Source organism: Eretmochelys imbricata, chromosome 2 (genome assembly GCF_965152235.1).
Source record: "Eretmochelys imbricata isolate rEreImb1 chromosome 2, rEreImb1.hap1, whole genome shotgun sequence".
Taxonomy (NCBI): domain Eukaryota; kingdom Metazoa; phylum Chordata; order Testudines; family Cheloniidae; genus Eretmochelys; species Eretmochelys imbricata.
The window spans coordinates 32,054,253-32,176,148 of record NC_135573.1 but is presented as its reverse complement, the minus strand read 5'-3'; the positions used below and the strand labels follow the sequence as shown (position 1 = coordinate 32,176,148).

At 41.5% G+C, this 121,896-nt stretch overlaps 2 protein-coding genes across 7 annotated transcripts; one reads left to right on the top strand and one right to left on the bottom strand.

The window, feature by feature from the left end:
• The first annotated feature begins 1,885 nt into the window (after positions 1-1,885).
• On the top strand, positions 1,886-43,475 carry EBAG9 (estrogen receptor binding site associated antigen 9). 6 transcript variants are annotated; one of them, XM_077809867.1, is made up of 8 exons: positions 1,886-2,086; positions 18,347-18,444; positions 22,948-23,078; positions 27,588-27,712; positions 27,845-28,003; positions 32,917-33,024; positions 34,711-34,802; positions 42,919-43,475. In XM_077809867.1, the coding sequence occupies exons 2-8, from the start codon at positions 18,362-18,364 to the stop codon at positions 43,037-43,039; spliced, it is 819 nt and encodes a 272-aa protein (XP_077665993.1). In that variant the 5' UTR covers positions 1,886-2,086; positions 18,347-18,361; the 3' UTR covers positions 43,040-43,475. The 6 variants fall into 6 exon arrangements, with proteins under 6 accessions (XP_077665993.1, XP_077665992.1, XP_077665996.1 ...); XM_077809866.1 differs by having other exon boundaries at positions 22,945-23,078; XM_077809870.1 differs by lacking the exon at positions 22,948-23,078 and having other exon boundaries at positions 27,634-27,712.
• Positions 43,476-50,724: 7,249 nt separating this feature from the next.
• On the bottom strand, positions 50,725-105,188 carry SYBU (syntabulin). Its single transcript, XM_077808855.1, has 7 exons — positions 105,075-105,188; positions 103,578-103,788; positions 87,707-87,904; positions 58,444-58,546; positions 55,168-55,371; positions 52,906-53,055; positions 50,725-51,853 (listed from the first exon to the last, which is right to left on the bottom strand). Exons 1-7 carry the CDS (start codon positions 105,186-105,188, stop codon positions 50,725-50,727), a joined length of 2,109 nt encoding a protein of 702 aa, XP_077664981.1.
• Positions 105,189-121,896: the final 16,708 nt, after the last annotated feature.

Below are 121,896 nucleotides of genomic sequence, written 5' to 3'. Positions count from 1 at the left end.
TGATTACCCTGTAAGGTATTTACCATCCTGATTTTACAGAGGTGATTCTTTTACTTTTTCTTTTTTTAAGATTAAAAAGGAGTACTTGTGGCATCTTAGAGACTAACGACCTGTAGCTCACGAAAGCTTATGCTCAAATAAATTGGTTAGTCTCTAAGGTGCCACAAATACTCCTTTTCTTTTTGCGAATACAGACTAACACGGCTGTTACTCTGAAACCCTTAAGATTCTGATTGCTTTTTCATTGTTCTTAAGATCCAAGGGTTTGGGTCTGCGTTCACCTCTGCAAATTGGTGAGGATTTTTATCGAGCCTTCCCCAGGAAGGGGGTGTAGGGCTTGGAGGGGATATTTTGGGGGGAAGACATCTCCAAGGGGGCTCTTTCCCTGTTCTTTGTTTAAACATGCTTGGTGGTGGCAGCACAGGATTCAAGGACAAGGCAAAGTTTATACCTTGAGGAAGTTTTTAACCTAAATTAGCAAGAATAAGCTGAGGGGATCTTGACAGTGTTGAAAGTTGACACTTGTGCTTATTTAGGGTGCTAGGATGGGACTTCCAGTGAAGGTGAGCACTGGGAGATAGTCCATCCCCTCTACTAGACTGCTAAGTCTGGTGGGGTGCAACAGACCAGAGTGCTTTACAATAGTTAGCTAACAGTACAAACATTTTGGAAAGATCATTAAGTGGTCCACCGAGACCCTCAGCAATTTTCAAGTGGTCCGTGGAAAAAAAAGTTTGAGAACCACTGCACTAGACTATTGTGCCCTATGACAGTGTCTTTGATTGAACACAAGACAGAGTCAGTTTGCTGAACATGTGTTTTGTTGAAGTGTGTTTTAATACCCTACATCAGGGAAAACATATTTATGTGACTTGCACAAGTATACGGGATGGATCTGAGAGCCGTAAGTGTGACAGCAGCAAGCTCTAATGCTGAATGAGGTGAACTCCTATTAAAAGGCATGTACCGCAGAAATGTAGCTTTCTGATTAGCATAGTTTTTAGTGACCTCATATTTATTCCTAACTATTGATAGGAAAGGGCTAGCGGACAGCATGGGAACATGCCTCGATTTTCATGTACGTTTACACACCTCTCTCTCTCTCTCTGGCTTCCAAACGTAAAGAAGAGTCAGAATTACACCCCAAGCCCAAGCTGTACAATTCCCAGAGCGGGGGCCGCTACCCCGCTATAACTGCTTGATACGGGTCCGGGCAGTTTCCTCCAACAAGAGGGCACCGAGCTGCTCCGGGCCCAGCACGCTCCGGATGCGCTCACAGGCGGGAGCTGCGCGGCCCGCACTGGCACAGTTCACAGGGGACAACTCGGCTCCGCGCGGCCGGTGGCGGCCAAGCCCGGCGCGAGCGGCGGCGGGAAGCCGGGGGGCCCCGCCCAGGGGCACAAGAGCGCACTGGGCTGGCTGAGCCCGAGCGGCCTGTCGCAGTCACGGCGCCGGCCAGCGCGACGCTAAGGCCGCTGGGTCCCTCCCCTGGACACGCCCTGGGAGAGCAGCCAAGCGCGCGCGACCCCCCCAGCAGCCTCGTCAATGGAGCGGCCAGCGCGCGACCAACCGGCTGCTCCGTGGCGCGCCTGCAGCCCGCGGCGGCTGGCTCCGCTCCCAGCCTGCCTCTGAGGCGCAGCAGGGGCGGGTCCAAGCTCGACCCGCCCCTCTGCCTCCCCACGTGAGGCGCCCATGGCGGTGGCACGCGCCTGCCGTCCCCTGGCGGTGCGCGGCAGGCAGCTCGCGAGCTTCCCAGGGTGAGTTAGGGCCTCAGGCCAGGGGTCCTCCAATTCCTCCTCCTGCCCCGCCCCTTCGCCACGCCGTGTCCCCGCCTTCCGCTGGCGCTGGGGGATGGAGGGGAGACTGGGAAAGGGGCGTGGTCGGAAGGGGCGGGACAGTCGCTGAGGTGACAGGAGGCCGAGCTGGCGGGCACGGGGGGCCATGGCAGCGGCGCAAGATCGCGCGCCTAGCTTTGAATGAGGGGCTCTCGCGCTTGGCGAGGGAAGCGGCTCTGGGTGCGGCGGCGCGCGACGCTCTCGGCTCGAGCTGCCTGGCGCCCTCCGGAGACCCCTCCCCTTCTGGGCAGGTGAGTTAGAGAGCGTGCTGCGCGCGCAGTCCCCCGGTTCCGTGACCGTCGCTCACCCGCTGTCTCGGGCTCTTCTTCCGGGTCCGGTGGCCGGGGCGCAAGGTTCGCGTGCCCCGTTCATCCCCTAGGCCTGTCTCTTCCGGGGGGGAGGGGGGTTGCTGGTCCCTTACTAGCCCCTCCCCTTAACGGCTGCTGCCCTTAGGCAGCTCGATGTAGCGGTGAACGTGCCATCTGTTGGTCTGGGGGCAGCAGGGCTGGAGCTCCCCCCCTCCCCCCAGAAACACCTGCTCAGCATCGCTAGTGCCAGCCTGGCACAGCCTGGGGAGCAGGCTGGACCCCTGTGCCAAGCACAGCCCGTGGACTAGTGGGTGTGCTTCGGTCCGTGGCCCATTGCAGGGCTCCAGCTGGCGTGGCTAGGGGTCTTGTTCTGAGGGACAAGGGAGCATCTGATCTCGAGGTGTTTAGTTGCCATCACCGTTTGTTATTATTGAGTGTCCTTATTTCTGCCTGTTGTGCTTTGTTCCGGTCTCCTTCCCTGTGCCACCCGCAAACTCTGGCATCAGTTGTTGTATAGTGAATGTTGACTTGTAAACTGCAGTGATGACGAGGGTGCAGACTACACCCCAGTTAAATAAAGGGGAATCGGAGGGACCACCCCTCTTGCAGCTTTTGTTTCAGGCAGTCTCTTTGCTGATTTAGGAAGACAGCCATTCTTCCGTGTACAATCATTTCCTGTTTCACAAGTTTCCTTCACAACCATGTCAATGGGAGAACTTAATACATGTATTGGTTTAAAGAAGGCTTTGATTCTGGAGGGTCTGGATACTGGCCAAGAGGTACAATCTGGCTTCTGGGTCAGGTGTTTGATACTATATTTCTGTAGAACAACAGAAATGTAGGGCTGGAAGGGATCTCGAGAGGTCATTTAGTCCAAATTCCCTATGCTGAGGCATGACCAAAGGTAGACCATCCCTGATGGGTGTTTGTCCAAACAATGCACAGAAACCTTCAGTGCTTTGAATTCCAGAACTTCCCTTGGAAGCCTATTCCAGTGCTTAACTATGCTTACAGTTAGAAAGATTTTCCTAATATATAACCCAAATCTCCCTTGTTCCAGATTAAGCTAATTACTTTTTGTCCTACCTTCAGTGGACATGGAAAACAATTGATCACCATCCTCTTTGTAAGAGTCTTCAAATATGTTAAGGGCTATCTGTTTCACCCCTCAGTCTTTTTTTCCCCTCAACGCTAAACATGACCCGTTTTTTTAAGCTTGTCTTATTGTTTGTGCTGCTCTCCTCTGGACTCTCTCCAGTTTGTCCACAACTTTCTTAAAGTGTGGTGCCCAATGCTGGACACAGTACTCCAGCTGAGGCCTTACCAACACTGAACAGAGTTGAATAATTACCTCCCATGTCTTACATACTGCACTCCTGTTAATACACCTCCAGAATATTAACCTTTTTTGCAACTGCATCATGTTGTTGACTTGTGTTAGACTTGTGATCCACTATAACCACCAGAACCTTTTCTGCCTGGTCAGTTATTTCCCCTCTTGTATTTCAGCAGCTGATTTTTAAATCCCTAATTATAGTACTTTGCACTTTTCTTTGTTGAATTTCATCTTGTTGATTACAGCCCAATTATCCAGTTTAATCAGACCATTTTGAATTCTGATCCAAAGTGCTTGAAACTCAGTTTACTGTCATCTGCAAATTTTATAAGCATTCTCTCCACTCCATATTCAAGTCATTGAAAATATTGAATAGTACCAGACCCAGGACTAACCCCTTCGATATCGCACTAGATACATCCTCCCAGTTTGACAGCAAATATTGATAACTACTTTTTGAGTATGGTCTTCTGACTAGTTGTGCACCTACCTTAGTAATTTCATCTAACATAAGAATGGTCCATCTAGCCCAGTGTCCTGTCTTGCAACAATGGACAATGGCAGATACTTCAGAGGGAATGAACAGAACAGGGCAATTATTGAGTGATCTATCCCTGGTCATCCAGTCCCAACATCTGGCTTAGGGACATCCAGAGCATGGGGTTCTGTCTGTGACCATCTTGACTGTTGATGGACGTAGATAAGTCAACATATCTAATTCTTTTTTGAACCAAGTTATATTTTTGTCCTTCATAGCATCACCTAGCAATAAGTTCAACAGGTTGACTGTGTGTTGTGTGAAGAAGTACTTCCTTTTTTGTTTTAAACCTGTTGTCTATTAATTTCATTGGGTGACCCCAGGTTCTTGTGTTTTGTTTAGCCAATGTCATGTAGGATAGTGTGAAAATCAAGATAAATCATGTCTACTGCTTCCCCTATTATCCTCTAGGTGCTTGCAAAATGTCTATTTAATAACTTGTTCGAGTATTATGCAGGTATCAAAGTTTCACTGACTGATCAATAATTCCGCAGGTCCTCTTTGTTTCCCCCTTTGATAGGTGCCATTCTCCAGTCCTCCGGGACTTCAACTGTTATCCATGAGTTCTCAATTGCCTCAGCTAGTTCTTTAAGTACCCTAAGCTTAATTTTGTCAGCCCCTGTCATCCTGAATACATCTAACTTGTCTTGGAACAGTTTACCAAGGGTTGTGTGGAGTATTCATCACTGATAATTTTTAAACCAAGATTGGAGGCTTTTCTAAAATATATGCTCTAGCAATTATTTTGGGGAAGTTCTATGGCCTGCATTATACAGGAGGTCAGATTAGATGATCACAATGGTCCCTTCCTGCCATGGAATCTGTTAATCTAAATAATCTTTAATATGTTCTTCCCAATTATGACTTGTGTTCCTTTACCCTTGTTGTTAATATTAATGTTAAAATTGTGTTCAGTATCAGGTCATCGTTAATCTTTTTGGTGAAGAAGGAAGCAAAATAGGAATTAAACACCTGCCTTTTTAGTGTCATCCGTGATAAGATCTCCTTTCCTGCTAAGTAATGGACTTTCACTTTCTTTCATTTTTCTCTTAATCCTAATGCATTCATATCACCTCTTCTTGTTGCCTTTCATGTCCCTGGATAGAAGTAATTCATTTTATGCCTTAGCCTTTCTGATTTTGTGCTTACATTCTTGTGCTGTTCATTTGTAGTCACTCCTAGCAATTTGTCCATGTTTCCAATTTTTGTAGGGCTCCTTTTTGATTTTCAGGTCATTAAAGAGCCCTCTGTGCAGCCATATTGGTCTCGTTCTATTTTTCCTTTGCATTGGGATAGTGCGCTGTTGTGCCTTTTTATATTGTCTCTCTGAGAAACTGCTAGCTCTCCTGAACTTCTTTTTCCAATGGGATCTTACATACAAGTTGTTAAACTTAGATTTTTTTTTTAAAGTCCACTGGTGCTCTCAGTCCTTTCTTTCCTTAGAATCATGAAGTCTTTCATTTCGTGATCATTTTCACCCAAGTTTCCTTCACTCCTCAGATCTTCAATCAATTCCTTCTCGTTAGAATTAAGTCTAAAATAGTGTCTCATTACTTCCTCCACCGTCTGAAACAAAAAGTTGTCCCCAATCTATTCCAAGAATTTATTGAAGATTTTGTTTTATCATATTATTTTTCCAACAGATGTCTGGGTAGCCGAAGTCCCCCATTACTACCAGGTCTTATGTTGTGGATATTTCTGATATTTGTTTTAGAAATTCCTCATCCACCTCCTCCTCCTGATTTGGAGTTCTATAGTGGACTCCCACCATGATGGTTTTTCCCCTTCTGGCTTCACCCAGAGACTTTCGACTGGTCTGCTTTTCACCTTCTTGTGGGCCTCAGAATAAGTGAATGGATTATTGATGTATAATGCAGCAGCTCCTCCATGTTTTTTCCCTGTCTGTCCTTCCTGACAAGCTATACCCCTCTAAATCAATATTCCTATCATGAAGCTGTGCCATTGTTCTGAAGAATGATAGACTTCTATATAGGATGCTGTTGCAGTTGTAGACTGGTATTTAATGTGGCTCTGATATGTTGTTTAATAATAATACTTAGAAATTATATGGTATTTTCTATCCAGAAATGTCCATGTGCTTAAAAATAGTAATACATTTATACTGCCAGACTCTTAAAAAAAGAATCTAAGGTATTAGTCACCATCGATCACGATTGATTGGTCAATCCCGGAGACTCTCCAAGTCGATTACAATCTCCGGCTGCAGCAGGGCTGCCTGCCCCAGCCCCACATCGCTCCTGGAAGCAGCCAACATGCTCCTACGGGAGGGAGAAAGGGAGGGCGGGGTCTGCACATGCTGCTCCCACCTGCAAGCAACACCCCTGCAGCTTCCATTGGCCAGGAAAAGGGAGCTGAGGCCAATGGGCACTGCAGAGGTGGTGCCTGCAGAGAGGGACAGCATGTGGAGTCATATGCCCCCCCCCCCCCCCAGAGGGCCGCAGGGGCACGTTGGCCCCTTCTGAGAGCAGCGTGGCCATGTGCTGCGCTACTGGCTGGCAGGGTGGGAGAGTGGCTCAGCTCGTGATGGGGAGGAGGTGCCTGAGTGGCAGGCCGGGGGGAGCCTGCCTTAGCCCTGCTGCACCACTGACCAGGAACTAGCAGAGGTAAGTGCCCCCTGGCGGAGCCCGCACCCCAGCCCTGAGCCTCCTTCCAGAGCCAGCACCCCATACCTCGTCCTGTACCCCAATCCCCTGTCCCAGCTCAGAGCCCCCTCCAGAGCCCACACTCCCTCCTGCACCCCAACATTTTGCCCCAGCCTGGAACCTCCTCCTACACCAAACTTCCTCCCAGAGCCCGCACCCCCTCCCGAACCCCAACCTTCTGCCCCAGCCCAGTGAAAGTGAGTGAGGTTGGGGGACAGCGAGCAACGGGGGGGGGGGGAGGGAATTGAGTGGGGGGGGCTTTGGGAAAGGGGCAGGGTAGATCCTGGGTTGCCCTTAAATTCAAAAAGTTATCTTGGGCATAAAAAGGTTGGAGACCACTGATCTAAGGTAACTACTACTATTTTTAGATGTTTCAGTGACTTATCACTTATTTATTTTTAAAAAGATTTTTGTCTTCTAGATAGTCAATAGAAGTAGCAATGTACAAGATAGCAGTTCCTGTCCTAGAGTGTTTACAATGTTCAGCAATCAAAAATAGCAGGCAGAAGTGATGTTGTGACACTTTGAGACACTTTCATCCAGATCAGAAAGGGGTTGTGTTACCACCTCCTCTGTAATCCTGGGTGGTTCTGTCCTGGGTAGCTTTGGCTCAAAGTCCTAGCACCAGCAGCATGGTCACAGCACAATGGGCTCACCGTGCTTTCCATCAGCCTGATTATTCCTTGCCGAGTGAAACCAACAGCTGTTCCAATCCCAAGTCTCTCCTACAGTGTCCAGTCCCTCTCGCTGTACTCTCACAGAAGTTATCAAGTTCATTCTCCAAAGAGACAGAATATACGCCACCCTGTTAGTTTGGCTGGAGATCCACACTTCAGCTTAATACACCACAGTGAGATGGCTTTGTAATAATAATAATAATAATAAAAAAATAACAAAACACTGGTTTAAGTGATTTCAAGTAAGAGTGTAACTTTTCCTATCTCACAAATAAAACAAACCACATTTTTTCTAGTGACTAAAACTTAATTCTAGCAATTTACGATCTTTGCCTAAGCAGTTTCCTTACTTACATCAAGTTATCAGCATCCTTAGTCCTCCAGACCAGGGGGCCCAACTTTCATAGGCTTGAAGGGTGCTTGCTGTCCCCTCATTGATGGATACCAAAATGGCCTTTTGCCTTGGGTTATATCTCCCCAAGTACATTGTCCCTGTTTCACAAGGCATCCAGTGGGTGCTGTCTCCATCACCTATCTGAGTTTAAGGGGTCATCTTTCCCCACTTGCTCACCTGATGGTTTTGATTACGTTGCCTTTAAACATGCTTTTCATTGTCTTTGGTGTCAGTTTCCTTAACTTACATTGGAGACACAGTCAGGCCTGTGAAACAACATTCCTTTGTCTAGGACAGGCTGTGCATAGGCACTGGCTGCCAAACACATTTTAGGAACATATTTCCAGCACACATCTATGGTTCTTTATACACCACCTGTACATACATCACACAGTAATAATGACTAGTGTGTTACCAGTTTGCATAAGACACCTTATACTACACCTTTTAGCTCTGGTTACACTGGGGGGGGAATCAATCTAAATTATGCAACTTCAGCTACATGAATAAAGTAGCGGAAGTCGACGTACTTAGATCGACTTACCGTGGTGTCTGAACTGTGATGAGTCGACTGCTGCCGCTCCCCCATCGACTCTGCCTGCGCCTCTCACGGCGCTGGAATACAGGAGTTGATGGGAGAATGCTCAAGGATTGATTTATCGTGTCTGTCTAGATGCGAAAGATCGACCTTACTGGATCAATCGCTGCCCGCCAATGCGGCGGGTAGTGAAGACATACCCTTAGATACAGATTATGGCAACAGCAAGTTGAGGCAACGAGAGTGAGACCTTATGAGAATTCTGGTAAAGTGAGCCCTCTGCCAGTTGGCATTGAAGGGCTTCCTGGGTAGCAGAAGTATTTTTCTTTATTTTCCAGATGGGGAAATTGAGACTGAGAATTTGAGTGAGTAGTCCAAGGTGATTCTGACAGAATTTGGTCTGTGGAGTCCAAGGGTAGTAAAGTGGATTGCGGGCCAAATCTGGGCCAACAGATGCTTTGAACGGATCCTGAAATCTTATTTGCTTTTTTTTTTTTTTTTTTTTTAATTATTTTCTCTGAATCTGTCTGAATTTGTCTGAATCTGGACCTTGACTATACCTTGACCAAGAAATTTGGATGTTGACAAAAAAATAATTGACTATACCTGCTTGAGTCCAAGTCCTATGCCCAAAGACAGGGGTTGCTAACTTGCGGCTTTTCAGAAGTTAATAAGTGACTCCTTGTATAGGCCCCAACTCCGGGGCTGGAGCTACAGGCGCCAACTTTCTAATGTGCGGGGGGCTGCTCACTGCTCAACCCCTGGCTGTGCCACAGGCCCTGCCCCCACTCCACCCCTTCCTGCCCCCTCCCCTGAGCCTGCAGTGCCCTTGCTCCTCCCTCCTCCCCCGCAGAGTCTGCTGTACGCCACAAAACAGCTGATCGGGGGGAGGAGGAGGCACTGAACAGCGGGGCTGATGGTGGGTGGGAAGCACTGGGAGGGGAAGGAGGGAGGCTGATGGAGGAGCTGCTGACGTATTACTGTGGCTCTTTCGCAATGTACATGGGTAAATTCTGGCTCCTTCTCAGGCTCAGGTTGGCCACCCCTGCCCAAAGAGTTTCCTGTGAGTATTGCAAAGTAAGTTACATATAATTATTCCTGGGGGAATTCTGCACCAAAAAAATAAAACTTATGTGCACAATGTTTTAAAATTCTGCATATTTTATTTGTCAAAATAACACATATAATCACACCAGTTTAAATTATTTTTGGTCATTTGTTTTAAAATACCCTGTCAGAAAGTATGTCGGTAACAATACAGACAATAAAAGGATTCAGGAAAAGTTTTTTGACAAATAGATTCCTTACTAGGCATATTAATACAGAGCTCTGAGTGATAAATGCTTGTTTTGGGCAGTCACATATTCAATATGTGGTAATTCCTGTCCGATCAGGTGACTTCCTTTAATTAACTAGCTATGTATTACAGCCGCTAAGTGCCTACAATAGGGCCGACAAATATAGTAAACTGAGAGAAATTCAGCTTGGAAAATTTACTTGCATCTATTAGCCAGGATGAAAAGTAAGTGCAATGTCATGACTCCCAAGCCAAGTAAACTGTTTTGTACTGTATTTGACCAATTTTTGTACTGTATTTACTTCTGTCAGTGAACTTTCTACTTAATGGTTGTTTGTTAGATGTGCTCTTCCACTGCTATCATACCATCTTTCTGTTCCTGGCTCCATTTCTCTCCATTCCTCTACAGATAAGAATGTATCTTTTCCTGTTCTGTCTTTGTCTTTTTTTTTTTTTTAATTTTGCCTTTTGCTTTATATTTATGTAATATACCTACAGTGTGTTCTCCGTTCTTCCTTCAACTTATTCATTCAATACTATATTAGTCCTTTTTGTGGACTTAAATACTAGGAACACTCCTCCCCAAACACCCACTTAACATCCAGAGGACTAAACCTACTAGCCCAGCAGCTTCCAAAGTGTCTGTCTATAGAGAGCTGGCTGATCATGTACTGCTGACTCTTGTTTCCAGCTAATAACTTGCAGTAAAAGAAGCCTAATACATCAAATATTTCCTAATACTACTTTGCTATGTAAGCAATTGATGTAGTTACATCACTCTGCTATTTGATCACCAATGGTGGAGAGGTATCCCTAGTGATCATAAAGGTAGAAAGGTGATATATAAGATAATCTGTTGAGATGTGGACCACACCGTGAAAATGTCCAGAATATACGGGAGCCAATGTCCAGATAAGAGCTATTATTTGTATTACAACAATACTTAAAGGCCCCAATTGAAATTGGGGCTTTAAGGTGCTAAGTGCCGAACATACACATAGTAAAAAACCAGTCACTTTCCCAAAAAATTTCTAATCTAAATAGACAAGAAAAGAGTGGGGAAATAGTATCCCGGTTTTACAGATGAGGAACCAAGGCACAGAGATTAAGTGGCTTGCCCAAGGTTACACAAGAAAATTGACAAATATGGGAACTAAACCCAGACCTCTTGAGTCCCAGTCCAGTGCTCTAACCACAAGATCAATTTTCTTCACTCTTCCAACTGCTACTAGGCGATGTTAAGATATGAGGATTCCTCCTACCATGGTGCTGTCCCATCATATTGCTCTATTTCTGTACCATTGCCTGTCTAGAAGGTGTCTGATAAACTCAAAATCTCTCCCCCTCTTGCTGGAAAGGAGAATGAGCATTTTCTAACTCCCCTAATATGCCTGATATTATATAAAAACTAAGTTTGCATTCAAGGCAGGAAAAATCAAAGTTAATAGGTTTCAGAGTGGTAGCTGCGTTAGTCTGTATCAAGTACTCCTCGTTCTTTTTATCAAAGTTAATGTTGCTTGTGCATATGAATCCATAGAACAGTTTCAGAAGGGAAGAATTTCCATTGTTACGCTGCAAGCGAATGCATCAAACAAGTCGTTGAAAGGAAATTCTATAAATAACCCATGGCTTTTAATACCTGCTGTTTTTCCATCTACACAAACTGATTGGCAAGTAGCCTCCCCACGAAGAGCAAGTGAGCAAGCATTTCCCTGTTATGTGCTCCTGTAGACTGACTGTACCTGAATGGGATGCCTGACTCAAGTACTAGCCCTTACTAATCAAATACAACCCAGGAGTCAGCTTTGTTATACAAAAATGTGTTCCAGTCCGTGGTGATATTGAGGGACTTTTTTGAAATAATCTAATTGGCAGTGTAAAGTCACTGTCAGAAATAACATTTTAATGTTTCTTATCATGTTAGCCCTCACTTTCCTGCAGTAATAATAGTTAACTATCAGTAGTTTCTGTTGCTAGAGAACTCTGCACTGGTTTGGCTCATACAGCTGCTGAGGGAATGGGGGTTACTGTAACTAGGAGTGGTGATTGGAATGAATGGGTAAAAGAGGAAAACAGAAGAATATTAAGGTCTTCTGTTTTCAGTGGCTCATTTTGAATATGATCAGTTCTGACATAACTGTTGTCTTTGTGTCATGGCAGTGCTCTCAGCCTCTCCTTTCAAGCAGGAAGTGATGTAAAGGTTGCGTATGGTATACAAAAAAGCCCCCACTACAATTTTAGAATGTGAACATTACGCTTTTTGGGAAGGAAGTAGAACAAACAAATTGGGGGTTGTCAAGGGAGAGAATAGCTAGTAATGTCCTCCAAACAGTTAAAATTATAATGAGGTATTTCAACATGGCAATGACATGACTAGAGGATGTACTACACAGGGTGGTCTTTTCAGTGGCTATCGTTGAGCAAGGATATTAAAGGGGCCTTAAAGCCCAGATTTAATATCTCTATGACTCCAAAACAGCTCAGTAAAAGAAGAGAGGTTGTTTTACTAGTCAGATTTCCCAATCCCTTCTAAACTGTGCTTTTTTTTTTTTTTTGGAGGCTGGAGGGGACCTAAATAGAGCACTATAATGTACCTTAGGTCGTGATGGTGCGGTGTTGTATGTGCATGCCAATTCTACCCTCCACACATGGTGGTAATATTGAGGAGGAGTTAAAAGCAAAAAAAATTCTAATCTGCAGAAATATCTGATTTTTAGTAATAAAAATCCAATGACATTAACTAAAGCTAAGCCTTTTAAGCAATGGCTGCACCCAGTGGTTCTGCTTTCTGCATCATGTGTCCTGAGGATTGGTGGAAATACCTGAAATTCTCTGTTATGACAATTTGGGGAGGCTGGACCACCAGAGCTGCTTCAGTATGTTTCTGATGCTGAGTACTTCCTACCAACTGGCCAATAGACGGTAAATGTCAGTTGAAGCCTGTCAGTAAGATGGAAGACAAAGTGTCTCTGTTTGGGCATTAGTGGGCATTAATTCTTCACTGTTGGGATTTCAGGTAGAGGGTGGTTTCTAATTCTGTCATGAAACTAACAACTTCTTACATTTTACAGTTTTTTTCAACACTGATTTATTATGAAGTTTATCGCTATATTCTATTTTCTGCCTTACCTCACTAGATAAAGCTATTTCTGTCATCCCTGTTACTTTGCCCTTTATTCTTTCTCGATCATAACTTTTCCTCAGTCACCACCACCGTATGTCTACTGTTCGTGAGTCATCCTGCCTTGGGGGGGCAGGTGGTTCTTCTTCTTCAACTATTGGGGTCTGCTCCTCAACTCCTGTTACCAGTATGGCATACTGGTTCTTGATCTCGATGGACAGGGGACCCAAGGTGGCAAGCAGACAGTCTCCTCCCCACAGAGCAGGGTTTCTCCTCCTCTGGCTCTGCTGTATTCACATGTAGTTGGCTAGCATCCTCCATCCCAGACATCTCCATGTGCATCTGCCAGTGAAGTCCTCATGCTCCTTTAACCTATGCAGACAAGCCATCTCTTATATACATTAAGAGGAATTCCACAAATGGACACCTCTTATGCCAAGTGGTTCCCCGACCTGGCTTTCTTTGGCAGGGACATGCAGGCGACTTTCCCAGCAAGTCAGGACCAGGGCCTGGATAGAAGCTTCCTGAGTCAGGATACCTCTGTCTGGCAGGCCCTCACCTGTACAGGCAGAGGAAGATGATGTGCCATTTTCCTTCTGTTGAGGGTTCTTCCATGTTGAGTACCTGCAAGTTGACTGATCCTAATTATAAAAGGCCCATTAAAGTGAAACTTGAACAGAAGAAGAAACTGAACTATAATCCTGAGTTTTTCTTCCTTGTTTGCTAGCTATTACAGTTGAAGATCTAAATTTCAACCCCAAATGTGTGTGTTTGGAAGAATCACAGTTGATTGCATAAAAAAATGGAAAATTGTTCAGGGAAAATCACAAAAGACAGGACACTTGCATTGAGGGTGGTGTTAATTTTTAAAAGATCTGCCCACCCAGCTCAGCTTCAGTTGTGTGATTTTTAACACACATTGGATTGGGTAGGCCAGAAAATCGTAATAGGCTGTATGCTAAGAAAGCTCTGTTTGCCGGAAGCTGGTAATGGGTGACAGGAGATGATCACTTGATGATTACCTGTTCCGTTCATTCTCTCTGAAGCACCTGGCATTGGCCACTGTCGGAAGACGGGATACTTGGCTGGGTGGACCCTTGGTCTTACCCAGTATGGCCATTCTTCTATAATGGTGTATTGGTAAGTAGGGCAAATACAGTAGAATGGCCGACATAACTAGTTAGTAGACGAATTGCAAGCTTTTAATTGTGGACCATGTGCGTACTGTTTTCTGTTTTGAGGAGTTGTTATGCTTCCAAAGCAAATGATATCGTATGTGTTTGTGCTTTATTTCACACGATCTTTATGGCATTTTTCAGTGTGATCTGAGTTGTTTCTTTTTCTTCAGAAAAATATATTTTTGGGGGATCGAGGGGAATACTCATATACCCAGGGTTGTAGTGGCTCCTTCCAATCCAAATTCTGCAACTCATGAAAAGAGATTTGTCAGGATCAATTTGGTGTACTCCGTCTAGAGGTTTTGGAGAGACTTGCATTAGTACTATCATAGAATCAGAAAACTGGAAGGGACTTCGAGAGGTCCTCTAGTCCAATCCCCTGCACTTAAGGCAGGACTAAGTATTATCTAGACCATCCCTAACAGGTGTTTGTCCAACCTGCTCTTAAAAATCCCCAATAATGGAGATTCCACCACCTACCTAGGCAATTTATTTCAATGCTTAACCACTCTGACAGTTAGGAAGTTTTCCTAATATCCAACCTAAACCGCCGTTACTTCAATTTAAGCCCATTGTTTTTTGTCCTGTCCTCACAGGTTAAGAAGAACAGTTTTTCTCCCTCCGCCCTGAAACAACCTTTTATGTATGTCAAGGTTCCTCCCCCACTCTGAACTCTAGGGTACAGATGTGGGGACCTGCATGAAAAACCTCCTAAGCTTATCTTTACCAGCTTAGGTCAAAACTTCCCCAAGGTACAAAGTATTCCACCCGTGGTCCTTGGAATGGCCGCTACCACCACCAAACTAATACTGGTTACTGGGGAAGAGCTGTTTGGACGCGTCTTTCCCCCCAAAATACTTCCCAAAGCCCTGCACCCCACTTCCTGGACAAGGTTTGGTAAAAAGCCTCACCAATTTGCCTAGGTGACTACAGACCCAGACCCTTGGATCTTAAGAACAATGAACAATCCTCCCAACACTTGCACCCCCCCCTTTCCTGGGAAATGTTGGATAAAAAGCCTCACCAATTTGCATAGGTGACCACAGACCCAAACCCTTGGATCTGAGAACAATGAAAAAACATTCAGTTTTTTACAAGAAGACTTTTAATAGAAAATAGAAGTAAATAGAAATGAAGAAATCCCCCCTGTAAAATCAGGATGGTAGATATCTTACAGGGTAATTAGATTAAAAAACATAGAGAACCCCTCTAGGCAAAACCTTAAGTTACAAAAAAGATACACAGACAGAAATAGTTATTCTATTCAGCACAATTCTTTTCTCAGCCATTTAAAGAAATCATAATCTAACACATACCTAGCTAGATTACTTACTAAAAGTTCTAAGACTCCATTCCTGGTCTATCCCTGGCCAAGCACAGCATACAGACAGACACAGACCCTTTGTTTCTCTCCCTCCTCCCAGCTTTTGAAAGTATCTTGTCCCCTCATTGGTCATTTTGGTCAGGTGCCAGCGAGGTTACCTTTAGCTTCTTAACCCTTTACAGGTGAGAGGAGCTTTCCCCTGGCCAGGAGGGATTTCAAAGGGGTTTACCCTTCCCTTTATATTTATGACAATGTACTTGAAAACTGTTATCATATCCCCTCTCAGTCTTCTCTTCTCCAGACTAAACAAACCCATTTTTTTCAGTCTTCCCTCCTAGGTCATGGTTTCTAGACTTTTAATCATTTTTGTTGCTCTTCTCTGGACTTTCTCCAATTTGTCCACATCTTTCCTGAAATGTGGCATCCAGAACTGGACTCACTACTCCAGTTGAGGCCTGATCAAGCATGGAGTAGAGCGGAATAATTACTTCCCGTGTCTTGCTTACAGTAGTCCTGCTAATACATCCCAGAATGATATTTGCTTTTTTGGCAACAACGTTACACTATTGACTCATATTTAGTTTATGATCTACTATGACTCCCAGTTCTCTTTCCGCAGTACTCCTTCCTAGGCAGTCATTTCCCATTTTTAATGCGTGCAACTGATTGTTCCTTCCTAAGTGGAGTACTTTGCATTTGTCCTTATTGAATTTCATCCTATTTACTTCAGACCATGTCTCCTGTTTTGTCCAGATCATTTTGAATTTTAATCCTATCCCCCAAAGCACTTGCAACCCCTCCCACCTTGGTATAGTCTGCAAACTTTGTAAGTGTATTCTCTATGCCATTATCTAAATCATTGATGAAGATATTGAACAGAACCGGACCCAGAACCGATCTCTGCGGGACCCCACTTGTTATGCCCTTCTAGCATGACTGTGAACCACTGATAACTACTCTCTGGGAACGATTTTCCAACCACTTATGCATCCACCTTATAGTAGCTCCATCTAGGTTGTATTTCGCTAGTTTGTTTATGAGAAGGTCATGCGAGACAGTATCAAAAGCCTTACTAAAGTCAAGAGACATCACATCTACCACTTGACCCCCATCCACAAGGCTTGTTATCCTGTCAAAGAAAGCTATCAGGTTGGTTTGTCAGGATTTGTTCTTGACAAATCCATGCTGATTGTTATTTATCACCTTATTATCTTCTAGGTGTTTGCAAATTGATTGTTTAATTATTTCCTCCATTATCTTTCCGGGTACAGAAGTTAAGCTGACTGGTCTGTAATTCTCTGGGTTGTCCTTATTTCCCTTTTTATAGGTGGGCACTATATTTTCCTTTTTCCAGTCTTCTGGAATGTCTCCCATCTTCCATGACTTGTCAAAGATAATTGCTAATGGCTCAGATATCTCAGTCAGCTCCTTGAGTATTCTAGGATGCATTTCATCAAGCCCTGGTGATTTGAAGACATCTAACTTGTTTAAGTAATTTTTGACTTGTTCTTTCCCTATTTTAGACTCTGATCCTATCTCACTTTTACTGGTATTCACTATGTTAGATGTCCAATCGCCACGAACCTTCTTGGTGAAAACCGAAATAAAGAAGTCATTAAGCACCTCTGCCATTTCCCACCTCATTGAGTACTCTGTCCTTGGTCTTCCTCTTCTTGCTTCTAATGTATTTGTAGAATATTTTCTTGTTTCCTTTTATGTCCCTAGCTAGTTTGATCTCATTTTGAACCTTGGCTTTTCTAATTTTGTGTCTACATATTTTTGTTGTTCATCCTTTGTAATTTGACCAAGTTTCCACTTTTTTGTAGGACTCTTTTTTGGAGTTTTGAATCATTGAAGATGTCCTGTTTAAGCCAGGATGGTCTCTTGCCATACTTCCTGTCTTTCCTATGCGGTGGGATGTTTTTCTCTTGTGCCCTTAATAATGTCTCTTTGAAAAATTGCCTACTGTCTTCAATTGTTTTTACCCTTAGATTTGCTTCCCATGGGATTTTACCTGCCAATTCCCTGAGTTGGCTAAAGTCTGCCTTCTTGAAATCCATTATCTTTATTGTGCTGTTCTCCCTCCTACCATTCCTTAGGATCATGAACTCTACCATTTCATGATCACTTTCACCCAAGTTGCCTTCCACTTTAAAATTCTCAACCAGTTCTTCCATATTTGTTAAAATCAAATCTAGAACAGCCTTCCCCCCACCCCCAGTAGCTTTCTCCACCTTCTGAAATAAAAAATTGTCTCCAATACATTCCAAGTACTTTTTGGATAATCTGTGCCCTGCTGTGTTATTTTCCCAGCAGATGTCTGGGTAGTTGAAGTGCCCCATCACTACCAAGTCCTGTGCTTTTGATGTTTTTTTAGTTATTTAAAAAAAGCCTCATCCACCTCTCTGAGATGTGATGGTTTCGGAGATGTTTTAAACTGGTTTAGCCAATGCCAGGGTTCTAGCCCAGTTAAGTGACTTGGTTACAGCACAATCCTGTCCACAATACATATGTTGACAGTGTAATTACCAGAGGGACATCCATGTCTGTAGTGTAAATAGGTGGTCTGTTAGGATCGTTCTTTCTTATGATGGTAGAGTCAATTGCTCCAAGTGGCATCATGCTCCCCAAGGGCCAACTTCTGTGATTAAAGTTCCTATTGAAGTTCACAGGAACTGTGTGAGCAACCAATTACATGTTTTGGCTGCAGCTACCTGTTTCAATAATAATCGTATCTAAAATAGACTGGTTATATAGAATTATATTACAGTTATTTTTATACTGACAGGAAACTGACAGACACGTTCTCTCATATTTATGTGATGGTATTCTTATATTTTTTTTTGTTTGCTTGAGTACCCCGGGCCCCACCTTTTTCCCCCTGGTAATATGTTTGAAGAACTTGTTATATGACTACTACAATGTCAATAAAATGTCATAATGGATGACAAATAGTACGTACATAATGTGTATTGTGCATTGACTCTCTCCTCACTGGTGTAACTCCGTTCAGTGGAGTTACTCTTGATTTACTCATGGGTAACTGAGAAGCTAATCAGGCCTAAAAGCTATGTAAAGATATTATGCATTTGGGGTATTTTTATTTTAATGTTTATTTTAATTTATTTATTTTACAGGCAAAGTTTCTCGTCATGGCCATCACACAGTTCCGGCTTTTTAAAATTTGTACTTGCCTGGCAGCAGTGTTGTCCTTCATTAAGAGGCTAATATGCAGGTAAATAACATGGTTTCATGTATTAAACTGCCTAGTCTTCTTTTGTTTAAATTACAAGTTGTTTCTAATCTTTCCTCCTTGCTTTACTCATTTGCATAGTTCTTAACTGCAGAACAAAGCCTAGTTGAATGATAGTTAAACTGTATTCAAACTGTTCATCTTGATGTTCATTTGACATTCAAAATTATGTAGTGCTGTAATGTGAGTAATTGGACTAAGTTCTACAGCTGTGTGTATACCATATGGTTTATAAAACAACAATACTGGCTGTGTCTTATGCCTATTTTTAACTTTTTTTTTAAAGCATGTTTTGAAAGTTGTTTCCTAAAAGCGTATCTGAAAAATCTGTTCTCTGAATTTCTGGAAGAAAAATCCCACTTTTTTTAGCTGAAAACCTCCTTAGAGCAAAGCATACACTTACCAGCTCTCAGGGTTTTTTAAAATTGCAATATCAAGTCCACAATTGTTTGTCACTAGCTTTCCATTATAGACTTAATTGTGACCCTTCCACTTTCGTTTGCCAAAACCAAACCAGTCTATCTGAAGCTCCTCAAATGGCCTTCTGCCCATTAAGGGCTTTTTTAAAACTTGGGGGTAAATTGTACAGGTCTGTAAGAGATGAGCCTAAAAACCAGTTAGAATTTAGTTGAAGAAAATTGTAAAATGTTGTTTCTTTGTGAAATGTCGTATCTGAAAAAGTACTGGTTTAGATACTTAAAATTTGGCTTCTGCTGTCCTCATGACACCTAGGTTTTCTGGCTGTCTCATTGTTAACAGTTCAGGGAAAACCTCTGCTTAATATGAATTTGCAGTCAAGAAAGTAAAGAAAACGTTAGGATGCCTCAGCATTGGGATGGAAAGTGTGGGGGAGAAAAACTCAGTAGAATCATAGAATATTAGGGTTGATAGAGACCTCAGGAGGTCATCTCGTCCAACCCCCTGCTCAAAGCAGGACCAACCCCAACTAAATCATCCCAGCCAGGGCTTTGTCAAGCCTGACCTTAAAAACCTAAAAGGATGGAGATTCCACCGCCTCCCTAGGTAGCCCAGTCCAGTGCTTCACCACCCTCCTAGTGAAATAGTGTTTCCTAATATCTAACCTAGACCTCGCCCACTGCAACTTGAGACCATTGCTCCTTGTTCTGTCATCTGCCACCACTGAGAACAGCTGAGCTCCATCCTCTTTGGAATGCCCCTTTAGGTAGTTGAAGGCTGCTATCAAATCCCCCTTACTCTTTTCTAAAGACACTAGGTATGTCCCCTCTTGGAATAGTTTTCATATCTGGTCACTGCAGCTAAAAAGAAATATAGTGAAAAGTGTGTGGGGCGGGGTATCAAAGATAGATGACAAAAATGACAAAGTATGGAAAAAAATTTTTATATAAAAGAGATTGAAAAGACAGGGGCTGTGCTTTAGAGAGGAAGTAAATAAGAGGGGACAGGATAAACATATACAAAAGAACAAATGGTATAGAGAAGGTAGATCAGACATTTCTTTTTACCTTTTCTCCTAATACAAGAATGAGAGTCATTCAGTTGAATTGATAGAGATCAAATTTAAAATTGATAAAAGGAAACACTTTTTCACACCACACAAAATTAGCCTTTGGAACTCATTCCTACCCTACTTCATTGAGACCAATGGTTAAGCAGGGTTCAAAAAAGGATTGGACATGTGTATGACTAATGAGAACATCCAGAGTTATTTTGGGAAGGAAATAAAAAATAAAGAAAACCAGGAGAAAAGCGAGAAACCCTCATGCTTCAAGGCATGAGCCAACATCTGACAACAGGATAAGGAAGAAACTGTCTCTGAGCATTGTCTAAGGGTTTCTTGCACCTATTTCTGAAATAGGTGATGCTTGTCACTGTTGGAGACAGGATAGTAGTCCAGCTAGAGCAATGATTATTTTCCCATATCTTTTGGAGCAGAGTCTTTTAGAGTTTGGAAAAGGTTTAGAGCAGTTTGCAAATTTAAACTTCAAGGAAAGTAAAGAAATCAGTCTTTTTTTTTTTTTTTTTTTTAAAAGAAATAAACTTATGATGTTTTACAAGCACGCTATGTTCAGAAACCTCATAGGGTTCCTGGCTAGGTTTCATGCAGACCTTTAGCTGTGCAGGAGCAGAGTGAGGCAATGAAGCCAAAAGTCTCTGGTTCTATAGTTTATAATCTCTGGTGTCTTTCTCTCAACATGCTGGGTTTATAGCAAGACCAGAGAGCCACTAGGATTGGGGTTCCTGCAAAGTTTATAAAACTCCTGAAATGGCTAAATACTTGCCTAGAAATGTTTTGTGGATTCTGCAGGAATAGAGCTTCTGATGAAATTTCCGTTTTCTCCCTGATCGAAGTGGTTATCTTCTGGGGAAAGACTTCTGTAATCCCTCCACTCGCTTCTGCTATGCATGAATTCATGTAAGCTTACTCCTCTATACATAGGTTTCAGAGTAGCAGCCGTGTTAGTATCCGCAAAAAGAAAAGGAGTACTTGTGGCACCTTGGAGACTAACAAATTTATTTGAGCATAAGCTTTCATGAGCTACAGCTCACTTCATCGGATGCATTCAGTGGAAAATGCAGTGGGGAGATTTATATACATAGAGAACATGAAACAATGGGTGTTACCATACACACTGTAAGGAGAGTGATCAGGTAAGGTGAGCTATTACCAGCAGGAGAGTGGGGGCAGGGGTGGAGGCGGGACACCTTTTGTAGTGATAATCAAAGTGGACCATTTCCAGCAGTTGACAAGAACATCTGAGGAACAGTGGGGGGGCAGGGGGGAATAAACATTATTTAACCCAGATTAGGAGGCTGATATATATATTCATTAATTTGTATGTGAAAATATGATATACATGATTTTAAAAAAAAATCAGTACAAGGTCAATTTAAAATGGTGTTTGGGGGAAAAAAAATCCTAAAACAAAACAAATAACTCTATACAAGTTCTAGTACGAAAATGTCCAGGCCAAAGCTTTTTGGGAAATCCTCAACTCAAAATCTAGTCAGTTTAAAAAAGAGCTTGTTTAATGTTAAGTATTTTTCTCACTCCTTTTGCTGTGTGAGTCTCACAAAAAGGGAAATTAACTAAACAAAAATGCTTTCACATGCACATGTCAGCATAGAGGAAAAAATAGAGAAAAACATCTTTTAATTTCTCTATTTATAATAAGATTAGGAGCTACTTGTAGCAATAGTAGGTGCAGTACTTTCGAGAGAAGTTTGATTTTTCAAGGCCCTGATCCTAAAAACATATGCTTAACTTCACTCGTGTTGTAGTGAAATTGATTGGACTACTCATATGTTTAAAGTTAAGCGTTGTTTGTTTGCTTGTTTGTAGGATTGAGGCCTAAATTGACAGTGTCCTTTTAAGATACTTAAGGATGTAAATAGATATGTAGTTATTTTAAAACAGTATAATGTGCATTAGTTTTTTTATTTTTTTTAAATTGAGTTGGAACACTGCCTGATGATACTCTTTAAATAAAAACAACTAAATATCAGAAAGTCTGGAAGTGCTCAGTCAAGTTCCAGCCTTTATTCTAGTTTCCTGACTTTCAAAAGCTTGATTTAAAAAAAAAAAAAAAAATTGTTTGTAACTGTGACATTGAAATTGATCAATATCTATTCACAATCTTATCTCTATTGGGTTGTTGGGGTTTTGTTTTGTTTTTGTTTGTTAATCATTATTGTGGGTGAAACCCCTGTTGCTTTCTTCATCAGTTCTTGTGCATTGATCTTCACCGTTGGGTTGGATTATTTTTTCCAATAGACTGTGAAAGCTACCACAGTCGCAAATCTGGTTTTTCCCAGATCATAGACACCCAACTGCTGTGAATGGTAGGGAGCAACTACATGTACAAGTTCTAGTAAACACATTTTAAATGCTAAGGCCTTGATTCTGCAAAGAGAAACATATGCATGGACCCCTGCATCTATGCAGAGTCCCTTTGAAGTTGGTGGGGCTCTGCATGGAGACAGGAGTCCATCCCATTCAGTTGCCTTTGCAGTATTGAGACCTAACATAATTAGTTTTACTGAGAATCAGTGTATTTTGTGGGATTTTTGTTTGTGTTCCATAAGCCAAGCTTAATTATATACATCAGGAGAAGTCAATTATTTTTGTCAAGGTCCAGACTCCAGAGAAAATAATACAACGATGATGATGATAATAAGTAAATAAAAGATTTGGTCTGCCTGTTGACTCCCCCTGATGTACAGTGCTAGATTCACCACTCACCATTCATCCAAACTATTATTCCATACACTGATGATCATAGAGAGGGCCAAAGCATTTAAAGAAACTCTCCGCTTCTTTAAAGTTTGAATGGTTGAAGAGGTACTAACACAATTAAGGATGGATTGGTAATACTGATAAGTCAAGAGTCCAGTGCTCTGGTTTTTGTTAGTCCCTTTAGTACTGTGTTGCTACTTGAGATTAGATGTAGGTGGAAGCATGTTTTAAATGTTCTCTTCCTTCGCTGCATCCTATTCTCTCAGCAGGAGTGAGTCTTGTAATCCAAGAGTGACATTTCAATCGGAAAAACCCTCAGGATTTGTGCTGAGCCTGTGGGCCTTGTGGAAATTCAATGCACACAAGCAGGAAAATGGGGATGCACTTCCATCACTTACAAGTATGTCTAGAAGGGCGTTTAAATTAGATTGTAGTGATGTTTGGTGCCTACTAAACAGGGAAGCTCCAGGCAAGGCTTCAGATTTTTCTTTCAAATGCAGACTTATTCCCCCAAAATAAAAAGCTTGTGGAACTGGAGAAAAAAATTGATCTTTTGCAAATATGTGGGAGCTTGTATGTCTCATGGAGTTGCTCTTTGACCTTAACTGTAAAGTCTGAGAGCTCAAAACTTCTTCCAATGCTGTGTTAATACTTATATTTAAAAGGGTACTACCAACTTGAATTTTTTTTTTTTGAACTGGACTAACTTAAACAAATTCACTTTTCTCATAGAGGGTTTTTCAGGTAGAGTGCTTAAGAGGAAATTATAAGGGATCTTTCTGCTTTCTTGCTGTGTCCACAAGGGTCTTTTGGGCAGACCGGAGAACAACAGTATTAACCATATTTGGGCCCACCCCAACACCCTTTTCTCTTCTCGCTGTTCGTACATCAGATGCTGTCTCTTCAGTTTCAAGCCTGCTCCTGTTATTAGTAAATACTCTCCTGCAGAGCCTAGAAAAAGGTACACATGTGAACTCTTCAGGACATCAGTAATGCAAATGACTATCGACAAAATAGTGGAACTGATTACAATCATAATGCTGTCACATTCATAAAGTAAACACCTTGCAGAAAAATAGAGAAATATATATTTTGTAGTCTTCCTATTATAGTAATTTCAGGAGCATGTGTACCAATAATAGACACAATGTTTTTGTATTGAAATGTAACTTTTCAAGCTGGTGGTGTCTCATTTTAATGCACTACAATGGGAACTGACAGCACACATTTCTTCTGAAATTTTGCCTGTGTACTCTCTGCATATAAATGATAGAAACAGAAACTTTGAGCGTGTAGCACTCAATCTAGCAACAAATAGTTTCCTTGGCTGTAAGCCTTTTAGTTGTCTGTCTGACTGTTCGCTAATATGTCCTCTGTATTGGCTGCAGAATGCTAAATTTAATCAGTTTATGGTCATTGCTACAAACATTGGATTCTCAGTCTGTGTCCAGTTCGCCTGTCATGTATTCTAATGAGGGTCTTAAACTGATACGTGGATTCACTGAGCAATGCTCATTTAGTCCTTTGGTCTCTTTCCCCAACTATTTATCCATCCGGCACTAGAAAAGAATTTCTAAAGGAGCAATGGCCTCAAGCGCTCAGGCTCTATATGGCTGACTTCAGAAACTGATCTCTCAACCGGAAAAGGGAAGAAAAGACTGTATAGCTCAAAGATGTTCTCCATGCCATCCCATGTTGTACTGTCAATGTAAGGAAAATTCAGACCTATAATTCTTCACTGGTGTGCCAATATGAGGGCTTGTTTGTATTTCAATGTAGTGCATGATAAGTTAGGATGTGAATCTACAGCATGCCAATCTGCTTCACACTAAGGGGCCATCTGGATACTCCTGCCATGCACTAGAACCGTGGTTCTCAACCAGGGGACTGTGTACCCCTGGGGGTACTCAGAGGTCTTCCAAGGGGTACATCCACTCATCTAGATATTTGCCTAGTTCTACAACAGGCTACATAAAAAGCACTAACAAAGTCAGTACAAATTAAAATTTCATAGACAATTATTTGTTTATATTGCTCTGTATACTGTACACTGTAAGTACAATATTTATATTCCAATTGATTTATTTTATAATTATGGTAAAATGAGACAGTAAGCAGTTTTTCAGCAACAGTGTGCTGTGACACTTTTTTGTATTTTTATGTCTGATTTTGTAAGTATTTAAGTGAGTGAAACTTGGGGATACATAGGACAAATCAGATTCTTGAAAGGGGTGCAGTAGCTGGAAAGGTTGAGAGCCACTGCATTAGAAGTTTCAAACAGCAGTAGATCAGAGCACACTATGGAACTTCTAGTGTGTGGCAGCAGGGTCCACCTGGCCAGTTAGTGCACATCAGCTGCTGTGCTATAGATTTACATCCCAGTTGGCTGTGTGCTAAATCGCCATATAGACAATATAAGCAGAGTTAGATGACACTGTTGAAAAAACTGGAACTCTGTCTAAACTGTAACTTCCACTGGTGAAACTACAGCTGTGGTAATATCCTAGTGTAGGCAAGACCTATTGTTAGATTATACTGTGAAGGATTGTGCTGTTGGAAGATATGAGGTTCATACATGTCTGACAAGTTCCGTCATTTTGTTTAAAAAAAAAAACAAAACCCCAAAACCAACAAACCCTCCCAATAATATTGTATCAGCCACAATATATTTGTTCTAACTTGATTTATTGGCGTTCTTAAAGAGAGAGTTACGCAAGGCATGTATTTGGAATGTTAGTTTCCTGCTCGGTTCTTGTACGGCACTAGTTCCTGTGAAATAGAGGCCCATTGGTGGTTCACTACTCTGTGTCAGCAACTCTGGTCAGACCTGACGTACTCACTATGTCTCACGCTTGGTGTTGTGATATTTATTTAAGGTGACATGTAATATGTCATTTGAAATCTAATAACACACTGGTCATTAATATCACTGTGAAATGTTTGTAACAGCACTATAAGTGAAATTATGGATACTCTCTGATATTACATCCTGGAGACTGTGAACAGACAAAGGAGACAAAATAGGTTTTTTTCTATATGGGGTCGGGAGAGAAAATGTGGCAGATGCCCTGCCCAGGAAAGAGGGTTCTGACCTGCTTCCTATGGGTCAGCCTGTGGCTAACCCTCCTGCAGTTTTGTAAGGGGGGAGGTGTGACCCTATGAGAACCTCAGATCCAGATGGCAAGGGATTTCCTGGTATGCAGCAGTGAGTTTCAGCTGACTTGACCAGCCCAGTGTACCCCAACTCACTGTTATAATCTGTATCTAAAATGGGTCATGTAAAGTATCATATGTGAACTGGTGACAAAGATCATTGTGAACACTATATGAGGAATTATGGATACTCACTAATATTATGCTTTAAAGTCTGACCAAACAAAGGGAGAGAAACTGTTTTTCCCCAGATGGGAGAGAAGGCAGCTATCTGTCTTCTATGTAAATTAAGAAGGGTGGAATGAAAACAATGGGCACACCATTTAAATAGAAATCAGCAGGGGGATGGGAAGAACAGGATGAGATCTTCATGCTTCGTGGAACAGGGTCAATGAATTTTGAGAGAGATAAGCAGAGACAGAAAGCTGTTTTGGCATGTTTCACCTAGGAAGACCAGGGAAACCAGCACCTTGTACTTTTGTGGAAGTTCCTGACTAAGAGAGAGCCCTGGCTGGAAGGAGGAAACATTCGTAAGAAATCTACCTTGAACAAAGGCTGTAGCTTGTTAAGTTAGATCTTAGCCACTAGAAAGTGTGTTTTACTTCTATTTACTTGTACTTGAACTCACATATATCTTTTGCGTAAATAAACTTGTTTTACTTTTAATCTAAACCATTCCAGTGCTGTGATTGTTAATGCCAGTTAAAATAAGCTGCGCTTTGTCTCTATAAAGGGACAACAAACCTTTTTTACTTCTGTGTGTTCCAGGAGAGGACTGGACACTTCAGGGCTGATAGTTTTGGGGAAAATCAGGACTGGGGGCGTGTTGGGGTCATCCTGCAAGTAGTAACCCAGGCTGATGCAGACCATGGTAGGGTTCTTGTGTTGTGTTATAGGTGGGCTGCTGGGGGCAGTTTGCTGATCTAGGACTGCACAGCACACAGACCTCAAGGAACTGCATGCTTGTCTGCTAGCTGTTGGTATCCGAGCAGTGAGCCACAGCAACAGAGCACATAAGGCATCCAGAGTTACAGGGCAGGTGCTGACACAACCTCTCAATGGTTTGGTGTGAACCATAAATGGTCACAGTTTTTCATTCTGTCTTCTAAGGAAATTTCCTGGTATGATGGATAAAACTGCAACACTCAAAATGGTCCTACATGTTGAATAGCAGCTGTGAATCTTATATAATCCTGTCCTACCTGTCCCTCACATTAGAAATCTAGTAGTATTCTCTGTTTTATTAAGTTATCACATTACAGGAAAACTGTTAGCTCAAAATATAAATTTGTAAAATTCAAACCTTTTTATAAAACCTAAAAGCTACAAAAGTGTTTCCAAGGAATTTAAAAAAATATTCTAAGGGAAAAGTTGTCTTTGAACTAACATAGCCTGCAGTGTTCACAACCCAAACGTTGAAGCACTGAGAATTTGAAAGTGAAATTGATTATAAATTCCATTGTCCAAGCTGAGAGAAATGCAAAGTGTGTAAAGCAAGTATATAAAGAGTGGAAAGTAAACTGAACTTCTTTTACTTTCTTACTAACATCACCTTTTAAAATTATTAAACTGAAAAAAAATTGTTTTCCATATTAACTTTGTTTAGTGAGTCCCTTTTTAATCCTATTATCAACATGGTATTAGAACCGCTTCTTGGGTTATTTCTGTTAGTTATTGATTTAGCCATGATTTTCATCAAGTTCCTTTCTTCCACTAGCTCATTTAGCCTTCAGCAGCTCTTTTCTTTTTAATGTAGTGCTCATGTTCTCAGACCTTGGAGGAATCCTACATTTCTCTTTCAGGTCTGGAAGAGGACGAAAGTTAAGTGGAGACCAAATAACTTTGCCAACTACAGTGGATTATTCATCTGTTCCTAAACAGGTAATGTCTCTAAAGGGCTGGGTGATGTGGAGTAAAACAGCAATTCTGCTAACCTTGTTGAACCAGTGAAATGTGTTATAATCTTGCATTTACAAGTCAAATGCTAAGGTGATGTTGTTCAATTGTATTCAGTCTGAAGTAGAAGATTGGACTTCATGGGATGAAGAAGCACCAACCAGTGTGAAGATTGAAGGAGGTAACGGGAATGTGGCCACACAACAGAATGCTTCAGAACAACTGGAGCCTGATTATTTTAAGGACATGACGCCAACTATAAGGAAAACACAGAAAGTAGGTTTCATTCACGCAAATATGTTTATTAAATCTGTTTATGAAATTTGAAATAATTTGTAGGTAAACTATAAATAGCAGGGCTTTCAGGCAAAAATTCAGTAGCCCAATTTCTGGTATCTAATTTGGATGCCCTAACTGATGAGTTTTGGGGACTTGTATTACTCCAGGGGGAATTCTGTACACAATATTTTAAAATTCTGCAAATTTTATTTGTCAAAATAATCATGCCAGTTTCAGTTATTTTAGTAATTTATTTTAAAATACCTGTCAGCAAGTATGTCTGTAACAATACAAACATACACAAAAGTTCCCCTGGGAGTAGAGAGTTTAAGAAACCCAGTTCCTGTTTCACTGTCTGACACCCAGAGCCCAGACTGGGGGTCAGACACTCATACCCCCTCCCTCCCAGAGCCCAGCCATGGCCCCCCCCAACCCAGACGCTCACATCCTCTCCCCCAAGAACCAGCTACACCCACCATCCCAGACACTCTCACCCCCTCTTCTCCTAGAGCCCAGATGCAAACCCCCCCCCCCCCCCCCCAAAGCCCAGACACTCTCACCCTATACCAACCCCAGAGATCAGCTGCAGGGCCTCCCTCCACCTCCAGCCTCCACTCAGACTCCTAGAGCTCAGTGATCCAGAGGGAGAAACAGTCTGATGCTGGGTCCTGGGCCTATATGGCATTTCCTGCATACCGCCGCCCTCCTTTCTTCAGGGTGTGCTGAGAACTTCAGCTGCCAGGAACCCTCCAGTTCCCTCCCCGCACCCTTGTCTTCTATTTGCAGGCTGGGCTCTACCAGGTACAGTGGGCCCTCTCTGCAGCTCATTTCTGCAACGTTAATTTCTGTAAAATTCTGAATTGTGCAGTGGCGCAGAATTACCCCAGGAGTATTAGATATCTATTTGCATTGTGCTTCTCTACATCCGTTTTATTCTGCTTTCTGATGTGGAACTGAAAAGAGAAGAGATAGAAAGATGTAGGCTAATCTTTCTTTTGTCAAAGAAGGTGGGGTGGGAGGGAGAATTTACCACCTGGATTTCCTTGATGGAATATGTTCTACTGTTTTTTAAATTCAAGCAATGACTTGAAAGTCCCTTAATCAGAGTATATTCTGGGAAGCGTGGGTGGCGTGGGGTGATACTGCAATCAAATTTTGAAATACATTTTTCAGTCCTGGGAATCGAGAGACTTGTGCACAAATATTTTAGTTAATGAGAGATTTGTGTCTGTGATGAAAATACACAGTTTTAGACGTGCCTGACTAATACAAAAGTTGTATTATAAATAGGGTTGTTGATTGTGATTAACTCAAAAAAATTAATCGCAGCTTTAATTGCACTGTTAAACAATAGACTAGCAAATTGAAATTTATTCTACATTTTCAAATATATTGATTTCAGTCACAACACAGAATAAAAAGTGCACAGTGCTCACTTTATATTATTTTGTATTACAATTATTCACGCTATAAAAACAATAAAAGAAATAGTATTTTTCAACTCACCTCATACAAGTACCGTAGTGCAACTTTTTTATTGTGAAAGCACAACTTACAAATGTAGATTTTTTTGTTGTTTCTCAAAAACAAAGCAATGTAAAATTTTACAGCCTACAAGTCTACTCAATCCTACTTCCTGTGCAGCCAATCACTAAGAGAAAAAAGTTTGTTTACATTTACAGGAAATACTGCTGCCCTCTTCTTATTTGCAGTGTCACCTGAAAGTGAGAACAGATGTTCGCATGGCACTTTTGTAGCTGGCATTGCAAGGTATGTAAGTGCCAGAAATGCTAAACATTTGTATGCCCCTTCATGCTACAGCCACCATTCCAGAGGACATGCTTTCATGCTGATGACGCTCGTTAAAAAAATGTGTTTATTAAATGTGACTGAAATCCTTGGGGGAGAATTGTATGTCTCCTGCTCTGTGTTTTACACAAATTCTGCCATATATTTCATGTTATAGTAGTCTCTCATGATGACCCAGCATGTTGCTCGTTTTAAGAACACTTTCACAGCCGATTGGTACCTTCTTTGCGTTTTGTCAAATGTGAGATTTCTAAAGATCGCTACAACACTCGACCCAAGGTTTAAGAATATGAAGTGCCTTCCAAAATCTGAGAGCGATGGGGTGTGGAGCATGCTTTCAGAAGTCTTAAAAGAGCAACGCTCCAATGTGCAAACTACAGAACCTGAACCACCAAAAAAGAAAATCAACCTTCTGCTGGTGACCTTTGACTCATGATGATGAAAATGAACATGCGTTGGTCTGCACAGCTTTGGTTTGTTATCAAGCAGAACCCATCATCAACATGGACGCATGACCTCTGGAATGGTGGCCAAAGCATGAAGGGGCATATGAATCTTTTATGTATATGGCACATAAATATCTTGCAACACTGGCTACAACAGTGCCATGCGAATGTCTGTTCTAACTTTCAGGTGACATTTTAAACAAGAATGGGGCAGCATTATCTCCTGGAAATGTAAACAAACTTGTTTGTCTGAGCGATTGGCTGAACAAGAGGTAGGACAGAGAGGACTTGTAGGCTGGGTCTACACTACTGTGGTAAGTTGACCTGCACTACGCAACTCCAGCTACGTGAATTACATAGCTGGAGTCGACGTGCCTTAGGTCGAGTTACTGTGGGGTCCTCACCGCGGGGTGTCAATGGGAGAAACTCTCCCTTCAACTTGCCTTACTCCTCTCCTCGGGGGTAGAGTACAGGGGTCGACTGGAGAGCGATCTGCTGTCGATTTGGCAGGTCTTCACTAGACCCACTAAATCAACTGCCGGTGGATCGATCTCAGAGCGTGGATCCGGGCTGTAGTGTAGACATCGCCTTAGGCTCTAAAGTTTTACGTTGTTTTATTTTTGAATGCAGTTATTTTTTGTACATAATTCTACATTTTAAGTTCCAATTTCATGACAAAGAGCTAGTACCAGTACTGTAGTGAAAAGTGAATTGAAAAATATGACTTATTTTTACAGTGCAAATATTTATAATAAAAAATAAATGTAAAGTGAGCACTGTACACTTTCTATTCTGTGTGGTAATTGAAATCAATATATTTGAAATTGTGGGAAACATCCAGAAATATTTATATAAATGGTATTCTGCTGTTTAACATCACAATTAATTTTTTTAATCACTTGACAGCCCTAACTATAAACTATAAAGAGGCTGTGCTGCTATTTTGAGTAATGAGTCGTCTTCGTAAATACTCTGTTCTGCCCCAGTGTTTAGGTTTGTTAGCTAATATGATAAAACTGCATATCAAAAGCATACAGGCTGGCTGGGCCTTTCTTACCTTAACATAAAACATTTGACTAGATCCACATCAGTCTCCTGGGATAAAAACTGAGGTGTTTCAGCTGAAGAACTGCACTTGACAATACTGTCAATACGTTCTCTAAGGGTATATCTACATTCGAGCTGGAAGGTCTAATTTCCATCTTGAAGAGACACACCTGTGCTAGCTCCGATCAAGCTAGCATGCATAAAAATAGAAGTGTAGCTGTGGCAGCACAAGCAAAGTAAGGAGCTAGTTTCCCCCAAGGATGATCCCTCCAAGACACTAAGTACCTACTCATGGCTGCTGTTCCCTCACGCTACTCATGGTGCTGCTTCTACACTTCAATTTTTAGCACGCTAGCTTGATCAGAGTTAGCATAGGTATGTCTCCTCCAGCTGGAAATTACACCAGTTTGAATGTAGACATACCCAAAGTACTCTTATTTCAGTTTGCTTTCTTCTGCAAATGGTGATGTGTCTTCTGGGCAGTACTTGGAGATCTCCCCATATCTTGGTAGGCCTTTCCTGACACATCCTTGAGAAATGTGAAAAGAGGAATACTTGCTTTTTGTGCCTCACTCTGTTTATTTCTGTAATCAATAGCTTGGCTGAAATCTGTTTAACTTGCCTTTTTTTCCCCTTTTCCTTAACATCTCTGGGGTATTTGGGTCCCATTGCTTTGTGCTGGTGACAGCTGGGGCACAGCAAGTTTATAATTTGGTAATTCTGCCTCTTCTCTGTCCCTGGGTCTACCAGTACCAGAAAATTAGATTGTGATTGGTTGGTTGGTCCACATTTGTAGTTACACATGCTGCATAGTGTTGTTAAATGCATACTTTGGTTTCAGTGTGGAAATCCTCCAGCTGGAGAGGCAGAAGTGCATACTCAAAAGTTGAGATTCTCATTGTTCGTGGAATGACAACCACCATGGATCATCAGCAGGTATGAACCTTGAACCTTCAGCCCAAAAGCACAGGCCTCCATCACTTGTGCTAAAGGAGTCACTTGGCTGGTGGAGGCTTGTGATTTGGTACTGAATTTCCCAGGTTCAGGCCCTGCTGATGAATGATGGTGGATTATTACAAAGTGGTGGCCTGTATTTGGATTTGCATTTCTGTGGATTTCAGATGCTAGAGACAGAATGTGTGTGTAGGCTCTTATCTTGTTTGAGGGTAAGCCACTAAAAAGGAACATGATGCTCTTAGTCACCATGTTACATTTACTGACCTGCCTTTCAAGAAGAGAAGAAACTTCTTTCCACTTTTTCAGATGCACAAAAGCTTATGCACAGACAAAGCTGTTAGTCTTTAAGGTGTCACCGGACTCCTCATTGTTTTTGTGGATACAGCCTAATACGGCTACCCCTTTGATACAAGAAACTGTGTGTCTGTCTGTACTGGTAGAAGGGGAGCACATAAAGAAATTGCCAGGTGTTTAAAAAAAATCTAACTTAGTGTCCTTCTTTTAAAGGGATGTGGTTTGGCATTTGTAGGTGTAGTGTATTATAGCACTGAGGAAATAGTATCATGCTCTTATTAGCTCTCAATGGAGGTATAAAACTCGGACTTCCTCCCCTCTTCTTCTCCTTTCCCCTTTTTCAATGTTGTCTTTCAGATTGTTATTAAAAAAAGAGAACCTTTACATTTTGGGATCCCAGATGGAAATGCAGGATTTTCTAGTAGATTAGCAGCTACACAAGATATTCCTTTTATTCACCAGTCTGTAAGTATGCTGTATGTTTTGATTCTACTGAGGAGCAGACACATTGTCATATAAATAAGAAAGGTCTGGCGGGGAGGAGGGATATTAAGTAGCTATAAAGTACCTGAATTGTTGATAAAGAATAAGAGCTATTTGAGCAGGCAATGCTGAATTTGAATTGGTGAATTAGTTGAATTAGTACTGTCACTACATGGTGTCTGCCTTGCTCTTGAAAAGAGGAGATGCGCAGAAGGGAATACAAGTCAGCCTGCTGGAAATTAGTCTGAGATACATCCTGAGTGTTACCATATCTCCTAAACCAGAGAGTTCTAGGCTTTTTGGAGTTTACATGTTAATTCCACAGTGAAAGGGCAGAGGAACAATTTGCATTGATCTTCGTGCACTTATGCTGACCATGTTTGCCTTGACAACAAAGGTGATGTACTCGGACAAGAAATGTGGGGTATAACACCAAATGTAAAATGAGGCGATACTTGCCTTACTCAGAGTATAGGTAGGATTAATTTGTTTGCAAAGTACTCTGAAGATATAAGGTGCTCTGTAAATGAGTGATACCTTTTTAGAATGGTAGAATAGTTTTTTTTATAAATATTTAAATTTATTTCTTGCATAACTTCTGCTTCTAATAACCTATCACTGAATTGTAAAAGTACATATGGATAACATACACTTGGTAGGGTTTCTGACCCTAGAAACATTGAGTTCTAATTTCAGTCTGTGTGAAAACTGTTATTAACTTGGAAAGATAAAAGAGAAGTGGCGAAAGCATCAACGTTCTTGTTGTGTCTATTGAGGAACAATAAGAAAGTTATAGAAATTTTCTCAGCTTAGGAAGGGGAAAAGATGTCATCAGTAATAAGGAATGAGAGTCTGGTGGAAGGGCACTAGCCTGGAACTCAGGAGACTTGAGTTCAATTCCCTGCATTGCCATAGACTTCCTGTTTGACCTTCAACAGGTCACTTAGGCTACGTCAACATTAGGAGCATTTTATCAGTAGAGGAATACTACTATAATGTTAAAGTACTCCTAGTGTGGACACAGCTGTACCAGCAAAGCTGCACTTTGCACCAGTAGAGGAAAACCACCCCCTCCCCCAAAAGGGTAAAACAAGCTATAATAGTAAAAGTGCAGTTTTGCTGATATAACTGCATCTACACTAGGGGTTTCTTCAGGGGTCACATCACTTTACATTACCGTAATTGAGGCCATATAAGTATCTAAGATAGATAATGATTGATATTATACATTGGAAAGTGGGGAAAGCATGTGGATGAGTAGCAGTGGGTGGGGACTTTGCTAGAATCTAGAAAATTCTGGAAGCTAGGCAGATGTTTTAGTACCTGGTTCTAAAGAAAGCAGGCTAGCTCCATCAGTATTTGGCTTCACTGTGTTCAGATCAGTAGTTGTTTTTAACATCTTCACTGTGGTTTGTTGTGGGTTTTGATTTTGGGGTGGGGTTTTTTGTCTGTTTATTTGGGGTTTTTTGAGTGGGGGGATGGTTGGGAAACTCAAAACAATCCTGTCTGGTACTTGGAGAGTCTCTTTCCATATTGTCATGAAGCAGATATATAAAACCCTTAACACCAAATAGCCTTGCTTTCGGAGTTTCAACATAGTTTTATCTGGAAATGAGGTGAGGAGATGGTTTGCATATGTTTATTATATTCTTGGTCTTTTGTTTTCAGCCTGAACTAGGAGACTTGGATACTTGGCAGGAAAATACTAATGCCTGGGAAGAAGAGGAAGATGCTGCCTGGCAGGCAGAAGAAGTACTTAGGTAATTTAAACAATTCTGTATCTGACCAGACTTGAGCAATTTTTAGCACAATCATATTTTAGCCAATTTTACAATTTAACAACCCTACTTAATTTGTGCAACATGCATTACCTAGGATTTCACTCTCCTTCCCTCCCAGATCTTCAGTATATACAAATTTTATACCATACGCTCTCCTTCCATTAAGACCTTATTCACATGTGCCAAGAATTTAGCATGTTAAACACTTCTTTATATAAGAAGAATACTGGGATTTTATGTAGCAAGGGGCAGTGTTAATTACTTTACAGTCTAGAAATAATAAAGATAAAGTGTACTCTGTACAGTGCTACATTAAAACTAAATTTAATAGCAATGTACATAAGAGAAAAAAATTGAGTCACTAGCGTGTACAAATAGTACAATCACAATAAAAAACCTTGATGTACCAATAGCATCTTTCAATTTGGTGATTTCTGAAGTACTTATAGAATACATACATAGCAGTGTGCTGTTAAATTCAAAGATGGGAAGTGTTGTACAACAGTTTAGGACAGAATGTGAGGAATCAAAGGTGGGGTGTTTTGTTTTTTTTTCCAGTTGAAAATTGAGCAGAAATACTAAGTAAGTAAATTCTTGAATCCACACAAACTCAACCGTATTCTTACTAACTTAGTTAAAATAACAAATAGGACTTTCTGTAAACATCACTAGTTTATTAGATAGTGTCAGTGTGCATATTTTATTAAAATTTCTGCACACTTTTTAAAATCAGACGGGAGAAGGGACACTGATAGGTCTAGAATGTCAAAGCATATAGTACAATTTTACACAATTTTAGGGTATTTATGTCCTTTTGCAGCCTCATGATGAAGGATGTCCATGCACAATCATGCTCGAAGACTTTTTTCTGTTTAGATTCTTATACTGTGTTCATCACCACAGTATCTGTTTTTGGAACCTTTTTTCATTTAACAACTGCGAGAATGGGTTAAGCACATTATTTTTGAACAATACCAATTTCAATACCAATTTCAGATTTTGGAAATTACATTTTGTCCGTATTGATTATGATAAAATAATTTCAGCACTCCCCTAGTCTGGCAATTTAAGTGTTGTGCAGTATAATATAAATAAATGTAAAAATACAGCTTGAATACATTATTATGGCTGCACAATTCAGATCATTGTCAGGAATGTAAAGGTTTCCATTGGCAGTGTTAACTTGGATCCGTTTTCTGTCTCTTTCTGTTTTATCCTCCTGCATTTTATACCATAAGCAAGAATACTAAGCTACACATTTTAACTGGAAAAGATTGACGAGAACATTGTCTGTACATGTGGAATGGCTGAGTTAACATTGCTGTTGGTACTTTTTTATGTTTCCTGACTTAATTTTTAATTGGGAAAACTTCTCAGTGCACTGACGTTGTGTTTGCCTTTGTTTTAAAAAAGAAAAATGGAGGAAGGCAAAAGCTAACTGTCCCAGGCTTTCTGCTGGTGGAGGGCAGAGAATTCACCTCTCTGGCTGCTGCAGCTATTGAGACAGTTTTTGCTAGGCTGTCATAACAGGGCAGCAGCACATCTGTTTACATTGTAACAAACGTATTGTCATTCACTGTGCTGTTTCCACTGAGTGCAGTAGAGAGGGGAAGCTGCAAAGAAACCAGCTGCAGCTCCTTAATTCTTGCATACATTTCATATGTTTGTCCTAATGTCTCATTTACATTGTGGTGCTGTTTCTGGAAGAAGAAAATCATCTTCCCTGAGTCAGGCAAAAAGGTCAAAATGTCCTTCCAAAATCTTTTTGATTGAAAGTACTTTCATGCACTAATAAGTGGATTTCTTTGTGTTGTATGTATATACAGTACACACAGAACAATTATACTGCTGAATGTTGACTTGTATTAGAGATTTTTAACATTTTATTTTCACCCTTTGTCTCAACGTGCACGTTGAAATCTTTCCTGTCTCCCATACCTGTCCTCTACCTGATATGGTCCTTTGTGCTTCTGCCCCGTCAAGTCACTTCTGAATACACACTTTTCTCCAAAATCCTGCACACTATAATCCTCCCCTCTGGACTGGGTTAATTTGCAAGGGATTAAAAAAAGGGAATGCTGGAACTCACCAGAGGTTTGCTCTGCTTGCACTGTCTTGTCATTCTTTGTGCTTTTGTGGAGTCGCTTTTGCCTGGCTTCATCTGTGTGTTGTCCATCTAGGTTGTAAGCTCTTTGTGGCGCAGGCCTTTTCTTCATCTCTATTTGTAAAGTGCCTAGGCCAATTTGGGTGCCTGTTCTTAGGCACTTAGCTCCAAATCTTACTACTAAATAAATGAGTCCTCTCTACTGTCCTCCCTCCAGTTCCCATTGCAGTCAGTGGCAGCGGATACTCAGACACTTGGGTTGCTTTTATTACCTATATTTTGATTTAGCTGCCTAACTATAGGCATCCAGATTTGGTTCTGGCAGGTTGTGGGCACTATATTAATGAGAACAGGAACAAACTTAGCCTGGAACAGATTCTGTTTCTTCTTTAACCTTTTCATAGATTTCAAGACTAGAAGGGACCACTGTGATCATCTAGTCTGACCTCCTATATAACACAGGCTATAGAACTTCCCCAAAATAATTCCTAGACATATCGTTTAGAAAACATCCAATCTTGATTCAAAAATTGTCAATGAAGGAGAATCCCCCATGACTCTTTGTAAGTTGCTCCAGTGGTTAGAACATAAGAATTGCCATACTGGGTCAGACCAAAGGTCCATCCAGCCCAGTATCCCGTCTACCGACAGTGGCCAATGCCAGGTGCCCCAGAGGGAGTGAACCTAACAGGTAATATTCAAGTGATCTCTCTCCTGCCATCCATCTCCACCCTCTGACAAACAGAGGCTAGGGACACCGTTCCTTACCCATCCTGGCTAATAGCCATTAATGGGCTTAACCTCCATGAATTTTTCCAGTTCTCTTTTAAACCTGTTATAGTCCTAACCTTCACAACCTCCTCAGGCAAGGAGTTCCACAGGTTGCTGAGTGAAGAAGAACTTCCTTTTATTTGTTTTAAACCTCCTGCCCATTAAATTTGCCCATTAATTATTCTCAGTATTAAAAATTTATTATTCTTATATTCAAATTCTTATTTCCCATCTGAATTTGTCTAGCTTCAACTTCCAGCCATTGGATTGTATTATACTTTTCTCTGGAAATTGAAGACCCCCTTATTAAATATTTCTTTCCTATGTATCATATATAGTTTTATACTAGTTTGATCTTTCACCACCATTTAAGCTCTTTTGGTAGAGAATATTTAAAATTCTAGACAGTGACCTGCAAACTTGAAACAGCAGCAAAAAGTTGTATCTTACTACAGCAAAGCCAGTTGATATATCTATAATATCACAGGAGATGTAATGGTGACATTAACACACCATTGGTGTGTGCATCTTTGCGAGAGCTCCTTTTTGTCATGCATGTTATTGCATGTATGGTGTCTACAAAACAAAAATGGCTTGGTTAGCCAGCAGAGGGTGCAGTAAACCACTTAGGAATCTTAGTGCAGGCAGGAATTCTCTGTGTAGCTTGCAGTTTAAAGAGAGAGCATATGAACTGTTGGCAGTAGTTGTGATTACTAAGCCTCTGAGTGCTGCCATTAACTCTTGTTAGTGCTAAATATTTAGTTCCACATGAGACTTTGATGAAATACCATTATTTTTACATATATGAACTATTTGCATAGTTGGTATCTTCACATGCAGCCTTTTGTTTTCCCTCTCTCTCCCACCCAAATCACTGCGCCAGAATTTCCTTTTGGTGGGTTAGTAGTAGGCTGTTGCTGTGAAACACAGAGCAGCATGTCTGCTATTCAGGATGCTAGGATGAGGGAAAGCTGCAGATTGCAAAATAAACATCCTTGATGCAGGCTGATGGCACTCCCTTGGGATTTAGAGTACTAGTGTACAAGACTGATGGTGAATAGCTCCACAGTTCCCTTGACATCACATCTATTCAGCTGATCTAAGTTAGTTTGCCTAATAGTTGTTAAACCCATTAGTTTTTCTGCCTCAGTGACTAGAAGTAATGGATTCCTGTCTCCTTTATAGCCATCTTTTACACATATGCAGACAATTTTCATGCCTCCTTCAGTCTTTCCTAAAAGAAGCACATTTCATCTCTCTTCTCTTGATTCCTAAGCTGGCCCATGTAGGACAGAATAGCTGCCTTCATGTTTGTGATATTCCTACATCTAGGCACAAGGAATGCAGGCCGTACCTACAGTATGGGGGACTGCTGCAAGGAAAGCAGAGACTCTGAAAAGGATTTAGGGGTTATAATGGACAAGCAAGTCAGCACATAAGTGTGATGCTGTGCCCAAAAGGATTAATGTGCTCCTTGGGTGTGTAAATGGGAGTAAGAGTGAGGAGGTGATTTTACCTCCGTATGAGACATTGGTGAGACTGATGCTGGAATACTGCAAACAGGTCTGGTGTCCATTTTAAAAAGGATGCTGAAAAATTGGAGAGGATGCAGAACAGAGAGACAAAAAATAATTTGAAGATTGGAGAAAATGCCTTGCAGTGAGAGACATAAAGAGCTCGATTTGTTTAGTTTATTGAAAAGAAGATTGAGAGGTGACTTTATTGCTGTATACAAGAACATAAGAACTTCAACGGCCATACTGGGGCAGACCAATGGTCCATGTAGCCCAGTATCCTGTCTTCTGACAATGGTCAGTGCCAGGTGCTTCAGAGCGAATGAACACAACAGGTAATCATCAAGTGATCCATCCCCTGTCGCCCATTTCCAGCTTCTGGCAGACAAAGGTTAGGAACGCTTCAGGGGGACAAGAACATTCCCAGGGAGAAATACCAGGTGCTAACTGGCTCTTTAGTCTGGCAGAGAAAGGCACAAGAACCAATGACTGGAAGCTGGAGCCAGACCAATTCAAATTAGAAATGAGGTACAGATTTTTAACAATGAGATGATTTAACTATTAGAACAAACCAAGGGAAGGGGTACGTTCTCCATCTCCTGATGTTTTCAGATCAAGACTGACTGCCTTTCTGGAAGTTATGCTTTAGCCAAACACACATTATTGGACCCTAAAGGGGTAACTGGATAAAATGTAATGGTCTGTGTTAGACAGGAAGTCAGATTAGATGATCTAGTCTTCTCTCAACTTTCTCTCAGAGTAGCAGCTGTGTTAGTCTGTATCCGCAAAAAGAAAAGGAGGACTTGTGGCACCTTAGAGACTAACACATTTATTTGAGTATAAGCTTTCCGATGTAGTGAGCTGTAGCTCATGAAAGCTTATGCTCAAATAAATTTGTTAGTCTGTAAGGTGCCACAAGTCCTCCTTTTCTTCTTTCAACTTTCTCTCTGATTGTGCCTATACAACTAATATAACACTGGACTTCTGTGAGGTATGCATTCTTTATTTAGATGGATTAATTTACTATTCACTAAAAACCTTACATCCTCCCCACTGCCTTGCCCTTATTTCCCCCATTCAATTATTCTTTCCAACATGAACTGCTTTGCTATCACTGAATCTCATTTTTGATATTACCCGATCTTTCAGTTCATCGAAACGCTCATGTTTTAATCCTACCCTTCAGAAAACCTGCAAGAGAGCTGGGAGATTTATTGTGTACATATTTAAATAGCATATTCCATGCCACCATGATTAACAAAAGTATGGAATAATACTGAATCCGGGATCCTCCTTACCTCTCTATCTGTTATTGCTTATCAAATACAGAAGATGGCGTTCATCCCTCAGTTGCTGGAGTATAGATTCAGTCACTGTTATTGTGCCACTCACCTCCCACGCCTGGGAAAATTTAACGGAGGGGGAAATAAAATGAACAAATTCTATCTTGTTTCTCTAGCAACATAATTTTTGTGTGCTCATGGCAACCAGAGAGCTGACCCTTTGCACAAATCCTTCAGACAGTGATGGCCTGAGCTCTGAGAGCAATAGCAGAAAGATGCTGCCTCAGGGATAGACACTGTGGAACAGGCTGATGTTTCTTTTGCTTTTTAATTTCTATCCCAGTGGCAACCTGATTCAGAGGCCATACTGCTTTAAATTAAAGAAGGGCTGAGCAGTGATATTCTAATCCAGAGTTTGAGGGTTCTCAGGTCTGGTGTTTGTGGTTTCGATCAATGTCTTGTGTTTTAATTTGACATGATAATATTTTTAAGTGAATAAGGACTTGCTCATTAATATCAGTGGAAGCTAAGCATTCAGCATTTGGCATAATCAAGCCCAAAATATTTTAGAAATCTGAGCTATTGAATTATATTCTCCTATGTGACCTAATAGCTAACTTTCAAAAAAAAAAAAATGTAGGTAATGGTAAACATCTTAATTCCAGTGTTTAATCTAGCCAGTTACAATTGAGAAAAAGTATGTGTTCTTTTTTTTACAGTTTCTATAAAAATAAAATTACACACTGATACAGAGCTTTGAGACATCAGAGCAAAAATAGTTTTCTACCATTATGGATTTGCCATGTGTATTTCCCAGTCAGTCTGTACTTGTCCTTAGACTGTCCCCATACAGAGTGAGGGAGATGTGATAGCATCCAGTTGTGCATTGTAGTGTGGAAATTACACCCTCAGTTACTCTACTGTGTGGAGTTTGGAGTTCAGTTAACTTTCTAACTAATTCTTTAACTCTGAAAACAAATCTCAAAAAGTAGATTAGCCCTTAGTACTCTGGCTCGTTGGTCAAAATGGTTAATGCCCAGGTTTAAGGTGGAGAATAAACCCAACTGGGAGCTGGGGCAAATTTGGACACTATTGAAGAACAAGTGGTGTTGCATCAGCAGCTGGAGTTTGAAAGCAGCCTAGACAACATATGAGAACTTGACTGACAATAGAGAAGATGTGGGAAGCGAGGCAGGAGTGACAGTCTGTCTGGGTCTCAGGGAGAGTGTTGAGAGGAAAAGATTTTCCAGCATTTCTATTGAGGGAGTGGGCAGGCAAATGAAATTCCTGTTGGGGCACAAAAGAGAAGAGAAACTCAAAGCAAGCAAACTCTAAAATCTAGAAAACTCAGGCCCTTATTTTGAGTATTCTGATTCTAGACTAAGGCTGACTGATTTTTTTTTTTTTTAAGTAGCTTGTTTGTATAACTGTATTTACCCTAGTTAATCCCAGTTGTACCTATGTATTATGGATGTTTGGAGGACTGATAAATGCAGAAATGCATTTAGAAGAAAGGTCACTGCATGAAATCTAAGAAATTTCACTAGATCTGTATACAAAGTCTTGATTATCTTTAAAAGCATGATACAAAACTGTACACAAAAAATGGAAAAGTAACAACAAAAAAACAACCAACCAACTTTTTAACAAAAGTCTTGGATTGATACATTATTTTACTTATTCTCCCCCCTTCCCAACTCATTCCAAATATATCTCCCTAGTGATCTCATGGGTCTTTCATTTGCACATCTGTATATCAGTTACATTCTTCTTATATCTCATGAAATTCTTCGGCTTGTTCAGAGGTTCCTACTAGGCCTGATCCAAAGCCCTTGAAATCGATGGGAATCCTTTCATTGAGTTCAGTAGGCTTTTTGGATCAAATCCATGAAGCAATTTCTGCAGTGAAAAAAGTATCTGACTTTTAAAAGTGAGACACAAGGGCTTAGCCAGAAAGATTGCTTAAAATCTCATACAGCTCAAGAATAAAGTACAGTTACTGGATTCTGATACAGAGATCCCAACAGATAAGATCTATAGCCCTTGTCTTCACTGGGGAAAATGCAGTGTAAGAGATTTAACAGAAGCGAAGTTTGACATCAGCAATTTACTTAAAGTGCAGAATATGCCCTCTTTCAACTAAAGCTTAAACAATCTGAGCATGAGGAAAAGGCAGGTTAACTGATAACTGCGTAATTAGGAGCACAGGAATAGCGCAGAATTTCAGGCATCATTCCTAAAGGGGCTTGCAGGCTCAGTATACTTTAATGCTCACAGTTACAAGAGTCTTTTTTTCCTGAAGTAAGAAGTTCAGTATTTATTGAAAACATGTAAATAAGAGTTGTATAGCTTCAGCCAGTGTAAAAGGGATCTTGCACTGTTTTCTAAAGGTGTGAATCTGATGTTCTCTCTTCAAATTGCAGGCAGCAGAAAATAGCAGAAAGGGAAAGGAGAGCAGCAGAACAACAAAGGAAGAAAATGGAGAAAGAGGCACAAAGGCTAATGAAGAAAGAGCAGAACAAAATTGGTGTAAAACTATCCTAACACAAGCACTTCTAGGATGACTGTACCAGCAGGAAGAAGAATCCCAGTTTCACAACATAAAGCATCATTTGTATTGATTTAAGTATTTTTAGAACTCAACTCACTGCTTGATTTTAATGCATTCTTCAGGCCATCTTGGAGCCCGAATTCTCCCATAAAGTATCTTGAACTATTAGTAGATGGATCTTAAAAATAAAACACCAACCCTGCAAATCATACCTTGATGGAACAATGTTTCCTGCAATAGCGCTATTCCAGCACCACCCCCTTATACAAGAACAGTGATTGCTGCAGTGACAGTCTGATGGTGGGGACATAAACTCTAACAGATGGTGGAAGCTTAAAGAAAAAAGGGTGTAAATAATTCAGTGGTGGGAAATCTACTGTATTATCTATTATGCTTACCTGAAAAGTGTAATTAAATAATTTTAAAGAATTCTTTGCTTCTGTGCTTAATTTCAGAAAATGCACCTTTGCTGTTCCACTCTTAATTGTCTTATTTATAAATGTTGGGAAAGATGCTATAAAAATATGCTTGCATTCTCCTATGTAAGATGATATTGACCTATACCGAAAGGAAAATAATGCTTCTGTTTCTGTTGAGATGATTATCATCCATACAGTTTTTTCCTTTTTTATAACAACAGAAACAGGCTTGCTGTGGTTGAGGACCAGCAGGGGTGGAAATGAAGTGGATTTTATTTTTTGCTGACACCGTTTTCAGTACTGTTATACTTGCAATCCAAGAAAGGAATGCACTGTAATTGTAGGCAGAGATGTCTCAAGTGGAAGAGATTGGCACGATAACATTTTAATATCAGTCTGACTTGCATACTTTTTTCATTTTAGAGTTGATCCTGCATGCTATTATGGGAGCACATTTATTTATGTAATGTCATTGGTAAAAAGCGTGATTGGTTCTTTAATGACCTTTCTGTATTGGTGAGCTGTTCAGACAATATATCTATATCTGGTTATTTATATGATCAATGGGCTATTAACCACGCTGTCCTAAGCAGATTCCAATTGTATTAAGTCTTCCTAAACATTCCCCCAATAAATCTGTTGGATGGGGGAAGTTTTCCCCTCCTGAAAACTTTAATTTTTGCAACCAAAATGGCTGCCGTCTTCCAGTCCAAAGGTGGCTACATTTCAGTGGTAGGTGGAGGTGAACGTTGCATACATTAAGAACAGGAGTACTTGTGGCACCTTGGAGACTAACAAATGTATTTGAGCATAAGCTTTTGTGGGCTACAGCCCAGTTCATCGGATGCATGCAGTGGAAAATACAGTAGGTTGATTTTATATACACGGAGAACATGAAACAATGGGTGTTACCACTACACTCTCATTATAGTGTGTATGGTAACACCCATTGTTTCATGTTCTCTGTGTATATAAAATCATCCTACTGTATTTTCCACTGCATGCATCTGATGAAGTGAGCTGTAGCCCACAAAAGCTTATGCTCAAATACATTTGTTAGTCTCTAAGGTGCCACAAGTACTCCTTTTCTTTTTGCAGATACAGACTAACACTGCTGCTATTCTGAAACGTTGCATACATTCTGTACTGTATACTAGGATTCTTCTGAAAAGGATTTGTATACAGGGCAAACATATTATAAAACAAAAAATGTGATATATACAGCCAAAGCTAAGGCCCAGTCCTATACAACCTACTGATGGTCCCCTGAGCCACAGAAAGCAGCGCATGGCTGGCTGCAACCCTTTCCTATATACACGAAAAGGCAAACCCCCACTGGACAACAGCAATTTTTGCTGATGGCAGGAGGAGGCTCTTAAAAATGATCAGCTTCCAAATGAACATCACTTCTAATTCTTGGACCCATTCTCTCTGCCACCTCTCATCTGAGGGTCAGATAACCCACTGGATTATCTTCCAGCCTGAAACTGGAGTAAACCTCCCCTCTCCCTGCGTGTGTACAATGGTTCTATTCTATATATAATGCCCAAAACTGATAGGTGTCTTGTAGACACAATAGGAAGACAAGTCTCAGATGCCAAGACAGGTTAAGAACGCCGCCACTGCAGGGAAGCTCTCAACTGATGTCAAATCCACATACTCTGTACCCATGACAATTGCCTTCTGACGATAAGGTTGGAGTGGCAGGAAGACGGTAGGACAGGAGTGTCACCGCATTGCCTCAACTTTATGGGGTCTTCAGTTTCATCAGGACTGTTGTCAACTAGCATAAGTTTAGAGCAATTTTAAAGGTGACTCTAACCCCCTCCTGGGACAGGGCAGGTGTGCCATGAGAATGGGGAAGTAGTAGCCATCTGGTGTAACTTTGTGCTGAACTGATTTTAGCTCAGGAGGGAATATCGGTCCTTATCATTGCTTCATCTTCCTTAGTAGCCCCAGTGATGGAAATACTAAGGAATGGCATAATAAGGCTGTGGCCTCATGAAAATTATTCCCAAGACAATTGTCTGGCTTTTGCACTCACTAACGCAGAGCATACATAGCTTTGGCTTGGACTCAATTTGACTGGTTCAAGCTGTAAATGCATTTTGACTTTCAAGATGAAAACAAATGTTTGGTATTTAGTGTCATTACAACTCTGTTGAACACTTGTCACTATTCATGCTTAACAAAAGGAAAACTTGTTAGAATCACTTGACATCTTTAAAAATTATTGAACTGTGTATGTAGCAGCGTGCCCTCCAAAAATGTCTGGTAGAAAGAATGGAGTATTTCCAGGCTCTGAACATGCCTTCTGGGAAACAAAAATGTTTACTATGAATTGATTTATGTGTTTGACAGAATAAGAGGGGATGATAGGAAGTCTTGCTTTGCGAATGAGATTATACAAAGAGAATAAATATTCTGTGTATTCTGAATCATGGTATCCCTTAAATTGCTGTAATTTCTAATTGACTAGTGTGAGGAAGTGTTGAAAATAGAGAGAAATTCATGCACATCCTATTTACAGTGAAGATTATGAAATATTAAATACCTCCTAATCCTTAAGGTATTGGCTTTTTATACAATAGTTAACTACTGTTTTTCTCATCATTCAAAGATCAGATATAACTGGCATCCACTTGAAATATCCACAATTTATAAAATATAAATAAAGGAACCAAGATGTGGGGTACATCTTAACAAAGGGTCATTTTGAGATGGGGACTTACAGTTCAATGGACCTAACAATGCATTTATTTATTTTTAAGTCTGGAGAGTCCTGTATAGTCCTTAACCAGCTGTGACCTTGTGCATTCTCCGTATCTTTACCAAGACTCCCCATGTCTGACTCTCTCTTCCTCCGGGTTGTGCGAGTATCTTTGAGCCAACCATCACCACTCATTTAGCTGAAGATGGCTAAGCCCTTAAATTACTTGGGGTTTTTTCTGTGTCCAAGGGCACAGAGTTATACTCAGACTGCACATGCTTTGTTAATAGTGCAGAAGATAAAACAAAGCTATGTGTGTTCTTACCTTGGAGATGGAATTGGTATTAGTATGCTGCTATAAAAGGGATAAGTCTGACAAGAGATGCTATCCCGTACTGTACACTGGTGTGAGCTTGCATGGTAAATTGGTGCACAACCCTCCTCTTCTAGTGGTTCATTTTTGCTTTTAATCCTAACCGATAGAGTCCCGTTCCCGCTACTGTGCAAAACCCTACAGCTGCATCTATCATATTCATGTCAGCTATGCAGCCAGCACTTGCTGGGGCTGGCTATGCTGAACGCAAGATAAATTCAGGTAACTGAAAATGGAAGGAATATTTGTGGGAATGTTTATGAATTCTAAAACACTAACTTACTGTAATTCTTCATTACTTCAGCTGGGCAGTCCCAGAACTGTTGGCATTCCTCAGGTTTCTGTAGTTCTCATCAGCTGACCCTTCCAAAGACCGTACCTACCTCTCTACCCCCAACCTTCATATCTCTGTCCAGCCACCCATTCCAATCCATCCTGTCTCCAAAACTGAACTTCTCATCTTGCTTCTCCACCTACCTTCTCTATCACCAGTGGGTATATCTACACTGCAAAGAAAATCATGTAGCAGTGAGCTTCAGAGCCCCCGTCACCTGACCAGAGCTAAAAATAGCCATGTAGATGTTCCTGCCTGAACACTGGGACCCAGTGAGGGTGGGGCTGAGGCTCCACCTGGAGCAGGGACGTCTGCACTGCTATATTTAGCCCTGTAGCACAAGCCTCATGAGCCCAAGTCAGTTGACCCAGGCTCTGAGATGCTCTGCTGTATTTTTTGCAGTGTAGGCATACCCAATGACAACTCTACTTTTTCTCATCTTCCACTGCATCCTTTCCTTATGTCCTGGCCTTTTTGCGCTCTCTTCTCTTTTAGTCTTGGCCAAGGCCTTCTCCATACATCAATCTTACTACAGGCTACAATGTGATTACTTTCTGTTCTACTTTTCTATATTGACTTCCCCACATGTTGCTGCTGCTCTCAACCAGTCTAGTCAAAATGCCTCTGCTAAAGCCACACTCCCCTACGGCCGAACCAACCACGCTCTTCCTCCTCTGAATCCCTCCCTGGGATTTCTGCACATGATGTTTGAGCTCCTTGATTTTACCTGGGAAGTCCTGACTTCACCGCAAACTCCTGTATCAGAACTGTTGCCCTGGGTCTGGTTTTCTTGCCTGTTATGCCACATTCTTTGGAACAGGAAGTTGGGCTTACAGTACCCTTACATCACCATGTGAACACAGCATGATTTTCATTTTAGTATATTCTTACAGCTAAAGATTAAGAAGTTATCGTTCTGCTTGTTTAGAATCTTAGGGTTAAGAAATCACTTTGTTTGCACACCTGTCTAGGAGTTTTGGCCTGCCTTTTAACTAATTGCCTGTGAAATTTCCCAGGCTGTTTCTCAGCCCTGAGGTGAAATTTTTGGGTTGATAAAATGCTGCTTTACCTCTCTGCCTGGCTGAGCACAAATCTTACTGTTTCGATTTCAGTAGGTATGCAGGAGTTGGCACAGGTGTAACTAAAACTGTGGGCTTTGTAGAGGTGTGTAAGTGACAAACATAAGGCAGTCCAGTTAGGTGGCTGCTGGGGGTGGAGAGGTGTCACAAGCTGGGAGTAGCACAGAAAGCATTTAAGAGGGGGTGTGAGTAGACAGGAAAAGCTTTAATGTCTGTCTTCTTACAGCCTCTTGATGCTTAAATTACACCAACTTGACTCCCTTGCATTCACTTACACCACCTATCCTGTAGTCCTTAGACCACACTGAGCACTAATGCATCAGGAATGATGGAGGAGGAGGGTTTGTTTAAGAATAAAGTATTACTAGGAAAACATAAGGTGCAGTCAGGGAATGTCTTATTAATGCAGGGAAGTGCTAGGGTCCAGGTAAACTCTCATCAGTATCTGTAAATGAGCTACCTGCCTGTGGACTGTTTCCTACACATTGGCCAGTTAGCCCACTGCCCATGGGTATTTAATATTTATCAAGTGATAGTCCCTTCCAGTCAAAGCACTTCATGAATATCAGTAGTCACACCTTACAATACCCCTCTGAAGTAGGTGGCATGGGAAAGTGCTGTTACACTTGCTTTACAAAAGGAAAAACTTGACAACAGTGAGGTTAAATGTCTTAAGGTCTCACTGCAAGAAGGTTCTGAGAGTCAGGCATAGACTGTATCTCATTCCGTTTGTTTTATCCACCAGACACTGCTACCTCTCTAGGATCTGCACATGCAATTCCAGTTGTGCACAGAGGGGGACACAGCATTTGCATTCGGATGTACACATATGGCAGCATGCAAATGTTAGAGCATGTGTTCAAAAGTCAACTAAACTCATTAGGACCCACTGGCTTTTGAAAAAAAGCTAGGGAAACAATGCAAAGACATACAGGAATCCAAAATTAAGGATGAGATTTTTACACTTCTCAGATTGCAGAAATTCAGAATATGGGTTCCCAGAGCAACTGGACGGGGCCAAATTCTAAATATGTTAAAGGATTAAAGTTAACCCAATCCACAATGATACAAAATAGGTGGAAGATTGGAACTGATGGCTTGGGGACTGGTGACTGAATACAGAACACTTCATTTCTAGATCACTAGCTGCTGTGGGAGCCATAACCAAGTTTTTCAGGCCAAATTCTCCTGTTGTAACAATGCCAATCTACAGTACCCTAGTGCAGTGGTTTTCAAACTTTTTTTCTGGCGACCCAGTTGAAGAAAACTGTTGATGCCCATGACCCAACTGAGCTGGGGATGAGGGGTTTGATGTGTGGGAGGGGCGCAGGGCTGGAGCAGAGGGTTGAGGTGAGGGCTGCAGGGTGGGGCTGGGAATGAGGGGTTCAGGATGTGGGAGGGGTCTCTGGGCTAGGGCAGAGGTGCAGGAGGGGGTCAGAACTCTGGGCTGGGGCCAGGGATGAGGGGTTTGGGGTGCAGGAAGGGGCTCTGGGTTTGGGGGGGCTCAGGGCTAGGGCAGGAGATTGGGGTGCAGGGTTGGGGTGCAGACTTACCTCGAGTGGCTCCCGGTCAGCAGCACAGTGGGGGTGCTAAGGCAGGCTTCCTGGCACCGTGGACCGCGCTGTGCCCCGAAAGCAACCAGCAGCAGGTCCGGCTCCTAGGCGGAGGTGCGCAAGCAGTTCCGCGCAGCTCTCACCCGCAGGCACTGCTCCCCCAGCTCCCATTGGCCATGAACTGGCCAATGAGAGTGCGGAGCGGGTGCTTGGGGTGGGGGCAGCACGTGGCACCCCATGCCCCTCCCCCCGCCTAGGAACTGGACCTGCTGCTGGCCACTTCTGGGGTGCAGCGCAGTGTCTGAACAGGTATGGACTAGCCTGCCTTAGCTGGGCAGCACCACTGATGGGACTTTTAATGGCCCAGGCAGCAGTGCTAACCAGAGCTGCTGCGACCCAGTGCTTTACATTCCGGGACCCAATACTGGGTCGCGACCCGCAGTTTGAAAACCACTGCCCTGGTGTATTCACTGGGCTCCTACCTCCTCTGTGTGTAAAATTTCAACCTTAAAGCTGCATTAATTTTTAATAGTTTATTGCAGGTGAGGGTTTTGCTAAAATAAAACACCAATTCATACTTTTAACATGCTTTACTGTAATTTGTGATTATAAATCTGTTGTTTCCAATAAAACACGATTAAATAAGCAAAAAAGTTAATTCACAATACACTTAAAGAGAATATTTCATGGTTTGAATGACTAGCAGGTTACAATAAGAGTTCATTTAAGACTTTAAAATAATATGCATAAAATATATTTACCCCCTATTTATCAAACATAGCAAGATTCAAGATGCCCAACAACCTACACAAATGCATTTTTGGTTACTGTCCCCTTGTACACAAAGACCAGTGGAATGCTAGGGCAATTATATATTTTACAAGAGCACTAAGCAAGACAGACATACAATACATGCCCGAAGCTGCCTTGGAAGTATGAGCTTTTAGTGTAAGAATCGATACATCAGACTACAAATGAAAAGCGACAGCATGCTTGCTAAAGTACACAGGTAGTACATTTAGTAGGACCAAGCCGCCACGTCACCGAGCCTTCCTTCAGTTTCAAACAACAAACATGTTTTCAACTAAATATAGTGCAAATCAAATATTCAGGAGCAAAAAGACAGACTCTGCCATTATACACACACACTTTTTATGGTCTATTGTAATTCTTCCCCCACCAACCAGCACTCACGACTGGGCAGCTGCACTTAGGTTTTGGTACTGAAAGGTGCACGGCGCAGCGAGTGCAGTGCCACCAGGCAACAGCCACGAAGCAGTGCACCGATGTTATAGACCGGATCCGTTCCACCTCGCTGAGTGCTGAACGCCCACATTACTGTTGGTACAATGGGGGCTGCTACAGCCAAAAGATCTACAAGGAAACTGCTGCTCCAGTACCTTTTCGTGATGCCTGCCTGAGAGAGAGTAATGACATTTCTGAATGTTTCATCATGGGAGGCTGTAAAGTCAAGTTCCTTCATAACACGGTTTTCACTAATGCTCCAATCCCCCTTGCTACCTGGAGACTCCATGGGAGACAAAAGGATGGCAGAGTTTGGATCACTGGGATTTAAGTCCAGTAGCAAAGCAGATTCACTGAAACATTGAGCAGGAAATCCATCCAATCCCTTTAAGGTAGCAAATGGGCTCATGGGACTGGTATGCTGTGATCTGAATATGTTCTGAACGAGCTGCTCCACATCTGGGCTGTATGGCACCACATCAGTCTGAATAGCCTGTTCCATCATCATGCTGTTGTCACTCTCCTCCTCTGCCTGTGAGGATGTTAGTTTTTCAGCACAGACCCTTTCAAGTGCATTTTGGTTTAGGGCAGCGGGCCCAGTAGTGGAAGTGAACAGGGCTGGATCACCAGATTCAGGTGTAGCAGCCAGAATAATTTCTTCAAAAAAGTCAGTCCCATTAGCCATATCATCATTGAGCAGCAGCCTGCTGTCCTCCATGGCTTGGTCCTCCATAACTAGGCTGTCCACCATTTTGGAATATATTGTACTTGGACCTAAAAACTTACCAGGTGACCCACATGTATATTCTATACACTGCTCATCCCTCAGAGAGCCGCTCTGAGCCATCTCCATGCTGTGAAGCAAGGACTCCAATTTCTTGTTTTGGATATTTATGTCTACGAAATACTTCTGAATCCCTTTGTCTTTCTCAGCCAAGCTGTTTTTCATGGTTTCAATAACCTGCTTGAGTTGTTTGATCTCCTTTCTTGCTTCTTTCAAGGCTAGCTGTGCTTCCACTCGATGACACTCCTCTTCAATCCAGTCTTCCCTCATGCGAGCCAGCTGCGACTTAAGCTCTTCTATTTCTGTTTCCCTGTCGCAAAAGCAAAATCACTATAAAACTTCTGTTCTTTGGTCAATTAAAGCATTCAGAGACATTCCATTACGTAGGGATGGTGAGGACGTAGAGATGCTGCAAAAAGTTGGACCAATACCCCTATGCACATAGTTCAGTTTCACAGTGGACTGGCAGAGGTATAACATGAGGACAGTGGATGGCAAGGTAAGTTGGTTGACTGCTAAGTGGATTCACTGACCTAACCACACATGTCAGGGCTACACAGGAAGTTCCGGAGGCAGCATGACAGCGGTTTTCTATGCCACGCCTTTGTTTGGGGGAAAGGGATATGTGTAAAATCCCACTTCATTCAAATCTCTCCCCACCCCCTGTACTGTCTCTCTGTGCAAAGGCACCACGATTCAGACCCAAACCATAAACTTGTCAATTAAAGAAATATCTCTTATTGTGTAATATAAGCGGTTGTTCTTCTGCAGAACATCACTACATAGTACTATTGTGAGTAAAACAAACAAAAACACAACCAGGCAGGATCTCCTGTCAAAGAGTTTTTGCTGTCAAGAGGGTGGGGGGGAGAGACTTTTTCTATTACGAAGAGGTTTAGAACAAGAGACGATATTGTGCAGTAACTTCTCATATTTGCAGAAATACACTCTTTGGGCATGACTGATGTTGACAACTGATTGAGCCACTTGCAAAGCCAGTCCTTGAAAACATAGTTACAAGTCTGAAGGCATCAACAGTTGCATGTGCAAAAGTTACTGGTGCAATATCAGATTGATTTTAAAAATATCCCTTCAAAATATTTATAATGCAGTCCAGGCTCAAAGGAGATCACTGGTTCCTTTCCAAAAGTTAACTATACTGTACGCATTCATGGAAAGGGTTATGAAACCTGCAATGGCTGTAAACAATTTAATTTAATCAGATACAGCCAAATTCTAAGCTCCTTAGTCAAAACTCACTGCAGTCAAGAAGGGAGTAGGAACTTCAAGATTTTCTCCCTAGTGGAAATTGCTGAATAAATCTCATCTCTTCCCAAATTATTTTTCTGGGAGAAAATGTACCTTTCTTGAAGTTTGCTCTCAGATTCCTTCAGTTTTGTTTTTAGATGTCTCACTGTAACTTCTTTCTGCTGCAGTGGGGTCAAATACTGCTCTGGATGTGGTGCTTTAATGCCATGATTCTCCCCACAAGAAGTATATCTCATCGACCGCCTGAAACAAAAAAAACAACAACAGTGTTATTCCTGTAACTCTTTACCTTTCTAAGAGAGGATGGATTCCACATCAGTCCTGACTGGCACAAAGTTGAGTTTACATTGGACTCAATTTGGGTATCTCACAGTAAACATTAGTGATTTAGTCTGGTAAATCATAGTGCTTGAGGCATTTGCCAGTGGCTTCAATAAGAATTTTGCTATTTACTGTACTTGGATTTAGTGCAATTATACCAGACTAGAGACTTGACTTTCAAATACCCAGATATTCTCTAACTTAAAATAGGGTAAAGGTTTCTACAAGTGTACAGTAAGGTCACTGGCAGAGATGTCTGACACTAATATAGACAAGGCAGCACACTGTGAGGTTGTTAGGAATTCAGCAGGAAGCAGATTGTTAATTGAGTAGATTGTATTAGTTGAAAGGATATTACAATAGCTAGAGCTTGTGGATGAGTTACAAGGAGGAAGCCAGTTCAGACTGTGTGTGTGGCTATTTGTACATGCGCGCACTGAAGGCTAGATCACACTGCCTAAGGTTTACATGCCCTGCAACCTTGTGGCATCCACAGTCCCAAGTTAGGCTCCTTATAACATGCCTGGGGAGAGTTAGATGCCTAAGATCCACAAAGGCCAGCAGGCTGAGCTGGGAGCCACTTCAGTTAGACAACAGGAAATGCAGAGGGAGAGGGATGGGGCCTAAAAAGGAGTTAGATGCCCAGGTCTTGGCCAAAGAGAGGCACTGGCCTTCCTCAGGTTTCACAGCTGCGAACCCTCTCCTTGAGTTAGGTGTCTAAATGCTTTTTTTTTTTTTTTTTTTTTTTTTTTTTTTACAAGAAAGGTGGTGACCTCACAACCTTTACCCCTGTGGTAAGAGCACTCAACCAGAATGAGAGACCCCTAGGTTCAAATCGCTGCCCCCTGCCTGATGAGGAATGGAGGCTTGAACTTGGGTCTCCCACCTCTCAGGGGAGTGCCCTAATCACTGGGTTATGGAGTCTCTCACTCTCTGGCCCAATGGATTTATTTAAATAACAAGACAGACTGAGAAACCCACCCACCCCAGAATATCCCATAACACAACATTAGGCGTTGTGACTCTAAGTCTATTTTGTGATCTAGCCTTCAGTGTGCACATGTACGCATAGCCACACACACAGTCTGAACTGGACTCATCCACAAGGATATTGTAATCCTTTCAACAAATGCCATTTACCAGAGTGGGCTTTGCAGGAGAGATAGGTGGGGGGACACTAAGTTTGAGGATCCCGCTGGGGCAAGGGTGATCTAGATATCCAGGCAGAACTTAGATGGCTGTGCACCTGCCCAGTGGCAGAAGTGAAGACTCCGAGAGGACTTTAATCAGCAGAAATGTAAGTGCTGGGGGAATGCAAGTGCCGACGGGGCTAGGCAGCAGCCGAGCAGGCATGTTTCAAGATCTAAATTTTGAATTTAGCCACCTAAAGTGTCAGTTAGGTACCTAAATCCCTTTGTGGATCTAGCCTTGAGTGGACACTAACTTCTGTATCCACTCCACACTCACCTTCCTCTTTAGTCAATGGGAGTTGTGTGTGTGAAGCAAGAGCAAGAGCACTAAACCACGTACTACTACATGAAAGCATCAGACTTGGATGTGAAATCTGGCTGATAGTGCCCTTAGGCTAGTGGAGACCATATATCTTGTGACACTGAGGTGATCAAGGTGGTAGGAAAGTAGGATGGAGTGTGTTCCTGACTGCCCCTTTACCAATACCACAGTCCCTGCCTGTAAATCTACAAAGTGGTACTGAGGTGAAAGCTGTTTTATTCTCCAGTCCAGAGGACTGATCCCACAGTACAGAATTCAGAGTAACAGCCGTGTTAGTCTGTATTCGCAAAAAGAAAAGGAGTACTTGTGGCACCTTAGAGACTAACCAATTTATTTGAGCATGAGCTTTCGTGAGCTATAGCTCACTTCATCCGATGAAGTGAGCTATAGCTCACGAAAGCTCATGCTCAAATAAATTGGTTAGTCTCTAAGGTGCCACAAGTACTCCTTTTCTTTTTACAGTACAGAATGGTGAGGATAAGATAACAGAATTAAAACTTTGAGAAAGGAACAAGCACTTGCCTCATAACTGGGCTGCTATCACTTCCCTTGTATGAACCTGAGTTACTGCTACTGGCTGAAGAAGCTCCATAATTCTGATTGAAGTTAACAGGACTCAACTGATTTCTGCACAGTACTGACAATAGGTCCTTGTCACGAGAAGTAGGTGGACTGGTTCCAGACTTGTTTGATGAAGATCCATTGTTCCGTCCATGAGGGCCACGACTAAAGGCAAACCAAAATGAGTAAGGTTTGTTGGGTTATACTGCATCATGCAACTGACAGCATGTCCTGCTATAAGGTCACCCCATGATGCTCTACAAAATAAATCAGAGCAGCTGGGGAGTAGGAAGTTCTTGGGGAAGCTCTACTCTGGAGCTGGAGGGGTAAATTCCAGCTCAAGGAGACATGCCCTCACTAGCATTGATCAAGCTAGCACACTAAAAATAGCAGCGTAGCCATGGGGATGGTTGGTGGTGAGTTGGACTAGCCTCCTAAGTACGTACCTAGGATCTCAGGTAAGATTGTACCTGGGGCAGCTGGCCCACTGTCACACCACAGCTACACTGCTGTTTTTAGCACGTGTACATGTACCTGAGCTGAAAATTACATCTCCACTTGCAGTTTAGACATGTCCTTAGCATCTCCAGGTACCATGTATCTTTCACTGACCATGAAGCAGTTAGTCAGAATCAGATGGTTTAGACAAAATTACAAGATCTATCTTTCTATACTTAGGTTTCTGTTTCCACTGATTTCAGAGTAACAGCCGTGTTAGTCTGTATTCGCAAAAAGAAAAGGAGTACTTGTGGCACCTTAGAGACTAACCAATTTATATGTATAAATAAATATAAATATAAATAAATTTATATGTATATATAAATATGCTCAAATAAATTGGTTAGTCTCTAAGGTGCCACAAGTACTCCTTTTCTTTTTGTTTCCACTGACTCCACCCTACTCTCCTCATTCCCACTACACCCATCTAAATCAGCAAGCTGCACATTTAAGTTTTCTGATCTACACTCAAGCAATTAGAAGACTGCAGTCTAATTTGGTATTTACCAGGAGACTTCCTCAGGCAGGCTTGTAGCGGGACCCCTGACCTTGGGGGCCAATTAAGGCTTGAGGCAAGACTTCTTGATCCTTAGCAGGTGGCCTGAGAAGTCACAGCGGCCAGTAAAAAGAAGTTTTGCTTGAAGCACTGTTCCTTTGCCCTTTCAGGATAGTGTACTTCAAACTGTCACTGCCAACTATTGATGTACTTAGGATATGGTCTGAACCTGACTGAGGGAATGCTGAAATAGCCCCAAAGGCTCAGTACCTGGAGAACTTTTAGACAACACAGCTGCTTCCTCCACTCTCATATCTGTCCCTCCCCAGTCTTAACTTTCTGAACTATTCACTATGTGCGCTTGAAAGCAACTCCGATCAGTGCTGGCCAATATCCAGGCATCTGGCAAGGACCTGTGGCATTCTGGAAACTGTTTATAAAGTTACATTTTCGTCTGTAAACACTTCTAGCTACTTTCATGAAATGTCACTACCACTCTCCCGCATGGAGAATGCTCCTCTAACCTGTAACAAAAAGTGAAAACATATTTCCAAAGAAATGGAAAAAAAGAAATCCAGCCAGACTATGAGAAGAATACAACATATCAATGAAAATACTGCAGAACTCATGAAGCAAAAATCCTTTCCTCTTAAAGCTGTCTGACCTGGTTTCCTCCCTCTCCTGAAAGTGAACACTTTATATGGAACAGATGGTTGCGCGGCGGTGCTGCAAGCCAGCCTGGCAGTGCTGTGGTTTGGGTGACTTCATAAGTAGCTTACAATAAAATGCAGGAGTGTGGTTATGACGTCACTGAAATGCTACAGAATTAAATGTGACACAATTAAGTCCAACTGCTTTTTTTTTAAATTCTTAAACAGAGCATAGGCAAATATTTTAAAACAATTAAAAGTGAAAGGAAAGAACTATTTAAATTTTCTTTGCTCAGGACTATTTCTAACGTATTGATTTTTTTATTTTTATTTCTTTTACAAGCCAGAATCTGCACAGTACCTGACTGTCCCAAGAGCTACATCTGAAGGAATGTTACGCATGACTTCAGGGCAAATTTGGTGTCTTGCGTGGAATATTTAAAGTTACAACAAAAGGTCATGCTGCTAGTAAGAAAGAAAGTAGGTTTAGGATTTAATCATTTAGTTATTACACTTGGAATTAAACACAAAACCCCACTGTTGCAGCAGCTACCTATTCTCCTTAAATACCGAGCGAAACTGCTGTTTATTTGCATACCGACACCAAGACAGAGATCAGATTCTCTTTCAGTGAGGCATTATGCTACCAATTCCTGCATACTGGATATATTATGATCATGGATGAGCGCAGGTGACTTGAAAATATGGGAATCATGCTGTCCCTCCACTCTCCCTGCCAGCTTCAGTCTTGTGATTCCACAAAGAGCAGGGATCTTGTCTTGTCAATTTTAACCATCCCTGACTGTTCAAAAAGACCGCAAGCAGCAGGGACTGTGTAGGCACAGCACAATGTGCATATATCTAGAGCCCTGCAAATCTGCAGATAACCACAGACCATGTTTGCAGACTGCGGATTGGATGCAGATACAAATTTTGTATCTGCACAGTGCTCTACATATGTCCATCCAAAACAACTCAGATCCCACCAGGTGTCTAGGTTTGTATCTGACGTGTGATGTGGAGGCAACTTACAGAAATATTTCATCAAAGGCATTTTTAATACATACCTTTCAAGAACCAGGTATTTTATACCTATTAATACAAAGGAGTGGAACTTGATATTTAGCAACCAGAATTAAAGACACAAGTATCAACATTTTTCCTCCAACAAATGATGTTATGATGATCCTGCAAGGCATGTGGTGAGCTGACAATTTGTCACAGCAGGAAAACAAAGTGATGTGACCAGAAGGTTACGGTCAGTTGGTTGGAATGGTTGCACTTAACTAAGCACACACCCAGCTGTTTCCCCTTCTTTCTATGCTAAACATTTTTTTTATGTAGCTGACAGGATCTCAAAGGTATGTCATGAAGGAACAGAACTGTTGTTGGTCACATGATCCTCCTGTATCACAGTTTATATTCTCCAAAAACATCACATTTGTTCTCTCCTAGATCACAGATTCGAATCAATGTCAGTACTATCAGAGAACCCACTGGAGTCCAAATTGTTTTAAAAGGTATAACAGTGGTGGATAAGCCCGGCCTTCCACTAAGCAACACACATAGTATAAGATAAATTGCTTTGCTTACTTTCGAGAAAAAGAGGCTCTTTTGCTCCCAGCAGCAGACATATGGACTTCAGGGGCTGAAATGCTACCTGTACTGCTTGAAGAGCTAAAATCAGCTTCACTCCCTGGAAAGGAAAAGGGAAGAGTAAAAACATGATGGAAATTCTCACTCCAGGACTGATGTACTGGTTTTAAAAGTGACGATGAATCATAACCATCCTTCCTTTGCCTGTCCCATGTGAACTTTAAAAGTCAGCCTGTGTTTTCAACCACACCCTCTAGGAGCAATTGTGGATATATTCCAGACTTTCAACAGCTCCCTCAAAACAGACACTTCAGCAACAATAGAACACAACAGGACATGGCAACTTCTATTCTGCCTAAGCCACTTTAAACATTTGTAAGGAAACACGGCTACCTGAGTGGGGCTGCTGACCATTCTTTCCAGTGCACAGTCATACTAAGCAAACAACTGCTGTTGGATTCGTCACACTTTAAACAGGACATTATTATTTATCTGGGGGGCAGGGGACCCACTTATCAGCTCATCTGTTTCTGATATCTACATACAGGCTTTAATCTGACACAGAGAAATAGTAAGGCACCTCTAAATAGTTTTACAGTAAACCAATAACAATGCCTGGCTCTAGGCTTTGGTATTAAGCCATACTATCTGATTACTAACTTTCTATGATTTACAGCTTTCATTTTCCAGACTCTGTTATTTAAAGGAACATGGCACCCATTTTGCTGAGCCCAGAAATATGACAGTTCATTGGGTAAGAAGCTCTTATCGCCTGAAAAATACTTGGCGATTTTTTCAGGTTTGTCATATCCAAACCCAGTGCTGCAAACCGCCATGAAAAAAAAATGCCAGTGGGGGAGCTCCATGGGAGAGGATGGAAATAAGCTTTCAACTTGCTTTAATAATAGCTTATCAGCCAGAAGAAAAATTACTATGTACATAATATCTTTCATCCCTGGATCCCAAAGCACTTTGCAACCATTAATTAATCCCTGCAAAAACTCATCAATTATATCCAAGTTACAAATGGATAAATGGAAGCAGGAAGAGTTGACTCATCCAAGGACATGTAGCAAGTCAGTGGAGGAACTGGAAGTTTGCATGTTGAACCTTCCCGTGCCAGCTTGGCAGCTACACCGGGGAGGGGAATTCAGCTCTTGAGGGGAGGAGAAAGGATGGATAAAGTAGTGGTGCACTGCCCTCCTCCACAGGAGTTCCTGTACAGGAAGACCGCTTTAAATTGTGGCTTAGGCTCAAAGGAAACCTGATGGTTGAGGCTTCTCTGGGGGATATGCTGAATCAATTATCTCCTCACCAAATGCCCTCTCCAGCCAGCACCATCCACTTCTCTAGCTGTGGTGGCTGGTTGAAAACCTCCCAGCAAGTGAGGGCTGGGGGCACAGCATGGCTAGGCCGTTTCCATTTCCAGAGCCCAGCACTGTAGGTAATGCTAGTGTTTCCTGAGGCTGAATCCTGCCCTTTATTTTTGAATCTTAGAATTCTCAGGCTCATTAAGTCTTTCATAAAGCAGGTGGGCAGCTCAGAACATCTTCTGACGCTCCCAAGTGCTCTACGCTGGAAAATTACATTCTGTCAGCACATGTGTTAGCTGACATGATATTAAACATGCCGCTGCACTAGACATGGACAAGGGCTGGTCTGTTTAACATCGTGGCAGCTGGTTGGGGCTGTAGCAGACTTAGGTCATGCACGATCTAACATGATGAAATTTTCTAGTTTACACAAGCCGCTAGTGTCACAAGTGACATCACTCCAGCTCTGTATATTCAGATTTAAATGCCAATGGCAAGTCAGAATACAGTCCAGGCTCAGTCAGGTAAGCACTTCCTACCCCATGACATTTAACACTGCTGGATTCTGCGCATCCCAGCAGCCTTCTTTTTTTTAAAGCTGCAGATCCACAGGAAATAGACTGCCCAGTTTGTTAGCCCATTACAAACACAAAAACAAGTCTGATACCACAGAAGCAAAACATTTTAAAAACAAAACCAAACTCAAGCCATGCGCAATATTAAATATCTCTTGTGAGGACGACAGTTCACAGTGGGACATGGTTTAGGGGAATTTGGGGAGGGATTGTTTTGGGGTTTTAACATTTTGAGACCCTTGACTATGTTTTTCCATCAGCTCTTTGCTAACCGGCAAAGAGCTATAATCTAGAAAAACATGGGTGTTCTTATAATTACCATTTATGTTGTTTTTTCAGTTATCTAGACTCCTAGAACATCCTGGGTGAAATCCTCACCTTTATATGGCTCCTTTATACCAGGTAAAAGGGCAAGAGTGGCATAAAAATTGGAAAGACCTGGTTCCAGCAAGTGGAGAATATCCCTGGCACTGGAATTGTGGATATAGCTCTAAGGCCACTTTCGGAGAACTCCTGGCAAGCCCTGGTGTAGAGGACATGGTGGGCCACGACGGGGACATAGCTGCAGCAGGCAGCAATATAGCAATAGGGCAGCCTGGGGAGACAGCTGTTGCTTGGACTTAGACAAGCCCACTGGGTGCCTCTCTAGCCTCTGGAGCAGCCCAGGAAAGGAAGGCACAATGGTGGCGTAAAGCTACCCTTACACTCCTAGGCTGCAAGTTCTGGGCTCTGCCTCGAATATGCACAGCACAGACCCTCACACCTCTGTCTGATAACTCAATGAACTCATTTGGTTGACCTCAAAACACAAATTTACAGCCCAATTCTTAAAAAGTGATTCTAGAAAAATGGCATGATGAGGCTCCAGTTCTATGCCACTAACTGGTTCCATATCAAATACACTCAGTTTACATGTAAAAAGATGTTTTTCTAACTGCCATCTCTGCAAACACAACCAGTAATTCAGATTCCACAAGCCAAATTAGAGCCTCAGCAACTTACTCAGAATCACACAGAAACAAAATGCAAAGGTGGGGGATTGTGGAGAGGGAAAACACTGCTTTCTTGTACTAAAATGTTTACAGAATATAACCACCTACATATGCCACTGAGTCCATCCTTGGGGATGCAAAGTAACTGAAAATGGGATATAATGCCTAAAGCAAGAATAGAGTTTTCCCTATAAACAAAACATTCCTATATTCCATTCCTATATAATATATAGAATTATTTTGTTTTAAATATTCAGGAGATAACATCTATGTATATAAATTACAAATCTAAGTTTAGAAACAAGACTAGAGCAGGTAAACACATACTGAATATTCAATACCTGTGCTATGCTCTGGCCCCAAACAGGAAGTCAGTGGCTTTCTAAAGCAAAGCAAAGTATTGGCTTTTATGCAGACAGGCACAGCCTAAAACAAGGGAAGTCTGTGATTAAGCAGACCACATCATAATCAGATCTTGTTATTGAGAGTATTCCAAGGAAGCAAAGCTTAATAATACCCTCCTTCTGAACCGATTCACTTGGAGTAAAGTACTGTGAAGGGCTGCCAAACTAGCCATTGTAGATAAGGCTAAGCAGATACTGAAAATGTAACCAATTCTGGGATCTCCAAAAGAGAATTGTACTAAACTTGGGGCTGGAGCTGTTTCCACTGATCAAGAATTCTATGGCCTCAATTCTGCAGACACTTATGTGCATGCTTAACTTTGAGCATGTGTATTTACAGGATCCTTCACAGCTTCTTTTATATTAAAGGTATCAAACTTGCTGGTGTTTCTACGCATGACAGACTCAACGTTCAGGCTAGAACTCTGTGTAACCCAAGCTCACCTGTACCACTGAGACTTTAAAAAAATATTTTCCCCACTTGTCATGCATCTTTGCCTAAAGCAATAAGGCCACTATGTGTTCAAGCACAGCCATTAACATGCACTTACCCCGGTGACCTAGGTAGGTAAGTATTCCAGCTGACAGACATGATAACAGAACAAAAGATGAAGTGACTTGCCAAAGGCCCAAAGCAACTCAATGGTAGAGCTAGGATTAGTACTCAGGCTCTCCTAAATCCCAAGCCTGTGCCCATTCGCCAGGCTACACTGCTTTGGGAGTGTTTATAAGAGTCTATGATACACTTTTGTTGTTGCAACAATTTTTGAGTCCTATGGCTCACAGATCTGAATAGCAAAATGGCCTCAAAAGCCACACTAAATGTGGAAGCAGTTTCAAGCTCTCAAGTATTATATGTTCTTCTGTCCTCAAGGTACCACAGCATCAGACTTACCCTGACGTTTCTTTGTTAGATGACAAGAGTCACCTTTTTTTTTACTGTAAAACAAGTCAAATGCTGCATACCTCATGCCTCACACGTTTCTCATTTGAAATTCATTCAAAAACATATTTTTCCCCATGCCCTAGCCACTAGTGAATCTGATCATCTGCTTACATACTGGCTGCCAATAGACAGCACAGCATCCTCTTATACAACACTTGTGCCACATATACCCCACAGGATGCTGGAAAGTCTATTGCTATGGTTTCCAGCTGTCTAGCAAAGGGCTCCCAAGTAGCAGCATGTGGAGCAGTGCACAGGGAATCACAGTGCTTTACAACAGACTGTGGCCTGCAATAGTACGGTATAATTATGGCCAACAAATTACTAAGAAGCTTTCCAAAATTTGTTTTTAATACACCATACAGTGATAGTTTTATGTCTTGACTGACTCTATGAGAAGTAACATCTAGAGGGCTGGAAGTCAAATTTGTGTTCTAATCTGGGCTCTACCACTGACTGGTTGGGTGGCTCTGGACAAGTTACTTAGGCCTGATTTTCTAAAATGCTGTGTCACAATTACAGCACAAATTGGGTCACCAGTTGTACCTCATGGTCAGTGTTGCCTCTAACTGGCAATTGTATGCGTTTACCCAACCTGTGCATCAAACTATGGTAATTACACATGCAGTTTTGTCCACAGGCAGTTTAGAAAAGTCACACCTTTAACTTTTCTGCATCTCAGTTTCCCAAGATGTAAAACTAAGATAATGCCACCAACCTAATACAGTTCTTTGAACATATAATGCATATAGCACTTACTGCTCATTACAGCTATATTAGGTTCTCCTTTCGTGTCCACCATCATACTATCTAAGCACTGGAATATATAAAACAAAGAACAGTGTATGTAATATGAATAAATGCGCACTATGTATAGGTAGAAGTAATGTATATATAACATATATACAGAAATTATACACACACACACACACACACACACACGTGGTATACAGAGTAGAGTAACCTACTCTATTGTGCCTAGGTATTATCCATCATCCATGTACTGTATACTGTCTGTATTCCTGATCTTAGGTATATTAGTGGTCTTACAGATGTAGCTGGAGCTGGAATTTTTAATCTCTTTGCTTTTGTAAATCCAGATTGATGCTTCCCATTTGTTGTTTTATGGTTCATTTTCCTGTTTAAATGATTAATACTAAACACAGAAGGAAGAAGAAACAGTTCAAACAAGATTTGCAATAGGAACTGTGACACCTCATCTATGGGATCAGATTCTTCAAGGCCAGTATCGCAAGCGTGGACCTATTACAGTTTAACCACCTTTCGTATGTTATTCTTATCACTCCTTCAAGCTGAGATGTAGCTGTGAATATGTATAATCCACAGAACTCATTCATGTTGTGGCTCCATAATACTGAATGCATCACAACGGTCAACCTTGATGTTGGGTTTTTCTTACAATCATAAAATGTAACAGTGCTGTAGACAAAACGATACTGACAAAAAAGGCAGGTAGACTTTAAGATGCAAAGCCCTTAATTCTTTGAGCTTACCTGCCTTAATAAAGCATCCAGCTTCTGGTATCAATGAAAGGGCCCCAAAACAAAATGCAGTAAAAAATTAATTAAATGAAATAGTCTCTCTGCAGATAGCTTTATTTAAAGCCCCTAAGGGAGGAGATAGGACCTGATTGTATAAAAAGGTCCAGTGAAACCATCAGAAGTCGCTACAGTAGGGGAGAGTGTGTAATTACAGTGGATGCTGCTGGAAGGATTTGGATGTAACGTTTCAGTAGAATTTATCTTGAAACCTTTTATCTCATAGCTAAATCTGTAATTCTGAGAGCTAATTTTTCACAACAAAGAGTATGTTACTGGTAAATACAAACCCTTCACCTCTTCTACCTAATCTACCACTGGGCTGCTCTGAGTGTCCCTGCAAGCACAGGGTTGTGCAAATATCCATTCCCTCAATCCAGAAAGGAACACTGTATCATTAAGATGTAGGGGTGATGGAACATGGGCTAGGGAGAGGTGAGGCCCTTCTCCAAAGCCTCAGGTTTCTTTTTAGGTAACCCCCGGAAAAATTATTGGCGTCTAGGCCAGGCAATGACAGAATGTACTCTCTTGCCAGTGTGATGCAGTATACAGGTATCGCTAATTGCTTAATGTAGTAATTGTCAGACTTTCCCCATATTACTAACATAATTCTACATAATCAGCACAATTGCGCCATCTCCCAGGAAATAAAGAGGAAAGAGGCAGATTTATCAATCATAACCATCATAAAGGTACCAGCCCACCTCCCTTCTGTTCACTCCAACGTAACAAACCCCACAACCATGCATGAATGTACCACTCACCTTGTTACACCATGGAGCTGGGAGACTGGGAAATAGGATAGGAGAACAGAGAAAAATGCTACAATACAGGCAATTACCAGTAAGTAATTGTACCTTGTTGCAAGTTATCCCTTCCCACATTGCACAAAAAGAAAATTCCACAGATAACAGACATGGAAAATACATATAACTTACAGCACACATTAAACATCTGTTAATACTCTGTGTCCAAATAAAACTTTGGACGAGGCAAAGAAGTTGAATCAATGATTGTAACTAAAGATAGACGGAGTCACCAAATGCATCTCTCACATGCTTATTGCTAAAGACACAGCAGGTCCTCCAACTGAATGATCCTATCTCTATTTTGGAGGAAGGACAACTGTTGAGGGTGAAAAGAGAAGGAGGACTTGTGGCATCTTAGACACTAACAAATTTAATTGAGCATAAGCTTTTGTGAGCTACATCCGATGAAGTGAGCTGTAGCTCACGAAAGCTTATGCTCAAATAAATTTGTTAGTCTATAAGGTGCCACAAGTCCTCCTTTTCTTTTTGCGGATACAGACTAACACGGCTGCTACTCTGAAACCTGTCATTATGTTGAGGGTGACTGGCCAAGTCAATATGTTTCAGCCATCAAGGCACAGGGTCAGGGAATTTGGTTTTCCAGAAGTCCTTTGTGGAAGCAAATTCTGAAAAATTGAAGAAAGAAAAGGAGTACTTGTGGCACCTTAGAAACTAACAAATTTATTTGAGCATAAGCTTTCGTGAGTTACTTCACTTCATTGGATCAAATCCTAGTTCTGACTGTACAGTATACTTCACACAGAAGATACCAGCAATTAGGTTTCTAGTGACTACTGGTTGCAGGAAGGAATATGATTGATTAATATCACATAGTAGTTTTACAGCACACACAGGTGAAATGAGCTGTAGCTCACGAAAGCTTATGCTCAAATAAATTGGTTAGTCTCTAAGGTGCCACAGTCCTCCTTTTCTTTTTACAGATACAGACTACCATGGCTGCTACTCTGAAACCTGAAAAATTGAAGGTGGCAGTTGTGATGGTGAAACAACAAAGAGTTTTGTCTAGTAACTGCAACTAATAACATGTAACAGAAGGAGTCTGAAGGTGAGGTAATTAAGACACTTTAAGAAAGAAAAAATTAAGAGCTCTATTTAGTCTTTTAACAGCAATGTAAAAGTGGTGTCTGCCATTAGATTTGTTGCTTCTTCTTTTCAGTACCATTTAACTTATGTCCTTAGAAGCAACCTTGACATCAGATTGGAGTACAAGGCAGTGCTGGTGATGGGACAACAGATTTCTGGGGGTGTGTAATTGCACTGAGTGCATTTCTTCACATCTAGATCCTTCCTTTACTTTACAGACAATCTCAATCCTGACCACAGGTTCTGTGATCGAAACTGTTTTTCTTTTGCTTTGATCTTTGCTCATCCTACTTGTTTCCTTTCCCTATCTTGGAAAACCAGGTATGTTATCTCTGTACTAATGCAACCAGAAAACTCTCTCATTAACCAGTTCTCTGCATTGTCATCCAGCTTTTGCTACTGTGGCCTTGATTATAATCTGAAATACATGAGTACACATTATGGGATATCTGGACAATTAACTACTCTGTTTGCATATCTCAGCTTGAATACAGAGCACTACCTTTCAGAGTAGCAGCCGTGTTAGTCTGTATCTGTAAAAAGAAAAGGAGTACTTGTGGCACCTTAGAGACTAACAAATTTATTAGAGCATAAGCTTTTGTGAGCTACAGCTCACTTCGCCTGTGTGTGCTGTAAAACTACTATGTGATATTAATCAATCATATTCCTTCCTGCAACCAGTAGTTACTAGAAACCTAATTGCTGGTATCTTCTGAGTGTGTGAAGTATACTGTACAGTCAGAACTAGGATTTGAGCTTCTGTTTTTCTTAACTGTTGTTTTAATTCATTGATTTGCAGAGCATCCACAAGCAGATGTTAAACCAGGCAAACATTATTTCAAATGGATCATTTTTAATTCTATTTAGTATATACTGAAAGGATCCCTCACCTGGAATTCTACATGCCCTAAATATTTTTTCTACTGCTATATACAGTTTGAACTGTGCTGACAACAGTTCAACAAGAGGGCCCTATGAAATTTCCCTCCTTAGCCTGGGATAAAACCTTTGTCCCAAGGGAGCATTTGCTCCCCAGGCAGAAAGAATTTTGGGAATCTGCTTGTTTAAACAAACAAAAATGCTCTCATAGGCACAGAGAACGAGGGATGAAGCCTCAGTTGGCCAATGAACATTTTAAGTGCTCTTCACTAAAAATGTTCGGACTTGGCATCTGAAAAAATATGCTGATTATATTGCTAATAATACAGCATGGGGCTCAACTTGTATTTGGATATTTTGGACGATACCTTACACTTAGTGCAATTTGCTCTGGCAGGGATGATTTCACAGCACACAGACAGGGAGCTCCATCTGAGACGGGGAAGTCATTGCAACCCTCCCTGCAGTTTGGTCACAGAATTTTAACAAGGGGCTTCTGGACGCCCCTCCTGCACATCTTTGAGCCTGTCTCTCATAACTAAAGGGAAGACAGGCTGATGTTGGGTTAATGTCATTTAGGTGTTCAGGAACAAAAGTACATTACACACACAATACCTACAAACACTTACAAACCATCACGTCTAATATGAATCAGATGTTTTTAATTACAACATACATAAAAAAAAAACAACTCCGTTTGATGTGTTTTCCTCTAGCAAACAGAAAAACACTGGAATGAGAAATTTATATGGGAAGCAACTAAACTAAATAAATCCACAGTTCCAAGGACAAAGAGCAAGATGTTTTTCATAATCTCATTTAATATTTACCGACTATGAACTCACATACTGAAAGCATTAAAAAAAAGCCCATTTTGTTATCACTTCAAATGTCACTTACTGAAACAATAAAGCTGTGGATAAATTGACAATCTTATTTTCAGTCTAATGAAGTTAAGGCAGTTTCTAGGTAAAAAGCAATACATCATGGGTTACTACTGCTGTCACATCTTAATTTTTTCTCAACAGAGTATCATTAACTAATAATAATTACAAAGACACCCAGACTGTGCATTTCAGCATAATAATACTTGAGGGTTTACAGTCAGGACCTTTTTTTTTTGGTCAGTTCTACTAAGCACTGTCAGAAAGCTCAATTCCTAGATTTAGAGAGTTAATATCTTACTGACTTAATTCCAAAACTGAGGAAGATAAGAACTACATTGAAATGTCCAACACCTAAAAACAAACAGTCTTAGATCTTCATAACAAATTAAACAAATACTTCAAGGTTTGGGTTTGGTTTTTTTAAATAAAATCTAATCAAAATTCTTACAAAACTACAAATAAGATGCACTAAAAAATGCCTAAATGTAGCCTTAACTATTTTGTTATGCTATATCCTAGGAGACACAGATAATAGTTACAAAACACACACCTGTGAAAAGTAAGACCCGAGACATGATGGACTCTATTCTCCTGTGTCTGTGTTTGCAAGATTTACAGTAGCATTAGAATAATTTTCCTTATAATTTTTGCTTATATTACTTATTTGCTTGATAAAAATATGAATGTCTTCCAATCTCTCTCTCTTTTTTTTAACTGATTATGTAAAAATTAAAAGTAAATTGTGTGGAGTCTTAATTTAGTAATTTTCAACTCTCTTTTTAATCTTTTCTCAATAGGCTGAGACTTGCATATGGCTCTCTCCTAAAGTTTTTCCAGTTTTAACTTTTGAACAGGGGTGGTGGTATTGAGGACATTTCTTAACAACTTTAAGTTGAAGATCTCACGCTTTAAAACCCTTCACTAATTCACATAACACTGTGAGGTGGATATTCTACTCATTTTGCAGATGGTAAACTGAGCCATAGAGAGTAAGGCCTAGATTCACAAAGGTACTTAGGTGCCTAAATCCCACAGTTTTAGGTTCTACTGCAATCTGCAAAACTCCCACTTAGCTGCCACCTAACCCAATAGATGCCTAAACTCACTCAATGTCTACATGTGTGCAGGAGAAGTTCCCTAGGCTCCTCAGTTTCTGCCTCTGGGCATGTGCACTGCAGGCCCACTCAAGGTGTCCGGACATCCATCTCCCACCTAAGCTCCAAAGCAATCCATGAACAGGGAAAAGATAGGCATTTGTCCACGTACCTCGTGAGGGGAGGCCCAATCTGGTAGGCATGCTCAGAGGCCACCTACTGGATCGGGTCTCGTTCAAAAACTGGCCAGAATAGAAGGACGAAGTGGTTGTGTCAGTGCTACCCACTTTATAACTTTTAACCCAGTGGTTAGAGCACTCACCTGGGATGTGGAGACCCAGGTTCAATTCCCCCTTCTGCCTGAGGGGGAGCATGGATTTAAACAGGGGTCTCCCACCTCTCAGGTGAGTTCTTGAACCACTGAGCTATTCAATATCCTGATGTGGGGCTTCCTCAGTCTTCCCTGTTGAAGCTATTCCATTGTGTATAAATACTTAAAGAGTAAGCGGGGCAGAGATAGAGAGAGTGTGACTCACTAGACTGGTGATTAAGGCACCCCCATGGGAGGTCAGAGACCCAGGATCAGGTCTCCATGTTTCAATGACTCTAATTATTTATCCAAAGAAGAAAAACTTCAACAGGAGAGACTGCGGGACCCTCACACCAGAATATCCCAGGATATCAGTGGATTGAGCACTCACCGGACAAGTAGGAGTCCCCTGTTCAAATCCTTTTTCCCCCTCAGGCAGACAGGGAAATTGAACCTGTGTCTCCCACATCCCAGGTGAGTGCTCTAACCACTGGGCTACAAGTTATAAAATGAGCACCAGCATCCACTTCCTACTCCATTCTCACAAGGCACCTAACTGACTCCAGGAGAGGGGTTCCCAGTAGGCACCACCCTGAAACGCAGACTTAGATATCTCTTTCTACGAGGGGGCAGGGCTTAAGACATATCCCTCTCATCAGAATCTCCCATTGGCTAGTTAGATGGCTTCCTGCCTAGAGTGCTTGGGCTTTTGTAGATTGCATTCTAAGACACCCGTCTCTCCCCATCCATTGTTAGGGTGCCTAGCTGTCTAATTCAGATTCTGTGGTGCACAGTATTGTTCCTGTTTCAGAGTAGCAGCCGTGTTAGTCTGTATCCGCAAAAAGAAAAGGAGGACTTGTGGCACCATAGAGACGAACAAATTTATTTGAGCATAAGCTTTCATGAGCTACAGCTCACTTCATCGGATGCGTTCAGTGGAAAATACAGTGGGGAGATTTATATACACAGATTTATATACACAGCTCACGAAAGCTTATGCCCAAATAAATTTGTTAGTCTCTAAGGTGCCACAAGTCCTCCTTTTCAGTATTGTTCCTGTGATTTCTAGGTGCCTCAAAATTAGGTGTTGCAATGCTGAGCATCACAACACCTAAGTGTTTTGCCTGTGGTCACACCGGAAATCAATGGGAGAGCTAGGAATGTAATCCAAATATCAGTAGCCAGTGCCTGGGATACACCACACTACCACTCAACCAGTAAGAAAACATTTATCTAATAATCGAGAGTTTTTAGTCTCCCAACCTAAATACACATATTTCAAATACAATAGGATTCATATATATAAGTGGGAAAATACACCCCTAAAAGTTGAACAATCTTCACTAATTTCTCCCTTGTCTGTAAAATAAGAATTATTAAAAACAATTTAGAAAATATAAAGCAATTAAGTATGCACAGGAATACTATGGGGTGGTTAAATGAGTATAAACAGAGGGTATTTAATTATTAACAGTGCAGCATTAAACCAGGATGAGGTATTGAGAGAGAAACCATGAAGGATCTGTACTGGGCCAACACTGTCTAGTCCAGGGATTAGCAACCTTTGGCACTCAGCCTGTCAGGGAAATCCACTGACGGGCCGGGACAGTTTGTTTACCTGCAGCGTCCGCAGGTTAGGCCGATCGCAGTTCCCACTGGCCGCGGTTCACCGTTCCAGGCCAATGGGGGCTGTGGGAAGGGGCAGCCAGCGCATCCCTCAGCCTGCACCGCTTCCCACAGCCCCCATTGGCCTGGAATGGTGAACCGCAGCCAGTGGGAGCTGTGATCGGCCGAACCTGCAGACATTGCAGGTAAACAAACTGTCCTGGCCTGCCAGCAGATTTCCCTGACAGGCCGCATGCCAAAGGTTGCCAATCCCTGGTCCAGTCATTCCAATACATTACTAATTATTAATAAACACATAATTAATAAACAGAAACTGTAAATTGATGAAGTTTGCAGATGCTACCAAATTTGGAGGCAGTTCGTCAACACACCTGGGACCAAAGAAGATGACAAAACAATCTTGGGAATTTAGATATTAGGTCATAATTATCCCGATAGGATTTAATTTGGATTTGAAAAAGTGAGGACGAAATCACATCTGGAAGAACAAAGCTGGACAACGCTGACTGGAAAGTAACATGAAGTGGAATTTGGGACGGAAGCAGGGACTACAGAGGCAACACGTTAATCAGCTAAGGGTGAAATGCTTGTTCCAAGGGTTTTGATGGCATGAGTTCAGAAAATCAGTGTTCTAATCCTGACCCTGACAACAATTTAACCTTTTTACCTCAAGTTTCCCCAACTACATATACTCAAAATGGTACTCTGAGAATTAGTGTTCGAAATGTTACATATATAGGGCCTACTGCATGTAAGAAAAATAAGGAAGTCATTAGTCAATTCTTGATTAAGCACCACTTGGAATACAATATAAACCCAGCAACCTTGTTGAAAAGCCATCAATAAACTGGAAGAAAACCAAAAGACAACAATAATAACAACAGGATTAGATAGCATGGTTTATGAAGAGAGATTAAAGGAATTTAATTTGTACATTCTAAGATAAAAAGAAAATGGCAACAGATGACATGATTGCAGAAAAGTAACAAAAAATTAATGAAAAATTCAGATTGTTATGGGTGGTATTGCATGACCAATAACTTAAAATGAAAGCTGAGCTGAGTGGGAAAAAAATGGGAAAATTTTGCTGAACCAGGCCCAGAATTCTTTTAATGGAATTAGGGATTCAGCAAGCTATTTCAAACATTTGCTGAGCTGACAGAGACTATAATTTAAAAGCACAGCACAATTACTAAAACAAATTCTCCTGAAGAATGATTTATTATGGCCTCTTTCATATGCACCACATTTCTCTTATGAAGGCAAAATAGACTGAAGACAGGAGAAAACAGCCAGGAAAAGTAGATGGCAAAAGCTTCAATTAAGTAAATATACAAACTGCAAAGCACATTCAAGGTCAATCTTTAACATATTTTAAAATAAATGCAGGCTGTGTGCAGTGTGTATGGCACCAGTTTCATTGTTTTTGTTTGGCTCAGATGTCATATTGGATTGGTGTAGAAAAAAGAGCCCTTGGTGTCCATTAAAATAGTATTTTTGCCCAAGGAAATATAGCTTTTCCCATCCTCCACCTGCCCCCGTTTTTTCCCAAAACTTGAACCACACAATGATTATCTTAAAAATACCAAGAAGCATATATTGTATCTACTGTATGTTGAGCCACAGCTGAAATCCTTTTTTGGAAGAGGAGGGAGCCTAAAACCTATGACTTGGCCATCACTGTCTCAGTGGCAGCTTAATAACATTAAAAGTTCCATTCTGATCCAGGACAGTTTTATTCTTCTTGTTTGCTATTGTGTAACATAGTATTCACTAGCTGGTTAGAACCAGTGAAAACCTTTTATGTAGAATTAAACTTTTACTTATCCAGGCCATATCTAGTAAAATAGGCTTCTGCCAACTTTTCTGCAGAAATACAAAACTTTTAAAGCTTAAAGTGCACTTTGCTGTTACTTCATATTGCATGTTGGAAAAAAATATTTCTTGAACAAAGATGAAGCTAGCTATCCTATAATTGCTGCTGCAAGCTGCCTAGTATTGATGTAGAAAATGTGATCAAAGTGTAAGTATATAAAACCAGAAGTAAAAGAACACTTTAATCTTTGACTTCCAATAGGACTTAGTTGCTTAGGTGCTTTGGACATTTTTACTCAAAGCGTTTTCAAAAGTAGCATTTATTTAGTAAACCAAAAAAAAATAGCAGTGACCTCTAATTTTGCAAAGAAAACAGTTTTGGGTAAAATTCGTCTGCTGGATGCACAAGGTGGCTCTTAACTCTTATATACTGAAAATCATTCAATATTACTTTAAATAGTCAACTATGGAGAAAGCATGTCAGTCTGGTGGTTAATATTGTGTAACATGAATAATTAAAGCATTTTTGTAATTTTTTTTTTTTGATAAATAAACATTTAAAGTAAGAGTAAAAATGGCCGTGTCAGAAAAAACATGTCTAAGTGAAATACAAGCCTAAACGCCATTTACTTTCAATGGGAGTTAGGCTCCTAAATCACTTAGACACTTTTGAATATTTTACCCTAAGTTCCCACAGCCCAGATTTGGGAACAGTCAAGAGTACAGCCTCATACCAAAACACTGTATCTTTTTCTTTTGAAGAGCGATGTGTATTTTAATTTTTTTGTGGAATATAGTTTCACACTGGTGTATCCATGGAGACAGAGCCTTTAATAACTCCTTGCGTTAGCAGGTCAAGTAAGCAAATCTACACAGCACCATAGCAACAGACGTGAAAGTAAAATTGAGCTTATGCAGCAGGGCTCTTTTCATGCAGCATATTAACTTAAAGCACTAGCTGGCTTTATGAATGGATATCATCCATTTTGAGAGGGACAAAATGCAAGGAAATGAAACAAGCTAAAAAGAGCAATGTCAAAAACATTTGTTTTACAACATATTTACTAGCTAGACAAAGTGGTAGACAGGACCTGACAAACTTTATCATTCTGCATCTGGTTTTGAAGTCCATGTTAGAGCTAGGAAAACTTTTTTAGCCAAAACATTTTTTCACCAAAAAATGCAGTTTGGAAACATTTCGCGAATTGGTAAAATAAGGACAGTTAGACCCCATAGTCCAGTGGTTAGGGCACTCACCTGAGATATGGGAAAGCTAGGTTTGAATCTCCACTCTAGAACAGGGACTTATACCTACATCTCCTTCCCCTCAGCAGAATGCCCTACCTACTAAGCAATCAGCTATTCTGAGGTGGATCTGCCCCAATCTCTCTGTTAAAGCTGTTCCAGTTTTGTATAAACAACTGAATAATCAGTTATTTGCACAGCTCTGTGTCCACACACAAATCAGAGAGAACAACAGGAGAAAATTCTATGGGAATGAACTTTAGATGACATTATGTTTCTACTTAGGGCTATTTCTGTTGTGTTCACTATTGGGGTGCACATAACCATTTTAAGAAGTCTGGCATATGTTGGAGCTCTCTCTCTTTTTACTGCAAAGCAGACATTCTAAAAAGCAGGTAGGAAGCCCCCAGAAATCATGATCAGTTGACCAGTATACATGCTGTTCTCGTCCAAATATTGAGCACAATAAGAAATCTTTCAGAGTAACAGCCGTGTTAGTCTGTATTCGCAAAAAGAAAAGGTGTACTTGTGGCACCTTAGAGACTAACCAATTTATTTGAGAATAAGCTTTCGTGAGCTACAGCTCACTTCATCGGATGCATACTGTGGAAACTGCAGAAGACATTATATACACAGAGACCATGAAACAATACCTCCTCCCACCCCACTCTCCTGCTGGTAATAACTTATCTAAAGTGGTCACTCTCCTTACAATGTGTATGATAATCAAGTTGGGCCATTTCCAGCACAAATCCAGGTTTTCTCACTCTCCCCCCCGCCCCAAACTCACTCTCCTGCTGGTAATAGCCCATCCAAAGTGACCACTCTCTTTACAATGTGTATGATAATCAAGGTGGGCCATTTCCAGCACAGGGAAAGATTAAGAATGAGCTCTCAGAACTGGATACTCTCATAAAAAAACAACCTTCCACACAAACTTCCTCATGGCTGGAATTTACTAAAACTAGACAAGCCATTTACAACGCACACTTTGCTTCTCTACAAAAGAAAAAGGACACTAAACTTTCTAAACTACTACATGCTACAAGGGGCCACAGCAATGGTTCCCTCAACCCACCCAGCAATATTGTTAACCTATCCAACTATACTCTCAGCCCAGCAGAAGAAGTTGTCCTATCTCGGGGCCTCTCCTTCTGCCCCTCCACCCCCACAAACATGATACAGTTCTGTGGTGACCTAGAATCCTATTTTCGACGTCTCTGACTCAAGGAATATTTCCAACATACCTCGGAACAACATACTAATCCACAGAGGCCTCCCTACCAACATTACAAAAAGAAGGATTTTAGGTGGACTCCTCCTGAAGGTCGAAACAGCAGACTGGACTTCTACATAGAATGCTTCCGCCGACGTGCACGGGCTGAAATTGTGGAAAAGCAGCATCACTTGCCCCATAACCTCAGCCGTGCGAACACAATGCCATCCACAGCCTCAGAAACAACTCTGACATCATAATCAAAAAGGCTGACAAAGGAGGTGCTGTTGTCATCATGAATAGGTCGGAATATGAACAAGAGGCTGCTCGGCAGCTCTCCAAGCTCTCTTGGAGAGCAGGAAGTTTCTTGAGCAAATGCTGTAGTTGCTTGTGGTAGCTCTCTTTCTACAAGCCATTACCCTATGATCCCACTGAGAATTACCACAAGCAACTACAGCATTTGCTCAAGAAACTTCCTGAAAAAGCACAAGACCAAATCCGCACAGACACACCCCTAGAACCCCGACCTGCGATATTCTATCTACTACCTAAGATCCATAAACCTGGAAATCCTGGGCGCCCCATCATCTCAGGCATTGACACCCTGACAGCAGGATTGTCTGGCTATGTAGACTCCCTCCTCAGGCCCTACGCTACCAGCACTCCCAGCTACCTTCGAGACACCACTGACTTCCTGAGGAAACTACAATCCATCGGTGATCTTCCTGATAACACCATCCTGGCCACTATGGATGTAGAAGCCCTCTACACCAACATTCCACACAAAGATGGACTACAAGCCGTCAAGAACACTATCCCCGATAATATCACTGCTAACCTGGTGGCTGAACTTTGTGACTTTGTCCTTACCCATAACTATTTTACATTTGGGGACAACGTATACCTTCAGATCAGCGGCACTGCTATGGGTACCCGCATGGCCCCACAGTATGCCAACATTTTTATGGCTGATTTAGAACAACGCTTCCTCAGCTCTCGTCCCCTAACGCCCCTACTCTACTTGCGCTATATTGATGACATCTTCATCATCTGGACCCATGGAAAAGAAGCCCTTGAGGAATTCCACCATGATTTCAACAATTTCCATCCCACCATCAACCTCAGCCTAGTCCAGTCCACACAAGAGATCCACTTCCTGGACACTACAGTGCTAATAAACAATGGTCACATAAACACCACCCTATACCGGAAACCTACTGACCGCTATTCCTACCTACATGCCTCCAGCTTTCACCCTGACCACACCACATGATCCATCGTCTACAGCCAAGCTCTGCGGTACAACCGCATTTGCTCCAACCCCTCAGACAGAGACAAACACCTACAAGATCTCTATCAAGCATTCTTACAACTACAATACCCACCTGCGGAAGTGAAGAAACAGATTGATAGAGCCAGAAGAGTTCCCAGAAGTCACTTACTACAGGACAGGCCTAACAAAGAAAATAACAGAACGCCACTATCCGTCACCTTCAGCCCCCAACTAAAACCCCTCCAACGCTTTATTAAGGATTTACAACCTATCCTGAAGGATGACCCAACACTCTCACAAATCTTGGGAGACAGGCCAGTCCTTGCCTACAGACAGCCCCCCAACCTGAAGCAAATACTCACCAACAACCACATACCACACAACAGAACCACTAACCCAGGAACCTATCCTTGCAACAACGCCCGTTGCCAACTGTGCCCACATATCTATTCAGGGGACACCATCACAGGGCCTAATAACATCAGCCACACTATCAGAGGCTTGTTCACCTGCACATCCACCAATGTGATATATGCCATCATGTGCCAGCAATGCCCCTCTGCCATGTACATTGGTCAAACTGGACAGTCTCTACGTAAAAGAATAAATGGACACAAATCAGATGTCAAGAATTATAACATTCTATAACATAAACCAGTCGGAGAACACTTCAATGTCTCTGGTCACGCAATTACAGACATGAAGGTCGCTATCTTAAAACAAAAAAACTTCAAATCCAGACTCCAGCGAGAAACTGCTGAATTGGAATTCATTTGCAAATTGGATACTATTAATTTAGGCTTAAATAGAGACTGGGAGTGGCTAAGTCATTATGCAAGGTAGCCTATTTCCCCTTGTTTTTTCCTACCTCCCCCCCCCCCCCCCCCCCAGACGTTCTGGTTAAACTTGGATTTATGCTGGAAATGGCCCACCTTGATTATCATACACATTGTAAGGAGAGTGGTCAGTTTGGATGAGCTATTGCCAGCAGGAGAGTGAGTTTGTGTGGGGGGGGGGGTGAGAAAACCTGGATTTGTGCTGGAAATGGCCCACCTTGATTATCATACACATTGTAAAGAGAGTGGTCACTTTGGATGGGCTATTACCAGCAGGAGAGTGAGTTTGTGTGTGTGTGTGGGGGGGGGGCGTAGGGTGAGAAAACCTGGATTTGTGCTGGAAATGGCCCAACTTGATTATCATACACATTGTAAGGAGAGTGATCACTTTAGATAAGCTATTACCAGCAGGAGAGTGGGGTGGGAGGAGGTATTGCTTCATGGTCTCTGTGTATATAATGTCTTCTGCAGTTTCCACAGTATGCATCCGATGAAGTGAGCTGTAGCTCACGAAAGCTTATGCTCAGATAAATTGGTTAGTCTCTAAGGTGCCACAAGTACTCCTTTTCTTTTTAGTAAGAAATCTGGTGCTCAAGATAAACATAACTCAGATGGGTTTGACTCAGTGAACCTGGAATTCACTCATCTCTAATACTCTCAGACTCCCCTAATCCTTACACCACCACTTGTGAATACAACCACATCAGCAAAACATTTGTACGCTCATCCGCCAGGTGAAGTCAGCAGCAACAAGAGCTGGGTTCAATATCTAAGGATTCCTCTAGGCGATACAAAACAGAACCAGCTCGAGCCTCCACTCGGTAATCTGGGAAAACTAAACACCATTCCTGGGTGCCTCCTAGAGGCAATACTTCCCAATTTACAGGCACTGAGTCTGTGTACACCAGGAGAAAACTTGTATTAAAAGGGAATGAGTCATTAAACTGGGAAAACACCACAACCACAATTTGAAAGCATGCAACTATAAGAAACACCCACCGCACAATACATGGCAATGACGCTGGCCTCAGTCTGCCACTTTGTGGTGTCAAAGTCTGACAAACTAATGGCCCTTTATCATGCCACTTCCCTTTTCCCTCTGCTGCACTCCACTCATGGTTGGGTGTCCTTGGTCAGCAAGGAACCAGAGTTCAGCAATGTCTCTGCTACTGTTCCCATTGTGCAGCTGGCTCACTTTCTGCTGCTGATGCTCTTTCTGCTGCCCCCAGTCTCTGTATTCTGCTTCTGCTGTTATTTCTGCCACCGTTACCACTGCTGCTTGCCACTCACTGCCACATTTTGAGGGTCCACTCCTTAGCCCAACTCTTAGTGATTTCAGCTTAGGGATTTCACTGGATAGTGGATTGGCTCTTTGAGGTGTTGGCTCTTTGTTCTCTTTCACCACAACACTGTCCCCACACCAAGTCAAGGCTTAGCCCCAGATCATCAGTGATTACACCTCTAGCAACTATTGAACAGAAACTAGTTGATCATGCTTGAATCCCATCATCTCTGTCTTTAAACACTGGAGAGGCGAGGGTCAAATGGTGTTTAGGACTCTTTAAACAGAGTTAACATGATCCGGTAGGAACACCTTTCCTTATCCCCTCCTGCTTACACTGGGATTTGGCACTGTCATAAATATAAAGGGAAGGGTAAACCCCTTTGAAATCCCTCCTGGCCAGGGGAAAGCTCCTCTCACCTGTAAAGGGTTAAGAAGCTAAAGGTAACCTCGCTGGCACCTGACCAAAATGACCAATGAGGAGACAAGATACTTTCAAAAGCTGGGAGGAGGGAGAGAAACAAAGGGTCTGGGTCTGTCTGTATGCTGCTTTTGCCAGGGACAGAACAGGAATGGAGTCTTAGAACTTTTAGTAAGTAATCTAGCTAGGTATGTGTTAGATTATGATTTCTTTAAATGGCTGAGAAAAGAATTGTGCTGAATAGAATAACTATTTCTGTCTGTGTACCTTTTTTGTAACTTAAGGTTTTGCCTAGAGGGGTTCTCTATGTTTTTGAATCTAATTACCCTGTAAGATATCTACCATCCTGATTTTACAGGGGGGGATTTCTTTATTTCTATTTACTTCTATTTTCCATTAAAAGTCTTCTTGTAAAAAACTGAATGCTTTTTCATTGTTCTCAGATCCAAGGGTTTGGGTCTGTGGTCACCTATGCAAATTGGTGAGGCTTTTTATCCAACATTTCCCAGGAAAGGGGGGGTGCAAGTGTTGGGAGGATTGTTCATTGTTCTTAAGATCCAAGGGTCTGGGTCTGTAGTCACCTAGGCAAATTGGTGAGGCTTTTTACCAAACCTTGTCCAGGAAGTGGGGTGCAGGGTTTTGGGAAGTATTTTGGGGGGGAAAGACGCGTCCAAACAGCTCTTCCCCAGTAACCAGTATTAGTTTGGTGGTGGTAGCGGCCATTCCAAGGACCATGGGTGGAATACTTTGTACCTTGGGGAAGTTTTGACCTAAGCTGGTAAAGATAAGCTTAGGAGGTTTTTCATGCAGGTCCCCACATCTGTACCCTAGAGTTCAGAGTGGGGGAGGAACCTTGACAGGCACCCCTACCCTCAGTTTAACAAGTGAGGTTCAGTTAAGGGTCACCCCTTCATTCAGGACATTCTAGGTACAGTTCTGCTCTCCTTTACTCATATAAAAAGGATAACAACAGTTCATTACTCCTGCTTTCAAATTTAAAATTTTTATTAAAGCTAATGTTAAAAAAATGATATAGTACACAGGTTAAAAAAAGAGTGTACATCTGGGTATAGTGCTTAGATTATTCACAAATGCAAAGTTTGTTTTTAACATCATAAGATACATATAGTGTATAATCAGCAATAACCCAAATTTAGGTGAATAAATTTAAGAATACAGTTTGGATATTAGCATCCAAGTATTCGGGTATATCACTCATGAGAAGTTGTACAGAGAGTAGGTTGTGGAAAGCAAATATATCAATGAGTGAAGACTGTCCCTCAATAATTGAGAATTTAGGGTCAGTTGTCCATTTAGAAAATACAATCCACGAGCAAAGTATTTCAGTTACTTTCCTGACTGCGCTTCTCAAAGGCACTTCAGCTCATCCCTCCAGGTATTGCTGATGTCTTCTGATATGTTCTATGTAGATGTCCCTTGACCACCTGATGGCATCCGACACCATGAGTTGCCGCATCAACTGAGCATAGCTCTGACCCATTCCACATTCTCTCAGTACTCGCTCGCTACTGGGGTCCCATGCACCCAGGGCAATGACGATCAGTGCATGTATCTGAACCTGGTAACCCTTAGCTCTCAAGGTTTTGGCCAGAGGGGCATATTTCTCCACCTTTCGAGCTCAGGTGCCGTGGAAGGCCGGGGTCCTGTTCTCAAAGGGCACTGTGATGCCCACCATCATGATCCGCTTCTGGTCCTCGTTGGTGATGACGATGTCTGGTCGCAGTTGACTGTCGATTCCAGGGATGGAATTGTAAACTGGATTGTAACCCAAAACCAGTCAAAACTGATCCCTTTGGCAGCTGTCTGCTGATCACCTAGGCAGAGTAGGTGTGTCTATGCAAATACAGTCTGCTCCTGAAGTCTTCCCCCCAAGATCATCATGAGATGTCAGGGGAGAGCTCATTCAAATCCTGGCTTACACACTAATTATTATTAAATTAAAATGCCTGAGACTCAAAGTGTGTGAGTACATATGTAAAACCAATGACCACAGGCAAGAAGTTCCATATACCCCTACTAATCAATCTCTTATGTCTTTCGGTCCATCTCCCATGTTTTTGTTATAAAACCTATATTTAAGTAAATATTGGGAGTAGACTTAATTTGGATCCGATTGCAATTTCAATTTTCAGATCAGCACTAAGGGTTCTAACAGTCAGACACATTTTACACCAACCAATATTTAACTTCCTTGAATGCTCTCAGGGATTAGGCACCGATCTTCCAAACTTTTGTACAGAAGTAAAGTTAAGCTTATGTGCAAGTGTTTGCAGGAAAGGAGCCACAGTGCATGCCCAAACCAAAGCCCAGATTTATGACAAAATACTGTGCTCTTTGATATTCCATTGTTCACAATTATACCTCCTTCAGATGACAGTGCTCTTGAAACGCAGAAACAATAAAAGAGGTTACTAAGTACTGTAAGATAAATGACAACAGAAAGGGATGTATTTTATAATCAGTCTCCCTCCCCTCCCCACCCCATCCCCTATGAATCTGCAAATAAAATCAAGCACACCAATTTATGTTATGGATCAAACTGGGGGGAAACAGCAAGGCTACACCCCAAGTACAGCTTTTTAGATATGTTAATTTCACAATAAAACAGCATGACCCTGCTTTTAGAATATAGTTATACATTTCCTAAAGAGCACTGGCAGGATTTTAAAATGCATTTCAACATGATAGTGAAAGCACAACTCGCTATTATTAAAGAACAATAGAACCATTCCCATTACATAGCATCTATTCAAACTAGGACATTCTGTCTTTGAGTCTGAACAGCAGACACGGTTCTATTATTCTTTCCAGTGTTTGCAGAAATGTGCAACAAACTGAGAACAAACAAAATCAACCTAAATGCAAGATACAAATGCATCAAGCCATTAACAGAACAGCCTCTTCTCCCGCCCCACGAGGAAAACAAACCTATCATTCTACCGCTTTATGACCATGAGAAATGTAAGGTTCTTTATGGCAATCTATGTATCACAACTGTTCCTAATGTAATCCTCTCCTAGGATTTACAGACAATCTGGATACATACAAACTATTCTGTTTTTGGAGCGGGGCACCTACATTCTGGAGTCAGATGTTACTACTTCTGTCTTATCATGTTAAGTAGAGGAAGCTGACAAAGGATTATCTGAATTGTCCAGCCAGGTCTCAACAATATAAACTAAATTAGGGGCCTTTTCGATGATTAACTCTTGAATAGTGATGGACTTATTAGCCACTACCCTGGCTTTGAATGGCCTGGAGCAAAGAGTAGAGTCCCAGGCAGCCATTGTCCTGTGTTTCCAATGATGAGGCACCAGATGAAATCAGCAGGACTGTTAAATGTTAATAACCCAGTCTCTTGTCTATCCTCTTCATGACTGTTATAACAAGAACTGGAGAAACCAACACTTTAGGGAAACTGTCCCTTCCTCATCCTCCAGCCCATGGAAATGTTGTTCTGCCCTTTCCGTAACGTTACAGTGCTAGTTGATGGGGCACAGCCTCTGAGTATCCACAGTCAATATAAAGGTGACTTGACTCTAGACTGGTATTCATTCATGTGGCGGTCAAACACAATCCTAAACCCACCCTCGATAAATCCCCACCAAAATAGGAAACACTTTCCCCCATACAGTTCATAAATTAACCACCATGAACTTTACCAGTTACACTTTGGATAGTTTACTACCACCTCATTAAAATAAATTGTTACTTAACAGTTACTCACCCCAGTAAAAGTAGAACAGATCATAACAGCACTGCACAGTAAGTGTAACATTTACTCAGTGTAATGGCAAGTTGAATGACACTTTAAAATACCTATGGATCGTTAAACCTTTCACTCATTCATGTGACCTGGATAGGATTGAACTGGCAGTACACAGGTATCAGAGCAGGAATAGGGCAAGTGCACACTGTAATTACAGATGAATTGATTCTGGTGTGATGCTGTCCACATCTATTTAAAGAAAAAAAAGTTGATGAATGACAAGGCTCAATTCTAAATGATTGCTATTATTGGACTATTGTCACTACAATGTCCAAAACGTCCCTAACATCACCATGATCTGTTGACACAACTATAGTTACAATCTTTCCACCCAATGAAGGGAAGAAACTTCCTTCCCTAGCTGAAGAAATAACTACCAAGAATTGCTGTGGAGGAAGCACAGCTGATCTTTGGGGACAGAAGCGGGGGCCTGTGCCTCATATTGCTCAACAAAGATTATTTTAGCTATTTGTAGTACTAAGTGATTACCTTCAAAAGGAATCTCCCTCCTATGCTGGACTGAAGATGCCCATGACACTTTGAAAGCAAGACAGTAGGTCCTGGATTTTCTGAGCAGAAATGCAGAGCACTCCCACTAGACCTATGTGCCAGTCTACAATTATGAATATTTAAAGACATTTAAAATTGAATGTAGCTTTGTGCAACTTAACAGGTAAATACTGTATGTTGCTCAAAAAGGAATTTTTAATTCAGCTATATTTAATTCAGTAAATCTTTGATTCCTCCTTTTTTATCACGTCTCTACAAATTTATCATGATTCCAAACTTAGGGCCTGACTGCAAATGCCTTATTTACACTAGTAAACAATTTTTCACAGGAATGTTCCCATTGAAATTGGACAAGTGAGAAGACACAGACCTCAAAAGAACAAAAAACCTGCCAATGTTCTTAATAAGATTTTCATGTGACTTGCAGAATTTAGAGATGGGACTTATCAGAGGTCTTGTAGGACATTCTCCTGTCAGAACTGTTCTCTGAAACACATTTTCTACTGTTTTTTATTACTGAGAAAATCAGTGACACTCAAAATAGGATTCATGAATCCTGAGATGAAAAGCGTCATGACGCTTTGCCAGGCAGGCTAATGTGGATTAATGCCATAGTACTTATTGCCAGTATCTCCTCATCCTTCGTGAAAGACTCAGAGTAAATTTTAAATTTTAACACACGCACTCATCTGTGTGTTGTGCAATTTCTTTTGAACGGGGGGTATTGGTTTCCTTTTTCAAACTGGTTTGGAAATTCTTCTATAATAACACTTGTTTGAACCAGATGTAGTGCACAATCAATAAATTATAAATTGATATGAATAAGTAACAGTTCTAAGCATACAAAACTTTCAGTCACAGATTTATCACAATGCAGCAACAATGCACTGGAGGATTAAGAGTGGTTCACTAGGCAGACAACATAAATTATGAATGGATTGTTAAAACTTACATTTTTATTAGACAAGAGTCACAGATGGTTTACTACAATATGCTAGTGTCTTATGCTCCAAGAACTGATCCCATTTGATTTTTCCAAGTGTAGGAAGTAGAGAGAAACTGATAATGTCAGGGCAACAAAAAAATTGTTGGACAACAGCATGGGAACAGGCTAGGGAAGTCCCAAGAGCACAATCTAACCACTATCCCACACTAAGATTTCTGGAATTATCTAAATATTTGTTTGAGTGTTACTTCTGGAATAAATGATTCCCTGGGCAAATAATGACAAAAAAAATGGACAAATGCCCAATAAGGTGGAGTATGATACACACAGATAATTACATAAGATTAGCTCAGCACGGTATATCTGTAAATTAAGGTGATGTTAGGGGTGGTTTATTTGTAGCTCCCCCTAAGCAACCATTGTTACGCTACTCTTCTGTGTAAATCCTATACAGATATTATCTTCATAAAACCAGTGAGAATTGTTAGGAAAAGAGGAATGATGTTATTTATATATTTAATTAAAATATCCTTTCAAATGGCTGGGAACCATCAAGTTGTACATATAAGTAGCTTATGTAATCACATGGACTTATTCCTGTTACCCTTGTACTTCCTCCCACTTCCCTCTTATTGTTTCTTCATTACACTCACTCACTATATATTTCAGATTAGCAGCTGTGTTAGTCTGTAGCTGTAAAAAGAAAAGGAGTACTTGTGGCACCTTAGAGACTAACCAATTTATTAGAGCATAAGCTTTCGTGAGCTACAGCTCACTTCATCGGATGTATCTGATGAAGTGAGCTGTAGCTCACGAAAGCTTATGCTCTAATAAATTGGTTAGTCTCTAGGGTGCCACAAGTCCTCCTTTTCTTTTCACTGTATATTGTGTTCAATTACATTATGAGTTTCTTGGGATAGGGGCCATATCTCCCTGAGTGAGAGAATCAGCAGAAACTCTTGCAAAGACAGGGTGTAGGGAGTGGACCTGCCTCACACCAAGAGAGAGACGGAGAAAGCAGAGCTAAACAAGCATTGCCTCAATCCCCACAGGCAGAGGGAAGGGAGTGGAGCACAACTATCTCTCTCCATTTCAAGAATATTTTCTCCTGCTAGTTAGGAAGAGATTTCAATCACATTCCACCAAGAAAGGTCTGGTGTGGTTGGTGAGAGGAGCTTGAAAGTACTTTCTGTGGCACAGGAAACCAAGAATCAAGTACCACCTCAACTACTGCCTCTCACACAGTGGAGATCTGTCACGTCACAAGAGCTGATGTGCTTGAGCTCTCAGGACAAGGGTTACAAACTTACTAGAGGAACACATATTGTGAACTCACCTATGTACTGACCCTGACAGCCACAAAATAAGCAATCTGCCTGCATGAAGAAGGCAATCATAATGAGGACAAAATAATGTTTCTCTGAAATGAATGGGTGGGGATATCAAAGATATAAATATGGAGAAAACATGTGTTCTTGTTGCTCAAAGGACTATCACAATTAAAAAAGTAGTTTATTTAAATATGCAAAGCAAGCCAGTCTGCAAAGACTTATCTCAAATGGAGTCAGCTTCCCGTTGTTAGTAAGAGATATCAACTTTATGTCATACTATAATGCACATGTAATAATTTGAAACAACAAAATGAGTTAATGTGTCAAGTAACTTAATAATCTTACATGTACAGGGGCCTTTATCAAAAAAGATTTCCAAAGTGCTCTACAAATATTACCTTTGGCTATATTCATATCCATATAACTTTCATTCAACAGACTGTATTTTTCTTGCAGCTTTGATGACTCATGTGCTCTACTCACTCTACTCCAAACAACCCCACCCCACTAGGGCACCTGATTTAAACAAAACAAAAAACAACACCTCAACCCAACAATCTAAGATAGGAAGAAAGTGAATTGTCATATCTAGTTGGAACTGTAGGTGGAATTTAAAATAGAAGATACCTTCCCAAACTGGAATCTGGGAGTTCACCTGAGCTAGTCCACCCCAATGCTTTGCAATAAGTACCTAGGGCTTGATTTTAAGTCCACTGTAGTAAATGGGAAAGCTCCCATTAGGGTGACCAGATGTCCCAATTTTATAAGGACGGTCCCGATATTTGGGGCTTTTTCTTATATAGGCTCCTATTACTCCCCCACCCCCGTCCTGATTTTTCACACTTGCTATGTGGTCACCCTAGCTCCCCTTGACTTTAATGGTGCAGGGACGGTCGGGTCCCTAGAAATCTTAAATGAACGTAAGTGATCAGAGACTTCATTTTAAACCTCATTTGAGAGATATCACCTTGGGTTGCAGAGTGCCCTCTAAAACCATGTTAGGTAACTGATTCAGAGCTCAAAAGGAACAGACCTTGTCTACTGAATCTTCAACTCCACTTAATAGAGTAAAAAGAATGAGGAGTACTTGTCTCTAAGGTGCCACAAGTACTCCTCGTTCTTTTTGCTGATACAGACTGACACGGCTACCACTCTGAAACTTATTAGAGTGTAATAGTACAGCTTAAACATTTCACCATTCGGTAAAAAACTCATACTAACAATTATGTTTAACTCTCAACTCCACAATGGAAAAAAGGAAGAAAACGAGCCCTTTGAAAAGGTAAACACAAAAAAGCAATTTAAAAAGGAGGTAAACAGTAGTGATGCATAACATTCCCCATACCCCAATTTCCCTTACTTGGGATCTCACATAATCCTCATACCAAGGACCATGTGGTCCAATGATGTTCACACTTATTAAATCTATTATTTCACATTTTATTAAGTTAAAGTTAGTGTCTGAAAACAATAGTAGCCAAATTACCCTCTTGGATGCACACATAGAGCTCTCATTAAAATCACACCCACCCAGATGCACACATTTGAGGGTGCACTTATGAGCAAAGGGACAGATATTTAAAGATAGGTGCCTAGCTGAAAACAATGGGAGTTAGCCACCAAAGCACTTTTGAAAATCCCCCTAGGTTTCAATCTGCATCTTTAGATGCCAAAATACCTTTAAAAATCTGGCCTTAAGAGACTTGATACGTAAAAAAAACATGTGTTGAAAGAAGTTAAGCAAAGCTCCTTCTATCCCGGTCCCAGAATGATTTATAGGGATGTCTCACATAGGAAGAAAAACAAAAATATGTGCAACTTCTTCTACATAGAAAAATTTGCATTTCAGCACATTTCACATCACATCCAGTCTTAAAAAAATTCTATCAAGGTCTCAAATTATTATGTTGTCACTAAAAAGATCCACTATTTACTGCTGTTCAAATCTTGCAATTAATCATATATAAAGGGACCAGTTGTTTTTCTGTTCACCAGCTACATAAACAAAATCCTCTGTGCTGCTTGATGAGAACTTTTAAATACACTGTACATATTGAAGAGAAATTAACAAAATGAAACAATCTAAAATGTACTTACCTGGTTTTACAAGGTTTGTCTTTGTTTCCTTCTTATATCGTGCAGACTGTGGGTTTCCTTCCCCCACTGTTCCAGCATTACATTTCTTTTTGGTATAGTCTCCATCACTGCCTGTAGAAAAACTAATTGGACTGTTTCCAGTATCAGAAGGAGTCTTAATGGGAGATACTGATTGGCTACTAGGGCAGCCAGTGTCATCTGAAAAGACAAAAAATGAACACAAGATTTGTTAACTAATAAGTCAAATGAAGATGGCAGAAAACTTTTGGACTATACCACATACAAATCAGAAACAGCCTTCTCTAAGACACGCAACCTGTGCACAAAGATAAGGCCCACTTTGTTCCTGCATTCCTGCACCCAAGAGATGAACGCACCATTTTGTAGGTGCAATATGGTTCTTGGATACCTAAGTGTTATAAAATGCCACTGTAAATATTTGTTTCCATAATTCTGTGAAAGTACAAAATCAGAGACAACTTCTGAAAACCCGGAGCCAAGCTTAACCTCTTCTTACTCAGCATGGTAATGGAATATTATAACATGAAGTATACAAATTAAGAAATGTGTTAAAATAAAAATTGATTTGTGTGCATGTGTCATACATAGCCAAGTTCTGACTGTGCACCTCCCGTATGAACGGAACTATGGGCCAAGAGTGAGAATGAGGCAGCTTTTCCCCCACAGATCCTTCGTACCAGAACTACAGAAGGGCCTTCAAGTCCAAGGGCCTAAGCTGTGTGGCTACAGCTGACCAGATTGAGAGTGCACTATCAACACAGACCCGTTTTGGTGACAGTATGTCCTACTGACTATACAATAGTCTAAGGCCTTAACACGCTTTGCTAGAATGCAATTCAATGCCCATACCAAATACTCTGGACGACTCATTTATTTGGGTCTTTGACGCACACTTGTCTACAGCAAAACATCACTGCATATAATATAATGTATACTGTCAATTTTAATTATTTACTATATTGTACAATGCATCTATGGTTACTTAAGTATTTTGGTTGGGCATTTTTGTCTCTGTGATGGATAATTACAACTGAAATATTTGTTTTGCTTTGGTATTTTTCCTGGTTTTTTTACTGAGCAACTCTAGTATTTTATTATCCTATAAATATCTACAGTATGATAAGCCAACAGATCCAGAATATTCATTCATTAGATTGCTTCAATGTACACTCGATATGCATGACATTCAGAAATGTAATGATCATTTTACTGAAAACAGTAAACATGCCTCAGCATAAACTATTTTTCTTTTAAAGCAACTTTTTTCATTTCCAGAAAGTGGCTGTCTGATACCTGGCACTAAAACTGCTGCACCATATGATCAGTACTTCTGTGTAAATCAGCATTAGTGTGCATACGCATTAGCTTTCATCTCCTGGAGATACTAAAATGGTGGTTTATTCAAAGTTGTACAAACACAATAAAACTACTAGCACTCAAATACAAATCATAGTAAAAAGGTATCCAGTACAGATAGCCAAACATATTTAAGCCCCTTCCTACTGTTATTTGAATGCCTCCTGAATACTCATCTCTTTTGTGATGCCCACAATAGGTGACTAATTTATTTAAAATATATAGTATATTAAATAGCCCTTAACCATGATGTCACTTTAAGCGCAGAAATATCCCATGTCCCAGAGAACTCAGTCTCTTATTTGTTCTTTCCAAGAGTAAAATAAAGCCAGTATTTTTCACTATTCATTTGCACTGTGCATTCATCCTGTATTGTCTTCATGAATAAAACTCCCCACCACAAGCTACAATATGACACACCCAGATGTACCTATACCTTAACTAAAGTACACAATCATATTTCTGTAACCACTGTTACACTGCAGTTTGCTCATTGTCACGTCTATAATTCACGTCTGCTTCTGCAATAAGCTCTGCATGGGGACCAGCTGAAAACCATGTCTACCCAGAGAAGGAGGGTGGAAAGAAAGGGCTAGAATGTGTAATGTTACTGTCTGACTGAGAGTAAGGGGCAGCACAGACCTAGCCTCGGATCAGACCAGAGAATGGTTATTAATCATAATTCCTCTCTTGCTCCCACTTTGTTTTGGGAGGGGAGTAAAGTTATTACATCCTTTTTTCTGAAGCATCTTATTCCCGCTATGTGCCTGGCCAGTTACCCTGGCTGATGAGAGCACTCTCTAACCCTTTCCACCCACTTGCTTGCAAGAGTGAGTCTCAGACAAGCTGTCTTTGCTCTTCCCACTGTGGCTGGAACAACCAGCCCTTTACACTGCCAAACAGGGAAGTAAGAAGGGGCCTACTTCTCCATACTCCCTGCGCAGCTGAGTAAGAAATATAACAGTCTAGCCAGAGGTGAAAGTAAGCCGGTACACCCTGGTATGGTGTACTGGCAAGAGCCGGTGCACCGTACCGGGGTGGATCGGCTTCCCCAGGCGCAATTTAAAGGGCCTGCAGCTCCCAGCAGCGGCTGGAGCCTCCGGCCCTTTAAATTGCTGCCAGATCCCCGCTGCCGGAGCCCTGGGGTAGTGGTGGCGGGGCTGGGGCGGCAATTTAAAGGGCCTGGGGTGGTAGTGGCGGCCGAGCCCTGGGTCCTTTACATTGTCCCCGGAGCCCCGCCGCCACTTCCCCAGGGTTCCGGCAGGCTCCGGGGACGATTTAAAGGCCCGGGGGGGTAGTGGCGGCCGGAGCCCCATCCCTGGAGCCCTGCTGCTGGAGCCCTGGGGAAGCGGAGGCGGGACTCCGGGGACGATTTAAAGGGCCCAGGGCTCCAGCCACCGCTACCACCCAGGGCCCTTTAAACTGCTGCCAGAGGCCCCGGCTGCCGCTGTTACCCCGGGGAGGGGGAAGGAGGCACTTGCCAGTACAGGGTGGGCCAGGGCTGGCTCTAACCTCCCTCAGCCCTGCCCCCTCCGCCCAAGGCCCCACCCCTTCTGGGGGCCAGAGCCGGCCCCAGCCCAGCTCCGTACCGGGTAAGTCCCAAGACTTACTTTCACCCCTGAGTCTAGCCCAAAAGTAACAGCAGCCAGTCCGAGTTAGTTCTGGGGGGCTTTGCCTGCTTCTAGCAATGTTGCTGAGTCAGGAGGACAACCATATCTACTTTGTGAATTACCTGCAAGGCCTACAGGTGAAAAGTGTTTGCTAGCAGTCTATTCCAAGTTAACTAAGAGACTGAGTAGGTGTCTACCTGACCATGCTGCAAACTTCATTAGCTAACACCTGTGACTGCAGCAGATAAATTAAGTTCCGCACTGAACTTGTTTGTCTTCTTTTGGCAATTCTGAAGGTACCTATTTCCTACCCTGCAAATAGTCTCGGTTCCTCATAAGATAATGAGACAGTTAAAAGATCTATTAAACCCTTTCAGTCCAGTGCCCTGCTAACACAAGGTTCTTCCTTACATTATCTTGTTCTTTATTTTACTAATTCGTATAAATCTCATGATCAAATTCAAAATGCAGAGGATAGAAGGTAATTTTCTCAAGATCAATACTAATTTTATTCTGTGAATTAGTCAGCAGGACTCACCAATTTTTACCTCATAAACACAGAAAGGTATACACAATTTATCTACTGGACATGGATTGGTTCTGCTGAGTGAATTCTTTAATTCTGTTTAAGCAACAAATTTTGCTATTTCTAGAAACACCCTCTCTTCCGAAGCATACAAAATTTACAAAACCTTAACGCTATATTTAGAATATAGTTTAGGCACAAAGCATTTTAAACACCAGGGAGAAACTCTACTTTAAAGTATCTCAGGAGCTGATGAAATCCTGTGAAGGTGCGTCAGTTTAAAACAAACAAAAGACCCCTACCCACAACTCTGAATTAAACCACTAAAAACAAAAGCAACAAATGTGGAAAACCAACAACAAATGTAGGAGATAAGAAAGCAGATTAGCAAAAGAAAATACACGTTTTGATCAGCAGACAGTTAATACAGCCTCTGATAATGTACTGCTTTCACGTCCCCATTATAATTAATCTGATTAAGCTCCACAGCTTGCATTGCGATATGACACTTATCAAGGGAACAAAGTGAACTTGGCACTAACAACAATAAGTCTTCTCTAGTCATATCATTTCTGACCTTTAGACACTTCAACAACCAAGTCAGAGTTTTAACTTCAGCTGCAGAAAATGAATGGTTTTATTGTACTCCTCTTTCCTGTTACTGTTTGTTATTTTTAACAAGCTATACACCTAAGGCTTCTGTGTGAACTTGTAATTTAATCATTAGTATGGAAAAAGTGAACCTCTAAACATTTTCTGGATCTAGTTCATGCTGCCAAAGAGACATTTTTTCCTTAGATGTATCAGATGTACCTTTCAATGCAGTGTCTTCTACAGGATCAAAATGTTCAGTATTGCCAAAAGTAGCAGCTGCACATGCAACAGTACTGTCTATCACAAGGGGCAAGATAACCTCAGCTGTGAGTTGAGAATGTACCTCTGCTAATCAGTTTGCAGCTGACCATCCCATTAAAAAAATGGAAGGGGAAGGAAAAACACTGGAAGGGGTGTACATTTGCCATCACCTTCAGCCCCCAACTAAAACCTCTCCAAACATCTCCATCAAAGATCTACAACCTATCCTGAAGGATGACCCATCACTCTCACAGATCTTGGGAAACAGGCCAGTCCTTGCTTACAGACAGCCCCCAACCTGAAGCAAATACTCACCAGCAACCACACACCACACAACAAAAACACTAACCCAGGAACCTATCCTTGCAACAAAGCCCGTTGCCAACTGTGTCCACATATCTATTCAGGGGTTCACCATCATAGGGCCTAATCACATCAGCCACACTATCAGAGGCTTGTTCACCTGCACATCTACCAATGTGATATATGCCATCATGTGCCAGCAATGCCCTTCTGCCATGTACATTGGCCAAATTGGACAGTCTCTACGTAAAAGAATAAATGGACACAAATCAGACGTCAAAAATTACAACATTCAAAAACCAGTCGCAGAACCCTTCAATCTCTTTGGTCACTCGATTACAGACCTAAAAGTGACAATTCTTCAACAAAAAAACTTCAAAAACAGACTCCAACGAGAGACTGCTGAATTGGAATTAATTTGCAAACTGGATACAATTAACTTATGCTTGAATAAAGACTGGGAGTGGATGTGTCATTACACAAAGTAAAACTATTTCCCCATGTTTATTTCCCCCCCCCTTACTGTTCCTCACAGGTTCTTGTCAACTGCTGGAAATGGCCCACCTTGATTATCACTACAAAAGGTTTCCCCCTTCCCCCATTCTCCTGCTGGTAATAGCTCACCTTACCTGATCACCCTCGTTACAGTGTGTATGGTAACACCCATTGTTTCATGTTCTCTGTGTATATAAATCTCCCCACTGTATTTTCCACTGAATGCACCCAATGAAGTGAGCTGTAGCTCACGAAAGCTTATGCTCAAATAAATTTGTTCGTCTCTAAGGTGCCACAAGTCCTCCTTTTCTTTCTACCAGCAATACAGTTTATATTGACATTAAAATACATCATTATATCTGGTAAAATGGTCTAAACAGTGCAGCACTACAAATTACAGTAAAAATGATTAGCAAAAGTACATCTAAAGAAAATGTGCAGGATCTGTAATATATTACTCCTACATCTGAATTCCTTATAAAATGATAGCTACAACTTAACTCTATGGATGCAGCAGCAGTTGATGTACTTTGACAGCATAAAAAAAAGATCCTCCTTCATCCTATCTGAATGTTTCTCCTATGACATAATTCCCAGAGGCCTCGACATCATATCACAAAAGCATTTAGACAGGAAGGTCCACAAACTATTTTTAGTCAGACACTTCATCGATCTCCAGAGAAAATGAAGATTTTTCCTATTATCAAAGCTGCTTTTGCTAATTTCTCCCCTCTGTCTACAGTCCAAAGTGGAAGTCATCACAGTCCCTTGCAGCTGATAAAGATTCTCTATCTTACAAGGTATAAGCAGTTTAGGAATAGAAATAGTGACGTTCCCTGTAATATATGTATTAAACCATAATATACATGGAAAAAAGAAACTGTAAACAATAGTTGGTTCAGTTACAGAAGTTTAAACATTTGGAAATAAAATCCATGAATAATCCTTGTAGGAGTAAGTGTCTGATCCTTCAATAGCACAGAATGTTACACTCCACCCATTTTATTAGGCCTGCTTTTACAACACAATCTCCAGTAGAAGGCTGCTATAACTTTGGTGACAACTAGAATGGATTATATTACAGTGATTATTGTAAGAGCAACACCCTTTAAAAAGCATCCAGGGTCTGGATTCTAATAATAAATGAGAGTGCTGGATATGCCACCCCATAGTCTTTTGTAGTCATATTTTATATACTGGCTTTAGGGCCACCCAAATCCCAGTTTGTGGCTATGAATCACTGCATAACCCTACCCAGTGTTTTGTGGGGGACAGTTGTGATGGTGGAGGATGAAGGCACACTTATGCTCCAAGATTTGCATGACATCTCTCAATCCTAATATTCTACTGTCTCTATATATGTGGAACGCCTATTGATGTCAATGGAAGAGTAATTTATCAGGATCAAGATATGACATGCAGATTTTGTTTTTAAAATACCACAGAATCTCCTACGATGGAAAGTGTTCTCTTTATTCAACAGTATTTTGGGCTTCTGATTAAGGACAAGGTTCTTTCATTCTGTTTAAACCTTGCAATACTTGTTGACACACATGACACCATTTAACTCAATACAAATTTGTATTAAAACCATTTTAAAACAAAATATCTTTGATTAAGTATTTTTAATGAAAGATTCAAACACAGCGCTTCTTAACAATGAATTAAGTCATTTTTGTTATCAGCATACACAGAGGGGACAAACTTGGGCTCCAGAAAGGGGAAGATGCTAGGTGCTTGTTTCCAAAACCCACTGAAGTCAATAGGAACCTTTCCACTGACTTCACTAGGCTCTAGCTCAGGCCTTTAGAGCTCACAGTGCTGACTGATATGTAGAGCAGATGACAGGGACATTCAGAAGGTCAAATGTCTTGGCTTCCCAAGCAGTTGTACGGTGAAGTAGTACAAGGGCAGTCATTTTGTACAAGGCAACAGTGGAGGAAGAGAGAGAAGCAGGCAGGAGTCTGCACTTCCGTACATATAAACTTTTTTAACCTCCACATTTAAAACCTCTCTCTAGAAATATATAAACACTAACCAGTAAACTAACTAAATTCCCAAATCATTCCTATGCCCTAGCAGGAGACCCTCCAAGTAAAGAGCACTGAAAAATGGACACAAAGGACCAAATGCTGCTCTTGAATAAGAGCCACAAGTGTGTATATGAAAGCAGAATTTGGCCCAATGTATTCAGAAAATGAAGATCAAGGTGCCACACAGCTATGCCAGACAGAGCATCTACAGCAATGGGTTTCACAAACAAACTTGCACAGCTTGAGAAGGACTCTCAGATGATATCATATTTCAGATGATACAGTTCAATCAAATGGAATAAAGAAGGACTGTGAAAATGCTTTTGATATCAAACGTGGGGGTAATTTTAAACACACTTATCTGACGCAATAAATGTCAATAAAAGAAAATATAAACTCGGAGTCAGGGGAATACGCTAACAAAACATTCCTTCTGATGAAAACAGATATAAAGATAGGGGGATTTTAACATATAAGGAAACTAATGATAATAACCTTACATTTGGTCTCTGCATTGTTGACCCATTAAAATGATCCAATTTTCTCTTTTTTTCTCCTCAAAAATACACAATTAAGCATGTAGTTTATCAATGCTCCACTCTGGGTAGCTTTCCTAATACACAATCTACCTCACTGTCCTAGTGAGAAATTATTTCAGCTATGACTGAAGGTACAGCATGTTAACTGCATACAGTGAATGAAGATGTCTCTTCTGCAAACCTGTACAGATCCTCAGACTCAGTTATTTGCAGCTAGTATTAAATGTAGCTTATTCAAACTGATTTAAATAAGTATATATGCATGGCTAAATCCTGTTTTCTTTACTCACACAAGCACTCTTCCTGAACTCACTTTGAGCATCAACCAATAACTGGACCAATCGGCAAAATAGTCTAAATTTGACTACGCATGTGAGTAGTGTGAACAGGATATGATAATAGAGAACTTTCTGCTGCAGGCACAGTGAATTTACAGTGTAAACACAGTGAACGTAGAGGCCAAGATTTTCACAAACAAAGGCCTAAACTTAGGCTCTGAACTCTGTTTTTGAAAATCTTGGCCAGAATTTTCTAAATGAGTAAGGTGCACCTATTGTAACCACTAGTTGTCACCTAACTCCTAGATGATCAGTAGTACTATGTATACTTATTAACAAGGAGATATTGCAGGTGAGAATAAAAGCCCAGAAGAGTACTTTGCATTTGAAATAAAACAGCTCCTCTAGCTCAAACAGCCCTTTTCTTCAACTGATTATTAAAACACAGGTACTTAAGGCTAAAGCATCTCAGCTAACCAACTATTTCTGCATTCTTTTCTTAAGTCAATAAGTTAAGTCTTAAACAAAGATGAATACAAAGATTGAGAAGACAAAACATCAGCACTAAAATGATGATTAAAAAGATGAGCTATTCAGAACATGAAAAATGAAAAAGGATGTGTCCCCCAAAACTGACTAGCTATTAAAAACTGTTTGCAGTGTAGTTGTACCCCTGTTTATCCCAGGATATTAGAGGGCCATGGTGGATGAGGTAATATCTTTTATCAGACCAACTTCTATTGCTGAGAGAGAAGGAAAATGAGGCTCTCGTAAAGCCTTCTTTGGGAATTCCAGCTAATGGATCTGCCTTCTACGTTATAAGACACAAAGAGGGGAGTTAAAGCTTGTCTCTTTCACCAGCAGAGGTTGGTCCAGTAAAAGGTATTACCTCACCTACCTTGTCTCACTATTAAAAAGGCAGACTAAACAGACTGTGGAATTTAGTTACTCTAGGCCAAACATTGCCTTCAATCCATAAGTAACTCCCCTTGTATGCAAGGTCTTGAAACAAACTTTGAAAGAGAAAGTAGTTAAGGACATTGAGGTAAGCGGTAATTACGACAAATCACAACATGGTTTTACAAAAGGTAGCTCATGCCAGACCAACTCGCTCTCTTTCTCTGAGAAGATAACTAGTTTTTTAGACAAAGGAAATGCTGCAAATCTAATTTACCTGGATTTCAGTAAGGCATCTGATACAATTCCACATGGGAAATTATTAGTTAAATTGGAGAATTTGGGGATTAATATGAGAATTTAAGGTGAATATGGTTAAAAGGGAGACTACAATGGGTCATACTGAAAGATGAACTGTCAGGCTGGAGGAAAGCTACGAGTGGAGTTCCTCAAGGATCAGTCTTATTTAACATTTTTATCAATGACCTTGGCACAAAAAAATGGGACTGTGCTAATAAAATCTGTTGATGACACAAAGTTGTGAGGCATTGCCAATATGGAGGAGAACCAGAATATCAGACAAGAAGAGCTGGATGATCTTGAAAACCAGCGTAATAGAAATTAGATGAAATTTAATAGTGCAAAGTGCCGGGTCATGCACTCAAGAACTAACATCATGAATTTTTGCTATAAGTTGGGGGTGTATCAGTTGGAAGAGACAGAGGAGAAGAAAGCAGTGGACGTGATATATCTTGACTTTAGCAAAGCTTTTGATATAGTCTCCCACAGTATTCTTGCCAGCAAGTTAAAAAAGTATGTATTGGATTAATGAACTATAAGGTGGATAGAAAGCTGGCTAGATTGTCGGGTTCAGTGGGTCGTGATCAACTGCTCAATGTCTAGTTGGCAGCTGGTATCAAGCAGAGTGCCCCAAGGGTTGGTCCTGGGGCCGGTTTTGTTCAACATCTTTATTAACTATCTAGATGATGGGATGGATTCCACCCTCAGCAAGTTCACGGATGACACTAAGCTGGAGAGAGAAGTAGATATGCTGGAGGGTAGGGATAGGGTCCAGAGTAACCTAGACAAATTGGAGGATTGGGCCAAAAGAAATATGATGAGGTTCAACAAGGACAAGTGCAGAGTCCTGCACTTAGGATGGAAGAATGCCATGCACCGCTACAGGCTGGGGACCAACTGACTAAGCAGCAGTTCTGCAGAAAAGGACCTGGAGATTACAGTGGATAAGAAGCTGGATATGAGTCAGTGTACCCTTGTTACCAGGAAGACTGATATTGGGCTGCATTAGTAGGAGCATTGCCAGCAGACCGAGGGAAGTGATTGTTCCCCTCTATTCGGCTCTGGTAAGGCCACATCTGGAGTACTGTGTCCAATTTTGGGCCCCCAACTACAGAAAGGATGTGGACAAATTGGAGAGAGTCCAGCAGAGGGAAACGAAAATGATAGGGGGCTGGGGCACATGACTTACGAGGAGAGGCTGAGAGAACTGGGCTTGTTTAGTTTGCAGAAGAGAAGAGTGAGGGGGGATTTGATAGCAGCCTTCAATTACCTGAAGGGGGGTTCCAAAGAGGATGGAGCTCAGCTGTTCTCAGTGGTGGCAGATGACAGAACAAGGAGCAATGGTCTCAAGTTGCAATGTGGGAGGTCTAGGTTGGATATTAGGAAACACTATTTCGCTAGGATGGTAGTCAAGCACTGGAATGGGTTACATAGGGAGGTGGTGGAATCTCCATCCTTAGAGGTTTTTAAGGCGTGGCTGGACAAAGCCCAGGCTGGGATGATTTAGTTGCTGTTGGTCCTGCTTTGAGCAAGGGGTTGGACTAGATTACCTCCTGAGGTCTCTTTCAACCGTAATCTTCTATGATTCTAAGACCTGGGTGTATTGGTTGATCACAGGATGACTATGAGAGGCCAATGTGATGTGGCCATGAAAGAAAACTAATCGCAGGATGCATCAGGCAAGATAGTTCCAGTAGAGATAGGGAAGTGTTATTACCGTTATATAAGGCACTGGTGAGAACTCTTCTTGAATACTGTGTTTAATTCTGGTCTCCCACATTTAAGAAAGATTAATTCAAACTGGAGCAGGTGCAGAGAAGGGCTACTAGAATGATCAGAGGAATGGAAAACCTACCCTATGAGTGGAGACTCAATGAGCGTGGCTTGTTTAGCCCAACCAAAAGAAGGCTGAGGGGAGACATGATTGCTCTTTATAAATACGTCAGAGTGATAAATACCAGGGAGGGAGAGGAGTTATTTAAGTTTAAGTGCTAATGTTTACATTTATTTAAGTTATTTAAGTTTATTTAAGCGCTAATGTTGACACAAGAACAAATGGATATAAACTAGCCAACAAGAAGTTTAGGCTTGAAATTAGACAAAAGTTTCAAACTGTCAGTGGAGTGAAGTTCTGGAACAGCCTTCCAAGAGGTGCTATAGGGGCAAAAAAACCTAAAATAACTTCAAGACTGCCCTTGATAAGTTTGTGATGGGGACTGTATGATGAGATTGCCTACACTGGCATGTGGCCCATCTGTGACTGCTAGTAGCAAATATTCTCAATGGCTGGAGATAGGACACTAGATGGGGAGGGCTCTGAGTTACTACAGAGAATTCTTCCCCAAGTGTCTGGCTGGTGGGTCTTGCTGACATGCTCAGGGTCCAACTGATTGTCATATTTGGGGTCGGGAAGCAATTTTCCCCCAGGTCAGATTGGCAGAGACTTCAGGGGTTTTTGCCTTCCTCTGCAGCATGGGGCATAGGTCATTTGCATGTTTAAACTGGAGTAAATGGTGAATTCTAACTTGAAGTCTTTAAATCATGATTTGAGGACTTCGGAAACCCAGCCAGAGGTTCTTGGTCTATTACAGCCCCAGGAGGGGGTGCGTGAGGTTCTGTGGCCTGTGACGTGCAGGTGGTCAGACTGGATGATCATGATGGTCCTTTCTGGTCTTAAAATCTATGAGTCTAAATGGAGTTGTACACACAAATTAAGAGTAACACTCCACCCTCAGTGTCTTATTACTTAGAAGGTAGATTCATTAGCTGGCATTCCCAAAGAAGTCTTTAGGAAACCTTAATTTTCCTTTGGAGCAGCTGTAGAAATGGGCCATAAACTGGATTATCTGTCTATCAGTTTAAAGTGTGCACCTTTCTCCTGATTGACAAGGTTAGTCTGGTGTGTAGTTCAAAGCCAAAAGTGTAATTTATGAGGAAAACATGCAAAACATGGGGAAATACTCAGAAGTAATATAACCAGCTTATGTTGCTGGGAGAATGTTTTTCACAGCTTGACATTTGAATCCTATGGCTGACATCCAAATCAAAGGAAAGTAGAGGCTGGGGGAAGAGAAGTGCTTCGCTGTCAGCTGACAAGCAGCACCTATTGAAGCCATGCAAACTTGTTTAGTAAATATTACATACTATACATACTGCTATACAAATGTAATTTGCCTGACCTGTTTCCAGAAAGAATATCTAAAATACATTGGACAGAAGCAGTCTATGCCTCAAAATCTATTTTTATCAAGAATTTAATAGATAGGCATGTTAATACCCATACATCATATCTTTGTGTGAATTTGGAAAGGGCTCCTACCACAAATTGAATGAGTACATTATACTAATACTGTTAAATATGCAATAAGTTGCATAAACATATATTAAAGGTCCCCGAGAAGGAGTCTTCTAGAAGAGAAAGGGGGAAATGATTCCCCAACCTTAAATCTGAGCTCAGCAAATATTAATACCCCTCCCCCAGTGCAGAGTTTACAGAGCAAAATTAAGTGTCTTTTTTGCACTGTTGAGTGGTATTTCCTTCCCTGATGCCTGCCTGCCTCCATGATTGCAGCACTATTAGTGTTCCCAGAGGTCCTGAACCCTTTTATTTTCTGCCCACTGCCTGCCTGAAACAACATTAGCAGGCCCCAGAAGATTCTGCTCCTGTCAGTTACAGAGGGAGAAGAACTTGAAGCCTTCTGGTATGCAGGAGGGCCAGTGCAAGCAGACAAGGAAAATTAACAGGCTCAGAAGCTCTGGGGATACAAACAGCAGAGCCATATGCACAGTGCGCTAGGGAGGAGAGCTGATTTTATATTTTTTTAAAAGGGCTTTCCATAGTAGAAGAGCACAGTGTCAATGATAAGGGAAGAAGGATGGGTAGAAACTTTTCAAGTGAAGGGGTGAAGGGAAAGGAATTATTCCAGGTGTTGATTCACTTGCAGTTGCTATTTACCAGTTAGGTAATTTTTTCATTTTGGATTCTCATATCTGCAATGGTGGTTATGGGAGGGGAGGGTTTTAGCTCTTTCAGTGTAATGCTCACAGGCTTTTTTCATCACCATAACGTTGACCTCCTGATGATCTTTCCACCTCTCCCAAAGTTATTACTTGTTAAGCTTAACCACCATTGCTGTGTATATCACTTTTAAACCAGAAAGATGACAGGTCCCTGTTCTGAGGTCCTTACAATCCATACTGGACACAACATGGCAAGGGATGACCATAAACAAAAGTTGGGAAGGAGGTACCAGAGGTCGAGGGAGACAGGAGTGACCAATCTCAAGGTGCATTTATTGTTATGTTATGCATCCATCTTGTAAGTTCCTCTTTTTAAGGAATACACTCTTTAAAATTGGAGGACAGTTAGGCAAGGCCAGGTTGGTGATCAGTGATAAGTTTTAAAGTGAAAGCAGCAAGTATTGAGGAGGCCTCTGTCAGGTCAAATTGTGTAGTGCACAATGTTGGAGAGGATGTTCCAGGCAAACCAAAGGGGTGACATGAGGAAAGGCACACAGCTACTAGTAGGAAAAAACAACGAGCATCAAGATGAACTAGCATAGGGCATGTGGAGTGAATAAGAGATGATTAGAGACAGGATGCAGACATTAAAAACTGTGCAAGGCCTTGTAGAGAAAGAGCTTGAATATTGTACTTCTGAATATTACTGTAACTGGTGCCTTAGAAATGTCAAAACAGCAGATTATATATATACACACATTGAAGGAGGTAAGAAGCTATTATGGGGATTCAAAGAGAGGATTTATATGGTTGGAGCAGCAGCAAATAATTTTGGTTGTAGTACGTTGGATGGACTTCAAAAATCAGAGATGAAAATAAGGCAGACCAGAAAAGAGGACGTTGCAATAGTCACAGTGAGAGACTGTTGGGGCATGGGCAAAGATTCGGGCACTAGTGAAGAAGGGACACATTTTGGAGATATTATTTTAAAAATATAATTCTAAAAGGCACCATTTTAAAAACAATTTCAGTGGAAGTTTCCTTTAGGCAACTCCTATATCCTGTGTACAGTAATATGTGAGGAAATATATAAACTCATAAATTAAAAAGCATAAGATGGATATTGAAAATATTATTCCTATCTAAGTTAACTATTTTTGCATGTATTTTAGCTATTCTATCACTATTTGGGGAAAACAATACAAAATAATTTGGATCCAATTTTGGAGGGAAAATCAGAATTCCCATTAGAAATTATTCTATTCTACAGTCACTTGGAAAAAATAATTGCATCTTGTGGTTTGGCAATTTTGTGAATGGACAAAAAAGGAAATTCAGGAAGTTATTCTGACAATTTAAGAATAACAAAATACCTGTTATAACTACGATGTTGTGATTAGCTGGAAATATTAAGGAAAAATTCTATATGAAAGACTAAAAACTAAAATCAACTCTCTCCCCCTCAAAAAAAGTCTTCAAAATGAGTTCCTGCATAGCATGTACCAAGGAATTAAAAGAAATAGTCCCTGATTCTGCAAAAATATTTGAACATACATTACTTTACACACTGAGTACTCCCACAGAATCAATAGGGCTATTCACAATGCATAAAATTAAGTATGTGCATAAGTTTTGCAGAATAGGATCTGAAAGTATGCTAGATTCTATAGAAGCAATTGCGTAATATTAGATGTTTGGTTTAAAATATTATGTCATAAAGGGTAATTAGATATGTATTTTAAAAAAGTCTCACAAATGGCAGTCTTAGCAAAAGACCTCCCATGTACTGTAGTTCAAGAATTATAGTTTATTTTTGCCATCTGATACATCACTGAGCCATTGTACTTTCCACAGGACCTGTGTCCTGTATGCTGTATGGGTAGCTACATATGGTCCAGTTATCAATGGAGCATCTTTACATTTCTTTGGAAGAAGGTTGAACTTTCAAACAATGTTAATTTCATTTTAACACTAAAGATTGCAGCCACCATTTTGCTGCCTGGCCACATTGGTTTATATTCTGCTACCGATCCACATATAGAACACTACATGAAATCAGTGTGGAGTTCTGTATAAAAAAAACAACCACAGTGTATGACCTAGGTCTGTAATCCACTACGGCAACTAGCCCTCCTGTTCCACATATCTAGCTCCTTTGGCCTCAGGTTTGTCCACATTCTCTAGACAAACACCATAGTATTTAAGACTCTTTCTTCATCTAAATGTACCTCTAATAAACTGTTCTGTTGCAATAAAGATGCCAACTTTTTAGCAAAGGATAGGAAAGAAAAGCCTTTAGAATTTGAAATGGAAACATCTGGTGTCACTTACAGACATATATGAAAAAAACAGATACTGGATTTCAGTGGAAATCAATTTTTATTTTTGTCTGCAAAGCACTATGCACGCCTAAGGTACCATTTATAATTCAATAAATAATAATAAACAGATAGGGCATTAAATGTTCTCACTATCCCCATCAGTGACTATACTAAGCATATAAAGAAAAGCAATTGCATGCCAACATATTATTACTCTCCAAACACGTTACACACACAGGACCTGATTCTCCAATCATTAACACAAACGTCACATATGTCAATGGAGTGATTCTTAATTTACCCTGGGGTTAAATGAGAGGAAAATCAGGCCAGACATCTCTGTTTTTGCACAACCACTGTGTGTCTGGTGATGGTACCTGAACAGAAGCTGTTGCTGCTGATGGTCCTTGCTGAGCCTCCAGAAGAGCTGCAGGGGTTGAACTCTCTACTCTCCTCCTCTGAGAAGGGTGACTCAGAGGCTGGGGACACTTTCTGTTGTTGTTGCTGCTGCTGGGATACATAAGGCCGAAGTAGCAGGCGGGGGATGCGGCTGCGGGAGATCTCCTTCTCCTGCTGCAGTTTCTGCTCCTACTCAAAAACAAACAAGGTGAACATAACAAAATATGATCTACATAAGTATCATTCCCTGTTGTGTAACTCCCAATCATAAACACCCTCCCAAATACCCCAGGAGTAAACTCCCACCCACAACCTCCCCCCAAATACCGCAGGACGAACCTCTTCCACACAACTCCCCCACAAATTCCCCAGTGTAACCTCTTCTACATAAGCACCCATCATCCCAAGTACCGCAGGAATAACCTATCCCAACTCATATTTGAGCTCCCCTCCTTACACATACATTGCTGGAGACTCCTTTATGGGGAAGGCTGGGGGGAGATGACAGATGCATCTGTCTCTTCAGAGACAACAGAGGGGGACATGATAACAATTTTCAAATGCATAAAAGGTTGTTACAAAGAGGGGGGTGAAAAAATTGTTCTCCTTAACCTCTGTGGATAGGACAAGAAGCAACAGGCTAAAATTGCAGCAAAGGAGATTTAGGTTGGACATTAGGAAAAACTGCCTATCAGGGTAGTAATCATTGGAATAAATTGCCTAGGGAGGTTGTGGAATCTCCGACATTGGTGGTTTTTAAGAACACGTGAGACAAACATCTGTCAGGAACGACCTAACTATTACTTAGTCCTCCCTTGAGTGCAGAGGACTGGACTAGATGACTGACTGAGGTCCCTTCCAGTGCTACACTTCTGTGATTCTATGACTCAGCCCCTTTCACCCAGTGATGGTGGCAGTAATTTCTCCTCCTGCTATTGCTGCTCTCTGCAGGGCAGGTGTGGTGGAAGGTGGCCCCCAATGAATACCGCCTGCCTGGCCTTTGCTTATTGAATCAAGGGCCTGGATACCATCTCTCCAGGGCTACTCCCGACTCAGGGCCCCCTAGCCGTTCCCTGCCAGCCCCGATCCCCTCTCCTCAGAGCCCCCTGCCAGCCCTGACCCCTCGCCAGCCTCGAGCCCAGCTCCAAGCCCCGTCAGCCCTGATCGCCCTTCCTCGCAGCCTCCTGCCAGCCCCAATCTCCCCTCCTCAGACACCCCGTCAGCCCCGATTCCCCCCCTCCTCAGACCCCCGCCGCCCTCCTCAGACCCCTGATCCCCCCTCCTCAGACCCCCGCCCCACCAGCCCCAATCCCCCTCTCTTCAGACCCCCCAATCTCCCCTCCCCAGACCCCCCCCGCCAGCCCCGATCGCCCCCCCTCCTGTCAGACCCGATCGCCCCTCCTCAGACCCCCCCCCCCGATCCAATCCCCGTCCCCGCCAGCCCCTTCCCGCCGCCTGCGCGTCTCCCCCCGCACCTGTACTCCTGTCACCCGGGGTCTGTCTCCCGGGACTCGCCACCTGCGGCCAAAGGGCTCCGGGGCCGCCTCGCCGGCCCTGCTCACCTTGCTGCCCTCCCGGAGCGGTCCCATCCCGATCCTGCCTCAGTCGGGCGCGGCCCGGGGGCACCTGGCTGGGAGAGAGCGGACAGGAGACGCGCTGAGCAAGGGCTGCCGCAGGGACCCGCCGCTCTCCGCTCCGCCAGGCGTGCCGAGCCCAGCCCAGCCCGCTGTTCCCCGCCCCGACACGTGGTGCCGCCGCCTCCGCGGCCGCCTGTCGGGCTGGCCCGCTCCGTGCTGCGCGGGGCGCTCCCGTGCAGCCTGTGGGCCGGGCTGGGTTCCTGCCCCGGCAGTTCCCCCCGTCACCGAGCGCAGGGAGCGACACCCGGGGGCCCGGCTCTGCCACTGCCGGCCAGGTGCCGCCTCCTGCCGCTCCGGCGCCTGGAAGCTCTGCTGCCCCCGAGCCCGCCTCTGCGGAGCCAGGCCGGCGCGGCCTCCGGGCTGGGAGAGGTCAGTGCCGACACCGGCAGCCTCCGGTGGATGGGTGGCAGCAGGCGCCTCTCCCGGCATGAGCGGCAGGAAAGCAAGGCCGGAGTTCGTTACAATTTCCCGTCCCCGCGTTTGCCGCTAGGAAGGCAGCCAAGGCACAAGAAGGGGGGGGGGGTTGCAACTTCATTTTTAAGCAACACATTGCAAGGTACCTAAAATTGCTGTATTCTGTCTCTCCTCCATGCTTCATATCCGCTGCCCCAGGCCCCAGCTTTACTCAGCTGAGTGGGACTACTCGATCGAGTAACAGTTTTTCTAGGGTCGGAGTTTCAGCCGTATGCTGATCTACGCGGGGGAGGAGGCTCTGGAGTCTCTGCCTAGGGAGCTGTCTGTGGGGGCCGGTCTGCTTACAGGATCAGTGCCGCTTACATTGTAAAATTCTTCGCGGGGGGGGGGGGAGGATTGTGTTTTCATAGATTGTGCCCAATACAATGGGACACCAATTCTGATTGGGATTTCTGGGTGCTGCTGTAATATAAATATTAAACAACAGTGAGTGTTTAAAAATAACTGTTCAGAAATCAGTCCTTTTGTGGTGCAATGGGAACCATATAGGCATCCCAGTGAAAGGAGATGTGCTTCTCAAAACCTGCAGGAGCAAACGTTGAACTTTCTACTTTGCACCGATAGAAGTTGTCAGGCTGGTTGTTTAATACACAAACAATTAGATTACTAATTTATTAACCTGATAGTGGGATTAGATCCACGTCTTCTCCTTTGCTCCAAGCTGTGCTGTGCCAATTAAAATCAAGCCAGCCAGTACCTGACATTGCCAGTATTCTCTTTCAGCTCAGCTCTGTAAATCACAGAGGTGAGGGGGTCATTATATTTATAAAGTACTTTGAAATCCTTGGGTGAAAGGTGCTGTATAGTTGGAAAATATTACACAGGTGTATTTATTTGAATATATATTCATAGGCAGCCAGGCAGAAACACATCAGGAAATGTCCCAGACATCCACCTCTTGTAGTGACACCAGAGTCCCCATTGAAAATGAAAGACTGCAACCTTACACCTAAACCACAGCAATAGAACTTCAGTCCTCCATCCCACTATAAAATGGGTTCCTCTTGTGTGTTTCTCTAGTGAGCTGTACATGGCATGTGTGCATAGATCCCACATATGCGCCAGCAAAGCTGTTGCAGCAATAGAAACAGGAGATTAAGCTGTGCAGCATTGCCATCACCATAGCAACTCAGCTAAGGAAAAGATGATTTAATATTCAGTCACAGCCCTCTCCATAGCTTTCCATTTGGAGCTCAAATCAGTTGCCTTCCTGATGTCTGAAAAACAAGTTATATACAAAATGAAGTCTTCATGCTACCTTAAGATTCCTAAGTGTATATCCCCTTTTATCTCTTTGGGATATTTTTGCATAAACATTTCCAGGGTAACATTAAAGTGATGAAACAGTCATTAATGTTCAAGCAAATATGTTATTCCCAACATTCGATATATATGGGAATAATTCCAAGGATTTAAAGTCATATCTTTGTTCAAATAATATTTACTGTCCACTAGATAATCATCATCATGGAATACAGGAGAGATTCCAGAGGACTGGAAAAGGGCAAATATAGTGCCAATCTATAAAAAAGGGAAATAAGGACAATTTGGAGAATTACAGACCAGTCAGTTTAACTTCAGTACCCAGAAAAGATAATGGAGCAAATAATTAAGCAATCAATTTGCAAACACTTAGAAGATAATAAGGTAATAAGTAACCATCAGCATGGATTTGTCAAGAACAAATTATATCTAACCAACCTAATAGCTTTCTTTGACAGGGTAACAAGTCTTGTGGATAGGGGAAAGTGGTAGATTGGTATATCTTGACTTTAGTAAGACTTTTGATACTGTCTCACATGGCCTTCTCATAAACAAATTAGGGAAATACAACCTGATGGAGCTACTGTAAGGAGGGTTTGTAACTGGTTGAAAAAACGTTGCCAGAGAGTAGTCAAGCTGGAAGGGCGTATCAAGTGTCCTGTAGGGATCAGTTCTGGATCCTGTTCTGTTCAATATCTTCATCAACGATTTAGATGATGGCATAGAGCAGTGGTTCTCAACCTTTCCAGACTACTGTACCCCTTTTAGGAGTCTGATTTATCTTGCGTACCCCAAGTTTCATCTCACTTAAAAACTACTTGCTTACAAAATCAGACATAAAAATACAACAGTGTCACTGCACACTATTTCTGAAAAATTGCTTACTTTCTCATTTGTCTAAATTACATTTTAGTTTGTAGTGACTTCGCTAGTGCTTTTTATGTAGCCTGTTCTAAAACTAGGCATATATCTAGATAAGCTGATGTATTCTCTGGAAGACTTCTGCATACCCCCTGTGGTACGGGTTCCCCTGGTTGAGAACCACTGGCATAGAGGGTACACGTATAGAGTTTGCAGACAATACCAAACTGGGAAGGGTTGAAAGTGCTTTGGAGGATAGGATTAAAATTCAAATTGATCTGGACAAACTGGAGAAATGAAATTCAATAAGGAAAAATGCGAAGTACTCCACTTAGGAAGGAACATTCAGTTGCACACATACAAAATGGAAAATGACAGTCTAGGAAGGAGTACTGCGGAAAAGGATCTGGGGGTCATAGTGGATCACAAGCTAAATATGAATCAACAGTGTAACACTGCTGTAAAAAAAGCAAACATCATTCTGGGATGTATTACCAGGAGTGTTGTAAGCAAGACATGAGAAGTAATTCTTCTGTTCTGCTCTGCACTGATTAGGCCTCAACTGGAGTACTGTGTCCAGTTCTAGGTGCCACATTTCAGGAAAGATGTGGACTAACTGAAGAAAGTCCAGAGAAGAGCAACAAAAATGATTAAAGGTCTAGAAACCATGATCTATAAGGGAATATTGAAAAAAATGTGTGTGTTTAGTCTGGAAAAGAGAAGACTGAGAAGGGACATGATAACAGCTTTCAAGTACATAAAAGGTTGTTACAAGGAGGAGGGGAAAAAATTGTTCTCCTTAACCTCTGAGGATTAGACAAGAAGCAATAGGCTTAAATTGCAGCAAGGGTGGTTTAGGTTGGACATTAGAAAAAACTTCCTAACTGTTCGGGTAGTTAAGCACTGGAATAAATTGCCTCGGGAGGTTGTGGAATCTCCATCACTGGACATTTTAAAGAGCAGGTTACACAAACGCCTGTCAGGGATGGTCTAGATAATACTTAGTCCTGCCATGAGTGCAGGAGACTAGACAAGATGACCTCTTGAGAAGTTCCAGGCCTACGATTCTATGATTATTTCCAGATCTTCTGTTGAATTATTTTGTTTTTCTCCCTCATTTGATAATTTTAACAAATTTAATTTGTTTTCCTAACCAAAGAAACATTTTAAAACAAATCACTTAAAAATATTGACATACTATTGCTACAAATACCATTTTTGATAACTGTAACTGAGATGAGACAAAAAAACCTTTTTTTCTGCTTGTATGCTTTGTGCATTTGAGTGCACTTTATATAATAGGCCCCATACAGCAACAGGGAGAAATCTCCGCAGGTTCATGGTCAGTTTCACTATTTCCTCTGTAGTACAGTAGAACCTCAGAGTTATGAATATCTCAGTAATGGAGGTTGTTTGTATGAAATATTCAGAAAACCTCAGCCATGTTATGGAAACCTTCATGGTGCTTCCAGTGAAGTTCATTTTAATAGCCCCTCTCTCCATCTAATTGCACATTGGTCCAGCAGATGCTTTTTTCTAGGTATTCCCATTTACTGATCCAGAATGTAATTCATTTGCCCTTCAACTCTGTGAACTGCAACTGGGTGCTTAGCACTAGTCAGCAAAATGAAAAAACTCTTTTATGCTGCTTATGAGCCAAATTTGCTCTTGGATGAACATCTCCCACAGGAGTTGTGTAACATAAAGCAGGATTTGGTCCTGTCATCCTGACAATGAATTATGAAGCAGTTTTCTTTTGCCAGCTTCAGGCCTATGACACTTAAAATTTCTTTTTCCACAAATATGACATAGACCATAACATGAAAAAGAACTACTCAAATGGTGCTGAAATTCATTTTTCAAAACTAGGGAAGGGATGGAAATGAGAAAGATCATGAAAGCACAAAATACAAGTGATCTTAAAACCATGAAAGAAGCATTTTAGATTATTTATGAATACTAAGAATAAGTTTGTGATCTTATACGTTTACTTGAAAGTTTGGGGGTCAATATGTAGGTGACAAGCCAAAGTGCAAAACATGCAAGAAATGTAAAATAAAAGGTCATTCGTTAACAATAACATTATGGGTAGGATGATTTTAAAATAATCAACAAGATCAAACCCTGGAGAAAGAGAAGACTAAAAGCACCTCTGTATTAAAAATATTGGAAAGAAAATATTTTGAATGAAGGTTATAGATGGGAAATCAATAAAAATGCAATTGGTTAACTTATCAATAAGGGGCAACAGAAGATTCTATGCACACACACAAAAATGTATGAATGATCTTTTGTGATTCCTAATTTTGATAGATGGAGATCAGGCACTTTTCCTAACCTGCTCTATAAATATGATCCAAGCTCTGTATACTCCAATTGCTTTTCTAATTGGCTTTGTTAAAAAAGCAGCAATAAGATGGCAAAGATCAACTCAAACCTTCTCCTGAGGCTTGGCTACTCCTAGAAATCTTCCCTCAAGACTGCACAGCCCACAACCTAGATCCAGTCTTCCCAAAGAGCCACTCCCTGCACATCTCTATATCCAGGCTGGATAACAACTAAGCAGAACCCACTGAACCATTTCCCAGCAGACTCAACATCTGCTAAAAGTGAGAGTTGTTTCAGGCAAACATTGACAGTCTGTTACAATATGTCTTTGTTCTTTTCTTCAGATAACTACTGTTGTAGAGGCACTGATCCTAATAGGGATTCATAAGGATTCATGATATGCTGTCAGGATGAAGTGTTCATTTGGATATGGTAATTATTGAAAATACAATCCACAAGGAGTCAGGATAGAGGCGACCCGTGGGAGATTTTCTGGTTGTGCCCCCCCAAACCAGGCAGGCTGGGTGGCCCACTGAGGTGAGTCAGGGGTGGAGATGGCACTCTCTCCTCAACCCCTGCTGCGTGGCACTGGTCCAACCGAGCACTGCTGCCCTGCCATGTGGAGCTGGCCTGACCGAGCTCTGTTGTCCCACCGCACGGAGTTGCTGCTTGCCCCCTCCGAACATTCCTCTCCCTCTTTAGGAGGGTGCACCCCACAGTTTGAAAACTTCTGTGAGGTGGTCACAAGCCCCCCCCGAACTTTAAAATTGTGCCCCTCCCCATTATCAAGAGTTACGTGTCACCTCTGAGTCAGGACCATCACTTTTTATTTGTATCCTTCATCATTCATTTCATTTCTGGATGTTAAGGAGAAGGGAAATGAAAGAGAATGGGCCAGATCTTGTAAGTAGAACTATGAGTCTGATTGAATTCAGCGGAAGTTTTGCATATAAAGAATAACCCTCAAACACTCATGTAAATAGCTTTTTTTCACATGACTAGCCCTTAATGAGCCTTACTCTCACATGCCGAAGTCTTAACATTATCAGCCCCCCTTATTAATAATCAAACCTCAAACTTATTTAGAGGATCCTGGAACAATAATTTGCATTATCATTATTTAGGAGGACACAATTTTAATAAAAGGACACAGGATTTATCGTCCACCACAATGGCCTGAATCTAGGCACAGGGGGTGGGAATGGCTCCAAGTCTACTATATATATGTGAAAAACTAATAAAACAATAAACATTTTCCTTCTTAAAAATGCCAATGGCCCAACTAAGTACAATACTATGTAACTACACTAAATAATAATTAATTACAGCAGAGTTGCAGATGACACTGCAAGGGTTGGGCCCACTCTGCTTTTTGGTGGTTTGGTGGGACAAGAGCACCTAATGTGCAGATGTGCCCCAGTGGATCCTGCTGGCCAAAAGAATCCAATCTAAGATGTATGGGATGCATGTGCAACAAGAGTGCAATCCATGTAGAATAACTCAAAGAAGAAAAACATCATATATTTTTGCAAAGTCATATAATTCTTTGTAAGAAGAAAACAAAAAATAGAAATGTCAAAATTGGGATTTACTAATCTTTCAAGTGTCTTTTTATCATAAAAACATCAACAATAAAAAAATGAAGCAAGAATAATGTGAAAAAGTTACTTTCTTAAAAATATTTTTCAAATCCTGCAGATAGCTTTTTAGCTTAATTATAGAACTAAATTAGGCCCATTGGGATTACTCATGATAGAAAAATTAACAACATGTGTACATGTTTGTAGGATTAGGATCTTAAATTGGACAAAGACAAATGGATAATATATCAGTTTTCATGTACAAATCAATTCATGTAAATATTTTAGTTAACATATCTGTGACTTCAGAATTTTAAATCAGTAGCACTAAACAAGAACAGTCCATTCCTCCTCCATCACTCCATCACTCGCTCTCCCCCACTCTCACTTTCCCCGGGCTGGGGCAGGGGTGTGGGAGAGGGCTCCAGGCTGGGGTGGGGGTTGGAGTGTGGGGAGGTATGGGCTCTGGGCTGGGGGTGTGGGCTCTGGGCTGGGGCTGGGGATGAGGTGTTTGGGGTGTGGGAGAGGGCTCTGGGCTGGGGGTGCAGGCTCTGGGGTGGGGCCAGGGATGAGGTGCTTGGAGTGTGGGAGAGGGCTCCAGGCAGGGGGTTGGGGTGTGGGGGAGGAGGGGAGTATGGCCTCTGGGCTGCGGGTGTAGGCTCTGTGTGTGGCCAGAAATTAGGGGTTTGGGAGAGGGCTCGGGCTGGGGCAGGGGGTTGGGGTCCAGGGTAGTGAGGGCTCCGGCTGGGGGGTACAGGCTCTGGGGTGGGGCTGGGGATGAGGGGTTTGGAGTGCAGAAGGGGGCTCCAGGCTAGGGCCAATGGGTTCGGAGTGCAGGAGGAGTTGTGGGCTCTGGCTGGGAGTGTGGGTTCTGGGATGGGGCTGGGGATGAGGGGTTTGGGGTGCAGTAGGGGGCTCTGAGCTGCGGTAGGTGTTGGGGTCTGAGGGGGATTGTGGGGTGTGGGCTCTGGGAAGGAGTTTGGGTGCGGGAGAGGGCTCCAGACTGGGGAAGGGAGTTGTGGTGCAGAAGGAGGTGCAGGGTCCCGATGGCACTTACCCCGCCTCCTGGGAAGCGGCCGCCAGGTCCCTGCAGTCGCTAGGCAGATGGGTGGCCAGGAAGGCTATGCACGCTGCCCTCACACCTGCAGGCGCTGCCCCCACAGCTCCCATTGGCATGGTTCCCGGCCAATGGAAGCTGCTTAGCTGGCACTCGGGGCGGGGGGGGGGGCAGCGTACAGAGCCTCCCTGGCCACCTATGTGCCTAGGGGCCGGCCAGGAGACTGCCTTAGTCCCAGGCCCCTGCTGCATCACCGACTGGACTTTTAATGGCCCAGTCAGCAGTGCTGACTGGAGCCGCCAGGGTCCCTTTTCGACCGGGTGTTCTGTTCAAAAACCGGACACCTGGCAACCTTGCCTGCTCCTACTTCTATTGAGTTGTACAGAGAGTCAGCCTATACAAGCCTAGGATCTTATTATCTTTCATCATGATCTTCCTGTCTTTCTTCCCTCCTATTCTGTATTACAATCAATTATCTAGTTGGGCCTTGATCCTACAATTGCTTCTGCACAGGCAGACTCAGTGCAGGTCCAGGATTGGAGCCTTAGACTGTAAATTCTTTGGGACAAGACCATTTTATCGATTTGTATGATGCCTAGTACAACGTGGTCCTGTTTGGGCCATTGGGGGAATGCTACTGTAATATAAATAATGGATAATAATATTAATTGAAGTAAATGCCTGTCAAGGTTCCTCCCCGACTCTGAACTCTAGGGTACAGATGTGGGGACCTGCATGAAAAACCTCCTAAGCTTATCTTCACCAGCTTAGGTCAAAACTTCCCCAAGGTACAAAATATTCCCCCCGTTGTCCTTGGACTGGCCGCTACCACCACCAAACTAATACTGGTTACTGGGGAAGAGCTGTTTGGACGCGTCTTTCCCCCCAAAATACTTCCCAAAACCCTGCACCCCACTTCCTGGACAAGGTTTGGTAAAAAGCCTCACCAATTTGCCTAGGTGACTACAGACCCAGACCTTTGGATCTTAAGAACAATGAACAATCCTCCCTACACTTGCACCCCCCCTTTCCTGGGAAATGTTGGATAAAAAGCCTCACCAATTTGCATAGGTGACCACAGACCCAAACCCTTGGATCTGAGAACAATGAAAAAGCATTCAGTTTTTTACAAGAAGACTTTTAATAAAAAATAGAAGTAAATAGAAATAAAGAAATCCCCCCTGTAAAATCAGGATGGTAGATATCTTACAGGGTAATTAGATTCAAAAACAAAGAGAACCCCTCTAGGCAAAACCTTAAGTTACAAAAAAGATACACAGACAGAAATAGTTATTCTATTCAGCACAATTCTTTTCTCAGCCATTTAAAGAAATCATAATCTAACACATACCTAGCTAGATTACTTACTAAAAGTTCTAAGACTCCATTCCTGGTCTATCCCCTGCAGAAACCAGCATATAGACAGACACACAGACCCTTTGTTTCTCTCCCTCCTCCCAGCTTTTGAAAGTATCTTGTCTCCTCATTGGTCATTTTGGTCAGGTGCCAGCGAGGTTACCTTTAGTTTCTTAACCCTTTACAGGTGAGAGGAGCTTTCCCCTGGCCAGGAGGGATTTCAAAGGGGTTTACCCTTCCCTTTATATTTATGACAATGCCAAAGTCCCATTGACTTAAATAGGAACAAGATTGTTTGTTTTTGTCATTTTGGATGTAAATTTTCACAGTAATCAAATATACTGCAACAATCTCCAATAAGTCTTTGGGAGCTTTTAAATCATCACTTCTACTGAATAAAAGTAACAGGAAAATGTGGCATTTAAGCAGTTTTATGAATATGTTTTAGTTTAGGACAGCTATATCATCTACTTAAGAACATTATTAATGTAAATGAGCTTGATATGAAATGCACTGTTACTATACCCAATTTCTTTCCAACAAGATAATTACATGTTCTGTCTATTTTGGCCACTTACAAGGCACTTATCACTTAACTATACCTGTACACTCAAATAATCATAATAACATGCTTTTTATACATTTCAGTAGTACTGCAGCAAAATTGCTTTGATACATAAGCTTTAATAGTTTAACATTTTTTTTAAAAAAAGTACAAATATTGCACCATTTCCAGTAGAAGATACATGTTTATAGGCTGATGTCGGAGAGTTTGAAAATAAGCACCATTGTTATGCTGTATATATAGATTTTAATATGTTCAGGAAGAAAATGAAAAGCTTAATCATTTTACACTTAATTTTATAAAAGAAACATGAAAGGAAAGAATGAACTGTATTAAACAATTCCACTTTGTCTCAAAGTTATTTATATTATTAGTCTGGGATTTTATTTATGTCTGTCCTACATGCTGTGTAAGACACAGACAAACCAAGTACCAGCATGGAAATATTAACATTTTCCACTAATCTTGAAAGGGCAAAGGTGTTAAAATTATTGATTTATATTCTGGTTTATGTAGTTGAAAGAGACAGATCCAATTTGAGATGACTTGTGTTGTACATACCAATGAAGAAATACATCAGTTTCACTTAAGTTACTGTTAATACTCAGCTACATTTCAGTGAAGTTATCAGACCAAATGCCTCCTAGCACTTGGGTGCAGGGGTGGGGAGGGAGTTGGGGATTATGGAGGACACAGTCCCTTTGCAATTCTCACACATACCCCATGTATTTAAAAAAAAGTCATGGGGACCCAGTCCTGGTTCTCCCTCTTGCTTCCTCACTCTACAGTGTTAGAGCTGGGTAAAGCAGGGAAAGAAAGGGCCTGGAAATGTTTAGGGCTCCACATTGGGACAGCGAGAAAGCTCATTTAAACAAGTTCTGTGCTCCCTTCTTCCAGCAGCGCTGCATCCACATGGCCATGGATTGAGCACAGGATCTCTTCTCTCCCTCTTGAGCAATATGTCTACTGGTGCAGCTAGCTTTAGACAGCCATAAAGGACATGTGTATCTCTTACTGCAGCATAAAGTAGGTTCACTGACTTCACTGGGAGTTTTACTTGAGTAAGTATTAGACCCACAATTTGTTAAGGGTTTGTAACAGAACTTGGTCCTGCATTCCTTACTTGTACATAACTCCCACAATAATCAATAGGCCAGATTCTTCTCCAAAGATATTCATTCCCCACTGAAGCCAAGGTAAGTTTTGTTGTAGATGCAGAATCAATTATTAGGAAACTATTCTAGATCATTAAGTAGAATTATTGGCACACACTATACTGCAGTGTTGGGCAACCTACAGCCTGAACGCAGCCCATCTGGGTAATCTGCTGGCAGGCCGCGAGACAAGTTTGTTTACATTGACTGTCTGCAGGCACGGCTTCCCGCAGCTCCCAGTGGCCACGGTTCATTGTTCACCTGATGGGCTGAGTGCGGCCCATACGCCACAGGGTGCTAGGGTTACCAGACAGCTACTGTGAAAAAATGGGACGAGGTGGGGGGCACCTATATAAGAAAAAGTCCCCCAAAATGGGACTGTCCCTTTAAAAAACGGGACATCTGGTCACCCTACAGGGTGCCCACCACTGCTATACTGTATCTGCACTGTTTGGCAATGTGAACCCCAACGATTTGAAAGCAATAAAAAACACCTCAGTTTCAGAACAAATGTTAGTAATCACAATTATTTTAAAAATCACTTATATGTAGTATTCCTGATTTTCTTATGTTTTAGCATGTCTGTTCAGAACTCAATCCTAGCCTTGTGTGCTCAAAACTCTCATTGAGAGCAGCTGGAGTTTCAGTTGGAGAGGGAATACAGATTTGGCTGCTTAATGTCATATACTAACTATTCTATTTTTCTGTTATAAATGTCTTCTTTGTATCCTTTTTATTGTTCCACTCTTCAATTTAAGTTTTAATTAGTTTTTTGGAAGTTTTAAAAATATGAATGTTTGCATCAAACAGGTCAGTGCTGACTGGATTGTATTATTGCTCACTGTGGACCTCATCCTGCATTCACTGCAACCTAAAGCTCCACATGAACCCATTTGAAGCCAACAGAAGTCGTGGGTATTGAGAGAATGCAAATCAGGCCATCAATAACAGAGAGCCAAAATCTATGGTCCTGACTCAAGCAGAATTCCCATTGACTGCAACAGTAGTTTTGCCTGAGTCAGGACTGCATGATTAGGCCCAGACTCCGTACTAAAATTACAACTGGTATGTATTGCAATACAAGAGGATATTTTTTATTTTTGAAAATCTTGTGCAATAACACATATACAAATATAAAACATTTTACTTTTCTATAGTACCAATGGGGTTAAAAGAAGCATACTTGTAGATTAGACCAGAGAGAGAACAAAATGAATTACTAGCTTGCTGAAATCTAATATAAGCAAATACCATAAGTTGTTCCAGAGCAATTATATTAGTTTCACTGTAAATGTAACATCAAATAGCACACAGAGGGGGTGTATATTTTTTTCACCAATCCTTTTACATGTTACATACATCAGGGGTTCTCAACCTTTTTCTTTCTGAGGCCAACATGCTACAAAAACTCCATGGTCCACCTGTGCCACAACTGTTTTTCTGTATATAAAAATCAGGGCCGGCATTAAGGGGTAGCAAGCAGGGCAATTGCCCAGGGCCCCACGCCACAGTGGCCCCCATTTAGCTAAGCTGCTCAGGCTTCAGCTTCAGGCCCGGGTGGCAGGGCTCGGGGAGGTGGAGCTTTGGCTTTCTGTCCTGGGCCCCAATAAGTCTAATGCCGGCCCTGCTTGGCGCCAGAGTGCACCCCCTGAAACCTGCTCGTGGCCCACCAGGCGGCCTCGGACCCCTGGTTAAGAACTGCTGCCATACACGAAGAAAGTTCATGGTCGTCTAGTTAATAATCACTGGAATTTAATTAATTCAGATGAATATTTTACACAAGTCCTATGCCTTGCAGTAAGAATTTTTAGGAGTTTGATTTTAATCACATAGGAAAATGTTATCTGAAACACAAGACCTGTTTTCTGCCACTTACAGTGAACACTTATCACCCATTTAGATACTTCAAAATTTAACTTTCATTGTAGTATAAACATGAATTAACTCATCTCCCATTGTACAGTTACATGCACATACAATCTATGAGAATTCTTTTCAAAATACTACGGCATGCACCATCTACTATTTGTGATGTTTCAATTTATAAAGAAGAAAAAATAAAGTAAAAGATCAACTTTTATTTCATGCCCAGTACATTATAATTTTTATAACAATGTCAATGGACCTTTAAGGAGGTCTCCAAAAGAATTTAGTTATGAAGTCAGGTTACAAAAAGTTTATAATTTTTTTTTTTTAAAATCGGGAGAAATATATGTCTCTGCCTCAGAAACAAGGTCTTCTGCTGTTCTCGTGCTAAAAGCTAGTAGGCTTGGTCTGCTTGGATGAGAAAAAGCTAGGTTGACCGCAAGTCTAGGATTATATATGTCTGGCTTAGGGCCCTCACTGCAAATTCGCATCAGATTCTCAAGCACTTTTTCAAACATTCTGTTTCTGTAACATGATTTCATCCTCTTGATAAGAGCCCTTTCTTCAGAACAGCAATTGAAACCAGAAATGACTGGATAATATAAATCATGTGATAAAGATTAGGCCATTTATCTTTGCAGTTTGAGAGCACACGTTGACAAAGATTTTTGCCTTGAGGGCTGAGTTAGACTTTTCAGTCTAAAACTTCTGAATAAATTCCAAATGGCCAACTGGGAACCATCAACATTATTTAATTTTAATACTGTTTCAAATATAGTTAAATAAATATTTCAAGCTCTTTAACCCCATGTTCTTCTAGAGCTTGTTTCTTGGCTGGCCAAATGTTTATGTCCAGCAATTTCAAACAGTGAAATAAATCTTTATGTAAGTCTCCAAAGCTGTTTCTCACAGTTTGCTATGTCATCAGTGTAAGTGAGACCTAAAATTCTTAAGCACATTACTATCACCACATAGTCTGATCCAATTGCAAGTTACTGACTTTGGGTTTTTTTCTGCGTCAGCTAACAAGTCATTCAGTGCAACATAAAGTTCCATTCTTCACCCTTTCTAGAGTACTCTAGAATTTCTCCAGCAGTGATGTGACAAAGAACAAGTCAACACAATCTTTCTGAAGAGAATGCCAGCTTTGAGAATGGATCAACTGTTTCTATTATTAGTAAATGATGCAGCACAAACTTCAAGGTTGTCAGAGTTCTCAAACTGCCCTGGGGTCTTGTTTTACCAACAGGAGTTGTTACTTTCTCACTGACCACGCTTTCAAAATGTGGCACTACCATAGGAAATAACTGAATAAAAGGCTTTACTTGCCTTATGTTTGTGCTGTACCCCCTGGGTTTCATTTGCTTTCTCAGACTGGGTTACAGTTTCCTCCATAATCTCTGTTAACTTTTTTTAAATTACAAAGATGTTTAGGGGTGTTTTGGTGTAAGTTAACCATTTCAGTATAATCAAAACCAATGTTTTAAAAAGTATGTTTAGCTGCCAGCTTCATATGGTGCCTCAGGCAATGCAATGACATAAGAAATGGTATATAGCCTGCTTGAGGAGGGAAGAACTTCTTTCTTGATTTCCAGGTTAAAAGTTCCATCTCCCATGAATCTAAGATATGTATGTAACTAATATCTATGCCAAGTGCTAAGAAGACAGTAAAAAAAAAAAGTGTGCTTCAGCATTATTATGCTTACCATCGTGTAGGCCCAAGAACTTAACATTTGGCAATCCAATGTTCTACACATAAAGTACATATATCATTTCTAAGTCATTGGAGTTGGTAGAACCGTCGATAAATAATAAAAAAGAGTTGAGCCTGCTCCATGGCAGTTATTTTATGTTTTAGGACTTGTCCAACGATATCAGTGAACTGCTTATGTCTCATTTCTGTTACGTATGCTTGTCCCAAATCGCCTCTGTGATGGGCTGCTAGTTTGGCTACATGAAGAAAGTTAGTACATAGAATTTCACCTTTTGCCATCCTGTATACAATATCAAACAATTCGGTAACAGGCTGCCTTTTGCTTGCTTCAGTCCCTACAAAACCTCTGTTCTGAGGTACTGATGTATAGGTATCTAAGATAGCAGCAGTAGGGAATTTTTCAAAACGGATAGCTCTTTGGTGCACTTCACTGCAGAAGTGTTTGTTTATGTTATCCTTTTTTTCAAGCGATGAGCCATTAATACCATTGACAAAGGCAGAACTATAATTTCACATTGCTCTAATCTGAACCTCATGTTTTGTACACACAAAGCAATACATTCTACCCACAAACACACTATTCCCAGATGCATATTACAGTCAGTCATAGGTATTATTCACCCCTGCTTCCCATTTTGTAATCATTCCCATACAAAGATCCAGGCTGTCGTTGTCCCCTCTCACCCTGTTCTCTGCTCAGTCAGTTCTCTCCCTTCCCCAGATCCTTGTGAATAGCTCTGCTCCAGTCTACTGTCAGGACCAGAAAAATATGAAGAATATGAAGTCATATCTGCCAGCAGAAAGTCTTCCCAGTAATTTACCAGAATTCTTTAAAATGAAAGATTCTAACCTCAGTTGGTATCCACCATTATGCAACTTCCATAGTGAAATCAAGGAAACCTGCACCCATTTTGTTCTGCGGAACAAAAACCAAAACACAGCTTGTTCTGAAGCAGAATGAAAAAGTTCATATGGGACTCAGGCATGTTGAGCACCTTCTGTTAGAAAGCTCTCCGCTTTTCAAAGGCCTGGGCTCATGGAGTGAATTATGACCACATATAAATTAAGCAATGTATTTTAAAAGGTTCCATGTTACAGATTGCATTTCTGAACCTATTGCTTGAACCAGCCATTTTGCTGAGAAGTAACATAAGCCCTGATTCTGCAAGTGAATGCACAGGCACATCCCAATAGGGTTCTCTGCAGGAGTCTTCCTGCACAGGGTCGCTTGTAGCACTGGGACCATAATTTGTGTCACTGGTTACACAAAAGCAATCCAGGCTCTACCCTGACCTTAATCTATATGCATCTCAGTTTCTTCATCTGCCAAATGGGGATAATAATGTTTGCACATCTCTGTAAATCACTTGGGGATCTACAAATGAAAAGTTCAATGCAAATGGTAACCACATTTATAATATAAATACTAAAAAAAGAGTTTGGCTAGAGATATAAAACATCTTGCTTCAGGCTTTAAACCACTCTAACTATTAGGATTAGTAAGATATTTCCCTGGGAGGCAGATTATCCCGCGTCTTCCTACTATGGGATTTCTTGCACCTTCTTTTAAAACAGCTGGTGCTGGCCGCTGTCAGAGAGAAGATATGGAAGTAGATGGATTGCTGGTCTGATCCAGCATGGCAATTCTGTTCCTATTGTTACAAATGAGTTAACAAATCAGAAAGTTTAAATGTCTCAAGACTCCCACTGAAGTAATTTCAAGTTGTGAGGACGAGACTTTTCATTAAAATGGCTTCCATTCACAGTATGCTCAGCAATTTCAGTTGTAATTAAATCTTTGGACCCAGTCCTACCATCCCCACAGAGACAAAGTCCCACTGAAGCACCGGGTGTTTTCACAAAATAGTTGCTCCTTTTTTGAGATTCAGTTTGACAAATTTCAGAACATGAGCATCTCACACAAATCATATGTGAGTTTGTAATACTTTTAAAATATTTTAGATAAAATTCTTCCATTTCTTTAAGAAGAAAAATATTTTAAAAATTATCAGGCAGTTTATGGAAACCAGTTCTACTAAAAGAATTAAATTTGACATTTGATTTTACTTCTGAGAAAACAAAAACAAAAAGGCATTCGACAGTAAATAGTAAATATTTTTAAACATTTGAAAAGACCAAGTAATTTACAGCTGCACTCAAGTGCATGGCACTATAGTGACGGCCATTAGCATACCTGCAGTTAAGGTCTGTCAGTGCTGAGAATAACTGGTCTGTCCTCCTGCTATATGAGTGGTCTGAAAAGTAATATCTCCTGGCAGGTATCTCCCAGTCCTATATGATAAATGAACTAAAGAGCTCAGGAAATAATATACTCTATGCATATAGAGGAGACGCAAACACAAGGGAAAATGGGATGCTCCAAGTTGACAGGTCTTTGTTAACTTAAAAGTCTTCTCTTCAAAGTCCCAAGGATGCATGGCT

Excerpts from the sequence above, each read along its gene's own strand:
- SYBU (XM_077808855.1), bottom strand. The coding sequence starts at position 105,188 with ATGGGACCGCTCCGGGAGGGCAGCAAGGTGAGCAGGGCCGGCGAGGCG. Across the intron at positions 58,547-87,706 it reads GACAAACCTTGTAAAACCAG|GGAGTGAAGCTGATTTTAGC; the intron begins GTAAGTACATTT and ends TTTCCTTTCCAG. Across the intron at positions 51,854-52,905 it reads GAGAGCAAACTTCAAGAAAG|GGAAACAGAAATAGAAGAGC; the intron begins GTACATTTTCTC and ends CTTTTGCGACAG.
- EBAG9 (XM_077809866.1), top strand. The coding sequence starts at position 18,362 with ATGGCCATCACACAGTTCCGGCTTTTTAAAATTTGTACTTGCCTGGCA. Across the intron at positions 18,445-22,944 it reads ATTAAGAGGCTAATATGCAG|CAGGAGTGAGTCTTGTAATC; the intron begins GTAAATAACATG and ends CTATTCTCTCAG. Across the intron at positions 28,004-32,916 it reads CTATAAGGAAAACACAGAAA|ATTGTTATTAAAAAAAGAGA; the intron begins GTAGGTTTCATT and ends GTTGTCTTTCAG.